The sequence below is a fragment of the Neovison vison genome, chromosome 3 (assembly GCF_020171115.1).
Source record: "Neovison vison isolate M4711 chromosome 3, ASM_NN_V1, whole genome shotgun sequence".
Taxonomy (NCBI): domain Eukaryota; kingdom Metazoa; phylum Chordata; class Mammalia; order Carnivora; family Mustelidae; genus Neogale; species Neogale vison.
Genome location: NC_058093.1, coordinates 70,093,311 through 70,237,489, shown reverse-complemented (window position 1 = coordinate 70,237,489; position 144,179 = coordinate 70,093,311). Strand labels below are relative to the sequence as shown.

Here is a 144,179-nt window from a genome sequence, read left to right as displayed (position 1 = left end):
ATCCCCTCCCCTTGCCTTTCCCTCCTCATGAGCACTCTGGGGATTTACTGTACTCCATCTTCACTGTGCTCTCACTACTCCAGTTTTAGCCAGAATCTGAGTCTGAAGGTGTGTGGCACTTCTTAGATTTGGAGGGAGGAGGCTTTGGCTCTGCCCGCTCTCCTTTGTCTAGGTGAAGTCAGGGGAGGCAATATCCAGGGCCTCTGGTTAAAAATGGCATGTGGCACTTAGAATGCTTCCTCCTGCTTCTCCATCTTTGAATTTGTGGTATGGTCCCCAAGAGGGATGAATGAATGCTTGAGATTTCCCTAAGCAACACTGAAATTCCAAAGGAGTGAAAGGTGGGAAGACCTTTGACCAGCACATCAAGAACATGGATACATTAGAACTGGAGCCTTGTGTTACAATTGCAAGTCAAACTCCAAGTGGGGTAACCAGCCCATTAGCGCAGGCCTGTGAAAACTGGCTTTTCTGCCATCTCTACACACACACACACACATACACGGGTGCACACTCTCACATACACACATTCATTGGGCCCTGGAAAGATCAAGGCCAACTGCAAAGTACCCATTCCCCAAGACTCCTAATTTATATTGGGAACTAGCTATAAAGCTCCCCCTGTTCCCCAATCTTCCCTTGCAATGATAAAGAGCATGTCACATCACACTAAATGTGACACTTAATCAAAACCCGTCTTCTTTAACAAACCCTTAACCTCCAGCACATGAGAGTCACCAAGGCCAAGGGACGAGACAGGGAGCCAACTCAGGTGGCACAGGCTTTGATTAAGATGATACAGATTTCCTTTTATTTCACTTTCATCAGAGTTGTAAAATTCGAATCTATCCCCTTTTTGATTTGACAACAGCACATTTCAGTAGAGGTTGACACCAAAAAAAGATCAGGACTTGTTCTCTCTTCAACCGGGAGTAGACGATAATTTCTCTGAATCCCCTTCAGTAATGATCGTCAGAGCTTCTGATCTTCCCATAAGCAAGTTTTGCAGGGGACGTGGTTAAACGGAAGCACAAACCTGCCTGGCATCTGGTTCCTTTCTTAAGTGGTATCTAAATACCCTTAATCTCTAGGCCCTGGAAAAGACCTCCCCTTCTCTGCCTCCTTTCTTGGGTCTTTTTTTTTCTCAGACTTAAGTCCTCCAGTGAATTCTTTCGTCAGATTTCTGGGGCAGGAAATCGACGTCGCTGCCACACAGTACTTGAAAAACTTGTGGGGGCTCCAGCAATTGTCCGTTTCTATAGCACAAGCCATGGTTTTCTCTCCTGATGGGTGAGGGATTTTGTTTTACAATTTTGTAATCCCTAGCTAGATCCCAAAAGAACAAATGTGTTTCTAGCTGTTTAATATACATTTACTGAATTTCAATTAGGGATGATGGAGGTGTGATAAGAGAAAAGATTATTCTGCTTTCAAGTAACTGGAAGTAAGATGTGGTATGCACAGCAGGGTGGGACAAGTGGCTACAAGCCTTCCAAAGCATAGACAGTGCATGGATCCAGAAAACATTAGGCATCTACTGTGTGCTGGGCCCTGTTCTGGGCACTGGGATATAGATTTGTACACACTGGACAACATTCCTGCCTGCAAGGCACTTACAATCTAGCAGGCGCTGGGCACATTTTCAGCTTTTGAACATTCGGCTTTTGAACAACCCACACTTGGCCCTTTGTATGTTGACCTTTTCTAATCACCTTTTATACTCTGGGTCTGGACTTGGACTGGGTGCTGTGGTCATTACTGAGAAAGCACAGACATGACCACCAACAAGACTAGAAGACAACTTATGGAATGGGAGAAGATATTTGCAAATGTTATATGCATGTAATACAGGATTAGTATCCAAAATACATAAAGAAATTATATAACTCAACATCCAAAATACAAATAATCCATTTTAAAAATGGGCAGAAGATGTGAACAGACATTTCTCCAATGAAGACATCCAGATGGCCAAGAGACATATGAAAAGTTGCTCAACATCACTTGGCATCTGGGAAATGCAAATCAAAACGAAAATGTGATATCACCTGATACTATCAGAATGGCTAAGATCAAAAACACAAGAAACAAGAAATGTTGGTGAGGATGCAGAGAAAAAGGAACTCTCTTACACTGCTGGTGGGAATGTAAACTGGTGTAGCCACTGTGGAAAACAGAATGGAGGTTCCTTAACAAATTAAAAGCAGAACTACCCTATGATCCAGTAATCACTCTCCTGGATATTTACCCAAAGAAAACAAAAACACTAATTTGAAGGGATGGATGCACCCAAATGTTTATAGCAGTATTTTTTACAATTGCCAAATTATGGAAGCAACCTAAGTATCCATCGATAGATGAATGGATAAAGAAGATACGGTACGTATACATAATGGAATATTACTCAGCCATAAAAAAGAATGGAACATGCCATTTGCAATAATATGGATGGATTGAGAGAGTAAAATGCTAAGCAAAATAAGCCAGTTAGAGAAAGGCAAATGCCATATTATTTTACTCATCTGTGGAATTAAAGAAACAAAACAAATGAACAAAGGGGAAAAAAGGAAACAAACCAAAAAACAGACTCTTAACTATGCAGAACGAACTGGTGGTTGCTGGAGGAGAGGTGGGTGGGGGCTTGAGTGAAATAGGAGATGGGATTAAGAGCATACTTACTGTCCTGAGCACCGAGCCCTATAGGGACCTGTGTAGAAAATCACTCTTTTATACACCTGAGAGGAATATTACACTGTATAGTAACTACACAGGAACTAAAAGGAAAAGATAAGAAAGGAAAGGAAAGAAGAGAAGAAAGGACAGACAGGAAAGGGCACTTACCTTTTACTCAAAGATAGAAAAAAAAAGCAGAATACCCAGAATATTTCAAAGTGGAAGGGGAAAAAATGGTTTTTTAGAAAAAGCCTATGTTTCAGCCAGAAAGAGGAGATAAATAACAATAAAGAATCTTCCTTCCCCAGACCAGGTTAAGGCTAAAGATTATGGACGAACCCAGACTGAGAACACAGAAGTTGGTGCCAAGGGCCAGGGCAGGAAAAGAGTAAGTGTTGGGCTTGCCTTGACTTTTCTAACTGGAGGCCTTTCCATCACCCCTAGAAGACAGTCTTCAACTTCCCAAGGGGCCCAGCAAAGCATCACCTGGATCCATGTCTATGCGTGAGTGGGTGCGGGATGATGGCCCGGGAGCAGATCAGTCGGCGGAGGATGCTGGTGGCTGAGGGCGGCGAGAGCCATCGGGAGCTGTAGCAGCAAGAACTGCTGGAACCTGGTGGTTACTCAGCGGCCTGTGGCCTGCATTCTACTTTCCCCCACACAGGCCCCTGAACTGCTTGGGAAGCAATGCAGCACACATGGGAGGGAACCACAGGCCCCAAAGCCAGTGAGAGCTGGGACCCAGAAGGCTGCCTTTGTCCTGGAAGAGGAGCTCCTTCCCCTTTCTCACCTGGCAGAGGAGCCCAGGGTGGTGCTACGATCCCTGGTCAAACTTCCTAGGGATTAGCTTCGACCGCCCCCTCACCTCCCCGTTATACCCCTCCCAACCAGCAGGAGGACTGTGAACCTCATTACAGAATTCAGTCACATTGAGGTGAGTCAACACCTGTGTTCTGTTCTCCTCTGAGCTTTTGTGATAAAATTTTCTGCACCTTAAGCTTTTTATTATGCATTTTTTTTCAACATAAAAGTAGAGGGGATAGTATAATGAGTCTCATTTACCCATCATCTAGACTTAACCATTAACATCTCACCATATGCTATAGTCTGAGTGATTATGGGCCCCACCATCGATTCATGGGTTGAAACCTAACCCTGAATATGATATTAGGAGGTGGGACCTTTGGGAGGTGATTAAGTTATGAGGATGGGGCCTTCATAAATGGGTAAGTGCCCTTATAAAAGAGATCCAAGTGAGCTCTCTCACCCTGTCTGCCACCAGAGGTCACAGTGAGAAGACACCATCTGCGAACCAGGTGGCAGGCACTCATTAGATACCAGATCCGCCGGCACCTTGACCTTGTATTTCCAGCCTCCAGAACATCGAGAAGTAGATTTTGTTGTTCATAACCAGACTACAGTATTCTGTTATAGGAGACCGAGTGGACTAAGACACCGTATTTGCTTCATGAGGCTTTTTTTCTTCCGTATTTTAAAATAAATCATAGACATCGTATTTCACCCCCAAATAGTTCGGTATGTTCTTTTTGAAAGATGAGGGTGTTGTCTTATATAATCACAACACCATTATCACAATATCAAAATTAATAATAAATTCCTAAATATTTTCTGATATGCCCAGTCCAAACTCAAATTTCCTTGATCTATGCCAAGATATCTTCTATAGTTGGTACGTTTGAATCGGGATCCAAACAAGGTCCACACATTGCATATGGCTGTTATGTGTCTAGCTGCTTTAATGTAAGAGAATCACTTTGAAGTATTCACCAGTGGGCTGTTCTCACCCGCCCCTCTGTCCTGTGCTTCAGCGAATCTCTCCAGGTATACCCCGAGGGCCCTTCCCAGCAGTCCAGGCCACCAGACCTGGACTGACCGGGGTCTGGAGGAGGCAGCCTTGGCATGCAACCAGAAACATGGGGTTTCAAAATTTCAGCTATGAGGCATGACATTTGGAAAAATGTACGATGAAATTTCTGTGCCCTGGCTCTGGACAAGATACAGCTTCTTCCTGGAGGAGGGAGAGAGAAGAAGGATGCCAGGATAGAAGCAGAACTGAGAGGGAGAGCACTCTATGAGTCATGGGCCCAGGCAAAGGGGCTCTATCTGTCCTTTGTGCCGAGGAGCTGGGCAGCTGGCCTCCTCAGGGTCCTCAGCTGAGCACTGCCCTTGATAGTTCCTTTTGTTTGTTCGGTGGGAGAGACACCCATCTCTTCCAGGGGAGCTTTGCAGCCAAAGGACCACAGCACAGGGATGCTTCCTGCTTGGGAAGTGGGACCCCAGCTACCTAGAGGGTTGGTGATGCTGGGAAGGGAGCCTCTCCCATCCTACCTCCACCCCAGCAGGCCAACGCCGTGGTGAGGGCATCCACTCAGCGGGGCCAGGTGACACGCACCCTCTCCGTCTCTGTAGGGCTGCCTGGTCAACAGCATCCTTGCGTGCTCCCTCTGAGAGTTCAGCCATATGCTAGGTTGATTTCTTCCAAATCTGAAACTTTGATCAAAGAGTAGCATTTCTTATGTTGGGGGAGAGTGCCTGAAGCCTGAGCTTTGTCCCCCAGCACTATATTCCAGCTTCAACTATGCCCTAAACCCCTTGGACCAGAATTGTGTTTGTGAACCCCTAGAGAAGCGGCCCCCCGAGACCCTGGAGCCAGAGTGGAGAGGGTGTGAGCCAACACCCAGATGACAGCTGTTCTCTTGGCCTTCCGGAGTCCTGGCTGCCTTCTGTCTGTGCCTGTGTGAAAACTGGCTCCTGAGGGAATACTCATCTTCTTTGATGACCAGGTCGGTGTTCTCTGGGCTCTGGTCCTGTATGGGCTCTGGTGGCAGAGGTGCTGGGAAGGCCATGCCCTCCGAGAGACTTCTGGTGGGACCCGGAAGTCCTGACGGTACCAGGACAGTGGGAACTTGGGGAAGACGGTGCTCTGTGGGCCTCCACATGGAGCTCCAAGATCTGGGCGGCTGGCAATCTGGTCTGCATCTGATCAATTTTATCTGCAAAGTATTCAGAAAATTTCTCCCCCAAAGAACATGTTGACCCCCCGAAGGAGGGAATGCAGTGTGGGTCGCTTGTTTGAAGACATTCTCCGTTTTGATGAGGCTTGTGCAGAGACCCAAGATAAGCCTCAGAACATGAGCCAAGCGGGTGGGGGAAAGGCTCCTCCGGTGACGCTCCGCGTCGTCCCCTGCCTTCCATTTTACGTGTTTACCAATTGTGAAAGCAAATCCAGCTGTTGGAAGGAATTGCTTCCAGATGACATTATGGGAAAGGAAAACACACTTTATAAAAAAAGCTGTGGAATAAAAAGCAGAACATGTACGCTCTGTGGGCCAGGATTCCATATGGACTATTTCCTGATATTGTGCAATAAGCCAGCTCCTGGGGTAATAATAAGAACAGTGCAAATGTTCCCTGCACTGGAGTCAGGAGACCAGAGCCGGGATGGGGCTTGGCAGAACTTGGGGAAAATCACTTGACCTCCCTGGGCCACCATATTTTCCTCCCTCCTAGGAATCCGCTTTCACCTTCACTGAGGAGCCCCGTGAAAGCCTCAGAAAATATCTTCTGTGTGTCGAATGATGTGCAAGGACCATCAGAAAGCAAGGACATTTTGCTTTGGAAAATTGGATGCCTTTCTCAGCCCCCCAGCACAGAAATGTGCTGTGTTGGCTTTCTCAAAGATTTTAGAAGCTCTCTAATGAGCTGGAATTAAAGTGTCCCTTTACTAATTTGGTTTTACAGGTCACTGGATAAAACCTACTTAGAGTGGTTTGAAGAGGATTAGGACATTTGCGTCTCTTCCAAGTTGACTTTCCAGGCAGGGTCAGTCAGCAGCTGGAGACTCCCTTGGCTAGAGGCCAGAGCCCTTTTGTAAGCTGCAAGTTTGTAAGGGCCTGGTGAGCACACTGTAAGGCTATTACCCAAGAAATAGAAAGTTTGCAGGGAAATGAAAATGTAAATGCAAAAAAGCAAGGCACACATTCCTGAGTTTGCGGGCCTAGACGCATGCCCGAAAGGCCAGCACTGCCGTTCCACAGGGCAAAGCAAACAGTGGAGGCCGCTGAGCCACTCTCCAAACTTCTCTTGGGGCAGTGTGGGCTTCAGGAGCTCCAGAATGGCCTTATGCTCAGGAAGTTCCCAAAGACTGCTACTGTGGCTATTACAGTCAATATTAAATACAATTTAAAATGGTTTTTCAGGGGTGCCTGGGTGGCTCAGTGGGTTAAGCCGCTGCCTTCGGCTCAGGTCATGATCCCAGGGTTCTGGGATGGAGCCCTGCAACAGGCTCTTTGCTCAGCAGGGAGCCTGCCTCTCTCTCCGCCTCTGCCTGCCTCTCTGCCTGCTTGTGTGCTCTCTCCCTCTCTCTTTCTGACAAATAAACAAATAAAATCTTTAAAAAAAAAAAAAAGGTTTTTCAGTCCTACCAGCCACATTGTGAGTGCTCAACAGCCACATGCAGCGAGGGACGACGGAATGAGATATTACCGATACAGTGAACCCTCACTCATTCATTCACGGAGTGCACGGCCATGAAAGAAGCACTTAGTATCTCTGCCCTCACGGAGTTTATGTTCTACAGGGGAAGATAAACAAGAGACAATAAATACAGTGAGTAAATTTTTCCATCACTTGTGGTCCCCCCAGGAAACAGATGACATTCAATGGAGTAATCAAGACGACTTTAATGAGAGGATTTATCAAGATGTGGGTAGACTTCAGGGAAACCAACGAGAAATGGTGTTGTATTGGAGAACCACCCACTGTGGGGAACCACTGCCCACGCATTGGCCTCACGGGGCAAGAGAAGGGGCGGTCACCAGAACCCTGTGAGAGAGCTCTGGGGAGTGGGCTGTAGCCTCTGTGAGAGGGACCGGACCAGGCATGACGCCCCAGGGGGGGCGGGAGCTTTGGGACTGGGCTCTATATGGCTCCATGCTCAGAGCTCCTGCCTGTATCCGGTTCCCCCCACACCCCAACCCCCCACTGGCGGGCCCCAGGGAAGCTGCAGGCATGGAGTCCTCTGGGGGCACAGAGCAACATGGAAAAGAGTGCAGAGAGAATCTGGATGGACAAATAGAATCAGCGTAATCATGCCGCACACTAGAAGGCAACGGCACAGGAGGAAGAGGAGGTCAGAGGGAAGGACTGAGAGGTCTGGACAGCCAAGTAAAACAAACGGCCTGAAGCCCACGCTCTCCTTCCTTTGCTCTCCCACCACCCCTCTCTTTCCTGTTATGACTAATTGTGTCCCCTCTGAGTCCTACCATCTCTATGCTGCTTCTGCCACTTGTCACATCCTCTCTCTTTGGGTACCTTCACAAGGTCCCCGGAGCAAAGCAGGCAGCTCTGGTGAACTTGCAGGGAGTCCCTATGCTCTGCTTTATTTTATTTTATTTTAGATTTTATTTATTTGACAGAGAGAGACAAAGTGAGACAGAGAACACAAGCAGGGGGAGTGGGAGAGGGAGAAGCAGGCTTCTTGCTGAGCAGGGATCCCCATATGGGGGTAGATCCCAGGACCCTGAGATTGTGACCTGAGCCGAAGGCAGATGCTTAATGACTGAGCCACCCATAAACTCCTTATTTTACCTTTTGAAAAATATTTTATTTATTTATTTGAGGGAGAGCACATTCAGGGACAGAGGGAGAAGGAGAAGCAGGCTCCCCATCGAGCAGGGAGCCTGAAGCAGGTCTTGACTCTAGAACAAGCCGAAAGCAGACACTTAACCGACGGAGCCATCCAGGTGTTCCTTTATTTTTATTTTTTATTTTTTTATTTTTTTATTTTTTAAAGATTTTATTTATTTATTTGACAGACAGAGATCACAAGTAGGCAGAGAGGCAGGCAGAGAGAGAGGAGGAAGCAGGCTCCCTGCTGAGCAGAGAGCCCGATGCAGGGCTCAATCCCAGGACCCTGAGATAACGACCTGACCCAAAGGCAGCGGCTTAACCCACTGAGCCACCCCGGCGCCTAGACTTTATTTTTCAGAATAGTTTGAATTTTAAAGAACAGTTGAGAAAATAGCACAGAGAAGTCCCACATATCCCCACACCTAGCTTCCCTATTATGAACGTACCTTAGCATGGTACGTTTGTTACAATTAATGAACCAATAACAATACGCTGTTAACTAAAGCCCATATTGTTTCCTGATTTTCTCAGTTTTTCCATCAACTGGAGATGTCTCTAAGCCTACTGTGCCACTCTCTAATCTAGGGCTACCTGTTTTCTTGATTCCCTTCCCGGGAAAAGCTAATAGAGAAAATCACAAAACTGGGGTTGAGCGGGTCCAATCTGACGAGAGAAGACATGGAAGCTCTAAACAGTTAACAATCTCCAGACACAAGGCATTATCTGTAGCCTCCTACTCAGTCCCATGCCTCCTAGGCACTGCCCTCCCTGTAGCCACCGCAGAGTGCCCTAACCCTAATACCTCATGGACCATGGCTGAGAAATTCACGTTGATAGGAGTCTATTAACTAAATTGCAGACTGTAACTGAGATGTCACCATTTGTCTCACTAATATCCTTTTTTTGTTCTGGCATTCAGTCCAGGATACCACAGTCACTTGTCACGTCTCCTTAGCCTTCTCCAGTCTGTGACCGTTTCTCAGGCTTCCCTTGTCTTTCGTGACCTTGACACTTTTGAAGAGTATTGGTCAGGTAGTTCGTAAAATGTCCCTCAGTCTGGGTTTGTTTGCTGTTTACTCATGGCTGGACGGGGATTATGAATTGTTGGGAAGGAGACCACACAGGGAAGTGCCTTTCTCGAGACATTGTGTGGGGGTATGGGGGTGTGATGAGACGAGCAAACCTGAACTACAAACCACCTTAACCTTGCTCATTTTGTTAGGGTGGTACCTGCCAGTTACTCTTTTTCTTCTTCCACACTCTGTTACCAGCAAGTCATGAAACCCAGACCACACTCAGGAGAAAAGGTATTACCTTGTATTCTGGAGTAAGGGGTATCATCAAAGCATTTGTGGACGTATGTGAAAACCACCGCAGTATTAATGAATACTTTCGGGTAACTGATCTGAGGCTCTACAAAGATCCTGTATCTCCTTAAAGCCTCACCCACTAACCTTCACGTTCCTCAGGGGATCCTGCCTGCCACCATCACATCACTGCTCCGGGCTTCAGGAGATTTTGTCCCTTCCTCTTTCCTTCCTCATTTATAGTTTGGAATCCTTCCTCAGGACAGTTTTGTCTTCTGCTTATTTATTTGTTTATTCTGTCATTTATTGTTATCACTATGGGCTCCTGGTCTTTATTTTCTTTGAGTTATAATCTGATACTATTGTTCTTCATTTGGTGCTCAAATTGTTCCAGTGTTGGTTGTTGGGAACCTCTTCCACTTTGTTCCTTTGTTCTTCAGACATGCTTTCATCCTTTTTGTGTTTTGCTTTGTTTTGAGCATGAGTTTACTTTCTGTAGGTATGAAATGCCCAAGCCTGTCATGTGTTTTCAGCTTCAGCTGCCTCAGCCTAGAGGGCCTCCCAGGGCATTTTTAATTTCCTTGCTGATAGGCTGGTGACTTTATTTAGGACCTGTTGCTCTGCCAGAATCAAAATCCTATCTGTACAGGCAACTCTCACAGTGGTAAAGGGTCTGACAGATCCAGTCCCTGACCTGGTACTTGCCATTATGTGACTTTGGGCACACAACTCTGTAAGCCTCAGTGTTCTCTTCTGTAAAATGGGGAGTAACAATCGTACTTCCTATGGAGTATGAGAATTAAATGAGAGAACGCATATAAAACAGTTCATATGCCTGTCCTAAGTATCTGATAACAATGTTTTTGATGATAATGAAGAAGCTGCTACTTCTTAAAACTGGTTTTAAGGGCAGACTGCCTTGCTTTGAAACCGTAATAAAACTCTCTGTGTCTCAGTTTCTCATCAGTAAAATGGGGATAATAACAAAAACCAGCTCATAACCTGACCTTTCCCAACCCATCCCTCATATCCCAATAAAAAACAACTTCATAAGAGTCTTTAAAAAGCCAAAAACAAAAAACAAACAAACAAAAAAACCCAAAACAAAGAAACCCCAGCTTATAGAGTGTTGGATTAAGTGAGTCCATATACACGAAGCACTTAGAACAGAGCCTGGCCCTTGTCACCTGTTAGCTGTTACTGTTTTTGTATTATTACTATCGTAGACTAAATCCCTAGTTCCTCTGGTGTTATTCTCCCCATGGCTGGTAGGCCAAGAATTATGGCATAAAAATTAAACAATCTAATTTGAAAAAGAGAGAGAGAGACTATAAAATTGAAAGGTAATAGATGGTTAATATCACATGGTTATCATCCTTAAAAGAACAACCAAATTCAAATTCATAACTAGCTTGATCACCATCTTGTGCTGTTGACGTTTCCTGCTCTGAGGTGTTGACAAATGGTGGAGACAGAATTACTCGATTCACATTTGCCTTGCACTGATGCACGAGGCCCAAATGGCCCGCGGCTTTGGGCAAACTCTTTGTAAATCCATCAAATTTGGCCATTAAAAATGATAACTATGATCAGCCAATGCTGAGGGACCCATTTTGTGGAAAAAAAGAAACGAAACCAACACAGTTAGTGACATAATAATTAGGACGCAGGGGAGACTGCTGACAATTTGGATATGTTTTCTTGGAGAAAATATCAAATGACTTTCAGTTTGCAGGACATTAATAGATAATTAAATTGACAATTTATGGCCACAGAGTGACAGTTGTTCCCTTCTCCTCTGTGCACATGAGTTAAGCATCTAAAGGCAATTCCTGCCCCGTGTTAATTGCAGGATAGAGTGTCATGAAAATTCCTTCCCACCCGCTGAAAACCCCAATAGATTTTTTTGTTGTTGTTAAGAACGTCAGGATTTTCTAACTATTGGCCTTAAAGTACAGCTGAAGCTACATGAGGTTGGGTTATTATTAATTTACATTTTTTTGTTTTAATAAACTTATTTTTGAAAACCACGAATGCCCAAGTTAGCCTCATCTTATTAACAATATCCACGGAGCCATGGACTCTGATGAAGGTGAGAAATGTCAGTTGACCTGGGCCAATGGCTTGGTGGGGTCCCTCCTCCCTACAATGAAAAATCCACCTTGGCTGGGAGCAGAAGCAGAACAGACAAGGGCCTGTAGGAGAAAACTAGGCCCTCTTAGTTGGGGCAGTTTTTCCAAGATTCTGAGACAACGATCCTGGTAGCAACATTTGGGGATATATGTGTGTTCATTATTGGCAAACATTAGTGTTCCTAAGATCTGAGCGGACGAGAGGCAAGGTGGCCGAGGAGAGTGAGGGTGAAATTATTCTATGAGTCAAGGGTCTACCAAGCAGAGGCAGGCAAGGAGACTGAAAAGGCATTCCAAGGCCACTGTGGTGGAGGCTCAGTATTTTAGGAGTGGGCCCGAGTGCCTGTTCTGGTGATCTGGCAGTCTGCAGTTCTCTCTGGTTTGCTTACTGCCCACTGTAAGGGAACTGGGGTCTGAGTCAAGGCTGGAGGCTGACAAGGTGCTGAGTTGTGAACATTTGGATCCAATCAACATTAGCCCAACACTAATAGTTTTCACTGGAGCGTAACACGCAAGGGGCGAAGCAGTGACAAGTGAGGCTGGAGGGGTCCATTGTAGAGGGTCCCGTTGGCAGGGCAAGGTATTTCAACCTTATCCTAATAAAGTCCAGATAAGAGGGGTACTAAACCAAGGTAGTTTGTGGAGGTGATGAGGAGATAACAAGATCCAACTTGATGGCAGGCCTGACTTTGGGGGGTGGGGTGTAGGAACAAGAGGAGCTTCTGATTAACCCTGGGTTTCTAGCATAGGTAACAGGTATCATAACCAAGGACAGTAGAGGAAGAAGAGAGTGGGATTTGGGGTAAAGGTGATGTATTCTGTTATTTATTTATTTGTTTAAAGATTTTATTTTTGAAGAATCCCTAGACCCAACATGGGGCTTGAACTCACAACCCCAGGATCACGAGTCGCATGCTCTATGGACTGAGCCAGCCAGGCACCCTATCTTCTGTTATTCACATGATGAGTTTGAGGGATCTGTAGGATCCTTTTAGGAGATGTCTGGCCTTTGGATACATTCACCGAGATTCAGGACAGAGAGATAGGCCCGAGCAACAGACTTGGGAGTCCCAAGGACTCCCTTAATAGAAGCTGTGGGCATGAATAACCTCTCCGGGAAGAAGAGAAGGAAGGGGAGGGTTAACTTTTAAGAACCCAAGGAAAGAGAGAGGGAATAGCAGAGAAATAGGGGAGACCAAATTAATCAACTGTCTATATTTGTTTCTCCTTGAGGTAATCTTAGCCAAACTGGGTAACCCTTCAGCATATTTGTTTTGAATTCCAGCCCTCAAAAAACAGACCAAAAAACTACAGTTGGGTGACATGTTTGGCAAAACAAATGCGAAGCGTACTCGGTAGCTGTTTTGAAACAACAGGTAATGATTTAAATATAGTATGTGTGTACCAGAATTCCTCCCCAAACTCAAGTATTTTGAGAATGTAGATGGAATTATAAAATAATATTTTGTATTCAGCAAACATGCAGGTTTGGTTTCCCTCACCATTTCTAATCTATTTGCTTTATTTTGGAAAATGTAGGTTTTTCCTACCAAGGTAAAGACAAGCTATTGTTGTTGTTGATGGATAAACTGAGGTAGAGTATCATGGTGACTTATTCACATAGGTTATTACAAACAAAGCAGTAATAAGACCATCACCTATTATGCCCATTACAAATATTTCTCCATGTCATGAAGATTGAATATTACCTGGCAGTTATATTTCCTTTACTGATAGTAGCTACAAAGCAGTGTTTCTCAAACTTCTTGTGTTCTTGTCACACTTTTGAGTAATTTTTGGTGACATGGGTGATTGCAGGCCGGAAGTCACAAATGGCAGTGCATGAAAGGAGTTCTAAAGGCCCTGCAAGTGGTTTTTAAAAGTTTGACATTTAGATAGAAGGTGATTTCAGCTAACAATCCAGATTTTTGACTTCTTTGGAAGACTGGGAGATGTAGTAACATGGTCCTCCATGTCAACAATCAGGGGAGGCTTATGGTGGTTCTCCCTGCAGAGCAGAACTATCTTTTGGTTCTGCAGTCTCAGCTTCTCGCCTTTGAATTCCCTGTCTTTTCTCAGTAGACATTTGAGTTTGAGACCAGAAGCCTGCTCTAGGCCCAACTGACAGCTGTTCAAAGTGAATGGCCAATTGCACTGTCACTTCATTATTTGTGCTTGTCTCCTTCCGTAACTTGAACTCCTTAAGGGCTGAAGTTTTTACTTGCTTTAAGTGCTTGTGTACCAATAGTCCTGTGCTAGGCGTGGCACGCAGGCACTCAATAAAAACTTAGTTAATGAATCTATGAGGTTTAATTCTTTGCAAGCGTTTGGCCACAGATAAAGAAGGGGAAATTGCAATGATTTGCCTGGGGTCCTAAAGCTTAGAAATCCAGGGTATGAGATTAGTTCAATGTGTTTGGGATGAAGATGTGAATAAAGGACGGGCTTGGTGTACAAGTGCATTTCTTAACAGACCATCAGCCTTGCTTGCTGATTCGTGGGAATCTCTTTTGAGTCACAACATGCATACCTAAGGCTCTGAGGAATTCTGTAGCAAAACAACACTCAACGTGTTTTATTTGGCTTAACTGAGTATTTCCTAGTCTTTATCTCCTTTTTCACTATTTTGTCACTGTCTTTGATTCATAACATTCCCTCTTCTCAGATGTATTAAATGACAAGCTATTTTTTTTTTTAAATTATGGTAAAATACAAGCACCCTGGTTAAGACAATTTTGCAAGAATTTTGTGACTGTTTCACAGGTCCCTGGGGTCTTCTTCAAAGCATGGCTAAAACAGTGTTGGGAAATGTGGCTTTCATTGTGGTGCTTGTTGGAAGTCAAGGTTAAGCTATCTTGTTTCTTTTTCTCCTTGGATTAGGCCATAAATCTCTGAAGATAAAATAGCTTACATTTGTATGGCATTTTATAGTTTACACTGTCACATGCATTATCTGTTTTTCCTTACAACACGAGGATAGGGATTATTATTCCATTTTATAGAAGAAGAAGTGGTCTCAAAAAGCTTCGTTGACTTATTACAAGACCTAAAACTGGCTAGAGGTAATACCAAGATTTAACCCAGTCTTTTTACTCTAGATCCGACCATTTTTCTGCAGTTCCATCTGGCTTTTATTTTATTTTTTGAGCACATCGTTTTGCTTTTTGGTCAAATCAAAACGTTGACTCTAAATTTCTAAGAGTTGGTGTTGTAATCCCCTCCCCTCCACCTAAAATACTGGCTCCAGTGTCTCCAGTGAAGCCTTGAGGAAAGGCGTTGGAAATGGTTCTAGCAAGCCAATGGCCTGGAAGGCACACGAAGGGGAGTCAAGGGGGCTTAGATCCCCTCGGATCCGCCGGCCCACACCGCGAGGGGATCTGACTTTTGCTCTTTAAACACCTTGCCCTTTCTCCACCGCGCCTCAGGGTCACAAGCCCCTTCCGCGTCCAGACAATTCCTCTGAGCCGCACGCAACCTGGCCTTACTTCCCCCGCTCCTAAGGAAGGAAAATGTGGAAAGCTTAATTTGCCAGAAGAGCCTCCTGGAAACCCAACTCCGCGCCTTTAACCTGCTGGCCGAGTGTCACTGGCTCCGTGTTTACAGATTCTGGGTCCGGAAGCTCCGGGACGCAGCGGGCTGCCCGGCCGGGTTCCAAGTTCCACAGCTTCCAGCAGCCGGGGGGAGGAAGGGGTCCGCTCCTCCGCCTGGGGCCCCTTCCCTCCCGAGCGAGGAGAGTGAGGGGTAGAGGAGGAGACGGGGCTCGGCAGAGAAGGAACGACAACCGAGCGGGACGTGGGGGAGAAGGGCACCAGAGGGGGCTCGAGGAGGGGCCCCGGGAGGCGGGGCGAGGGCGCTCGGGGCAGGCCCGCGGCCGGGGCGGGGCAGAGGGTGGCCACGCCCCCTCCGCGCCCGCCGACCAACCCGCGCGCCAAAGCCGGACTTCGGGAAGGCGTTCGGCGGGCTGTAGAGCGCTTCCTGACGTCGGAAGTGGCGTCGAGCTCTGTTTCCCGCGCTGCTCGCGGCACTCCGGCTGGGTTCCCGCCAGGTTTGCCGCCCCGCTGGGTCCGCGCGTCCCGGCTAGCTGGGCGCACTGCCGAGGGCCGGGGGCGGCACGGGGGTCGGCAGAAGTCCGCGCAGAAACCCGGAAGGAGGGGCGGCTGGCGGAGAGCGCCGCCGCCCGCCGGGGCCGGTTCCCCTGTGGTCGGGCCGCTGAATTAAGCGTGGGCTTCCGAGTGGAGCGCGCGGCCTCGCTGTGCTTTGGGTGGAAGGCGGAGGCCGACTGAGGGGCGGGAGCTCGATGGGGTTTCAGTGGGATTCCTGCCGGATTCTTCCATCCATCCAGGGAGAGCCCGGGCGCTCCCGGTTCTGAACGTGAGGTCTTTGTTTCTGGGGGGCCCCATGTCGGAAACTTGCAGAGGAAGTCGTGAGGGGCTCTTTTCCCGGGAGGAGGTGTGTGAGTGTGAGCGTGGATCGAGGTATGTGAGCATCCGGGAAGCATGAGGGTATTTGTTCCAGAAACCCCATCTCCCCAAACCTGTAGGGAATGGTGGGGTGAAAGGTCAGGGCTGCCTGAAGTTGAGGCGGCTAGTCCGACCTCAAAAGGACAGGAAGTCTCCAGGGAAGATGACTTCTGGTAGAGACACAACTTGCCTTCATTCCTGCCCTGCCCATAGTGATCTTCTCGAAGCTCATCATTACAAAGTGACCTGTATTGCATTTGTTTACCCCTTGGTGCCCGTTCTCTACTCCCAACCATAGGTTGCAAGTTCCTCCTTTCCTTTATGCTACCACTTGATTGGATGTGTCCCCCTCTTCTTTTGCCTCTTCCGTTTCTCTTAAGCTTTTGGACATCGGGAAGGCCGTGTTAAGAGCCCAACTTTGGAGACAGACTGGTTGAATCTCAGTTCCACCACTAATTAGCTTTTTGATTTGAGTCAAATTATGCATTTGCTTGCAGTGCACTTCCCACTGCTGTAAAATGGAGAAAAAGTATCCACCTCACAAGGTTCACTAGGGGATTCAGTGAAAGGATTCATGTAAAGTTTATCTAGTCTTAGCTGTCAGAGTCATGAGTGTCCACTTACTTCTAAGCTACTTTTGGTATCACCCCTTCTGTACCCCTTTATCACCTAACTAATTACATGGGGATTATTTGACAAGTTTTCTTTGTGTACAGATGGTTTGTTTTCTCAGCCTGCTTTTTAAGTTCTTTAAACATATTCATATTTATTTCTGTGTGTTTATTTCAATATCAGTTTGATATATTGTACACAGCTTGTATTCAATAAACATTTTTTGATTGATTAATAAAATCTCACTGATTTTATTATCTAGAGAAAGATTTTTCTAGAAAATTTGGAGTTGTGGAAAAGGAAAACTCTTCATGGGACAGGGTAAGTAGAAGAAAACTAAATATGAGGACTTCCCTTGTTAGCTTAAGACCATAAAAAGGCATCATGTATAGTAATCTCAACTATATAAAGAAAACAGCAAAAAAGATAATTGGAAGTGAATGTGCCAAATGATTAGAAGTCCTGGTGTCATAGGATTATGAGTATGTTTTTTTTTCTTTTTCCTCTTGCTTTATACTTTTTATTCCTTTGCAGCTTTTCTACAGTCAGTACGTATTACACTGTTATCAGGAGAAGTACGTTGTTTATGTAATTTAGCTAATAAAAATGACCACATTTTGGGTATTTAGAGATGGAGGGACAAACCTAAAAATAAAGCAATAGTTTTCCTCCATTGTTTTCCCAGGCTAGCCAGTCTTCTCTGATTTGTGCTAGAAAATCAGCTTATCAGTTATCTCTACTCTAGAGACATAAAATGTCTCTGCATTTCCTTTTCAGTGACCAGCATCCTGTCTTGTCTGTTTAGGGGGACTTCCTTTGAAGTGTCAAGATCCCGAACAGGGAACCAAAAATCAAAGAAGGGTTCATATCAAATCCAGAGTCAAGGCAAAGTGAGTAGAATGTTTATAGTGGTTATTTCAACAAAGCTGTAAAAGTCTAGTGAACTTTGACCTTTCCAGTGATTCTCTTTTTGAGCTTAAAAATGCACCAGTGCCCTCCTGCTTGTATTACTGTAATCCCCCTCTTTTTTTTTTAATTGCAAAATTTACAGTTCACTTCAAAGTGAGTTACCTTCCATTTTTATTGAAAATTAGGACAAAAATTAGGACAACACCTTGTCTTATAGTGCATAGTCATTCATTCAACTAAAATTTACTAAATACTAGGGCATCTGGGTGGCTCAGTCAGTTAAGCATCTGCCTTTGGCTTGGGTCATGATCTCAGGGTCCTGGGATCGAGTCCCACGTTGGGCTCTGCTCATTGGGGGGTCTCCTTCTCCCTCTCACTCTCCCTCTGTGCTCTCCCTCTTTTCTCTCTCAAATAAATAAATAAAATCTTTCCCCCGAAGTTTACTAAATATCTACCAAGTACCAGGCCTCAGGCTGATGCTAGAAATATAAGACAAGACCTGGTCCTTTGTCTTCTGGGAGCTTAGTGTCTAGATGATGGACATGTGTATATAAACAATGATGTATAGGGAATTATTTCAGAGGCTTTGGTAGGTCCCTGACTAGACAAACACAGCAGCCAGTGGGACATGAGGGAGTAGCCAGTTTTAGTGGGGCAAGATGATAGCAAGAAGGAGGAGACAGAAAAGCATCACAGAAAACTGGTTATCTGGACTGATTACAAATCTTTAGCTTATAAATGGTTAGTCCTTCCTGATGTGAGACTATTACTTTCTCTGTATTGGGTGTGATCCTATTGTCTTATACTCTAGCCATCTGACTGTGTTCTTTGATACATTAAAGGTATGCCTTGTAATTCCTTCCTTTGTTGATAGGTAAGATGAGTTTATAGCATTCAAATTCTATTTCATCATATTCTAAAGACTGGGCAAAATTTAAAAATATGAGTCCTTTTAACATGTATGATTTAGACTTACAAGACAACTTAAGCCTTAAACTTTTTCTTTTTACTTGAAGCATATAATTGCATGTTTGTTCCCCAGTTTTTAGGTGTTGGACTCACTGTGTGGGTCTGATGATTGGAAATACTCCTTGTTTTTCTTGTATAAGCCCCACTCTTAATACTTTGGGTTTAGGATTTCCAACCTTTGCTTTTCTACAGTGGTAGAGAGAGCTTCAGGGCACTTGTAAAACAGTATTACTGTGGAGTTATTTTAGTCTTTATAATTTCTTTCCTTATCTTTTACAGTTTTCTAGCTTGCAACTAATTGGACACCAGATTTTTATGATTTATTTATTGTATTTTTTTTTAGTGACCTTCCTCTTTTTCAAAGAATTCAGCTTCTTTTATGTCATTTTTCATGTCTGGTTTTAAAGTTTATTTGTTTTGAGTTTTCTTTTTTGCACTCATACTTCCTTTTTTTATATAATAGATATAAACACATTTTAGAATAAATAACTGATTTTAAGCATACAGCATAATTGTCCTATACTGTTTTATTTTAATTTAAAATGCCAGTCATGACCTAGCGAATTTATGTTAACCAAGTAAATTGACATGAAGACTTACATTTTGAAAAATACTGTGTTTAAGAGTAGCCTCTTGGGCGCCTGGGTGGCTCAGTGGTTAAGCCGCTGCCTTCGGCTCAGGTCATGATCTCAGGGTCCTGGGATCGAGGCCCACATCGGGCTCTCTGCTCAGCAGGGAGCCTGCTTCCTCCTCTCTCTCTGCCTGCCTCTCTGCCTGCTTGTGATCTCGCTCTGTCAAATAAATAAATAAAATCTTTAAAAAAAAAAAAAAAAAGAGTAGCCTCTTAGTATTCAATGCACCTGGCATCAGTGGGGGTTACAGATAGTTAGAGAGTGAAGATTAATCCCATAAGTTAGTTAAGTAGTGTTTCATTAAGAGCCTTCTACTGTATTAAAATTTTGTTGTATTAAATTTCTGGGTGAACCACTAGGGTTTGGAAATCTCATTGCACTCAAGTTTGGGCTACTCTGTTTTGAGTTTTGAAGAAAGCTGAAGTGGATCTAAAACTCTAAACTTAGTGCTTATGGCCCACAGAATTAACCAACCATAACAGCCATTTTAAGGCCATTTGATATACTTTTCCACGGATAGAACAAGGAGTATGATTGATAAAATGCCTAAGCTGATATAAGAAAACAGTTGTTGGGGGCATCTGGGTGGCTCAGTGGGTTAAGCCTCTGCCTTCAGCTCAGGTTATGATCTCAGGATCCTGGGATCAAGCCCCACAATAGGCTCTCTGCTCAGTGGGGAGCCTGCTTCCCCTCCTCTCTCTCTGCCTGCCTCTCTGCCTACTTGTGATCTCTCTCTCTATCAAATAAATAAATAAATAAGAAAGAAAACAGTTGTCCCAGTTTATGGTAATGTCTGGGGCCCTTAAGAACCTCCACTTAGGTCTTAGCCTAGGGTTCTCTCCACAGACATAGAACTTGAATGATATTTGATGGAACCAGAAAAGTATATACAAACAAAATTATTTGTTTAAGTTGAAATCAAGAATTTCATTCTTCTCAGTGGAGGCTCCCAAGTAACAAAGGGTACTGAGGGCTATCCTGCCAGAGGTAGTAAAGGCAGGTGGGTATTTCATGGGTTGATAGCTCTATCTACCTTGGTCTGCAGTACCAACTTTCAGAAGATTACTCCTTTTCAAAATACCTGTTATTCAGGGAAGATGGGGCCGGTGAAAGAATGGACAATCTGTGGCAAAATATCTGGGATTCTCCATTTGTCACACAGGTACCTCTATTCCCTTGTTAATGAGGGCACACGGGCACACAGTATGACAGCCTTCATATCTGAGGATGTCAGGCCTAAGAGCCTTAGAAATAGGTTAGGTTTGGAGACTGCTGAGAAACAGGACTGGTGAAGGATGTGTACTAGGGGCGTTTAGCATTACTAGCTGAACACCTTTTTTTTTTTTTTTTTTGAATCTTCTAAGATAGAGCTATAGAGTGATTACCAGTTATAGAGAGGATACAGTAATGTCAGAGAGAAAAGTTAGCTAATTCTGCAAACAGGGCCTAATGAGAGGTTATCACTATTGCATAGTCCTCAAAACTCATTGTCAATACAACTAGAGTGACCAGGCTCCATGGGATTGATTCATGCTCATTGAAGACTCTTGAAAGAACAGAATGTCAGTTTACAATAGAGACATTCATCTCTAGTGATCAAAACACTCATCTATGTTCTCCTGGACCCTCACTGCTAAATCCTGAATATTTTGGGGAACCATCCTAGTAATCAGAAGGTTGTTTAGTGATCTTAAAATCACAAGAGAAATGGATGTGTTGTGGGTTGAATTGTGTCCCCAACAAATTCATATGTTGTTGTTCTATCCCCAGTACCTTGGAATGTGAATTTATTGGGAAATAGAGTCATTGTGGATGAAATTAGTTAAGATTAAGAGTAGAGTGGCATCTAGTCCAATATGACTGGGATTATATAAAGGGATGCCTTATAAAAAGGGATGTTATCAACTTAAACTGCTATAAGTTGTCATACATAAGTTGTCACAAATAAGCCTAATGTAATCACAAAGCAAAAACTATAATAAATACACAAAAGATAAACATAGGAATGTAAGCTTATCACTAAAAAAGTCATCCCACCGTCAAGGAAGAGAGCAACAGAAGAAAGAAACAGAGAGGAACTATAAAAACAATCAGAAAACAATGAACAAAATGGCAATAAACACATACCGGTCAATAGTTACTTTAAATATAAATGGACTCAATTCTCCAATCAAAAGACAGAGTGGCTGGATGGATAAAAAAACATGTTATCTGAAAAGACCACTTTAGATGTAAGGACGCATGCAGACTGAATGTGAAGGAATCGAAGAAGACATTCCATGCAAATGGAAACCAGAAGTAAGCTGGAATAGCTAGAGCTCTAGCAGACAAAATAGACTTTAAAACAAAAGACTGTAAGAGACAAGAAAGGGTGTTACATAATGATAAAAGGGTCAATCCAACAAGGAGATAATAACATGAATATGTACCCAATATAGAAGCACCTAAATGTATAAAGCAAATATTAACAGACCTAAAGGAAAAATAGTAGAGGACATTAATAGCCAACTTACAATAATGGGTAGATCACCCAGACAGAAAATCAATAAGGAAACATTGGCCTTAAATGATGCATTAGGGGACGCCTGGGTGGCGCAGTTGGTTGGACGACTGCCTTCGGCTCAGGGCGTGATCCTGGAGTCCCGGGATCGAGTCCCACATCGGGCTCCCAGCTCCATGGGGAGTCTGCTTCGCTCTCTGACCTCCTCGCTCATGCTCTCTCTCACTGTCTCTCTCTCTCAAATAAATAAATTAAATCTTTAAAAAAAAAAATAAAAAAATAAATGATGCATTAGACCAGATGGACTTAATAGATATATACAAAGTATTCCATCCAAAAAGCAATAGAATATACATTCTTCTCAAGTATACCTGGAACACTTTCCAAGATAGATCAAATGCCACAAAACAAGTATTAATACATTTAAGAGGAATGAATCATATCAAGCATCTTTTCTGACCACAGTGGTATGAAACTAGAAATAAATTACATGAAGTAAACAGGAAAATTCACAAATGTGGAGATTAAACAACATGCTTTTGTATAACCAGTGGTTCAACAAACAAATTGAAAGATAAATTTTAAAAAATTTTGAAACAAATGAAAATAGAAATGTAACATACTGAAATTTATGGGATGCAGCAAAAGCAGTTTTTTCTCCCTCCCCCTTTTTTTTGGAGAGAGAGCAAGCAAGTGCAGGGAGAGGGGCAGAGGGAGAGGGACAAACAGAATCTTAAGCAGACTCCATGCTCAGTACAGAGCCCAACGTGGGGCTTGATCCCAGGACCTCAAGGTCATGACCTGGGCCAAAGTCAGATGCTTAACCAATTGAGCCACCCAGGCATCTTGTTTTCTAAGTTTTTATTTAAATTCCAGTTAGTTAGCCTACAGTATTAGTTTCAGATACAGAATTTAGTGATTCATCACTAACATACAACACCTGATGCTCATCACATGTCCTCCTTAACCATTACCCATTTAGCCCATCCTCCCCCACCTCCCTTTCAGTAACCATCAGTTTGTTCTCTATAGTTAAGAACAAAAGCGGTTCTAAGAGGGAAGTTTATAGTGATAAATTCCTACTTCAAGAAACAAGAAGGGCACCTGGATGGCTCGGTTGGTTAAGCATCTGACTTTGGCCCAGGTCATGATCTTGGGGTCCTGGGATCAAGCCCCATGTTGGGCTCCCAACACAGTGGGGAGTCTGCCTCCTCTCTCTGCCCCTCCACCTGCTCATCCACTCTGTCTCTGTCTCTCTCAAATGAATAAATCTTAAAAAAACGAAACAAAAAAAAATCCAAGAAAAATCTCAAGTAAAAACCTAACTTTACACCTCAAGCAAGTTGAAGGAATAAATGAAGCCCAAAGTAGTAGAAGGGGGAAAAAGCAACGATTAGAGCAGAAATAAATGAAATAGAGACTGAAAAGATAATAGAAAAGATGAATGAAACTAAGAGCTGGGTCTTTGGACAGATAAATGAAATTGAAAGCATTTAGCTAGACTCGCCAAGAAAAAAAGAGGACCCAAATAAAATCAGAAATGAAAGAGGAGATGTTACAGCTGATACCACAGAAATACGAAGATCCAAAGGGACTACTGTGAACAATTTACATTAACAAATTGGACAACCTAGAAGAAATGGATAAATCCCTAGAAACATACAACCTACCAAGACTGAAACATGATGAAATAGAAAATCTGAATAGACTGATTGCTAATAAGGAGATTGAATCAATAATCAAAAATCTCCCAACAACCAAAGTCTGGGACCAGATGACTTCACTAGTGAATTCTACCAAACATTCAAACAAGAATTAATACAAATCCTTCTCAAACTATTCAAAAAAAAAAATAGAAGAGCAGAGAACTCTTATAAACAAATTTTACAAGGTCAGCATTACCCTAATACCAAAACCAGGCAAAGATGCCACAAGAAAAGAGAATTGCTGACCAATATCCCTGCTGAACATAAATACAAAAATCCTCAATAAAATACTGACAAACCAAATTCAACAATACATTAGAAGGATCGTATACCATGGATCAAGCAGGCTTTTTCCAGGAATGCAAGGATGGTTCAATGTCCACAAATCAGTGTGATGTACCACATTAACAAGATGGATAAAAATCATATAATTACTTCGATAGATATAGAAAAAGCATTTGACAACATTCAACATCCATTTATGATAAAAACTCTCATCCAAGTGGGTATAGAGGGAATGCACCTCAACATAATAAAGGCCATATACAACAAGTCCACAGCTAACATCATACTCCGTGCCGAAAATCTGAAGGCTTTTCCTCTAAGACCAGAAATAGGACCTGCATGACCACTCTTGCACTTTTATTCAACATAGTATTGAAAGTAGTAACCAGAGAAATTAGGTAAGAGGAAGAAATAAAAGTTATCCAAACTGGAAAGAAAGAAGTAAAATTCACTATTTGCAGATGACATAATAATATATACAGGAAAACCCTAATGAATACACCAAAACGTTGTTAGAATAAACAAATTCAATAGAAGTGTAGAGTACAAAATATATACTCAAAAATATGTTATATTTTTATATGCTAATGATGATCTATCAGAAAGAGAATTAAGACAATCTCATTTACAGTTGCATCAAAAAGAATAAAATACCCAGAAAAGAATTTAACCAAGGAGGTGAAAAACTTGTATATTAAAAACTACAAGGCATTAATGAAAAAAAACTGAAGAAGGCAGAGATAAGTGGAAAAATATTCTGTGCTCGTGAGTTGGAAGAATGAATATTGTTAAAAAGTCTATACTACCCAAATCTCTACCAAAATTCTAATGGCATTTTTCACAGAAATAGAACAATCCTAGAAAAATAGAAAAAATCCTAAGATTTGTATGGAGCTATAAAAAAGGCCAAATAGCTAAAGCAATCTTTTGAAAGAAGAACAGAGCTGGAGGCATCACACTTCCTGATTTCAAACTATTAAAAAGGTATGGTAATTAAAACAATATGGTATTGGCATTAAAAACAGACACATAGACTGTAGAACAAAGTAGCAAGCCCAGAAATAACCCACAAACATACGGTCAATTATAAAAGCAAAGAATATATGATGGGGTAAGGACTGTCTCTTTAGCAAATGGTCTTAGGAAAATTGGACAGTCCCATGCTAAAGAATGAAACTAGACCACTATCTTAAAACACACACAAAAATTAAATTAAAACATTAAATACTTGAATGTAAGACCTGACAATGTGAAACTGCTAGAAGAAAACATAGATGGTAAGATCTTGACATAGGTCTTGGTGATGATTTTTTTTTAAGAGAGAGAGAGGGGATGCCTGGGTGGCTCAGTGGATTAAGCCTCCGCTTTCGTCTGAGTCATGATCTCAGGGTCCTAGGATCGAGCCCTGCATCAGGCTCTCTGCTTAGTAGGGAGCCTGCTTCCCCCTCTCTCTCTGCCTGCCTCTCTGCCTACTTGTGATCTCTCTGTCTCTGTGTCAAGTAAATAAATAAAATCTTAGAGAGAGAGAGTGCATGTGAGAACAGGGAGTGAGGGGAGGGGCAGAAAGAATCTTAAGCAAGCTCCACGCTCAGTGCAGAGCCCGTTACAGGGCTTGATCCCACGACCTTGAGATCATGACCTGAGCCAAAATCAAGAGTCAGACACTGAACTGACTGAGCCACCCAGGCTCCCCTTAGTGATTACTTTTTAAATCTGACACCAAAAGCAAAAGCAACAAAAGCAAAACAAGTTGAACTACATCAAACTGAAAAGCTTCTGCACAGCAAAGGAAACAATCAACAAAATGAAAGCTCAACCTACTGAATTGGGCAAAATACTTGCAAATCATATCTCTAATAAGGGTCTAGTCTCCAAAATACAGAAAGGACTCCACAACTCAATAGAAAAAACCCAAAGAATCCAATTTAAAAAATGGGTAGAGAATCTGGACATTTTTCCAAAGAAGACACACAGATGGCCAGGAGGTTCTTGGAAAGGTAATCATCACTAATCATCAGGGTAATGCAGATGAAAACTACAAGGAGATAACACCTCACACATGTTAGAATGACTGTTATCAAAAAGAAGAAATAACAAATGGTGGTGAGGTTGTGGAGCAAAGGGAGCCCTTCTGTATCCTTGATGGGAATGTAAATTAGCACAGCTGTGATGAAAAATAGTGTGGAGGATCCTCAAAAAAATTAAAAATAGAGATACTACATGATCTGGCAATTCTGGTTCTAGGTATTTATTTGAAGAAAATGAAAACACTAATTCAAAAAGATACATGCACCCTCATGTTCGTTGCTGCATTATTTACAATGTGAGACACGTAAGTAGCCCAAGTATCCATTCATGGCTAAATGGCTAAATGGCTAAAGAAATTAGGGTATACCCCTCCCCCCCAGAATATTACTTAGCCATAAAAAAGACTGAAATATTGCCATTTGTGATAACATGGACAGAACTTAAGAGTATTGTGCTAAGTGAAATAAGACAGAGAAAGACAAATATCCTATGATCTCTTATATATGGCATCTAAACCAAAAAAATATATAAATAAGCTCATAGATACAGAGAACGGGGCAAGGGTGGTGGAAGTAAGAGAAATGGGTGAACATTTCTTCTTTTTTAGTTTAAATAAATTGAGTAAAAATGATAATTTTATTGTTGAACAAAGAAGTAACACTTAAGAACTCTCCTTCAGATGCAGAGATTAATTAAATATGACTATAAAAATGTGAAAAGCAAATTCTAGTCCTATAAACTGGCATGAAATTTAACAAAATGGTAATCTAATTATATTTAAGTGACAAAAATACCATTTTTGAATATTGCATATTTATGTGGAAAAATCAAGAAATAAAGATTTAAGCAAACAAAAGGAAATTATAATCTAACCAGACCCCCAGCTCCCAAAGATCATAACAGTTTCAACTTAGAAGTATTCTTCAATGGGGAACCTGGGTGGCACAGTCTGTTAAGAGACTGACTCTTGGTTTCTGCTCAGGTCATGATCTCAGGGTCATGAGATCGAGCCCTGTGTTGGACTCTGTGTCAGTGCAGGGTCTGCTTAAGTTTCTTTTTCTCCTCTCTCTTTCTCTGCCCTCCTTCTTGTGTTTTCTCTCTCTCTCTCGTGCAAATTAAAAAATACATATATTCTTCCAGATTTTTGCCTGTGTGTGTAAATATTCAGAAGAAAAAAATTTTAAAGTATTTATTTATTTGTCAGAGAGAGAGAGAGAGCAAGCGCACAAGCAGGGGGAGGGGGAGAGGGAGAAGCAGACTCCTTGCTGAGCAAGGAGCCTGAAGCAGGACTCCATACCAGGACCTTAGGATCATGACCCAAGCCAAAGGCAGATGTTTAACTGACTGAACCACCCAGGTGTCCCCAAAAGGAAATATTTTAAATGTATAATTACACATATAGACATATATATGTACAAATATAAATCCTGCATTTGTTCCTTAACAATAGGATGTAAACAGCCGTATACATCAGTACATATGCTTCTGTAACATTACCTTTTCTTTTTAAACATTACAGTTTATCTTGTATTTATTTATTTATTTATTTAAATTAATTATTTTTATTAACATGTAATGTATTATTTGCCCCAGGGGTAAATCGTCAGGCTTACACACTTCGTAGCACTCACCATAGCACATACTCTCCCCAATGTCCATAACCCAACCACCCTCTCCACACCCGTCTTCCCCCCCATAACATCTCTTTATAATAAGAAAAAGTGGAGGGGCCCCCAGGGTGGTGCAGTTAATTGAGCTGCTGACTTTTGGTTTTGGCTCAGGTCATGATCTCAGGGTCCTGAGATTGAGCCCCGGGTCGGGCTTCATGTGCAGCATGGAGTCTGCTTCTCTTTCTCTCTCCGCCTACCCTCCCACCCCCTGCCCTGCTCACTTGCTCTCAGATAAATAAATAAATTTTAAAAAGAAGTGAAATTTGGGCACAGATACATAGAGAGGGAGGAAATGATGTGAAGATGAAGGCAGAGATTCAGGTATTGGGGTGATACTTCTACACACCAAGATTATAGGTTACCCAAGATTAGCAGTGAACCATCAAAAACTGAGGGACAGGCACAGAAGTAATGCTTCCTCACAGCCCTTACTCAGATGGAATCAATTTTGCTGACACTTTGATCTCAAAGTTCTAGTCTCCAGAACTGTGGGATAATAAACTGTTTAAACCAACTAGTTAGTTTAAACTTTGTTAGGGCAGCCCTAATAAGCTGATATGATGCTTCTGCAGACTGGTTCCCACTGTGGAGCCTGATGAATTACCTCGGAGTCCTGTCTAGGGACCAGATTATCTGTAATCCTAAGATCTAGTCTTTGTCCCTTTGGCGGTACTAGAAAACTGTTCCCAGGTTTGGGCCTTTGGGTTTCCTTTTCCTAAATCCAAGAACATCTTCTTTGCTCCATTTAAACTCTCTTTCTTCTCATGGGTTAATACTGTTTATTATATCTCAGTTCTCTTTGTCATACTTGTTATGCTTCATAGTATACCTATATTGCTCCTGCCACGTGTTTATACACGTGAATAATGAAGGAGATTTATAATCCCTGCCCTTTGAAATTTTGATTTGTAAGTTTGTGGTTAGATCTGAGAGTGATCATTTTTAATAAGCACCACAGGTACAGCTCACCTCATTGATTATCTGTTGATTCTTATCACTTTCTTCCTTAGAGCATAATTGAAATTCCAGGCTTTGAAGACACACAGCATGGCCCAACTTTGGTAGGTCCCACTCCTAACTTCATCGCCGTAGGCATTCCCCGCCACTAAGAGTTCAGAAGTAGATAGGGTGTCAGAGCCTGTCCCATTCATCCATCCAACCATTCAACAAAGTTTTTTGAGCACCTGCATCAGTGAAACAAACAGACATAGATCCCTTACCTTCTAACTAAGAGGAAAGAGCTGATAAATTGATAAATACATGAGTTGGGCAGTACTGTAGGAAAAAATAAGGAGGATAGGGAGGTTTTGAGTGCAGGGAGTCTTGTGGGCCTTTTGGTTTTCAATGGGCCATCCTGGGTAGGTCTCATTGGCAGAGTGACTTGAAGGTGAGCCATGTGGCTCTCCAGAAGCTGCGTGTCCCAGGCAAAGAGGACAGTCAGTCTAATGTCCCTGATCAGAATCTGAGTACACCTAGCATGAGAAAGGGAGGTTGTGATGGATGCTGAGGTCTGAAAGAGTACAGGAAGCCAGGTCATGTGCTTACCGGGTATTGCAAGGCCATTTGCTTATACTCATGTGAGATGGGGAGCCGCTGGAAGATTCTGAGCAGTGACATGATCTGACTTACATTTTTAAAGTATCACCCAGGCTGCTATAGGGGGAAAAGGAGCAGAAGCCGGAAGATGCCTCTGATAAGCCAGGTGAAATGCTGATGGCTGGGAACAGAGGGTAGCAGTGGATGTGGGGAGAGGTGGTTGCATGCTGTATATATTTTGAAGGCAGAACCAATCATTTTCTGACTTATTAGATGTGAATGTTGGAGAAGAGAGGTATCAATGAGGACTCTAATCAGGGTGAATCTTGGAATTTTCACTTGGAATGCTGAGCAGAAACATGTCCCAATAAGGAAGCCTGTGTGGTCTGCATGTTGCTGGCAGCCATCCTGTGTTCATGAGGGGAGCCAGCCTGAGGGTGGAGCCAATGCTGTGTTTGGCAGGGCAGAGTAGCAGGAAGAAATTGTCTTGAGGGCAGTGCTGAGCCCACACCTGAAGCCTGATCCACCAAGAGCTCACAAGAGCCAACGAGTCCCCTTTCTTTGTTGTTTGCATCCCAGACTGCTATTCTGCCAGCAGACTGGGAGATGTCTTTCAGATCCACCGTTTGCCTAAAGAAACTTCTCACAGTCCTGTCAGAGCTACCCTTCAGACCTCAGGGGTCTTTCTGCAAATGTTCTTTCTCAGCCTTCTCCCATCTCATCGGTCCCTTGGCACATTTGTCATCCCCTTAAGGGTACTGCAGGAGCAGGGCCATACAGACTGGCACGGCAGAAAGTCTGAAGTGATCAGCCTAACATCCCTGTTAGTAGTAGGAGTAGCTGTGCCTGCATTTGACAAAGTTGAGAGCGGAGATTAGAGGGCTTACCTGAATCAAAGTCTTCTATTTCAAATCTAAGATTAGTTTGTCTGATTAGCTGGTCACAAACCACGTGTCACATAGAAAAGAGCAGAGCTTTGCAGGAGGAGGCCACCTGGCTTGTTGCTTCTCTGACTGGAAGTGTATTGGGACAGATACCACAGATCTGATCCTTAGCTTTCCAGATGCAAGAATTATTGGGCCCTTTCACTCAGGATGATTAAGTTGAGAGGGATTAATTCATCATAGTCAAACTTACAAGAGACTGATGTTTAAATTGGCTTGTCATGTTATTTATAATAGGAAGTGTTTCTCAGACTTGAACTTGTGGACCGTTGACTATATCCCCATTTGACAAATACTGCTTTCATACTTACATTATGAGACGTTAAATGGTCACCTGATTGAGACAGCCCTAAAGGTAAATCCAGTGTGGGCATTGATAGTACATGGCATTACTCTGTAAAAAGGTGGTGATCCAGGTGATGCTTTTGCTAACATTTTTGTATGTATCTTTCAAATGAAAACACAACATTTAAAGATTATCCTAAGGAATTCATGGACCTCTGAGTATTTGATTAAAGACTCCAGTATGAAAAACAATGCAATAGGAGAAGGCTTTGTTTGAACATTGGGGCCAGTTATGTATACAGGATGCTCTAAAGCAAGTCTACTCAGGAAACTGGATTGTAGATCTGAAGGCAGATTGTTGGGTGTAGAATAAGGGCAGAGGGAGTTGGCTGTTCTCAGGGAACATAGCCTGTAGATAAGGGGAGCTAGTTATCCTAGCTGTACTTTTCCTACAAATGCTTCTGTTTAAAACTACCAGTCATGGAGAACAGAGTTCCATCTTTCTTGCATTATGGTAGAGAAGCACTGACAAATTATTATCCACTAACTTCCTTTTTCCTACACTCATCTTGAATCCGTGAACTCTCTCTGCCAATGCATCATTTCTAGGTAAATAGGAAGTGTGCTCTCTTCCTGACGAGGAAGGAGCTTGGACCAGATTGGTGGAACACTAAAGCCTATGCATGCTCTTTCCAGTTAGCATGTGCCTAGTTTCTATCACTGAACTAAAATTATGAGGGACTCTTATATTCTATAGGAGATGATAAAAGCAACTTAAAAAAAAAATCTCTTCCAGTGCAGTCTACAGCAGACTCTGAGAATCCATCATTCTTCTCTAATGATTTCACCCCGTATATCTGGCTACTCCTATTTTAGATCTGCCTTTAACAAACCCTCCCCTTTTTCACCTCCAGCCTCAACTGAGGAACTGGGGAGCACTCACCACCCATTGTCACATACTCCCTCCTGGCTTGGAACCAGCCTGGATTGGAGCCAGACTCAGTGCTGGGTTGCCTCCAAACAGGCCAGGCGGGAGAATGCATCCTGTTCCCAGGCGGCGATTCCAAGGGCCGTGTGCGATCACCAGTTCTTCCCTGGCCCATCAGAGCCCGGCAAGGGCATGTAACCCTTAAGTCATTTGGCCAATGCCTGCCTGTTCTCTAATAGGGTCAGAAATGGGGGGAGGGATGCCTGGGAGGCGGTGAGAAATGAGAGGGCTCCCAGGGAGCAGGGCTCTGGAGTTTTCCCAGTATCCCTTCTGATTGGTGAGTGCCTAGGCCATCTCAGTTGTTAAGTATTTTGTATATCACCCCTGCATCTGAGACAGGCAGCAGTCAACCAAATGGCCTAGAAGAAACTACATCCAAACGTTGTACCAACGTTTGTACCAAACCAAACGTTGGTACAACAACAGTAAGACATTCCCTTTGGGTGCGACGTCCAGGTTAGGTGTGTTGAGGCGGACGCTATGGGCGGGAAAGTTGGGTATTGCTGGAAGCTGGAAATCAGGGAATGATATCACCTTTCAATCATTACTTGTATAACCTTGGGTCAAAGAACACCTGGGTTCTAGCTTTGGTGATTGGGTCTCGAGCACACCGCTTCATCTTGTCGCAGTTAATTCACCTACACAATAGCAGGATGGTTGAGGTGATACTGAGACACAGCTTTGCTTGGTGCAGGTAGGAAGTCAGGAATGCAGTCCTGAGAATGGATGGCGGCAGTGATAGTGTTTATTTATAGGTTAAGTCTTCCTGTGGAAGAAAGCATCCACTTTCTTCCTGTATTTTAACAGGATATATTTAGGTTCTAGACCAGGCCGTGGAGCTGAGCATCTGGCAAAAGGCAGAAAAAATAAACAGGTGTACTCAATGTCAACCTGATAATTTGCCCAAGAGTCTCAGTATTTTTGCTCCAAGCAGGACGTGTGTGTGTCTCCTGTCGAATCAGATCACAATTAAACCATGCTTTTTTTTCCTTGTAAAAACAATTTTTCGTGTCATTTAAGTTCTTTCTTATTTCCCCTCTGAAAGGGCTCCTGTCATGCAGCCAGATGTGACATTGGTCTCTGAGCACAGGGTAGGTTATGGAACCGTCTGGCATGGTTTGGTTCATGATCACTGCTTTCAGTACTTGGTAAGACAACAATAAAAAGAATCATTCATTGGTTATATTTTTTTCTGTGGAAATAGAGTTGCTTAACAGAAGAAAAGGAAATAGAGCAACTGTTACTAAATGACCCAAAAGCAGAAGCTGAGTTCCTTCCACATGAGTGTTCAAGTGTTTCAGCTACGTACTGTAGTCTTGGCAGCTCAGAATTAGGGACGGCCCGGACTGTGTCGTGCAAAGTCCAAAGCAAAGGTCTATGAGCCACCAGAGGAAAGCGGGCAGGTAGGTAAGTGCGTGAGGTGTTGGGGGTGAATGCTGGAGCAGAACCACTCAGCACGAGCCCCCCCTCAGAAACTGAGTGATAATCACATAACAGCAACACGCACTGCCTACTTTCTGATTTCTCAGATCACGTTGTGTTTCAGGAACTTTGTCGAAACTGACTCTGTGCAAGACCAAACCCCTGACTGGCTGAACAGTAAGATCATTTGCTAGAGTGGGGAGCCGTTTGGCATCTGAACGTCTTGAAAATACCTTTATTACAAAATAGCTTCGAGTCTGGGACAAAGATTACGATTTTAACGATATGCACTTAAATGTGAATTGTTATCATTAGTTGGACAGATATCAAATTTGTCCAACACGGAGTTCCTAGCCTCTTTTAGCCCCATAAAATCCATAAATACAGTACCAAGTGGGAAATAGAGGCTGCTGGGTGAGTAGTAAAACAGCCGATTGCTTCTCTGGCAAAGGGAATTTTCACAACTCATTCATGTGCTGCTGAATTAACGCAAAGACTTGCTTGGTATCTGTTTTTCATTCTGAGAAAAGAGCAGCCGTGATTGTAGTTCTCGGAGGAGAAACGGTACTTGACAGAGAACAGCCCTGCAAGGTAGGGCCCGAGTTTTCACAGGGAGAACTTCATTACACAGAAAGGATTTGGGGGTGGTATTTTAGCACATTCTACCCCCCAAAATTAAGTTTTCTGATTGCTCTTGTTGTTAAAACTCCAGTGTAGTAAATATTTGCGAGGCTCTCGTTTCTGCGTCCTCTGACCCGAACCCACTGTGAGGTTCCCCCAAAAGGAGAAGGCTCTGCCTTTGTTTTCAACATGTTTGCTATTGGCTGGGGGAGTCTTTATAGCAATGGCTACTTCATGACTCTTATTAATGACATGACTCATCTAAATTTGACAAAGGAACTGCTCCGATTTGAGGGCTTTAAAAAAAAAAAATTCTCAGGTGCGTGAAGATTATTATTATTATTTTTTTAAAGATTTTATTTATTTATTTGACAGAGAGAGATTACAAGTAGGCAGAGAGGCAGGCAGAGAGAGAGAGGAGGAAGCAGGCTCCCTGCTGAGCAGAGAGCCCGATGCGGGACTCGATCCCAGGACCCTGAGATCATGACCTGAGCCGAAGGCAGCGGCCCAACCCACTGAGCCACCCAGGCGCCCCTGGGTGCGTGAAGATTATTAAAAGCACTTGCAACCAACCACTTGCTCGGACTGGTAGCCAATTCGCCAATTCTTTTGACCTGGCGACCAGAGATTTTTAGAAGTAATTCTTTGTGCCATGAGGCTGAGCTGCTTATTTTCTTAGTATGTCCATCTCCTTGCTTGCTTGGGAGGAAGAGAGCTTGCAGGACCCCACTGCCCTCTGCTTGCTGGAAACAATGCGGACACAATGGCAGGCCCAACGCTCTTGTCTGTTTAACTGAGACACAAGTTGGTGCTTAGCTCTGTTTTCTTTTGTTTTGCTTTTGTTTGCTTGTTTGTTTTTTGTTTTTGTTTTTGTTTTTGTACTCAACTCTTACCTGGGTCACCAGTCAGAGCCCCCGGGTCCTCCCTAGTGAGTTCATCAGTCACCTGCTGGTGTCACAGTCTCTGGTCCTTCTACCTCCAGCCCCTCCCACGCAACAGAGCTGGACTAATCCTTCTCAGTGATGGCGTCCGCCTTATGAGGCCCCTCTTTTGGAATTTAGTTAGCAGTCATGCATAGAACTGAATGCAAGCCCCTCACCCTAGAATTTGCAGCCTTCCTCACTCCACTGGGCTCGGCTGACCTCGGTACCTAAGCCTTGCTGCCGTGAGCTCCGCTGCGTTGCGGTCTCTGCTCTTCTTTCTCCTTCGACGTTCTCATTTTCCCTTTCCCCACCTTTGCTCTCTGTCCTTATACTGATCTCTTGCCTTTGTTTGTACCATTTCTCATTTTTCCTTCTGTTCACTCATTCAATAGACATTGAGCTTCTACCGTATACTGGGCAGCGTTTTGGGCCCTGGGGATACACACTGTGCAGTTTGGATGACATCATCCCCTCTTTTCCCTCAGTACAAGACACACCGCCCTCAAGAGCCCAAAGGTTTCCTGACTGACTCCTGCAGACAAGGAAGCTGGCTGAGTATAAAGGTTTAGAAGCAGAAGCTTGGGAATCAGATAAATCTCGGTTGGAATTTTGCTCTGCAGCAAGCATCTATGGTATACTAGGCAAGGTATGCAAGCTTTTTTTTTTTTTTTTAAAGATTTTATTTATTTATCAGAAAGAGAGAGAGGGAGAGAGAGCGAGCACAGGCAGACAGAGTGGCAGGCAGAGGGAGAAGCAGGCTCCCCGCTGAGCAAGGAGCCCGATGTGGGACTCGATCCCAGGACGCTGGGATCATGACCTGAGCCGAAGGCAGCTGCTTAACCAACTGAGCCACCCATTTTATTTATGTATTTGGGAGAGAGAGAGTGAGAGCAAGAGAAGCGAGAGAGTTAGAGAGAGAAGCAGACTCCCGCTGAGCAGGGAGCCTGAGGTTTGGCAGGGCTTGATCCCTGGATTCAGCCAAAGGCGGATGCTTAACCAACTGAGCCACCCAGGTGCCCCCAGTACACAACCTTTGCAAGCCTTCTGGTGCCTCATCTATCTAGTGGGGATCTAATGGGGATCATAGTTCATCGTGGGCTTATTGAGAGAGAGGCAAGGGGGAGTAGTCCACGGTGGGGTTGCCCGTATTATCTTTGTCTTCTCTCAAGCTTCTGTGGCAAGTGGTGCCTGGTTAAGAATGAGTGAATATCACTGACAGTGCTCTTGTGTGTTTCATGAAACTCCTTCCTCACTCAACAGCACGCAACAAGTGTGTGTGAATGTATGGAGAGGCAGGGGACACTTGACTGTCTCGTTTCTTCTGCTGGATCCCCAACTCCTCAAGGACATTGGCTTCTGGCTGTCTGTCTATATGACCTCCCCCCATGATGATGGATGGACTCCTGTGAACTGAAAGCCATCAGGAGAGAGGTGGAAGATTTCTTAGTTGATCTGAGGCTAATGGGAGAGGGAAACTTACAAAGCAGAGGGTGCCTGAAATTTCCAGCTAGTGTTAAGCGGCCATAACAAAGTATAACCCGTGGCTTCAATTTGGTCTGTCAAAGATGAAATTAAAAGTGAATTTGAAGTTTCACAACATAGTTCTCTCTATTACGGGTGCCGCTGTGCATTAAAATCGTCTGTGTGAGGCTCATTGGGATGGGCAGAGATTCAATCACTGCTAATGGCTTAAGGAAATGGGGTGGTGAGAATTAGGGTCATCCATCCCAATTGGGGCAAGAAAGAGAATCAGGAAATGTGTTTTTCAATCTTGACATCTTGCCAGCTGGAGCTAGAAGGAAATGTTTTTCTGAACTCATTGAGCAGCCTACTCACAAATCATAGAGATAGCGGCATTCAGTGAGAATAGAAACAATTTTTATGTGGTCTAGCTAAAGACTTGCACCACCCACTCAGAGTTGTACAGAGCACGCCTTAGGGACCCTTGAAACTGTACTGGCCCAAGAGGTGGAAGCCCACTTTAGCAAATGCTGTAACTGGCTTTATGCAATGGGGGTATTTATGTATTTCCCAGTAACATTAATTTATTTTAAGAAATATACTGTATGCCTATTTAACCATCAATAGATGGCTAAGATTTCATTTACCTGGTATAATATTTAGGTGTGGTATCTGGTTTTGCATACTGATGTTAAATAGTCTTAAAAAGAATGAATATTCTGAACAGTTTACAAACCAACTTTGTCGTCTTCAAAAAAATTTTTTTTACGTGATCTCATCTGGTTCTTATGACAACCCTTGGGACAAGGTTCTGGGTAGATAATCGTCATCATGTAACAGGTGGAGAAAGAGAGAGGTGAAATGCTCAAGTCACCAAGCCTCTAAGTAGGAGAGCCAGGATAAGAGTCCTAGTGGCCATTACGTTTATTATTATTATTATCATAATCATCATCATCATGATTATTAATATTGACTTTCTGACATACTTCTCTGCTTTTTCTTCCCTTCTGTCCTGTACTCAGAGATTTCTGGAATGTTTGTGCCCCTGAGCTACTTCTGTCTACCCTGGGCTAGGGAGTATAGGGTCCCTGACTGGGTCCTTGACTTTCATGGTGGCAGGTAGGGGCTGGAAGCCTGGGCCTGGCTCTCCTGGCTTGTTTCCTTTGCCTGAGGCCAGGCCTGAGTGGGATGGTTAGAACTGGAACCCTTCTGTGTTTTTCTGGTTTCTAAAAATGAAACAAGGCAAGAAACCCCTGCAGCAGGGAGCCTTAGTTCCAGGAGGGCATTCCCTGCTGGGCTCCTCCTGTAGGAGGGTCTGCCTTAAGGCATTCCCTGTCCCCAATCTTGGTATGTGATCACTCTGGCAAGTTTTAAAGATATATCACATTCAGTGTCCAGATCTAACTATTGGCGTAAAATAAAAATGCAGTAGGTTACATGGTTTCATTTCATTAATAAATAAAAACAAAAAACCTTTATCTTAAAGTTGGGAGCCGCACACGTTTGCTAATTTATGATGAAGCTTTATGAAGGGCCCAGCCCTAGTCCCAGAGGCATCAGGCTGGGTGACTAGAGTCCTTCCGGGAAGGAGCACTGGAGACCAGCCCAGGTAGACATTTGTTGGTTTGGGGTGCTTTTCAGCAGGGGCCAGGACTCTGGCAGTTCATAATCTGAAAGAGAGATCATTCAGTTACTTCTGACCTTTGCTTGAATTTGCTTTCGGCAGGAGGGGGAGGGAAGAAACATACTGTAAATTCTAAGTAATGGAAATTTTTTATGTTGGAAGTGCCAAGGTTGCGTGAACGGGGGAGGGACCAGACAACAGAAAGCCCTCACTCCCTGGTATCTGGAACACATCCACATCGCACATCTGCATTAATCCTTCTGCTTGTGCTTTTCATGGCTGTTTCTCAGGGCGAGGACCTGAGTTCTAAATGTTCAGAAATCGGAACCATGGCAGGGGAAACCCAGAAACATTTAGGAGCTCAATCCGGAGCATGCAAAAGAGTCACCCCCTCCCATTCAGCCCACTTGACACACTGCCTGGATACAGGGGATACGCTGGATGCCAGAGGCTGTGGGGAGGGCATGACTTAGAAGGTCTCTTTAATAGGCTGTGAGAGTATGCTTTCCCATGTAAACTCAGAGACGTCTGGGGAGAGAGAGAGAGAGAGATTGGAGGAAAGATGGGTGGAGGCAGGGAGAACCTTCTCTGTTTGGACTAAGCCAAGAGTGCAACATCAGCCATCAGTGTGCCAGAAGAAGGCAGGCGGAGAGCCAAGGAACTCTGAGCAAAAGCTAAGCATGGGGCAGGCCCCTGGCCCAGCAGAGTCACTGGCCTAGAAGAGCTGGATGGTGCCTGCCAGTTGCCTCAGCAACAGGGGTGGGGGGTGGGGGAGGTTTGAAACCCCCTGGAGTTTGTGAGAACTCTGGGCTTCAAGGGAGGGACTCCTTATCCTTTCCTAACAGCCTGGTGAGCAGCTGGAGAGTCTGAAGGGACCGTCGTGGTGATTTGGGCTTCAGGAACCACTTTCTTCCCAGCTTTTGTGTGACCAGGAGTGGACTATGTCACCACAGCAGCTGAGCGTCTGTCTCTCTGGCTGCAGTCTGCATGTGAAATCATTCTTGTCCCTGCATCCTAACCCTTTCAAGATAGCTATGACTTCATTTTTAAGTTGTGCTTTTGCTGACTGGGATGTGCTCCTCTCCCGAGTCTCTGTATCATAGTTTCTGAGTCTCCAGTTGTCCTCCACGACTTCGTTTTTCCTCTCTCCCACGCAGGCAAGCAAGAAACTGAGCATCACGATGCTTGAAGTGTCTCATCTGCCAAGTTCTAGGAGTTTCAGGCCCCAGGGAGAGGAGGTGGCCTCATGTACACCAGCTGTGTGCCGCTGCAGCCCGGGGCGGGGGGGTGGGGTGGGGAGGAGGCTGGGCAGGGATGGGGGGACCTCCAGGACCAGCCTCCTCCAGCCCTGGCACCATCCTCTCTCTTCAGCCCTCTTATTTTCTAAAACTAAACTGCATTCCCGAGGCTGCCATACTCGATTTCCTGGCTCCCAGAAATCTCTGGTGTGAGAGCAGGCAGAGGAATCTCCTGGGGTGTATTTGGAAGGAAGGGAGAAAGCTCAGGCTTGGATAACTTCCACAAGCAGACTCTAAATCAGTGGTTTTTAATCCTGCTGCACAATAGAATCATCTGGGAGCTGTTAAAAAAATTGCAACGCGCAGGCCCAGGCCAGAGATTCAGTTCAACGGGGCCTGGACAAAGGTTTTTTTTTTTTTTTTTCTTTTTTTGACAAAGGTATTTTTGGGAAGAATTCCCAAGCGCTTCTGAGATGTGACTAGGGTTGAGAACCACTGATGTAAAGGTCCCTGTGTGCTACATAACGAGTCCAAACCTTATTTGTCTGCAGGAAACCCCCAAGTCTGGGCCAGTCAGGCAGCTGGGCTTGGTGGTGGAGACCTCTTTCTTCTCTCTCAGTCTACCAGATACGCCCTCTGCAGAGTTCTAAACTTAAGGGAGGCAGCGCTGGGTAAGAAGAACCCAGTAATGGCACCATTATAGTAAGGGAGCTTTTGGAAAATCAGCAGAGGAGAGATACAACCTCAGAGCAAGGGGCAGGGGGTGGGGGCAGGCAGGGGGCAGGGAGAAGGAGAGATGAGTTGATTTTTTTCTTTACATCTAAAATAAAACCCAGAGGAGGATGGGCGGCAGACAAGAGGAGGGAAGAAAGGGAAGTGAAACTGCAGAAGGAGTCATGAACGAAAACGAGAGAATCCAGGAGACAGCAACCCCCCCCCCCAGCCTCGCACACCTGTTCTTTGAGAATCTCAGAAGGTGGAGCTTTTGACTCAAACAATTCAAGTTGCAAGTGGCCTTCCTTGGAAATCTGTCCCAAATCTCTGAATAGCTATGGCTCTGGCAGCTGCTTTGGGACAGTTATTTCAGTGTCCCAGAGGAAAGATATTTTGGGGTTTAGTCCTTGCCAGAAATAAGAAGCCAAGGGAAAAGGAGAAACATTACAGAATTTCCAAAAATATTTTGATAGCAATGCAAAACTTTGTGGAGGCTTAAGGAAAAATTAGAGTACACTCTTAATTTAAAAACCCCTAGTGGACTGGCTTTGTATCTTGGCTAGTCGATGAGTTGTTATCCTGTGTGGTCATCCACAGAAGGGCTGTAAGTTCAGTTGTAGACGTGAGAGTGTATGTGTGTACCTGTGTGTATGCGTGTGTACATTTATATATTTATAGTCAGTGTTATGATTTGTATGTATGGAATAGATAGGGTCTATTTAAGTTTTAAAATAATATGGAACTTTTCCTATTTGGGAAAATGAAGAAAATGACATCAGATCTAAGTCTAGCAGGAAAGTGAAGCACTGATGTCTTCAGTTAGTTATTTAAAGTTGGACCATGCGTCTCGAGAAAAGAAACCAAACCTGACTCTGTGGGCATCAGGGCATCGTCAGCCCTTAACTGTAAGTAACTCAGGAACTTTTCGTGGTCCCGCTAGGAAACCGTGCGCTCTGAATGAAGCTCACGGCTTTCCTCTTCTAGTTGTTCTTCCCTCCACCAACTCCAGTTTCTCTTGCTTGAAGAAAGGAAAAGTCTTAAAGCATCTAATGGTCTTAGTGGTTCAAGGACTTGGTCCTCCCCTGTGGCCTGGCAATAGGACTATTTTATGGGTTCTTATTTTTAATTCGCTGAAGCTATTATTCTATAATATTTGTTATAATGTGCTCATTTTCTCTAGAAGCACCTGAGGGCTGTGTTATACAGGACGCAATTTTAAAAATAAAATAAAGTAAAATAATGTTAATTATGCCCTGGAGGTTGGCAGATGTGGACTTAAGAATTATTGCATTATAAGAGTATCCCTCAGTTATGTGCTTACTCATAAATATCTGAACATCAGTCAGCCTATCTGAGCAGCCAAATCTGTAGGATCGTTTTGGTTCAAGGATACCGAAAGTGCCAAAACTTTGCTTATCCCAGCAAAAAGGGCTTTATGCACTTTGGGACCAAATAACCAACATTTCCATGGTGGAAAATCAAAGTAGTGGATATGAGAGAACAAGATTTTCTTAACAGTCAAACATGGGAGCCCTTTGGAAGGATGGGCAGCTAATACTGATTCTTTTTTTATTTTTTTTTTAAGATTTTATTTATTTGACAGAGAGAGACACAGCGAGAGAGGGAACACAAGCAGGGGAAGTGGGAAAAGGAGAAGCAGGCAACCCACCCAACAGGGAGCCTGATGCGGGGCTCAATCCCAGGACCCCAGGATCATGACCTGAGCCAAATGCAGACACTTAATGACTGAGCCACCCAGGCACCCCAGCTAATACTGATTCTTATTTTGCTTTAGCATTTAGCAGTTCAGCAAATAATATCTGCTCCATAAAGGGTGTATTAAAAAACTGGCCCCAGTGGCTTTTTTTTCTCTAAATTTTCCTCAGTAAGGGAAGGAAATGGTATTTTTTATTTAAAAAAAGAAAGAAAGAAGTAAAAAAGAAAGTAAAAATATTTTTATTCATAGGATTATACCTCTAGGAATTTGTTTCATTTCTTTGAATTTTAAAATAAACATGTAAGCCACCCCCCAAACAGAGCTTTAAGTTCATCTTGTAACTAAATTTAAGATTGAGCTTAATTAAGAAAGTCTTCAAGTTGAATTGTTAATTGGTAATGATAATTAAAATTTTACACTTCTTTCCAGTTTGTAAAAAGCATTCACATGCTTGCTCACTTAACTTTCACAATGTGGAGAGGAAGATGAGGCAGGTTTTATTATCTCTACTTTACGGATGGGGTGGTCAAGACTTAGAAAAGTTAAGGATCTTTCCCCAAGTCATAAACTGGTACATGAAGCGGGCGCCTGGGTGGCTCAGTCGGTTAAGCATCCAACTCTTGATCTGGGGTCAGGTCATGATCTCATGCCCTGGGATGGAGCTCAGGGTATCCTTGGGCTCTATGCACAGCAAGGAGAGAATCACAGGATTCTCTCTCCCTCCCCTTCCTTCCCCTCCCCACTCAAGCATGTTCGCTCTCTCAAATATATAAATCAATCTTAAGGAAAAAAACTTCGTATGTGAAGAATGTAAGTTTTCTGATTCTAAATCCATGCTTTACATAAACGCTAATTAATTAGCTGTTAAGGACTTAGAAGCTAAATAATTATGAACATATGTCTTGGATCGTATGGTTTCTTACTAAGTTTGACATTTTGCTGGGTCTCCTTAAGAGAAAATCTCAAATGCTAAGCAAGCTCACACTCCCCAGGGTTTGGGCTCTTTCTGTCCCATATTCCTCAGCCTTGTTGGCTCAGACAGCTGTTGTTCCCAATTCTGATGCTGAATGAGATCTAGAAAAATTCTCTTTCCTGGTAGTGTAGTCTAGCCCAGCTGTGACAACACTGGACCCTTTCAGAACTGGCTGATCCTAGTAAACTGAGGAAGTGATTATAAAAAACATATACGTGGATTAGTTTATGGAACACAGATTTTTAAAATTCTAACTTAATGACACGCAAAGACCCTGCTCCTCCAAAGACTTAGCTGAAAACAAACTCATTTGGGGCTCAGAGGTGCAAATAAGAGACAAGCAAGATAATGACCTCCAAGAGTTAAGATCTAGAGAAGATGCAAAATTACCACAAGGACTGACGGCTGATGCCAGGATCTTTGTTCTGGTTAATGGTGGATCCCATGCATAGGCACTTGGGGCATGCTGTTGAATGATGAATACTTTAAACTTGAGATAAACTAACTCTGCAATGGGAAATTATGTAATTTATCTAACTGTATTCACCCTAAAATTACTCCTGTGACCTAGGGCTGTCATCTGAGCAGTAGAGGTTCATTTAGGATCACTAGCTCAACTGTTGTCCACGGAACCACTAATTGGCCTGGTCTTTTTTTACTACTACTTGCACTTTTTTGACTCTTGCCCATGGAATGGTCTCCATTTAGGACTCTGCCCACCATAAGTAGACATCCCCAGAATAATCTTACTGTAGCAGTACAGTCATTACGCTAAAATGGTCAGCAAGAATCATGGAGTCTTCTAGAGACTTTGATTGTATAGAGAATTAAGGCTGTATTAATGTGTAGGGGGGCTATGGAAGTAAGTAAACATTTAACTGAGAAGAAAAGGAGAAAAAGAGAATACTGCCGTGTTTCTGTGTATCCCTCTCCCTGATAATCAGGGATGTGCTCAGATCCTTTGAAAATACTCTGCTGGTGTTCTACTCTGAAAACAGACTTAGCACATGAAATGATTCACTGACATCATTTTACATGTGATGGCAGCCAGGGTTCTTGAAACACAAGAAAAGCCTGACACAAATAGGAAACAAATCAAATAGGGTAGCATGGCTAGAAAAAACCTGGCAGTCCTTCCAGAATGTGGGGGAGCCAATGTGGGCAGCTTGGAACTGTGGTCCAGCCACACCCCCTCTGCACTGGGGCAGGCATCTTGTCAGGGCTCTCCTTCTTGCAGGTCCAGGCTGCTCTCTCCCTGGTTTCTCTCTTCTGTATTTATTTTTTATTTTAAAGATTTTATTTATTTATTTGACAGAGAAAGACACAGCGAGAGAAGGAACACAAGGAGAGGGAGTGGGAGAGAGAGAAGCAGGCTTCCAGCTGAGCAGGGAGCCTGATGTGGGGCTGGATCCTGGGACTCTAGAATCATGACCTGAGCCGACGGCAAACATTTAACAACTGAGCCACCCAGGCACCCTCTCTCCTCTTTAGAATTCAGTTCCACAGCCTGATGATTTTGCTCTTTTGCTTAGTGCCTACCAGCATTTGCTTTTTTGCTTTTCTTCCAAACCCTGTTCTGTCCAGGCCTGTGTCTTCTCCAGAAAGATGTCCTGGTGAGTGAGCTCTTCGGGACACTGAACACACGAATTAGCCCTGGGCGTTCCTCTCCAGAGGCCCGTGGGTTTCCACAGTTCGGGTGACCCTTGCCCTCCAAGAAGTTTACAGCCAACGCAACAGATAAGGCATGGAATTCATGCATGATGCATAAAGAAGTAAACCAATTGGCTGGCAATATAAAGTATAAGGAATATATTTTAAATGCAGAATGTACGAGGAAATAAGACTAGTTGCTTTTAGTAAAGAGGATAAAAAGTTCTGGCAGAGAGGATGGATCTGCAAATTTGTTCATTCCTTCATCCAGTGGTAAGTCAGTCAACATGCTGTATGTTGGACACCATAAGAGAGAAAATGGGTAAGATGTGATTCTTACCTCAAAGGTTATGGTTTGTAGAAGAAACATGCTACATGGGCACAGAGCTAAAACACAAGGTAAAAAGTGTTAAGGGTCACAAGAGGTACTCGAGGGGGAGACAAGGGAGCAGTGACTTCTGGCTGGGGAGGAGGGGAGGGCCTTTGAGGTGGGCTCGAAGCACAGGTGGGATTTCATGTTTCCATGTAACCAGACTTTCGCCAGGTCACAGATGCCTCAAGGTCAAAATAAGTCACAGTCACTGAAAAAATTGTGTTTTCCTGGCCTCGCCCACGCCTGTCATTATTAGGCAGTCTCAAAATCTTATAAAATCTGCTTGCTCAGGGTTTTCTTGGCAGTTGACAATTCTTAGCCTTTTGAGGATCCTACCCTCTTTCCAAAATCTGACAAACTTACAGAACATTTACCAGAAAAACACGTATGCCCAGGAAGTTGCACGCTATTTTTGGAAGTTTGTGGGACCCCCTCTAGCCTATTCTAGGATTCCTAGGAAGCCATGGTCTCCAGTTTAAGAATGTTGGATGCAGGCGGTCGCTGAAGTGCTGGAAGCCATGGGTGTTCAGAGCTCTGGGAACTCGCAGGTACAAAAGCTGCCCTGTGTTCTCTAGAGTCCTCGGTGCCCCAGGTGCAAGCTGATCTGCATTCATCTCAGGGCCAGGTTTGGGGCCAAAGCAGTGCTCCTTGCTAGTGCTCACCCAAACGTGTATGTGGATAGACAGACACCCCACACACCCACACATACACACACGACCAGAATAAGTGATGCATTTGTGCGGGGTATACATATTTTTTAGTTTCCCTGGTGACTCTGATACCTGTGATGTATTCCCCCATACCCACTGCCTTAGGATGTTGTTTTCTATGAGCTTCCTCCAAGCGCACGCTGAGAGACTCCTGGCAAGCCTGTCAGACATGCCCAGACGAATCTGAATCCTGGCTCAGAGCCCAGCCTGGGCTCAGGCTGGGACATCCCTTCACTCCCCTTCCATGCTGAATTAATATTGAAATAGCAAATATTGATAGCAAAATAAGGTCACTGACAAGAAAACTCTAGAAAGCAGGCAGTTTACAAGTCTTAAATAATTCTTTTTTTTGTTTGTTTTTAAGATTTTATTTATTTATTTGAGAGAGAGAAGGGGAGAGAGAGAGAGAGCATGGGGACAGGGAGGTGGGAGGGGTGGACAGAGAGCAGGAGAGGTAGACTCCCCGCTGAGCAGGGAGCCCGATTCAGGGCTCAATTCTAGGACCCTGGGATGGTGACCTGGGCAGAAGGCAGATGCTTACCCGGCTGAGCCCACCCAGGTGCCCAAGAAAATATTTCTATAACACAGCTTCACTGAGCAGGAGCTGGGCTGGAGCCTTTTATAATCAGGGATGTGAGCTGGGTTTGCTGGTTGAATATTAAGTTGTTCTGACCGTATGGCTTCAGAATTAGACAAGCTTCTGGGAGTAGTGTGTACATTGGGGGTGAACACCACATCCCATTTCCCGTTTTTTATACTCTTTAACATCTTTGTTATCTCCCTCACGACGGATGGCCTGATGGGCAGAGTAAGCACATGCTTATAGCACTGTCCTCCCAGCTCTCACCTCCACCTTCATCAAGGCCATAAGGACTCCCATCTCTGTCAAGGGCCCCTTTTCAACTGGAATGGGCAAATCAGACAGAACCATAAGCACCCCTCTATTTCTGGAGGGCAGTCTGCATCTCTGAAGCCTGGGGGCAAACACCTTCTTCATAGACTCCAGCACTTCCCAAGAAGAACCACATTTCTCACGTTATTCACACATACCCGCTCTCTCTGGGTATTGAATCAGGCACTTTGGAAACGTACCATTTATGGTGAGTTTGGGGCAGGGAGCCATTCTGGGGAATGTGTGAAGAGGTGGCCTTCCCCAGGCCCTTGGATTCGCGACACAAAAGTGACAATGTTTACTGTCTGTGAGTCCTGCCTTAAGTTTTTCTTTTTTATTTATGTGTCTTTCCTTGGCTTAAATTTAATGTAAAACTTGAGCCATCTTACAAGTTTTCATTAAAAAAAAAAAAGAGAGAGAGAGAAAGAAGACTTTTAAATCTTTCTGGTTCTTTTTAATAACTTTATTAAAGTTATTAAAGACCTGGCATTTGCCTTAAAATTGCCATGACTTTAGATGTCCTAAAATGGAGGTAAGGAGAAGGGGAGCTAGGAAGAGAACTCCTGGCCTCCCTAAGCCAGGCTCTCATCCCTGTTCAGAGGGAGTGGGGAGCCGCAGGGAAGAGCTTAGGACTTGAAGGACATGGTGTGCTGGGGATCCCCATGGTGTACAGCCCTAAAGCTATTAAAACAGACAAGTTTTGAGGTTTGGGAGCTGAATTGTCTTAAAAGACTTTTTTTTTTTTTAACTGAGTTTTTACTATCTTTGGAATTTATTTCCCTGGAAGCCAGTGGCAGCCCAATTTTGGCAGCATTCAGGGCTGTGGGCTTTTGAATTTGTTGTATTTCTTTTTTCTCTCCTAAAACTTGGTCCTGTGAGGACTCAGGTTATTGCCTCCGTGCTGGAAGTGCCGTGGGGCAGAATTCCTCGACTCATGAGCTTCCCGGAACAGGAACAACCAGGATGCAGGACTGAGTGCATAAAAGCATATAATGCAAAAACAAACCCAAAGGAACAAAAAACCCAAAAACACCTACAGTAGGCAGAAAACACATGAGAACACGTCCTACCTCTGAAAATCAAAGCATCATTAAAGGCAAGTGAAAAACAGGGGAAAATAAATATTTGAAGCTCATAGGAGAGAAGTTTGATTAATGCACACTTTAATTAATTAATTAATTAATTTTTAAAGATTTTATTTATTTATTTGACAGAGAGAAATCACAAGTAGGCAGAGAGGCAGGCAGAGAGAGAGAGAGGGGAGGAAGCAGGCTCTCTGCTGAGCAGAGAGCCCGATGCGGGACTCGATCCCAGGATCCTGAGATCATGACCTGAGCCGAAGGCAGCGGCTTAACCCACTGAGCCACCCAGGCGCCCCTAGTTTATTTTTTTTTAAGATTTTTATCTATTTATTTGACAGAGAGAGAGAGAGATCACAAGTAGGCAGAGAGGCAGGTAGGGGGGAGGGAAGCAGGCTTCCTTCTGAGCAGAGAGTCTGATGCGGGGCTCAATCCCAGGACCCTGAGACCATGACCTGAGCCAAAGGCAGAGGCTTAACCCTCTGAGCCACCCAGACGCCCCTAATGCACACTTTTAAATCAAGATAATGATGAATGCTTGAGAGGAAGTTGGATTTTAAAGAATACAAACAGGGACTCCTGGGTGGCTTAGTCAGTTAGGTGGCTGCCTTCAGCTCAGGTCATAGTCCCAGGGTCCTGGGATTGAGTCCCTCCTCTGGTTCTTGCTCAGCGGGGAGCCTGCTTCTCCTTCTGCCTGCTGCTCCCCCTGCTTGTGTGCTCTCTCTTTCTCTCTCTCTTTGACAAATAAATAATATAAAATCTTAAAAAAAAAAAGGATACAAACAAGTAGTGCACAGTATAAGAAGTATACAAATGGCACTAAGCACGTAAAAATGTTCACCCTAGCAGAAACCGAGCTAGAAACACAGAGAACAAACTGGTGGTTGCCAGAGGGAAGGGAGGACAGTTGGGCAAAATGGGCCACGGGAAGTGGTAGGTACAGCTACCAATTACGGGATAAATAAATCTTGGGGATGAGAGACAGAGCATAAGGAATATAGTCAACGGTATTGTTATGGCCTTATAAGTTGACAGATGGTGGCTACTCTTGTGGTGAGTGTAGCAGAACTTCTAATAAAGATGTTGAATCACTATGGTGTACACCTGAAGCTAATGTAATGTTGCATGTCAACTACACTAAAGTAATAATAAAAGATGGTCATCCTCACTAGTAATCAAAAAAATGTAACTTTAAAAAATGCCCTATTAGGGGCGCCTGGGTGGCTCAGTGGGTTAAGCCGCTGCCTTCGGCTCGGGTCATGATCTCAGGGTCGTGGGATCGAGTCCCACATCGGGCTCTCTGCTCAGCAGGGAGCTTGCTTCCTCCTCTTTCTCTGCCTGCCTCTCTGCCTACTTGTGATCTCTCTCTGTCAAATAAATAAATAAAATCTTTTAAAAAAATGCCCTATTTTTTGTTATCAAATTGGCAAAGATGAAAAATATAAATAAAAGCTGAGTTGGTGAGGGGCACCTGGGGGCTCAGTCGATTAAGCATCTGCTTTCAGCTGGGGTAATGATCTCAGGGTCCTGGGATCAAGTCCCATGTTGGGCTCCCTGCTCAGCGGGGAGTTTGCTTCTCTCTCACCCTCCCTTTCTCTCTCTCAAATAAATAAATAAAATCTTTTAAAAGACTGAGTTGACAAGGGGTACCCAGCTGGTTCAGTCAGTAGGGTATGCAACTCTTAATCTTGGGGTCATGAGTTTGAGTCCCACTTGGGGGCTAGGGTTTACTTAAAAAAAAAAAAAGTAAGTATGCAGAGAAATGGGCACTTAATTTGATAAGTTGCTAGTGTGTGCATAAATTGGTAAAATCATTCTGCAGGGCAGTTTGGCAGTGCATATAAGAAGCCTTTAAATTGGGGAGCCTGGGTGGCTCAGTCGGTTAAGCATCTGCCTTTGCTCAGATCATGACCTCAGGGTCCTGGGGCCATGCCCTGAGTTGGGCTCAGCAGGAAGCCTGCTTCTCCCTCTTCCCCTGCCTGCCTCTCTGCCTACTTGTGATCTTTCTCTCTGTGTCAAATAAATAAATAAATAAAATCTTAAAAAAAAAAAAAAAAAGAAGCCTTCAAATAGTGTATATCCTTTGGTGCAGCGAGTCTACATAAATAAATTTGATCTTGGGAAATGATTATGGCTCTGTATAAATATTTCGCCACAAGGACGTTAAGTAATATACCAATACTATATTTTGCAGGTATTAAAAATGATGTCATGGGTGTTTCATTGTATAAAAGAGTATTCATGATATCTCAAATTTTAAGTTAATTAAAATGAGCATGTAATGGTATAATCCAGTTTTTATAAAAGAAGATGTAGGGGATAGAAAAAAGACTAACAGCATGTACAAAAAAGCCAATAGTCATAACCAATGGTTTTCCTAGGGCGGTGGGATGATGGGAGATTTGATTTTCTTCCTTTCCATTTTTCTCTTTTCTAAATTCTCTACAAAGATACATTTTCTATTTATAATTAGGACAAATAAACCTTCCTAGCTTCGTTTAGCCAAATGGTGGTTTGTTACTCTCTGAGGACAGTATCAGTGGAGGAGCCTCATAACTTCGCAGGTAACTTAGGTGATGAGCCCAACTTCTCTGTCATTTTCAAAGTTTAAATAAGAATTTTTTGAATTTAAAGCAATTTGACTTTGTCTCTTGTGGAATAATAATGTGAGAACTGTATCTGGAATAAAAAAAATTCACTCCAACTCTGGGACAAGTGATTTCATCTTCTTTTAAAAATTAAAATGATGTTCTGAGGAATTTAAAGTCCACCGTGGCTGATGTAACCAAGAAAAAAAGCACTGACATTTGCAGAATTTAAAAATAAACTAGGGCCCCAAAGCTCCTGACAGTCTAAACATGAAAAAAACATCACACAAATCCAAATTGACATTCTACAAAATACTTTACCATTACTCCTCAAAAGATTTGAGGTCATGAGAAATGAGGAAGGAAAGAGAAACTGTCACAGGCCAGAGGACACCAAGACACGACAGCTAAACACAGCGTGGTATCCTGAATCAGATTCTGGAACAGGAAAGAAGGACATTAGTGGAAAAACTGGTGAAATCCAAATAAAGTTTGGAGTTCGGCTAGTGGTAACTCCCCAGTGTTGTTTTCTTAGTGTTGATGGATATACCATGGTTAAATAAGATGTTGACATAATAGGGTAATGAACAATCCTGGTTTGCCTGGGAGAGCGATTTCCTGGGATATCAGATTTTCAGTGCTGGTACCAGGGCAGTCCCAAGAAAACTGGAATGATTGCTCAATCGCAATCCCCATTAGGAGCAACTGGGTTAGAGGTAGATGGGAACTTTCTATTTTCTTTGTAACTTTTTTTATAAGGCTTTGTAACTTTTAAAAATATATTTATTGAAAGTATTCAATAAATTAAAAGTTTGCTTAAAAAGAACAGAAGAAATTAAAACGCCTGGGTGGCTCAGTGGGTTGGGCCGCTGCCTTCGGCTCGGGTCATGGTGTCAGGGTCCTGGGATCGAGTCCTGCGTCGGGCTCTCTGCTTGGCGGGGAGCCTGCTTCCTCAGCTCTCTCTCTCTGCCTGCCTCTCTGCCTACTTGTGATCTCTCTCTGTCAAATAAATAAAATCTTTAAAAAAAAACAAAAACAAAACAAAACAAAAAGAACAGAAACAAATTAGAAACAACTGACTAATAATGGGATAATAGGCTAAAGAAGTTAGATAGCCATCTATTTAATGCATGTATTGAAATCCTACTCTGTGCTAAGTTTTCTGCTTTTCCCTGCTTTCAAGTGACAAAGCAGACATATCCAAATATAGACTGCTCTTCTTTCACTATCTTGCTGTGTTTGGAGATATGTGTTTGTGGGGAGATTCTGTGGGTTTATTCATTTGCATTTTTATGCATTTACTTTTAGTATACATTAAATAAACTTTAAATAGTTTGTACTTCTTTCCATCCCACTGCTTCAACCATAGAATTTATTTGCTTTCAAAATATTCATTGCTTGGCCTTTATTCATATGTTCTCATCTCCTCCTCAAAAAAGTTTCCATGATGGCGGTGCCTAGGTGGCTCAGTTGGCTGTGTCTGCTTTCAGCTCAGGTTAAGATTCCAGAATCCTCAGATTCCGAAATCCTGGGATCCAGGTGCTTCTCCCTCCCCATCTGCCCCTCCCCACTCACACTTTCTCTCTCATACGAGCTTTCTCTCAGATACATAAAATAAAATAAAATAAAATAAAATAAAATAAAATATCTCCATGATGAGGTGCAGGAATGGGTAGGAATGGGTCCTTATGCTCTTCTTACAGACTTTTATTTTCAGTATTCTACTAGATTTTTTAAAGTGAAGATTTTGTTTCCTTTTTTTTCCATTAAAAAATTAAGATATAATTTATATTCACTAAAGCTCACTCATTTGGGGCAGAATTCTATGAATTTTTGACTACTAGATTTTGACTATTATAATTCAAGTATTTTCTTCTTGATTCTTAATAGTTTCTTGAATTCATCAACAAAGGTGATTTGAAATACTTATAGACTATGTCTATATCAGCTATAATAAATAAAACCCTCATCAAATTATTGATTATTCCCTAAGCATCCCTTTTCTCCTGAATATAAAATTCAGAATTTTTGAATTTTAATAAATGTTTTATTTATTTTTTAAGTAATCTCTACATTCAACATGGGGCTTAAACCCACAACCCCGAGATCAAGAGTCACCTGCTCTACTGACTGAGCCAGCCAGGTGCTCCTAAAATTCAGAATTAGTAAGTATAATTTACATGGGGGATAAGACCTCGGTAAACTTTGTAGAAAATCAATGGCTGGAAGTATCAGAAAGTTATGATTTAATTTAAAAAGTCAGCATGGATTCACATCTTACCTGCCTCAGTGATGTGAAATAACTTCTGGATCTAATGACAAACACCAGCTGAGGGAAGCCACGAACCAATTACTTGGGATAAAGCACCATGAAAAGAATACTGCACAAACAACTAATCTAGAAGTTAGAGAAGTATGGTGTAGGGATGAACTACTTAAATAGATTAAACTTGACTTTGATATCAACGTGTAGAAGGAAGAGTTTGGAGCAGATGGATTACAAAGCTCCAGGGATCGATATTAGGACCAATTTTATTCATTTTATATGTCAGTGACTTAGAAGAGGAAACATGCAGTAAGCTTGTTGCACAAAACCAGAGGGAGGGACAGTCAATACAAAGAAAGAACGAAATAAGTTGACTAGACTAGGAACATAAGCAGATAAGTGGCTTATTCAATTCACTGTGGAGGAAATATGAAGTAGAAAGATCATCTCACAGTAATGTGAAATCAGAATGTTTAAAATAGAGTAAAAACTCTTGAGTTGTGTAAATAAGCATGCTAGAACTAAATGAAAATCATTCAAATGCTAAGAGTAAGATAGCAATATTGACTACAGAATTTCAATATTCATGTAAATGTTAGTACTTTAAATAAAAATATTAAGTATATTTTAAATATGCTAGACTAAGAAAATAACTCACTGGAATATATATAATTAGAGCAAAAATAATGACACTTGCCGACAATGTGATAGTACCCTTAAATTATGGCTGGTCTATTAGTCCAGAAACAAATTAGTTGACAGGGTCATCTAATTTATTATTTATTGTGATTTATAATTTACATTTATGTTGCACATAATATATATATATGAGGAAATCTTATATAGATATTCATATATATGTATATATATATAAAATGGTAGATAACAAAAATATTTGAAGATTTCCTTATAGGTTTTTTGATTATTTGTTCAACTGGCAAATATTAGCTTTGTGGCTCCTTTACAATCAGCAGGTTATTAGCAGTTTCTCCATTAAAATAAGAAGTCTGAAACCGTAATCCTAATAGAATACAAATCTGTGGTTTATTGAAATCAATGAATTCAACAGATTTTGTTGGTTATCTTCTATTTGCTCACCACTGTAGATGTGTTTCTTGATCTCTTTTATTAACTAGATATCTCTTTTGATAAAGCAAACAATTGAACGTTTTTCTTTAATATTTGAAATTCAAATAAGTTAATGTCGTAGCTTTAAAAAAAAAGGTCCCAGTGGGACAAATGAAGAACTGTTTATACCTCTCTCCTTCCTTGAATAATCACTGCGTAGGAGCTGGGGAAGGTGAGACATCGTGCTTGTGCACAGAATGCATATGATTTAAGAGCTGGTAACGCTGTCTTGAGTGAAGGGTACGTCCTCTAAGTGTAACGGAAAGTTGAAAGGGAGGGAATTTAGCATTAAATTAGGAAGGCAGTAGGTAAAAAAGCATTGGCTTTTGGGAAGTGGTTAAGACTTGAATGGAAGCTTCAAGGCCTGTTGGAATTTGCATGAGAACAGAGGAGAGGGAAGGACAGTCTTGGTACTAAGGGTGATTAAATATAGGGCAGTGAAGGGTTTTGTTGTTGTTGTTGTTGTTTTTAATGTAAGTACTTTTTTTTTTTTTAAAGATTTATTTATTTACTTATTTGTCAGAGACAGAGAGAGAGGGAGAGAGAGCACAAGCATGGGGAGCAGCAGGCAGAGGTTCAAGAAGCCTGTTCTCCGCAGAACAGGGAGCCCATGTGGGACTCCATCCCAGGACTCTGGAATCACAACTGGAGCAGAAGGCAGACACCTAATGACTCAGTCACTCAGGCCTCCCAGCAGTGAAGGGTTTTTGAGAGAGACCCTGCGTGCATTACATCTTGGGAATCACTAACGTTTTAAAGCAAGGTAGAGGAAGATGAATTTGGTGGCAGATACAGAACAGAAAGGAGCAGGAATGTCTGGAGTACCGTCCAGTGCTTCAGAAGTCCAGCCAGAGCCAAGCGTGCTTGGATCTCTTTCAGAAGGAGCTGACTGCCCCTCAGTGATTCCTGAATTCAGAGGGCACTCCTTTGGCAGTGCATCTTTGTTATTTCTGTTCTGTATTATCTATTTGATGTATGTTTGTATCTTGTCTCTTTATTGTATTATCTAATTCTTGAGGGTAGGGTCCATGCAATATCTGGAAGGGTAGGGTTCAATTAATTTTGAGGGTTCAATGAGTAGATAGATAGCTGAGAGAGATTCTGCAAGAAAGCTTGTTCGCGCCTGGTAGCCAGCTGCCATTGGGAGAACAAGGAGATGTGTCAAAGGTAATTTCATGTATGGTTGTCTGAGAGGATGTTGAGGACATTGCTGTCACAGATAGGAATGTTTTAAGGGATCCAGTACTGATATTGTAGAGAGAGTTATGGGTTCAGCTTTGAACATTCTGAGTTTGAGGTAAATTTTGAGACATTAAAAACACTTTTAGTGCTTGAGGCACTCAAGTAACTGGAGACAAAGATAAGATTTGGGATTGAATTTAGAGACAGGGTTGAAGTTCCAGGAATGGTGCTCCTTCCAGGGGATGAAAGGTAAGTTCAGGGAATCAAAAACTGAGTCTGAAGTAATGTTTGTATTTAGGAACTGGAAGGAGGAAAAGAAACTGTCCAATATGGTAGTCACTAGCCACACACGGCCATTTAAATTTAAATGAATGAATGTGAAATACAATGAAAAAATCCGTTGTGTGGTCACATTAGCTATATTCCATGTGCTCAGAAGCTACATGTGGTTAGTAGCTACTGTAATGGACAGGATAAACAGAATGCTCCCATCATTACAGATAACATTATTGGACAGCACTGAGAAGATATAGAGAAATACTCACTTGAGAGAGAACCAGAGAGCAGATGATCTTTTTCAATGGAAGAGAGAGTTTTAAGGACTAAATGTTTACACTGTCAAATGCTGAAAAAGAATGAAAATTGGTGGTGGGGGGAATCAGTGGTTTTGCAATAAGGAGGTCATTACAACCTTTCAGACAGTAATTTTGAGTAGCATGTTAGGCACAGAAATTGAGTATAGCATTAAATTAGGAAGGCAGTGAGTAAAGAGCAGGTTGTTGATATCATGGACAAGGAAAGGCTAGAAAGAAAGAAGACAATAATTAGAACTTCAGAGTCACAAGGAGGCTTTTTACAGATGGGGAGACTATTGCTTTTTGAAGTTACGAAGGCCTATGAAGATGCTAACGGCTCCATTTAGGAAAAAAATTCTGTGTTTCTCTCTTTATTCTCCCATTTACAATACTCAGAACATTTCCCTTCCAGTCACCAAATATCTGTGTTTGTTCCCACATCAACCAACACCAGCTGAGTGTCCTACAAATTCAATTCAGTTCTGGCACCATCTACCTGGAGTTAGCATCAGCTCTCATAGGTTAATGGCTCAACGCCATAAGACTGTTCCCATTTTAGACACCAACTGCAAGTATTTCTGACTAACAGGCTATAAATCGGGGTTCCCACAACTCCTTCCTAGGGTTACCTAATTTGCTAGACTGTCTCACAGAACGCAGGGAAAAACTTGCTTACCTTTACCAGTTTACCACAAAGAATATAGATAAACAACTAAACTAAGAATGGGGGTGTGTGTCTTCTGTACCCACTCTGGGTATGCCACCTTTCTAGCACCTTCATGACTTCAGCAACCTGGAAGCTTTCAAACTCTGTACTTAAAGGATTTTTATGGAGCCTTCATCACATAGGCATGTCTAATTATTAACTCATTTTCTAGTACCTTTCTGGAGGATGGGGGTGGGGCTCAAAGTTCCAAGCTTCTAATTATGGCTTGGTCTTTCTAGGGACCAGCCCCCATCCAGGAGCCCACCCCAAGCCACTTCATTAGAACAGAAGATGCTCCTATCATTTAGGACATTCCAAGGGATTTAGGAACACCGTGTCAAGATCCAGGGTCAAAGACCAAGTATTTGAATGTGATGTACTTAGTGCTCTTACCCCATAGGAAATCATGAGAGTTTTAGGAGCTCTGTGCCAGGAGCGAGGGGCAGAGGTCAATGTATATATTTTCTATTATTTCATAGGCTTCCAAATCCATGGCTTGCACTTGCTTCTCTTTTTAGCTCTGGGTACAGATGAGCAAGAGTCTCTTGGATATCTCATGGATATCCTCCTAGGTCCTTGTACCCACACATCTAAAACTAAACTCATGGTTGTCCATCCCATACACATTCCCATTTTTTATATTCCTTATTCTGGCTCGTCTTTCCAGTTACTAAAGCAGGAAAACTTAGTCATATGTGAATCATTCTGTCCTTCCCCTCCACTCCTTCAGTCAATCAGTTGCCTGGGCATGCTTATTTTACTACTTCTGCCATAGACTGATTTATTAATTTATTCTCCTTGTTAAGATAATGATTATGAAGTATTTCAGGCAAACAGTAATAATAGAGGACAGCATCACAATAGCAACATATTCAACATAACTCAAGTAAACTTGCAAATTAAAAAAAAGCCCCTTGAGAAACCCATTCAAATCTCATTTTCCTCTCCATGCCAAGGGTTATCACCATTTAAAATTTAGCAGTTGTCATTGCCATGCAAGATGTCATAGCTTTACTCCCCATCTAGAATATAAGTTGGTGGGTTTTTAAACTTTCTGTAAGTAGTATTATACTGTTTATCCTGCAGTAACTAGCTTTTTTTCACTCAATATTATTGAGATTTATCTGTGATGAATCATCTTTTTTCCTTTATTTTAAATATGGCTTAATGACTACACTGTAATTTATTAATCATTATGGACTATATTATTACATATGTATAATACAAATACATGTATGTGTAGGTATAATTGCATTTATTTTTTACTCCACTTCTTGAGATGAGATGGAATGATGACATACATGGTGCAGCATTTCAACTACTTTAGTGGTAATTGGAAAAATTCTATTCCTTCAAGGCAGGTAAAAAACTATTTTCAATATTTTATACAGTTCTATCCAACCTTTTCCCTGCCACCTGATTCTTTATTTTTTCCCCTTTCTCTTACTTTCTCTAACTAGGCCTTAGCTATAGTTGGCTCTTTTGGAACTACAGTTCACCCTCGAACAACATGGAGTTTAGGGGTGCTGACCCCTTCACACAGTTGAAAATCTGCATATAACTTTTGAATCCTGTACAACCTAACTACTAATAGCCTCATGTTGACTGGGAGCCTTCCTGATAACATCAACAGTCGATTAATTCATGTTTTATAGATATTATATACAGTATCCTTACAATAGAGCAAGCCAGGGAAAAGGAATGATATTGAGAAAATCATAAGGAAGAGAAAACACATTTACAGTAGTGTTCTGTATTTACTGAAAAAAATAATCTGTGTAAAGTGGATCCACATAGTTCAAACCCGTGTTGTTCAAGGGTCAACTGTATGTAGTTGATGTATATCTGGATTATAGGATTAAAGGGTAGAAAAAAATTCCATTATAAGATAGTGAATCATGAAATAATGTATGAATATACTTCATGCTGAAGGTTGTAGCTCATCATTTAATGACACCACACCTTAATGGAATCAGGTAATTAGTGTCATTTGTCAAGTAAAACTACCTCGTAAGTTTACTAATTTATAACCAAGACAATTTCTAGCATTCTACATTGTTCTAAGAAAGGTAGTTAAGAAAACACTTTTTAGCATTCAATATACTTTGTAGATTAACAAGGTAGAAATACATAAACCATCTTTTTTCAGAAAATTGTACTCAGAAATCTGTCAGTGCACACTAAGCTTCCTGGACTGACATGAAGATAGTTTCATAAGTGTCATGGGTAACTAGAAAATGTAGAATACCCAGGGATGTCAATAACCTAGATCAAAAGAATGGGATTCCTTGAATTATGAAAAAATGAGTCCTTTTGTATCACAATCATATCATTGGTGTGGAGTCTGAATGAAAATGAGGGTCTAACTCATTTGGGAAAAGTGATCTCGAGAGAGGTGAACTATTGTAAGTTTGAAGAAATTTTATCACATGGTATTTATTGGTTAATTGTAATTTTTATTTATTTTCCCACAAGATAAGTCTTGACAATCTGCTTAATATTAACCATCGACAATGTGTTACATATTGGTGAGAGCATTCAAACTATGATGCCTAACACAAGGAGCTCACATCCTAAGACTTGCTTTAAAAAATGATCTTCCTTATACATATCGACCTATTTTATCTACTTTATTGTGTGTGTGTGTGTGTGTGTGTGTTTGTGTGTGTTTAATTCCTACACCCAATGTGGGGCTCAAACTCACCACTCCGAAGTCAGGGGTCAGAATGTTCTACCAACTGAGCCAGCCAGACGCCCCAATTGCTTTTATCCTCTCTTTTTTCTTTTTTCGTAATAGCTATGTGCATCTCTTAAACTGGTCATTTAAGTAAACTTGGTATGTTGATGGTGAAACTGCCAACATATGAGTTTGAATCCTGACTTTGCCACTTACTTGAAAAATGATCCTGAACAAGTCTCATAATCTTGCTGAGCCCGTTTCCTCATCTATAAAGTGATAAACCTATATTTATCTCCTAAGGCTGTGAGGATTAAAAATGTGAAGTAGATGGTACACAGTATAAGCCCCCAAATGTTCTTTTTGTACATTAAGAAAAAATAAATTGGTTTTTGAGGTGTATTTTTTTAAAAAGTAGGGAAGATGAAGTATGAATGGGGTTAAGTATGCCATATGTCAATGTCAACCACGATGTTTCTGAAATATGATAGCGATTATGTAAATAGAACAAACTTGAAGATTTTGAAATCCAGTGTGAACAGGTTAAAGAGATCCCGGGGCTCGGTAAGAGGAGGGTCACAATCATAGCAACTAAAGTTATGTCAAAGAGACATTGATTTAGGTCTAACTATAAAAAATCACCAAGTTTTTAGGTGAAGATGGCAGAGTACTGGTAATTTCATATGGTCCACTTAACAGATACTCAGAGGGGGTAAGAAAGGCAGAAAGGGCATGGCGCAGTTAACCAGGGTTGTCGCTATTTTTAATACAGAATGGCTAGGCTCTTGCAGATGTGAATCAAGCATTTAGTAGCCTCTACTCTTTGAAGAGAAAAAGGGAATTGAAGAACGGTCAAAATTCATGTCATTGGGTGTAGAACTCTGTTAGGCCCTTTGACATTCATGTTTCCAAAGGATTTAAGAAAACTTTACAAAAACACATTGAAGAGTTAAAAAAAAAAAAAGTAAATTAGGAAAACTGAGGATAAGGGAAAATACAGTAACACCCAGATCTCCTATTGTGATATAAACAGTGGCTAGCACAGAGCCTTCCTCCTGAAATACTCTTTGGAAAGGAGAAAGTATACATGATACGAGCTTGGTGCTTCCCTTCCTGAGAGGCAGCTGCAGTTCTGGATTCTTATGTAATGTGGCAGTAGTTGCCACTGAGTCTGCCTTGGACTGAGAAAATGGCTATCTTTTCATTAACACAAGCTGTACTTCAAGATTTGACTACAGTACTGGAATAACTAAAAAAGGTGTTCTGTCCAAAGACTATCTTCATTTTCAGCATTAATACTCTTTAGTGTAGTCTGAGAGGGTCCTCTGAATTTGATTCTGTTGTAGTAGTACTTTTGGTATATGTATCTCTTAACAGCATTGCATTGGAAGCAGAATAGTTAGCTGTGGTAGATTCTTTTTCTTTTTTAAGATTTATTTATTTGACAGAGAGAGATCACAAGTATGCAGAGAGGCAGCAGAGAGAGAGGGGGAAGCAGGCTCCCCACTGAGCAGAGAGCCCCATGTGGGGCTGGATCCCAGGACCCTGAGATCATGACCTGAGCTGAAGGCAGAGGCTAACCCACTGAGGCACTGAGACTTCCTGGTAGATTATTTTCTTTTCAGAAAAATTAGATGAAGTGTTTTTGCATCTTGTCAGAATGGTTTATGGGACCAAAGAAGTTTGAAAAGGATTTCTTCATTCCATTTGTGAAGTGGTATCTATGAGGAAATAAATTCCTGTGGCCAAATACTTTGCTCTCTATGGGTGGCTGGACGAAGACTTTGTAAGAGAGGCATGGAGATAGTATCTTAAGGCCCATAAAACACATCGCCATTCCTGGAAAAACAGTGATGAAAATGCCTGAAAGCTCTCTTCTAGGGACAGAGCGATCCTCCATCCAACATATCCATGCCAGAAAAGTGTGCCTTAATACACTGTGCCTTCCCTTTCTCTCCCACTCATTTTCACTTATGTCCTCTTCAAGCCTCCCATTCCTCACCTCTCCAAATCAGCTTTTTCTATGATGCTTTAATTTTCCTTTAAAATTTAAGTGTAAAATTATACAGCATTTATGTTACTTATCTTTTATTCTATTTAAATATGAGGTCAAAGTTCTTACTATTAGGCAAGATCAACCCCATTCTTGGGATCCAGAATTTCAAGCCTTGGTGTTTTTTTTTTTTTTTTTGCATGTTTACGGTTTTTATTTCCTGGGGAAGTTCTGTCTTTTGTACAATTAAATGCCAAGTAACCACACAACATTTTTGATCCTATGTACATAGATCACAAGAACTGAGGTGCAAATTTACTTAAGTGTCTCACAAATGGGCTAAGAATTCTTTTTAGTTAGCACACACAAAATCTAGTTCAGTTGCTTGGACTTTACAACGCAATTCCCCAGCACAACTTTATCACACAAAATACAATAATCACAATAATTGAAACGTAAATTTTTGAGTCAGCTTTCTAGTAAACAGGGTTATTATGGACAATATTTTCGCTTCTTGAATTTAACCTCTCTCGGCAATTAGATCTAAAGGTAATAGGCAGAAACGTCTCTGTTAGCAAAACACACACACACGTAAAGCCTGAGCATTCCTCCCGGACAACAGCAAAGTATCAAGGATGAAAAGGGCAAAGGAGTGTTAAAGTAATCCAATATGTGAAACGAGATTTTAAAGAATAACTAAAATGTTTCTAGGAAAAATAACTTCCCTGAGAATCACTAATTTAAAAAGCGTTGGCAATTGTTGATGGGCTTTCTCAGATGTCGACTTGTTACCAAGGCAATCAAGAAGCAGGGAATAATGTATGTTTGAGCAGCAAAATGATTGTGAATGGATTAAAAAAGGATTCTGCCTCTTTGAATATATATACTTGCCACGTATTAAATGAAATCTAAGTGCCCGCTTTGGTGCCACTGGCCAGAATGAAAGCTCTCCTCCAGTAAGTGAGGTGAACTGAGATTTTTGTTTTAAATGCCAGCCTCCAGGGTACGTACAAGTGGGAGACGGGTTGGAAACCTAGGGCTAAGGGGGATGGGAACGAGATGGCTCTGCCAGTGAATCTAAGAGCTGTTATGTGTGAGAGAAAATCCTCCTCCAGCCTCGGAGGGGGTGTCTCCCCCAATACCAGCTCCCTCCCCCCCGGGCTAGTGGGGCGGGTCTGGTTTGCTCAGTAGCTGCAGCGGCCGTAGCAGCAGCCCCGGGGCTGAGCGGCGGCGGCCTCTTGTTAGCGCAGGCAAGCGGCGGCTCCGAGAGCGCGAGGCCCTGGGGAGATCCGGCGGAGGCTGCCGCCGGGATGGAGGAAGCGTCGAGTGGAACGGGAGTCGCCGGGGATGGATTTCCTCCCCAGCCCAGTTCCCTACAGCTTGGCTGGGCCTGCTCCAAGCACCTGCGAGGTGGAAGAGGCCTGCGTCTCGGGCCTGACAGCAGCAGCCGGCGAACGAGGCGGGCACAGCGGGGTAACAGTTGAGCCGTAGCCGCTCTCGGGAACCTACGCCGCCACGGCCGCTTATTGTCTCTCCCCTTCCACCCGGGGGCAAACAGGAAGCGCGCCGGCAGGCCGAGCGACGGACGGGTATCCGGGCCAATGAGCACTGGCGACCGAGAGCGTGGTGGCGAATAAGCGCGGAGAAGAGAGGCGGGACTTCCGGGCGGGCTGTCACCCTCTTCCCCCCTTTTGGGCTGGAGGCTCCACCTTTTGTGTTTCCCGCACAGTCAATCAAAATAGGAAAAAAAAATCCCCGGACCGCTCCGGCCGTGTCCGCCGCCGCTTCCCGCATCCTCTCCCGCCGCCGCCGCCTTCGCTCCTCACCATGTGTAAGGCGGCGGGGAGCCCCGCCTGAGGTGCCCTAAACACACTATGACCGGTACGTAAAGCCGAGAGAGAGCAACCCTTGCTGCTGCCGCCGCCGCTGCCGCCGCCGCCGACCACAGCCAGCCCGGGGCCGCCGCCACCGCCGCCGGCTCCCGGCCCCGTGTGTGCGACCGAGTGTCTGTGAGAGGCAGAAAGCCGCACTCCCCTCCGCCTCCCTCCCCTCCCGGCCAGCCACCGTCCACCCCTTAAGCCCCAGCAACGCCGTGTCCCTGCCGGGCCCTGGGGCGGGCGGCCCGGTCCGCCGGGAGCGCATCCCCCCGTGTGCGGGCGCGGGCGGCGGGCGGGCGTGTGTGAGTGACTGACGGTGCGAGAGGAGCGAGCGCGAGTGAGAGCGAGCGGCGCGAAGGGAAAGGGGAGGAGAGGAGAGGAGAGGGGGCAGGGGCAGCGCGGGGAGGAGGAGGAGGAGGGAAAGAGGAGGAGGAGGAGGGTTACAGGCAGCGGCGGGCGGGGGCAGCAGCAGGAGGGGAGGAGGGATCCGCCGCCGCCGCCGCCGGGGGGCGGGTGGGGGAGGGGAAGGGGACTCGGTCCGGGCTTTCGGAGTAATTTCGCCTCGGCCCGCGGGCCCCCTCCCTCTCCTCCACCCGCCTTCCTCCCCACCCCCACCCCCCCGCGCTGTGCCTGCAGCTCCCGAAAAGCCCGTGAAACAAGAGGAAATGGCTGCCTTGGACGTGGACAGTGGCGGCGGCGGCGGCGGCAGCGGCGGCGGCCACGGCGAATATCTGCAGCAGCAGCAGCAGCAGCACGGAAACGGCGCGGTGGCGGCGGCGGCGGCCCAGGTGAGGAGCGGCTGAGCCCCGGCCCGGCTCCCCCCTAGCGCCGCTTTCTCCTCCCCTCGCCTCTCCCCTCCCTCCGCGCCTCTCTCCTCCCCTCCCCCCGCCCCGGGAGCTGCCCGCCCGAGGCGCCAACGCTCCGACCCCGCCCGCGCTGCCCCTCCCGCAGTCTTTTTTGTGAGTGTGTGTGTGTGTGTGTGAGTGTGAGCGAGCCAGCGTGTGCGCCCTCCCGGGGGTGGGTTCCGGGCGGAAGGTGGAGGCCCGGCGCGCAGCCCGCCGCCCGCCTTCCCGCGGACGGCGGAGTTGGTGTGCGTGCGAGCGGGAGGACGCGAGCCGGAGTCGAGAAGGAGGAGGAGGAGGAGAGCGCGGGCTGGCGCTCGCCGGGGCTCAGCCTGCGGGGACCGAGTCGCACTTCCTGTGCGAGCGGCGGCCCGGCCCTAACCGCCACCCCTCCCCCTGTCTCCCCCTCTGAACCCGCCCATCGGGGGTAGGACACTCAGCCGTCACCGCTCGCCCTGCTGGCCGCTACCTGCAGCAAGATAGGGCCGCCATCGCCGGGCGACGACGAGGAGGAGGCGGCTGCCGCAGCCGGGGCCCCCGCCGCCGCCGGAGCGGTAAGTCTCGCGCGCTCGGCCCGCCCCCGCCAAGGCCCTGCGCCCGCCATCCCGGGCCTGCGGCGTGCCCGCCAGCCCGAAAGGCCTCCCCGGCGCCCGCGCCTTCCGAGATCTGGACGGATCGCGCTGCCGGGGCGCCCTTTTGGGCTCCTTCGCATGCCTGTGTGGATCAGAGGCCAGCCCAGGCTTTCTCTAAATTGTCACTGCGGCGCCTCGATCCAAATGCACTACAAAATGAAGTCAGAGAGGGCGGGGTAGAGGACTCCAAAATGGATGTTTGAGCAATTCATATCAGTGCTGAAAACTCCTTCGCTGAACACTACAAAATTTTCAAGCACAGCCTATCGGCCATAGATAGTATCAACTACAGAGGCAGTGTCTTTAGTTTCCAGTATCTTTGAACCTGGAGCTTTTTCTGCTGGAATTTACTAGGTCTTACTGATTTAATGCGTATATTGCTAAAAAGAAACCAAAAATGGAATGAAGGTTTACTCTTTGAATTACCCTTTTGTATGCAGCAGTGAACACTTTGTGAGTGCTTTTTTAGAGGCCATTCTAAATTGTTGTATTTTAGTTTTTGCAGACGACTTAAATTTGCAGGAGTTCTTCATAAGTGGAATAAGTGAAACATTCGATTAGCGATCGTTGAAATTGGCGAAGTTACTAAAATGATGCATTGGCTTTTGAAATTGAGTATTAAATGCCAGTGTTAGAAACAAAAGTACGTGTAAGGAATTGTATTTACATGCATGCTAACGTATACTGTACTTAACAGTTCAGTTTGGTTCAGTTTGGTTGGCAAAGCTGTATTTTCATCTTCTTGCGATTACTGGTCTGATAAGGTGTGGTGGGATTCTGTTTGTAGGGTTTTTAGTTTGGGGGCGGGAGGGCGGGGGAGGAGCTGGTCAGTGTGTTGTATGAGGGCGTAACACAAATTGATAGACAAAATTTTTAAGACTGTTAATTGTGATTTGTATCTGTGTGAATCATCGCTGTTGTGTTAAACATGTAGATGTGTTCACTTATTAAAATACTAAAAAGCTCTCCCAGTCACTTTTGGTTTCTTTTGAGGTGGGTTATAGGAATTGATTTGTGTAGTGGTATTTTGGTTGGTCACTATGGACAAAAAAGTATGATATGTGTTATAATCTGCAGGAAATTATAGGTATGTGAAGCTGATGTTAAGCTGTAAAATATTTGTAATTTTAGTGCTTCAAATTATACTGTAGAGGGATATGAATAGCTTTAATGTCTTAAAAGTATTCTTCAAAAGTACTGTGCTTTTGTAAGCTGATTAAAATATGAAAGTGTAAAATCATGTTTGTGAGAGGCATTGTTACTTCTAAACAAAACTAGCCCCACAGTGCCAAAACAAATTGTTTATCTTAAAAACACTGCTCAAGTAAAAGTGCAAAGCAGATTGCTTCTACTTGCCTTTTACAATATTTTCAGTTAGGATGAAAAACTTCTTGTGACTGCAACTTACCAAGTTTATATAGCTCACTGATGGGGGCGGGGAGAAGTGAAGGAGGAAGTTATGGGTGAAAAATATGTATATGTACTTGTATATGTGAATCTCAGCCCTGGCAATAGAAAACACTGTCTCTGGTCTTATGCTACTGTGGTTATATACTTGTAGGGAGGTTGTTTCCATCCTCATCAACTCCTCTTCAGCTACCAAATCTCTACTGACATCACATTTCCCACCAGATGAACATGAACTAGAATCAGTAGGAGCACTTTTTTCTTTGTACATTTGGTATGCATGCATAAAATTTTTCACTGAGTAGAATTAGTAAGATTGGCTCGAATATGTTTGCCTTAGCCACTGGGAAAATTAGTTTTCAGGTTTAAAAGTGAATTTCAGACGTGTACATCTTAAAAAATGAAAGAGATTTTAAGTGATTTTTATGGGCATTTTTTCTGTTTAAAAATGTGCTTAGATAATCTTATTGTAATCACTCAGAATTACTGGGAATCATGAGAGGTCTGGAGAGAAAGCTTTTTTGTAGTTGTGATTTATTTTATTTTATTTTGCAATTTTTATTTATAAAAAAGTTGAAGAGATAAAACTGAGTTAACCTTCTGCCCTTCATCCAGCTTCCCCTAATGTCAGTGTAACTGTAGTGCATTTGTCTAAACTAGGAAACTAACAGCAATACAGTATTATTAATTATGCTACAGACTTCATTCTTGTTTCACTTTTTTCTCCCACCAGTGCCCGTTTTCTGTTCCAGGATCTAATCCAGGGTACTGCACTGCATATAGTGTCGTTGTGTTTAAAATCAAATAGAAATATGCATATAAGTTCAACTTTGTGCTAGCTTAGTTTGGTATTTTAAGATTACAAGGGCATTGAAAAGCCAGTCAGCTGCACTGGAGATTTAAGTGTCTTGAATTTAGAATTAGCTATAATATGATATGGGTTCTTTCTGGATCCTGGCCAAGAATGGTTAGCTCCAGTACTGTGCTAAATAGGTCTAATCATAAACCATTCTCACCTATAAGGTCCCACAGCATGGACTCCCAAAGTTGGTTTGATGGCAAGACTCTTTTTTGTACTTTATTATTAAAAGTTGTATAGTTAATTTTAGTAATCAGGAAATATAAGATGTAGAGTTTCATGCAATATTAGTTTGTCTAATCTATATTGATGTGAATTTCTGAGTTATTAATTCACTTATTTCATTTGTACCTTAAATTGTAATCAGTTAATTGGATAATTGTTTTTATTTGAAATTGGTTTTGAGTTCTCATTGTTTCTTGAAGACTTTAAGAAACTTGTTTCTACCTTAGCTTCATACTTGTTTTTATTTCCAGTAACACTCTGCCCTTGCCTTTTTCTGGCTTTCAAAAAGCCACTTGTGGGAACTGAGAAGTTAATAATCCTTTCTGAATGCTATGCAATAAGTGGTATGAATTTTTCTTTTTTCCTTTCCACAGGTATTATCTGAGAAGATAGCCTCTTTATTTTTCCATTCAACTGCCCCCTCCCCCCCTCTGTTTTTATGCCTGGTTGCACGGGAGAATGCCCTTGTAATGAATTGCTATAGTAACATCCCAGGGCTACTCTTGGTTTTGGTCCTTTTTACCCTGTTATCATGTGTTTATGTACAGAGGGACACTTAAGAGTACCTTCAGTTTCAACTTTTTAGAATAATGCCAATTTCCTTGTCAAATGGTGTTTTGTTAGTTGTCTGGTAAGAATATTAGAATTCCTGAAAGAAACACTGGTTGATTTTTCTTGAGGGTTATCTTGAACCTGAACCAATAATAGTTCTTGCCTGGGTTATATGTTTTTATGTCTCTCTTCTTTTATTTCTATAGTTTTTCCATAGCCTAACATCAAACATTTTTATAACTGTTCTTTGGTCTCAGATGATTTTCTGAGTCATCTCTTTTAGTGGTGTGCTGCTGATAAAATTTCTCTTACAGATGAAAGGGGATTGGTCAGTTCTGTCATTTTCTTTGCAATGATTTTAAACTAAATACTTTTAAGTATTCACTCAATAAATATTTACTGGTCTTTATGCCAAAAGTTGTACTAGGCATTGAGATCATTCTCTGTTCTCATAATCTTACTAATCATAATGTTATCTTAGGATTGTATAGTGCTTTATAGTTTGTAAAGCATAACGCTTTCTTCTGGTTCTTATGACGCCACTAGGTAATAATTTTCCCATTTTTAACATAAAAATGAGTCCTGCTCTAGATCACACACAATTCCACAGTTCTAGCTAGGACTAGAAGTCAGTTCTGAATCTTTTCCTTTCTAGTGTAATACATGCCCCTCCCCCAAGCATAATGGTAAAATCATGAAGTCTGTTAGTTTTCTGACTTGGTGTTTTCTCTCCAGTTCCATTAAAAAACTTAATACTTAGTAAATTTTTTAAAACAGTAAATTTATTTCATTTAAAAGATCCTTTTTGTTGCCTTTTGTTGCTTTAAATTTTTGTTGCTGTTTTTCCTCCCCTGGGTTTGGGCTTCATAAATATTTCTTGTGTATGCATTTCACCTTAGGTTTATTCAAAAAAGTTCAAATACATCATGCTGTCCTAGGTTTGAGGATTTCCCTTCAATTAATGGCCTGCATTGTTGGGAAAAGTGATACCACAGTTTATTTTTATTTAACTTCTGGAGAGGGGTTCTTGGGTAGTACTTAGTCAGATTTGTCATTTGAGTAGCTATATTTATTTTCACAGAATTTCTTGACTAAAAAGCTGTTCACTGATGGTTCAGTATCTGCCCTTACTACGAATTTGCAAGAAAGTAATACTTTAGATGCCACAAATTTGGCCTTTTTTTTTTTTTTTTAAGGATGAAGAAGGACAAAATGCCAGTATTGTAAAATGATTTATACCTGAGATACTGTATCCTTTGGTATATGTTGAGTAATTATAAATTTTAGTGCTGGTCCAAAAAAAAAAAAAAAAAAATTCAACAGTCAGTTCTCCAGAGGTAAACAGCAACCTTAGGAAAATTAAGATTGGATTTTTAGACATTATACTTTAGTGTAGATTTCAGTATAAAGTATAGATATAAATACTTTATTTAAAATGCTAAGGGACTGAAGTGAAATATGAATTATTGTTCTGATATTGGGAAAGATGATTTAGGCTTGTAATTCCTGAACCAAATAGAAGTTGAAGAATGACATAGAACTTTAATGACTGGTCTTTTCTTTAGTAATTTAAGTTTGATAAGTTTAAATGTTTGTATTTAAAAGATGATTATTTTAGTTCAAGCCTACACATTTGTACAGAGTTCCACAGTTTATCTGTTTTTAGTCTCTCTTCCATCTTTCTTTCAGTCTCCATCACAGGGCCTTAGTTTATAAAACGCAGACCGGATTGCATCACTCACTTGCTTAAAAACCTTTTACAGCTTTCATTTACTATCTGTAGGATGAAGTCCAAACTCCTTAGCACAGTCTTCAAAACCATTAACTACAGGCGTTGATAAAATATCTAGTCTTGTTCCCCCTTACTTTATTCTATGAATCTGAGTCTTTTCTGGATCTTGTCGAATTCCAAACTACACATTCTTTAGTTTCCTTTTGTCTGTGGCTATTGTTTTTATACCTTCATTAATGCCTCTCTCTCTCTTTCCTAGCTGCCTACGGTGAAGTCATAAATTTTATTCTAAGATTACTTTATCTCTTGTGTGAAACCCTTTTTTTTTTTTCCATCTCTTGTTCCTAAAAAGCATTTTGATCATATGGCTAGTGCACACCACTGTTCACATAGTCATAGCATGTATGTGTGTATCTGCTTGGATGAATTGGGAATCATTTGAAATAGAAATTGTTTATTTCGTGAGCATACTCATATGTTCATTTCTACTTGGCAAATATGCGCAGATCTCTTGAATCATTAAACTGTGGTTCTTCCATTGAAATACATGCTTTTCAACCATGCATCTGCATGAAAATTAGGTAGTTTCTTTAAGAAATTCTTCAAATATTATAGAACCAGAAGATTTTTATTGAATTTTGTGGAATGGTTCCTACTTGGAGAACAGTGTATGTCTTAACCATTTTGTGTGGTCATACCTACTTTGAGAATGTGATGAAATCTAGATTATCCCTCTGTCCCCCAATTCCACTTTCTCAAAAAGTTGATACATATATTTAGAGGATTCAGAGGTCCTTTGAAGCCTAGGTGTGGGTCCTAGGTTGAGAATGCTGGACTGGATATGCTTAAGTTTTCATTGTGTAGTGATACGCAGAGTCACAGGAAGTTGCCTATAGATCTAGAAGGAAGTGGCATAGAAATAGCTTTATTTTGAGGGTGAGTAATTCATATAGGATCTCATTCTCCATATTTTTACCCTTGGTCTTAGTGGGAGACAAGCTTAGTATAGAATTAAAGGCCTGGCTTCTGGAGTTAGACTTGGCCTAGTTTTAAATCCTGTCTTGGCCATTTGAGACCTGTGTGATTTTGTTTCTCAGTTATTTCATTTGTGAAATGAAGATAGTAATAACACCTACCTTATGGGATTGTTGTAAGGAGTAAGTGATACAAATCACTGTCATGGTACTTGGCATTAAAAGAATGGCTCTGGTGTTTTTACTCTTAGACATTGTTGTATTAGATTTTATTGCTTTCTACTTTCCTTTGTTGGTATTTTTCCACTGTTGCCTAATCCATAAAATACGGGCATGACAACTTAGAATTCTATCACATCACAGAATGCATAATGTATATGTCTGTCATTGTACTGCAAATTTAAATAGAGTAGTAGGTAAAACCAACATCTATATCCTCCAGCTTTTAGAGTCTAGAAAAACCTTTCAGATGGAGTGACTTTGCCATGTGGTCATAGTTTAATAATCTTTCCTCATTAAAATTTTTTAAGGTCCCTCTCTCTCTCTCTCTCTTTTTTTTTTTTTTTGGTAGTTCATGGGAAAAGTAAAGAATTTGATGGCTTGCTAATGGAATAGCCTTAGGCAAGAGTTTACTCTGGAGGACATTAATGCATGCCATAAAAGAGAAGCTTTTGACTTAAGGTGTACAGTAATAATACAAATACCGACTTTTCTAACTCAGATGACTTGATAACACTGTACTAGTTACGTTTCTTTTTTTATACAAATATACTGTACCTAATTAGTGATACGTATTTTAGTAGGTTGTATATATATATTTTTAACTCTTCAGTGTTTGAGATAATACTTGATTTGAGCTGTCCATATCTTTTCTAGCCACTTACACTTCTGTTGATTTTAACCGTATGGATTAGAGATCATAGATGAGGAATTAGAAGACCAGTTGGTAAAACAAAGATTACTCTGATTGAAATTTTTTTCCTGCTCAAATAGCATGAGTTATCTTTGCAGTAACTAACAAAATTGGAAATAATGATTATTGTAGTTTATGTAGTACTGCTTCAGTATTTGAAGTCTGCTATGTAATTAAGAGAACTTTTAACTTCAGGTAGTAGAATTTTTCTCAGTTTTTAGATTTTTTTTGAGGACTGGTTTAAATATGCCACAAATAATATATCATGTAACATTTTTTGTTTTCTTTATCCAGACAGGTGATTTGGCTTCTGCGCAGTTAGGAGGAGCACCAAACCGATGGGAGGTTTTGTCAGCCACACCTACAACTATAAAAGATGAAGCTGGTAATCTAGTACAGATTCCAGGTGCTGCTACTTCGAGTGGGCAGTATGTCCTTCCCCTTCAGAATTTGCAGAATCAACAAATATTTTCAGTTGCACCAGGATCAGATTCATCAAATGGTACAGTGTCCAATGTTCAATATCAAGTAATACCACAGATTCAGTCAACAGATGGTCAGCAGGTTCAGATTGGCTTCACAGGCTCTTCAGATAATGGGGGTATAAATCAAGAAAGTGGCCAAATTCAGATCATTCCTGGCTCTAATCAGACCTTGCTTGCCTCTGGAACACCTCCTGCTAATATCCAGAATCTCATACCACAGACTGGTCAAGTCCAGGTTCAGGGAGTTGCAATTGGTGGTTCATCTTTTCCTGGCCAAACCCAAGTAGTTGCTAATGTGCCTCTTGGTCTGCCAGGAAATATTACCTTTGTACCAATCAATAGTGTCGATCTAGATTCTTTGGGACTCTCGGGCAGTTCTCAGACAATGACTGCAGGCATTAATGCCGATGGACATTTGATAAACACAGGACAAGCTATGGATAGTTCAGACAATTCAGAAAGGACTGGTGAGCGGGTTTCTCCTGATATTAATGAAACTAATACTGATACAGATTTATTTGTGCCAACATCATCTTCATCACAATTGCCTGTTACTATAGATAGTACAGGTATATTACAACAAAACACAAATAGCTTGACTACTTCTAGTGGGCAAGTCCATTCTTCAGATCTTCAGGGAAATTATATCCAGTCGCCTGTTTCTGAAGAGACACAGGCTCAGAATATTCAGGTTTCTACAGCACAGCCTGTTGTACAACATCTACAACTTCCGGAGTCTCAGCAGCCAACCAGTCAAGCCCAAATTGTGCAAGGTATTACACCACAGACAATCCATGGTGTGCAAGCCAGTGGTCAGAATATATCACAACAGGCTTTGCAAAATCTTCAGTTGCAGCTGAATCCTGGAACCTTTTTAATTCAGGCACAGACAGTGACCCCTTCTGGACAGATAACTTGGCAAACATTTCAAGTACAAGGGGTCCAGAACTTGCAGAATTTGCAAATACAGAATACTGCTGCCCAACAAATAACTTTGACGCCTGTTCAGACACTCACGCTTGGTCAAGTTGCAGCAGGTGGAGCCTTGACTTCAACTCCAGTTAGTCTAAGCACTGGTCAGTTGCCAAATCTACAGACAGTTACAGTAAATTCTATAGATTCTACTGGTATACAGCTCCACCCAGGAGAGAATGCTGACAGTCCTGCAGGTGAGTCTTAAGTCATGTCATGCCATAGATAAGTGATTTGTTGACATATAGGGATATTTTTTGTTTTAAGGTGTTTTCAATACATCTGGCTATCTTTACAGGTGATGATACATTTCCCCATGTTTGTATGAAAAGTAGACATTACGATGTCTTCCAGATTGTTCTTGAAAGTTTTAAAGTCAAGGATTCATTTCTCCATTTTGCCATAAATTATGTTTGTAGTTTTTCCTTAATTTTATATGTTTTCATATCTGATTGGTATTGTTAAGCATTATGAAATTTTTATTTGGCAGGTTAGGTATCTTGGTTTTGCTTCTTGTGATGTAAATTAAATACTTTTGCATTATATTTGGGGAGTCAGATTGGCATGGTGAAAACATGGCACTGGGAGCCAAGACTATTTATGTTGTCTGACCCACTAGCTATCTGTGTGATTGTGGCCAGATTCCTTTTTTCTTGCAAACTTGGTTTTCTCATTATATAAAATGGGATTTGGGACTAGGTAACTGTATCCTAGGGTACTTTCCAGACCTAAAATTCTTTGATTCTGTGAGAGTTTATTTCTGTAAGTGTATAGTGAATATTAAATTTAACTGTGCTAGATATATTGTTATTGATAGTATGGGTAGAAATTTCAGAAGTCTACTCTTTGAATGTTGGCAGAAATTAAATAATATAGTTTAAAAGAGATGGTATCATCATTATCTTAATGTTCACTTAGATAACATGTTATGAATGTTTTGTTGTGCACTAAATTCTTAGTTTTATCCTTCTTTGTATTTGGGTTCTTGTGATGACTGTGTTATTATTATAATCTTCCATTGAGTCCAAGATTCCAAGCTCTTATATTAGGACCCTCGAATTTGATTTATCGAAGTAATTCCTATCACAGTAGAGATTACGTTTTTTCTTTGGAGAAATTTGTCATCTATCCTTAGAAAATTGGCATTGTTCTAAAGTCTCAGATCTGTACTTGGCAAGACTTTAATTGCATTTGCGCCTTCTGAAGCAATGGTTTAGAGCACCCATTTTCAAAGCATGGTCTGTGGGCTCCTGGTGGATCCCGGAGACCCTCTCAGAGATCCTTGAGGTTAGATTACTTTTCTTAATACTAAAGTTATTTGCCTTTTTCATTGTGTTGATGTTTACACAAAATGGCTTGTTCCTTAGCATAAATGAGATTAGTGGCACCAAACTATTTTGCTAGTTGTTGTGGTCTTCATGATCCTGTATTTGTAGTTAAAAAAGAAAAATATTGTTTTCACTTAAGAATGACTTTGATGAACTAGTCAAAATAGTTATTTTTACTAAATCTTGACTTTTGAGTGCTGCATTTCCTTTTCTAAAAATTAGCTTTACTGAAATATATTCACATACCATAAAATTCACACTTTGAAGTACATAATTCAGTGGGTTTTTTAAATGTAGTTATAGACTTGTACAGCCATCACCACTATCAGATTTTAGAGTTTTTTCACCAAAAAACTCAAGCCCATCAGCAGTCACTCCTCATTTCCTCCTTCCCCTTAATCCCTGGTAATCACTAACCTGTTTTCTGTCTCTTTGGATTTGCCTATTCTGGACTTGCCTATTATTTCATATCAGTGGAATAATACATTTTGTGGCTTTTTGTGTCTGACTTCCTTCCTTTAGTATATTTTCAAGGTTTATCTGTATGGTAGCCTGTGTCAGTATTTCATTCCTTTTTTGTGGCTGAGTAATACTCCACAGTGAGGTAAATGAATAAAATGCAGTATATATATCCAGTTGAGGAACAGTGTTTCTCCTTTTTGGCTGTTATGAAGAATGCTGTGATCATTTGTGGACAGTTTTTGTGTGGGCATGATTTTGCTTCTTGTGAGTATATACTAAGGAGTGGAATTGCTGGGTTGTATGGTAACTGTTGACATTTTGAGGGACTGCCAGACTTTTTCAAAAGGGACTACACCATTGAGTGTTCCAATTTCTCTACATTCCTACCAACCTTTACAATTGTCTTTCTTTTTGATTATAGCCATCCTAATGGGTGTGAAGTGGTATCTCACTATATTTTTGATATGCTGTTCTCGCTACTTGTCTTTGCAATATTCTTTGTGATAAAATGGAAAGTATGCTTTAACAGAGCATTTCTGCTATATGCCAAAGTAAGATATGATTGTCTTAAGAAAAAATTTTTTGATTGTACAGTTGTAGAAGTTGCAAGGTGAATTATACGCTGTTTTCATGAAAGGCTGTTTTTAACTTGAAAGAAAAACTGACAAACTGGTTATCGAGAGATTTGTGTATTTAAGAGCAAATATTTTCTCAAAAAAAAAAAATTAAGTGAGCTGGTTACTTAAAGGAAAAAGCCTTTTTTTTAAAATTTGCTACCAATGATAAGATTTGGGTTTTCCAGTAAAAATTAGAATTTTGGAAAACTCAAAACTGCCACTATGAGTTTGACAGCTTTTACTAATAAAATACTTTTCTGATGAGATGGATGGTGATATTAATAAATGGGATTTTTGGGGGAGTGTACTGTATTATAAAGAAATGTACCAACATTTGGAAGATCTGTATGATAACTCAGTGAACCAGTAGTTGTCAAATATCAGTTCATAGTACAAAATCATGCAGGGGTAAAAAGATCCATTCAGAGTTTGAGATAGACCAATAGCAAGCATGTGGAAAGTTTATCAATATGGTTTCAGGTTTTACGTTGCAACTGACCTATAAAGAAACTGCCACTTGTCAAGTTTGATATATAGTATCAAAGAATGCTGAAAGGCAATAAAATTACCTCTTTTCCAACTGTGTATATTTGTAGGAGTAGTTATTCTTTCTCTGCTTCACCCCAAACCCCATGCTGCAAACAGAATGCAGAGGCAAAATATGAGACTCCAGTTGTGTTCTTTTAACTAGACATTTTATAAGAGTTCTGCAAAAATGCAAAACATGCTCTTTCTTCTCATTAAGATTTTGTTTTATATTTTTGGAAAATAGTAGTTTTTCATAGAACATTAATTTATGTTAACATGCAATGGATTTATTTTCTTAAAACAGAAAATTATAGATTCTCATAATTTTTAATATGGTAGATACTAAATATATAATCTATATGAAAAAAAGCCTTTGGAGACCTCAGTAATATTTAAGAGTTTAGAAGGAGTTCTGAGACCAAAAAGTTGGAGAATACTGATAGAATGGCATATTTCTGAAGATATAGCTGGTAGCTTTTTAAGCTTGTACAAAATTAATGTTATGGAGATCTATACATATTAAAAAAAATCCTAGGAGATTTATTTGTGATTTTTGTGGATTTATGAATTAGATTGTTACAAAGCACCAGATCTTCAGTACAGTAGTTTATTTCTAAAATACTATCAAAATAGCAACATTGTATGAATTAGATACAAAATGGACTTTAAATTTTTTTTGAATTTTACTTTACAAATTTAACATAGATTTGTTTTGTGTTTTAGAGAGAGAGAGAGAGCGAGTGGGCTTGGGGCAGAGGGACGAGAGAGAATCTTAAGTAGGTGCCACATCCAGTGCAAAGCCAAGGTGGCGCTTGATCTCATGATCCTGAGATCATGACCTGAGCTGAAATTAAGAGTCAGATGCTTAACCAACTGAACCAACCAGTGCCCTTAAGATGGACTTTTTAAAGTGGTAATTTAGTATTGAATGGTGATAAGGAAGGGTAAAATAAGGATGTTCTCTGGGAGACCATTAAATGTGAATTTCGTCCCAGTTTTAAAGGACTAGGGGAAAAAATTGAGAAAATAAAAGTTAAGGAGAATGAGAACAAATGCTGCAAAGTACACAATAGCATGTTTAATAATGAAACCCAGGAAATTTTAATTTTGGGAAGATTTGGTAATAGGAAAACTGCCCTTGATGTACTGTCTTTTTAAATTGGCAAGAAGCAAGATAAATTACTTTAAGATGTATCTCACCTGAAAATAAGAATAAAAATTTTTTGTCTATGTTAGAGCATAGTATGCCCAGGGAAAAGGCTTAACACTTTTACACCATTGGTTTGAATTTTGTATTTGATAAGCATGGAAATAATGTAGTACTTTTCATAATAAATGAGAAGACCCAGATTTTTTACTGGGACTCTGGAATTTCTTTGACTTTTTGTTTTTCTTAAGCTCCCCTTCAACAAAAATGACCTCTGCTTCAGCTTGTTTAAGGCAGTGAGTCTGACTATGGACCCCTCCCCGTGTTGGGTATGTTTAGTGCTTCTGACCCCTTAGAAACCAGATCCCCATTTTCCTTGGGAGGTAGAGCAGCTCATCATGCCCCAAGCGTGTCCCACTCACTGTTAATATTTGTTTGTTTGTTTGTTTTCACTGAGAAGATGCATGTAGATTTAGAGAACTTCTCTTTTTGAAGTTTTACTTTGTCTACCATTGCTGTGTGGTAGGAAGAGACAAAGTATGGATTTGTCTATCTTTCCAAAGCTTTTTCTAGTCAGAAAATTTCCCCAAAGTTCAAATCAAGACTTACTCAGTCTCTCAAATTTTAGTCCTTTACAAGTTTTTGTTTTATATGAGTATAAGTTTGTCCTTTAGGACTAGGAATATTTAAAATTCAGGTAGTAGGAAGATTTATGGAAATCATTACTACTTTAGAGCAAAAAACCTGACGTTTGGTTGTGGACTAATTGGTAGCTGTGCTTTTTAAAATTAACAGTGAATGGAAGCATTACAAAAAGTTGGATTTTGGGGGTGCCTGGGTGGCTTAGTCATTAAGTGTCTGCCTTCAGCTCAGGTCACGATCCTAGGGTCCTGGCATCCAGCCCAGCATCAGGCTCCCTGCTCAATGGGAAGTTTGCTTCTCCCTCTCTCACTCCCCCTGCTGGTGTTCCCTCTTGCTGTGTCTGTCAAATAAATAAAATCTTTTTTTTAAAAGTTTGATTTTTTAAAACTTTTGTAGTTAATTTAAATATTTAAGAGCAAAAGGGAGAGAGATGTGTCAGCTACTTTATAGGTGTTTTTAGATATATCATCTGATGTAATTCTTTCTTGCAGTAATCCTGTTACCATTCTAACATTTGGGTAGGGAAGGAAACTGGCCCAGAGCTTTTCACAACAGCCTTTGGGGTTTTGATTGGTTGGGTCTTTTTTTGTTGTTGTTGTTTGTTTTTTTGGTTTTTCTGATTGTTGTTTTTCTATGCTACACTGACTTGATGTTCTGCAATTTAATTTATACCAGGTTTTTTGTTTTTTTGTTTTTTTTCACTTTCTGGAGAAAGATACTAACTAGCCTTATGTATTTTTTTCATGGTAAGTGGAGGTACTGTCTTCTGGAACATCTTTATTGGCGATTCTAACAAAATAAATGTATTGGTTTTTGGTTTTGTCTAAGAAATCACTTGTCAGAACTGGCTGATGATAGGAATGTACAAATACTGCTAAAAGGCCAAACCTAATGGTTGAAAAGCAGAGTATATGGTGAAAATGCTGTATTTTTAGAGCTAAAGAAAGAATGGGAAAAAATGAATGCCATCCATGATGATTCAAAGTGATTGGTAGATCTTTTAGCCTTCTTACACAAATAGGGGACCAATCTAGCTATTGTTTTATGTAGACCTCAAAGTTTTATTATTAAATACAACCTGAGAACCTTTTAGTTAGGTATTGTATAGTATATCCTGCTTTGTTTTAATTCTTAGTTCTTTGTTTGGGAATCTGTACACTGTATATGCATTCCATGTTCTTTCACTAAATTAAAAAATTTTTTTTCTAAAAATTTCTAAAATTTTTATTTCAGAGCTTGAGAAAATCATTCATATTCTGATTTTCTCAACAGTATTTTTTTGTTCATTCAATTTTAGTGTTATCATAATTGTGTATTTTCTGTACTTTACTAAAGTTCACTTTATCTGGTTATAAAGTAAACGATGTTTGTTATGGAGAATAAAAACATGAAAATTTTAATGTAGAAAGTGGAAATCTCTATAATCTCTCAGGAATCAAAGTTGGTGTATATGTTTTTAATACTGTAATTTAATTATATTGCCTCTACAGTCTTTTATCCTGTTTACTTTTTACCTTTTTTTTAAATAGGATGAACATACCAGCTAAGTATTTAGGTCAGGAATTATAGCCTATTTAATAATCTGTTAATATAGATAAAAGTAACCCAATATGAGGAAGAGCCAAGGATCAGTCAGGTTCACTGTTTAAAACCAAGCTGTAGTAGTGCTCCCTTGTGTTAAAGGGGAGCTTAAAAAAAAAAATGGTGCTGCTTTATGTTACTCAAAGGTATGGCTTAAATGAGGCTTACACTTACAGATGAGAAGAGAACGCAAGGAAGTAGGACAGGAACACAACTTGTGATTGGCATGTGAACCAGTCTGAAGCATTGAATTCTTAGCTCAGTGTCTGGATTTGTGATATCTCCAGTATTTTCTCTAAAGCCAGTATAAAACCTGGGTCTGCACTGGGGCTAGAGAGACTTGATAGAAGAAGCACTTGTAAAAATTCCAGACATGGAGCTGTAATACAGAGGAAAATTTTACTCAAGCCTGAAAACCAAAATTCCAAAATATGTGATAAACATGAAATCTATGAAAGATAGCCAAAAAATCAACAATTTGGAAATGAATTAATGTTGTATTAAAGAACAAGGTTTGGAAGGGTTTAATCATTATGTTTTTGATTGTCAATCAGATAAAGGTGTAGCATTTTTAGAAAAGAAGTTGTAAAGCAAAAGTAGGTATGTAAAAGAAACAATCAGAAATCCTAGAAATGAGAAACATTTGTTTCGAAAACACACATTGGTGAACATACTGATATTTCTGAAATCGGGAGTAGGCGTTACAATCCATGGCATGTCAATGTTTAATTGACAGTGCTTTTTCTTTTTTTACTGGTAATTGTGTGTCTTGTCAGCATTGTTTTAGAGGAAATAGAGAAATTTGTGGAGGAGTGAAAGGAAGGAGGAAACAGGACAACTTTAGGCTAGACCTAGAAAAAGAGTGAGTCAATAGTAATATACTAAGGAATTAGCCCAAAATACAGCGTAGAGATAATGAATGAGTAGTTAAGAGACTTGAAAGATAGATTGAGAGCCACTAACGTAGAAATTTTAGAAAAAGAGACTAGAGTGAATGGCACGACAGGTAGTATTTGTTGAGATAATGGAGGAGAATGTTGTGTTGAAGAAATCCAGTTTGCAGATGAAAATCTTACTTCGGAGTATTAAGATAAACAGAAATAAATTCACCCCTAAAATTTGGAGAAAGGTAATCTTAAATTTAGCAGAAAGAAAAGATTATTTACAAAGAGATTACAGACCTACAAATCTGTCATCAGCCACATGCACAGATCCCAAAAGATGATTTAGTAATATCTTCACAGTACCAGCAGAAAATAACCAGCAGCCAAGAATTCATTGTGCAATTAAACTTCTACTCAAGGGTTAGGATGTAGTGAAGACATTTAAATTCAAGGCCTGAGAGTTTACTATTTCAAAGACCCTTACTAAACTAACTACTGAAGGATTAAGTGGAAAAATGTTACCAGAGGAAATGAATGGGAAATGAGGAAATAATAGTGATCAGAGAAGTGGCTAAAAAATTAAGTTTATTTTTTAATTTTTAAAAAGATTTTATTTATTAGATAGAGTGTGAGCAGGGGGGAAGGGCAGAGGGAGAGGGAGAAACCAGAAGGACCCTGAGATCATCCTGAGCCAAAGGCAAGACACTTAACTGAGCCACCCAGGCACTCAGAATTAATCCGTTTCACTGACAACAAAATACTTGTAACTTTAAAAGTTGTAGGAAATTTCAAAGATACAAAAGTAGAAAAATGTATAATGAACCTTAATGTAATTACCTCCCAGCTTCAACATTTATTAGTATTCTGTCATTCTTGTTTCCTCTGTTTCTGCCATTTAAAATTTTATTCTTGGTGGAGTATTTTATTTATTTATTTTTGATGATTGTATTTCTTAGAGGGTGTGTGTGCATGTGTGGGGAGAGGAGGCGGGTAGAGGGGAAGGGAGATGGAGAAGGAAAGGGAGAGAATCTCGAGCAGACTCCTTGCCAAGCACTGCCCTCCACGGGGTTCAGTCCCACAACCCTGAGATCAACCTATTGAACCACACAGGGGTCCCTCTTGCTGGAGCATTTTAAAGTAGAATTTCAGAATTGTATAATTTTACCCAGAAATACTGATGGAATGTTCAGTTTTTGGTTTGGGAGCACCTGGGGCCCTTTTTTTGTGAGGTCATAGCTGTTTTCATAATACTACTAAGGTATTATTTGCCTTTTTTACTGTTGTGTTTTCCTGAGGCTATACGATGTGTGATAACACAACAGATTGAACAAAGCAGCTGATAGGAGGATCTAGTTGTTTACTAATAAGCTAGATATTAAAAGAGATTTGCAAAAACTTCCTATTGTTTTTACTTTTTGAAAATCTATTCTCCATTAAAATGTTACTTAGATACTATTTGAATGTTATTTTAAATTTAGTAAATACAGCTTTAAAATTTTCCGTTTTGATTCCTAATATGGTAATATGTATATATATATATCTACTTATGTAAACAAAGCCCTTTGAAGTGTTCAAATATTTAAACAAGTTTTCCCATTTTTTATAAAGGCATAATTTACATGCAGTAAAATTCATCGTTTTTAATGCATAATTCTCTACATTTTGACAACCACGTGCAGTTATATAATCACCGCCTTACTCTGGATACAGTATCATTTCATCATTCCTTCCAGTTCCCATGAGCCACTTTGTAGTTCGCCCTTCTCCCTTACCCTGTCCTCTGGCAAATAGGTATAATTCACACAACGTAAGTTCCTTGACATCCTCAGCAATTTTTAAGTTAAAGTGATAATGAGTTTTGAAGAGTTAAATGTTTGAGACCTGCTCTGATGAATGGTGGCTCAGTGGTTTAGGCCACTGCCTTCGGATCGAGTCCCACATCGGGCTCTCTGCTCAGCGGGGAGCCTGCTCCCTCCTCTCTCTCTCTGCCTACTTGTGATCTCTCTCTCTGTCAAATAAGTAAATAAAATCTTAAAAAAAAAAAATAGAAACACAGTACCATTATTTACTATACCCTATATTTCTAGTAATCCTTTAATACTACCCAATATCCTCTCAATGTTTAGTTTTCCCCAATTGATTAAAAAAAGTCTTAATAGTTGAAGGGGATTAAGAGGTACAGACTTCCAGTTGCAAAATAAGTTAAGTCATAGAGATGAAAGTACAGCATAGGGAGTATAAAATAGTAATATTGTAATAACGTATGGTGTCAGATGGTACTAATTGTGGTGAGCATTGAGTATTGTATGGAATTGTCAGATCAATATGTTGTATACCTGAAACTAATAAAACACTGTCTATTATACTTCAGTTACAAATTTTTGAAAAACTTTAAAGGCCTTTAAATACTTGAATTAGTTTGTTCAAATTAGGATTTAAACAGGGACTGTATATTTTATTGGTTGGTGTGCCTCTAGTGCTCTGCTTTTCAACTAATGTTTTACCAGCTTTTCATTGTCATTTGGATTCATTATTTCATTTAGGTTTGTAAAATGGTGGTTTTTCTAAATTCTGAATCCTTTTGTGTTATAACTTTGAATCTTCCAGCAAAAACTTTACCTCATTAGCTATTTGGTTATCCAAAAGTACAGTTTGTACAAGAAAGGCAGGATAAACTATTAAATTCATTCCTTTTATTTATGTTTTTGGAATGAGTTGTTATCCTGGCTTCTATCAGAGTCTTATTTTTTTGGAATATCATTATGAACTCATCAATTGTGTTTTAATATATAGCAGTTCTTCTTGGTAGTTAATGTTTATATTGTTGAAGAAGAAATGGAATGCTAAAGATGAAAACAGAGGAATCCAGGTGTGGGTAAAAGTCCTTGTCATTTTTAGAGTAGTCTTAATAGAGAAACAGTTTGGGTTTTGTATTTTGTTTTTTGTTTTTGTTTTTGGCAGAAATTTAAATTTTGATGTAAGTATCAAGAGAATAAAAATGCAATTCTTAACTTGTAGATTGGGGCAGGAGGTAGAAAATTATCAGTGCAATAGAAAAGGAGGGGCGCCTGGGTGGCTCAGTGGGTTAAGCTGCTGCCTTCGGCTCAGGTCATGATCTCGGGGTCCTGGGATGGAGTCCCGCATCGGGCTCTCTGCTCAGCAGGGAGCCTGCTTCCCTCTCTCTCTCTCTCTCTCTCTCTCTGCCTGCCTCTCTGTCTACTGTGATATCTCTCTCTCTCTCTCTCTCTCTCTGTCAAATAAATAAATAAATATTCTTAAAAAAAAAAAAAGAAAAAATAGAAAAGGAGAAGAAATGTGGCAAGGAAAAAAAATCATAGATACAGAAATTCAGAACAGTTCTGAAAAGGAAACAGGAAAAAGGTACTAGTAATACCACAGCCAGTTAAGTTGGTAAATTATTTGCTAGTATTCTGCTATATAATCTTCAGTCTTTTTTCTGTGTATATTATATACTATTAAATGTCATGATAAAATTGAGGTTATATACATAACAACTATGTAGCTTTTTTCCAAACAATGTATTGTGTGTATTTTCCCACAGTAATTTTCTATTATTTGGTTTCATTACTAAGTATTTTTGTATGGATGTTTCATGATTTAACTAATCCTCTGTTGTCAGGTGTTGAGGTTCTCATTTTTTCTGTTACATAGAAATCTTTGCTCACATTTTTAATTACTTCTTAAGCAGAAGTACTAGAAGTGGAATTGTTATTAGGTTAAAGAATGTTAATTGTTTAAGGCTTTTCTATATTTTGCATAAATGCTCTTCCACCAGAGTTGTAGGAGTATCAGGTTTTCCATACTTTATTCATACTGGTATATCGTTTTATCAAATGGGCAAAGTTTTGGAGAATATAAATGGAATCTAATGTGTTCATTTATTATTGGTGAACTTGAACATTTTTGCCTGTTTATGGGCTGTTTCTGTTTTGTCATGTGATTCCATGGGTTTTTATATGTTTTGCCCCCATTAATTTGTAACTTTTTTTTTCCTTTAAGACATTTTTATATGTTAAGGTCATTAATCTTTTGTTACCACAAATATTTTCTCCATTTGTTTGCCTTTAAGTTTGGGCATGCTGAGTTTTGGGTACATGGAAGTTCTTACTAAATTTTTTTTTTAAGATTTATTTGTTTGAGAGCAAACAAGCTCAAGCAGGGGAAGGAGATGGGGAGCTGGAGAGAGAGAATCTTAAGCAGATTCCCTGTTGATCGGGGAGCCCAACACAGGGCTTGATCTCATGACCCTGAGATCATGACCTGAACTGAAACCAAGAGCCAGATGGTTAACTAACTGAGCCACCCAGGCCCCTCTTAACTAGATTTCTTTTTAGCAAAAAATTTAGAAACGTTGAAGCATAGTTTTCGAGGTTGTTTTTATTGATATATGGTCATCTGATAGAATTTAAGAGTTTCTGCAAGACATTGGGAATTCAGATTTATAATTTTTATATCTAGAAAAATACCTAGAATATATTATATACCTTTCAAATAAAATCACCTTTAATGTGTGTTTTTGGTAACACTTTTTATTTTCTTAGTATTCTATGAAAATACAGCACTCATACATCCATGAGTAATTCTTTGATGATGATACTTAAAGCAATCTCCTATATCTTTAACATTGGTAAATATAATAGTATTGTTCTGATGTAATTATAAAGTTTAAATCATGTATTATAGAGGTCAACTAATTGAACTCATTTGATATATTTTGTTTTTGTTTTTGTTTTGAGAGCACACATGCACATGCACACAGACAGGGATAGGGAGAAATTCTCAAGCAGGTTTCACACTTGGGGGAGGTGGATGTGGGGCTTGATCTCCTGACCCTGAGATTATGACCTGAGCCAAAATCAAAAGTCAGAAGCCTAATGGACTGAGCCATGCAGATGCTCCTCATGAGATACATCTTTAACAAATGGCTGCTCATGTCTATTTTTAAATATTTATTTTTTAAATAGTATAGCCAATCTTAGTAACTGAAATTATTCCATAACATAGCCAGCAGTAATAATGCAAGTTAGAATTCTGGATATAACAGAATGGAAATAACCTAATGTGTGATTTTTGTTAGTATGCTTTCATTCATACCGTGATTTATAGTGTCATATTTTATTTTTTTAAGATTTTATTTATTTACTTGACAGAGATCAGAAGTAGGCAGAGAGAGAGAGGAAAGCAGGCACCCTGCTGAGCAGAGAGCCCGATGCGGGGCTCGATCCCAGGACCTTGGGATCATGACCTGAGCCGAAGGCAGTGGCTTAACCCACTGAGCCACCCAGGTGCCCTATAGTGTCATATTTTAATCTAAGAGAATAACTTTATTAAAGCCAGCCTCTAAAATACTTGGTCATTTTAGTGGTTCTTGGAATAGTTTTTGTATTCAGCTTTATTTTATGAGGGTATTTGACTTGTGGTGCTTTTCATAAATCTCAAAAATTCTCCTCTGATAAATAGTAACATCATCCTCCCAGCAACCTAGATAAGAGCCGTAGAGCAGTCTGTCATCATCATTCAGTCAACAGATGCTTGAGGGTGTGCTGAAGTATTCCAAGTAATGTTTTTTAGGTTCTTGCAGTAGTAAAGAGACAGTCTTCATGCTCATGAATTTTGTGTTTCAGTGGATGAAGACAAATAGCAAAAGTAATTTTAGATAATTAGTGTTGTGAAGAAAATGAAGTGGCATTATGGAGTTGTAGGGAACATGGAAGAACTATGGAGGATGGTGGTTATCTTAGGTAGGATGCTTAAGAAATACCTCCTTAAAAGGAAATGGAATTGAAGTACAGATCTGAACATTAAGAAAGGAGCCTGTTACTGAGATCTAGAGGGAAGAGTATTCCTGGAAGAGGGAATGAATTAAGGTAGTTGGCGTTTATTAAGTGAGAGGTGTTGGAAGATGAGATTGGAAGTAGGCAGGGGCCGGATGATATAGGCCATGGTAAGGTATTTGGATTTTTATTTATTTTAAGATATTCTTTATTTAGTTAAGATTATTTATTCCAGAGAGAGAGAGCTCTGTGATGAGGGTTGGAGGGAGAGAGAGTCCCAAGCTGACTCCACACTAAACATGGAGCCCACAGAGTGGGGCTTGATCTCATGACCCTGAGATCATGACCTGAGCCAGAAGCAAGAGTCATATGCTCAACTGACTATGCCACCGAGGTGCCCCTTAAAGATTTTATTTTTAAGTAATCTCAGGATGGGTCTCAGACTCACTACTTCCAAGATCAAGAGTCCTATGCTCTACAAACTGAGCCAGCCAGACACCCCTATTTATCTTTTTAATAGGAAAACCTGGAGAATGTTGAGTATAGAAATGATGCCATTTTATTTATGTTTTAAAAGATCACTCTGGCAGATCCTTGTGGCAGGTGGGGTGGGTGGGAGTTGGAATGGCAGAAGTCAGCACAAGGTTCGTGTAAAAATTAGGCAAAAGAGGATACTGAATTTGCCTAGGCTTGTAATAAGGAAAGTCTGGGCAAGGGTAGGTTAAAGGGAGAATTAGGACTTCTGTTTTGGCTTTGTTAAATATGAAATGGTTATTAGATATTCAAGTGGATGGCCTAGGTAAACAGTTGGATACTCTGTTAGGCTAGAGATGAAATTTTGGGAGTCGTTAATGTATAGATGTGACAGGATGAAATCTTATTTGGTGGCTGCATGACAAGCTCTGACAGGGAGCTTTTAAAAAATGCCAACAACTTGTGCTCACCTTCTTCCCAGTTCTAATTTAATTGCCATGCATGAGGTTGAGGAAAGATCTATTTTAAAAGTCCCCAAGTGATTTTGAGGTGCAGCTGGCTTGGAAATTAATAATGTAGTAGAGAAAGAATATAGCTAGAGAAGGGATTGGAAAATAGTGTCATTCTGAATGTCCAATTATTTTCCTAGATTTTTCTAATGTAATGTTGAGCACAGAATCAAAGGTAACAGGGCATATGAGGAGAAGATCAAACAGCATGAGTGAGAACCGGCAGACAACAGAAATAAGATTTTTTGAAACTCTAGATACTAGAATTCTCCATAGACCAACACAAACTATTTATTGTGGTCTAGGTCTATAGACAATCTTTAGCACTTTTTAACAGAGTTAGAGACTATAACAATAATGACATGGCAGGTTTGTAAAAGAACCAAATAGAAATTCAGTAACTGAAACTTAAAACAGCCAAAATTGAGGGAAATCCTTGGAGCTGAATCCCATATATTTTAGCATTTAGGGGGTGAGAATTAGAGGAGGTGCCAGCAAAGGAAATAGAATTAACTTCCAGGAGAGAGTGATATCCAGGAAGCCAAGAGAATAAATGCTTAAGAATGGAGGAGAGAGTTCTTAACTTTTCAGATATTCTGGAGGGTATATAAAGTACAGAGAAAGGGGATTCTGATTGTTGGTGACAGGTGGTTTCAATGGAGTGCTGGTGAGAAAGACCTGAATAGAGTGACTGAAAAGGAGATTAAGGGAAGAGGAAGTACCGATAGTAATTACAGACTAATATTTTAAGGTTTTTTTCTGTTAAGAGGAATTTTGAAATAGGAGATGGTAGGTGGAGGTGGACTTGAGGTCGAGACATTCTTGAGAATGTCTTAATAAAGAGTGAAAAATTGATGATGCAGAAAGAAGGTATAATAAAGGAAAATTTTTAAGAGGCCAAGTAAGATGAAATATAGGACCCAAGTGTAGGGGCTGGCCACTGATGAAAGTAGGGATAATCATGTTTTAACACAAAGGGTGTAAGATAGAGCTTTGGAGATGAAGATGTGTTGGTAGGAAGATAAATTAATTTTTGTTATATTGCTTCTAATTTCCTTTTATAGTAAGAAACAAGCTTAGATGGGTGAGGAGGTCAGGTGATAGAAATTTAAGAAGGAAGAAGATATGAAATGGTTATCTGAGAGAATTAGAAAGTAAAATTACTGATGAAATGAAGAATTGCAGGGTTTACTGGGTGCCCACTTGAGTAATTAGCACAATTGTGTTTTTTTTTTTCTTCAGTACTTTTAGCAGCTTGGATGCTGGTGCAGGGTTAACTCTTCTCTGTTAACCTATAGAAAGTTCTGGGGCGCCTGGGTGGCTCAGTGGGTTAAGCCGCTGCCTTCGGCTTGGGTCATGATCCCAGGGTCCTGGGATCGAGTCCTGCGTCCGGCTCTCTGCTCAGCGGGGAGCCTGCTTCCTCCTCTCTCTCTCTCTGCCTGCCTCTCTGCCTACTTGTGATCTCTCTCTCTGTCAAATAAATAAATAAATAAATCTTTAAAAAAAAAAAAAAAGAGAGTTCTAAGTCCTCTTGGTTTTATCTCTGCCATATTTTTGTGATCTATTCTTCGCCATTCTCATATTGTTAGTCTGGCTTTTACTGTTCTAGGCTATGGTTTATAACATTTTAATCTTTTTCCATACCTCAGTCTTTCCCCAGTGCATTTAAAGTCCTTTTAAAAAAATGTGTTTCTTGAATAAGTAGAACCGGCATAAGGCACAAATTCAGAAAGTGTAAAAGGATAATTATTGAAAAGTTCTTTTCCTTCCCTCCTTATTTTAACCCCTTAGTTCCCTATCTTAGAGATAGCCATCATTACCAAGTTGTTGTTTTTTGTTTTTGTTTTTTTTTTTTTCGTTTATTATTGAAGTATTGATGATACCTTTTCTTCCCTGCAGGGTATGGAATATCTGTAGTGGAATGATACATGTACAAACATTAACATATATATATTCTCTACCATTCTTGGAATTATACCATGCTATCCCCATGCTTCTGCATTTGAAATTTTTATGTTGGATCTCTTCATACCACAAATATAAAGCTCTCACATTCTTAGCAATGGCAACAACAGTATTCTTTTGAACAAATATCCTTGTCATTCATTTATTAAGATCCTTATTGATGGGTATTTATTTTCAGTCATACTTCAGTAATATTGCTGTGAATATCCATATATATATATATGTTCTTTTTTCTCTTAGAGAAAGTATGTATATCTGAAAGATATATATCTAAAAGCAAAATTCTGGAGTAGAGATTATAGTATATGGATTTTAAGTTTTGGAAGATACTGGAAAATGGTTCTAATATATTCTTTATTTACGTAAGTTCTCTTCCCTAAACAGAGGTCATGCTGTTGATTTCCTTAACTTCTCTATTGTCTTCTTCACTGACTTCTGTATTAACTTTTTTTATTTCAGCAGTATTGTGGTATAATTGATAATGTAAAATTGTATTCCATTGCCTTTAAATTGAAGTCAGTTGAGTTCACACAGATAGTGAAGAGAGTTTGTGCTGGGCCAGTTGTTGGGGATACAAAGATGTACTAAAGTTTCGTAATCTAATAGGTTAGACCAGTTTCTCAGTATCCACATCACTGATATTTTGGGCCTAATGATTGATTGTTGTAGGGGTCTCCTGTGCATTTAATTTTTAATGGAAAAAAATTTTTTATATGTTTAAAAGATTTTATTTATTTACTTGTCAGAGAGAGCACAAGCAGGGCGAGTGGAGAAGCAGGCTCCTTACTGAACAAGAATCCCCATGTGAGACTCATCCCCAGACCCTGGGATGATGACCTGAGCTGAAGGTAGACGCTTAACCCACTGAGCCACCCAGGCGTCCCTCCCTTGTGCATTTTAGGATGTTTAGTAGCATCCCTCACCTCTTTTTCTCGATGTCAGTTAGCACTCCCTTCCTTATAGTCACGACAATAAAAAATGGCTTCAGACATTGTCAAAAGTCCCCAGGAGGGCAAAACTCCCTCTTCCCTTTGAGAACCATTGGATTAGCAGATGTGTAGAAGACTGTAATACTACATGGTAATGGTATACTACTACTAAACTACAGTATTTCAGGAGCAGAGAGGAGTAAACCTGGTTGAACATCTTTGAAGATTTTGCTTAGGTGCTACCTTGTCCCATGGGTACATTAGCCTTTTGTGACTCCTGCCTCCTTTAAATTATTGCTTGTTTACTACCATCTTCTTTTGGAATTCAGCGGTCATTTCTTAATCTTTTTTTTTCCCCCAGTGTAGAATGCATCTTTATTTTTTTTTAAATTTCAAATTCCCACTAATTTCTTACTCATTTCTATCTGCTTTTATTGAGAATGAATAAATGAAGAAATATCAGTAGTAGATACAGAATAAACAGATTTCTGTGGTAATATATAAGGTAAATTTTACCTGTTTGCTTCTCAAATAATTAACTTTGTTCAGATATTTGGGATGCAAGATAGTTGCTTATTTCATACCACTCTGAGTTGTGTAGTTTGGTTAAACTTGTAGCTTTTCAGAGACTCGACATTAAGAATTATGTTTCAGAAACCAACCTATAAACCTGTGGGTGGGGGGAGCCAAGAGAAGCAAGTTTTAGACTTAGTTGTGACTGAGTATAAGGGAGTTTAGAAGAATTAAGTGACTGCCTGAAGCTGAAGTCCCTTTTTAAAAAAACAAAAAAACAAAAAACAAAACACTATAGGTTTTGTGTATTTTAAGAATAACACGGTGAAAGATTTTAAAAGTATAAGTTCTCTGTCTTTGAGCAATACTTACTGAAGTATTTGTGGATGAAATGTTATACCTGGGATTTGTTTCAAAATAATATGGAGGCAGTGTAGATAGAGAAAAACCGAATTGTCCCAGAGTTGATTGTTGAAATTGGGTGATGGGTACATTGGGCTTTATTACCTTGTTCTAATTCTGTATATATTTGAGTATTCTTTACTAAAAAGCTTTGGGAAATATAGGTCTTGTTCTCTCCTGTTTTTATTTAGGGAACGTTATGGATGGCTAAGTTGTTTTTTGGTAGTTTGTTTTTGGATTGCTAAGTTTCTAAAAAAGAAATTTAATATGTAACATGGGACTTAATTTGGGTGTCAGAAATCCTGTGATGTTTGGATTACTGAGCCTTGTTCATAGTAACAGCTTGGACAGGGAGTGAGAAATACTTAGTTGTTTCATAAGTGTCATACTATTTCAGTTATACAGGAATAAAATGCTAGACATTTCAAGAAGCAAATCCATAAGATTTGGTGATTAGCTATTGGAAATAAAGGATTAGTCCTTTGTTGTTGTTTTTTTTTAAAAAAAGTCATGTTGTTGGCAAGAGTTGGGAAGGGAAACTGATCTGGGGGAAGCAAAGTTTTTGTTTTTTTGTTTTTTTTTAATTTTTGTTTTTTGAAGATTTTATTTGAGAGACAGAGAACTAGTCAGGGGGAGAGGCAGAGGAGAGGGAGGAGCAGATTCCCTGCTGAGCAAGGAGCTCTGTGGTGCGGGGGCGGGGGTGGGAGGGTGGGGGGTGTGGCGGAGACCTGACTACAACCCAGCACTCCAGGATCATGACCTGAAAAGGCAGATGCTGTTAGAACCAGCTGAGCCACCCAGGCACAGTGGAAAAGCAGTTTTAATGGATTGAATTTGTAATTTTAGGTTGAAATGACTGTTGGTAGTAGAGATGAAGAACTGGAATTCTATAGAGGTGATGGACATGAAGTCATGAGAGTAGATAAAACTGAACAAGAGAGTTATTTATTTATTTATTTATTTTAAAAAAAAAAAGGTGTTTGGGAGATTTTTAGGGATGGGGAGTATAAATTAGCTGCTTGTTAGCATCAATAAAACCTGTAGAAAACCACGTGTATTTTCTACCATTTCTAGGACATTCTTGTAGGATTATAAAATTTTAGTGGGCGAGGGGCGCCTGGGTGGCTCAGTGGGTTAAATGTCTGCCTTTGGCTCAGATCATGATCCTGGGGTCCTGGGATTGAGCCCCACATTGTGCTTTCTGCTTGACGGGGTGGGTGCGTGGGGGGAGCCTGCTTCTCCTTCCCCCTCTGCTGCTTCTCTCTCTCTCTCAAATAAATTAAAAAAAAAAAGTTTTATTGGGTGATAATTTCTTTGGTTAGCAGAAAGATAAACATTTATCTCTCTCCTGATTTCTGGCATCAGATAATTTAGTTTGGATTCCATAGATTTGATTTCAGATGTTTTCAGATGTTTTATGGTTTGGGATTTAGCATTGTTTGATTATTTTCCCTCAGAAAAGCATCCACCTAGATTGCTTATCAGTTCTGTTATCCCCTTTGCTTTACTTTAAAAGAGCTTATTTTATTCTACACTCTTAATAAGTTAAAACACCAGACTTCAAAGATTTTGTAAAGAGGAACTAAATTCTATATGAAATCAGTCCACATATATACAAGTACATTTATTTCCTAAGCAAAATTTGCTGTCTTACTTACATAAGCCCCTCCTTGTGATGGTTTTCTATAGCCTACCACATATAACTAACTCACTGTGATACTCTTTAGTTCCCACTATTTCATCTAATCCAGCCATTATCTTGGGTCCTAAAATACGCTAAAACTCCTTCTTTGGATGCTTATGTGAAGTTAGAATAGAATTTAAGTGTTTATCTGTTGGAAGAAGAGGGTTTTAGCCTTAAACCTGTGAAAATAAAACGTTGGGCTTGAAATAGTAATACCTTATATTTTGGTTAAATAAATAGACACTTGATTTTTACGTTACAGTGTTAATGGTAGCAAGTTAACTCACAAAGATGATAAGGAAATCTTTTTGAAAAATCGTAAAGATATCCCGAGTTTCAAATAATATTATTTGTCTCATTTTTCTTTCACCCCATTTATGAGGAATTTGGCATTTCCTCTCCCATTTAATTTTTTTTTCAGCCTGTACTTGTTTCAGCAGCCATAATCAGGCTTGGTACAAGAAGTTAAAGAAGAAAAAAAAAAAAAAAAAAAAAAAGTTAAAGAAGATTTGAAGTACTTGTTTGCCAAAAGGAAGTAAAGGGAATAGTATTTGAGTTCTAGTCATATCTTTTCAGTTGCTTTTACCAGGTTCAGAAACCTTGTTGAAGAGAAAGTTATGTTCCTCAACTATATGTTACATAACTATATGTATCCTTTTTAGGGTTCGAGTTTTAACTAGCTAGTTGTAGAAGTAGCTTACTACTTTATTTTTTTTGCATTTTTTAAAAGATTTTATTTATTTATTTGACACAGAGAGAGATCACAAGTAGGCAGAGAGGCAGGCAGAGTAAAAATAAATACAATCCAAAAAATGGATATGGTAGTCATTAGGGCTACCTACCTAATATTTCTGATTTTCTTTCTGGGTATACCCAAGTTGGGTATAGCCATTTGGCTTACTTTGGCTGATGAAATATACCAAAGTGACTACTCTACTAGACTTAAACCCAAAGTGAGGAAAGCATGCAGTATAACCTCAGCTGACTTACGTTGGACGTGAATAAAAAGATAAACCACTGAAATTTCAGGGCTTGCTTGCTTGCTACTACAACTTAATTTTGCTTTATATTTGTAATATAATATTTCTAGTTCCCCTGATGCAGTTAAGCACTTAAATTGTGGCTAGACTGAATTAATATGTGAATAAGTGTAAAATACAAATTGGATTTGAAGATTTAGTATGGAAGAAAACTAAGAATGTAAAATACCTCAATTTCTATACTGCTTACAGGTTGAAATGTAATTTTGGGGGTATATTGAAATATTAAAATTAATTCCACTGTTGTAAGTTTTTTTATGTGGCTTTCAGAAAATTTAGAATTATATCTGTGAATTAAACCTGTGAAAATAAATTGTGTTTCTGTTGGGCAGCACCTGTGTAGCCTATCCTGACTAAAATCAAAGTTGATAAGTAGGGTATGCAATAGCATGCCGTAACAGAAAATCCTCAAATATGGTTGTTTTGGTTTGGGGATTAGGCAGCAAGGAAACTGATATTAGAGTCTGGAAAGATGCAATGCAGAGATGCATCTGGTAAAACTTGCCTGCAGTAACTTGCATTTTTAGCTTTAGGGGATAAAGTTGGACAATGATTTTATTTTAACTGCTCTTGGCTACATTTGACGAGATACACATGGAGGAAGTGAGGTAGAAGATGATTGGCTGGTTTGCAAATAGGAGTGAGAATCTATATAGAGGCCAGAAATTTGGGGATTTGTAGGACTGGAAGAAGCAATTACTTTTCACCTTCAATCAGTAAGAGATGAACTGAGAAGACTTTGAGAAGATCATTAAAACTGTCTAGTGTCAAGGATCCAAACAAAGTTATGACCATCATTCGATTGTTAAAATATCTGAATGGATTAATGTGACTCAGAGTGATGGTCTGCTAATTCATTTTGTGCAGGGTAAGGAGACTAAAGTTATGGATTCCCTACTAAAGCCAGGTAAAGGTAAGCCCAAGGTACTCACACTTCAGTAGAGAGACGTAGACACAGTCTCATGTGACAGGAAAGCGAAGAAATCTAGTCAGTCTGAGAGATGTATTTAGGAAAAAAAGCTGTAGTCTCTATATTGGCACTTGGAAATGGCTAAAATCAAATAGATAAGAAATGTCTTAAGTTTTTCAGGGAGTTGTGTAGCCAAAGAAACCAGAAGAATGAAAAAAGGTGTGAAAAAAAAAAGGTAACTAATTGAGATTTAATGTTCTTGGTTCCTGCCCTCTAACCTTCTGCCAGCAGGCTGAGAATTCTGCTTAACTGAGGACGCACACTCTGTCTACTTTACTTGTGGTGAGGAGGATAACAGACACTGGAAAACCTCCTGGAGAGCAGAGCTTAAGAAGCACAGAGAACACTGTCTGAAAACTCCTCCCAGTGAGCAGTCAGAGTGTACCTGGTCCTCTATTCAGCAGGATTTATGAGTTACCATGAACCCCACTGACTGTTGTGTCTTCTGTTCCTCTTCTTCTGAACAGGAGTGTTTTTTAATATTTATACTCACCTCGTTCTTACCTCATTTTTTATGGTTACTATTAGCATATATATTATATATATATATCTCATTGTGTATTCTGTGTGTGGGCAGACATCTGGACGTGATAGTTTATTTCCCTGTCATCTACAGATCCTGATCTTTGAGCTTGATGCTTACTAGATGGGAGGTTTGGGTTATCTTCTGCAGGGAGGGTACAGGTGTATTCCATTTGCAGGAAGGAGAATAAATTGATTGTTTGACCAGCAAGGGATCTTGGGAGTCTTATGATTCTTCATAAATAGTCCAATTCTTTTCTCTTGCCTTTGCCTGTCATTTTGTAGTCAGTCATGGCCATGTGATCTATTATGGCCAGTAAAATGTGAGTGGAAGTTTAAAAGCAGGATGTGATTTACTACATTCCCTTTTATACTTCCATGTCAAGGCAGTCTTGGAAGCATGTATTGGCTAGAGTTTAGGTTTCTAAAGGACTGATGAGCAGATCCCCCTCTCCCAACCTGAACTGGACATGTAAACTTAGGGAGAAATAAACAATTTTGTTGTGTTAAGCCATTGAGATTTTGGGATTCTTTGTTACTATAGCACAGCCTTACTAGTCATGCTTGATGTGTTAGGTTATAATTTTAGTCACAGTAGGTGCTCATTAAGTGTTTGAATTGAAGACATTAGAATTTGTGGGAATTACACAAAGGAAAGTGTACAAAGTCTAAAACTGCTGAGATGTAGCTTTTTGGTTTTTATTTATTATAATAGCCAAGCCCACGCAGTTGACTTAAGTGTCCTTGACTGTAAGTGCCCTCTTACATAGGTGATATGGCAAAGAGATTAGGTAGGTAGAAGACAAAGGAAAACATAGAAAACAATGAAACTTGTAATATACAACTAAAAATAACTGTTCAAAGTTATGCATATGTGGTATGATTTCCTATTTCTGATGATAGCAACTCAAATTAAGGTAGTTGAAAATACAAAGAAAGTATTATAAATAATCCTTGGGGGAAAATAGGCATTTTTTTCTTTTTTTTTTATTATTCTTAAGGATTTATTTATTTTTAGCGAGAGGGCACGAATGGCCGGGTGCAGAGGGAGAGAATCCCCAAGCAGATCCCCCACTAAGCATGGAGCTTGATCCCATGATCCATGAGATCATGACCTAAGCTGAAACCAAGGTTGGATGCTTAGCCAACTGAGCCACACTGGTGCCCCAAAACAGGGATTTCTAAAACAGTTGAGGAAAGGGAATCTTTTGTTTAAATGGAGTTTTTTCTTTTTCTTTTGTTTTCTTTCTTTCTTTTTTTTTTAATGAGTGGGGCAGGGGGGAAAAAACCCTAAACCATTCGTTTTTCTGCCCATATAGTGATACCCACATTAGGTTTAGACCAGTGGTGAGTAGACATCCTTAAATGAAGTCTCAGTAGAACCCCAGTGTATAAAACTAACTTTATGGGGCTGCTGTAATTTATATATCTTCAATGCCAATGAACTTAAAGTTTATCATGTGCTTTAAGGATAGTTTGAAAGCCCCTGTGCTGGAGTAGGTATAGGCACTGTGGTGTATTTTTGGGGGTTTGGGTTTCTTAAGAGAAGCCTCAGATTCTTTAGGCTTAATTTTTCCAGTATTCATGCACAATTTTTAACAATCCTGGCTGATTTCCAGGTTTCAAACTGGCTTAGAACATAGACAGTAGAAAGGATGGTTGGTATATGGCTTGGGAGACAGAGAGAGTTGATACAGCTAGAGTTGGGAAGGAGGCAAAAAACCTGAATAGATAAAAAAAAGCCCCAAAATTGGAATTCTGGACTTACTTTAGTGCAGTGTTCCAGAGGTTGTCTAATACCATAAATTATTTTAAATAATGAATTGGAGTCATTAAACAAAGATTAAATTACATTTTCAGGTGCCTGCTAAAGAAAGTAGGTAAGTGTGTAATTAATTCTGGAGAGATTTCCATTCAAAGTATGGTAGGTATCCTGTAGTTACCTCATAAACTACCATTCTAAATAGCTCATGCCCTGAAGGTTTTGAATTTTATAAGTTTTTGATGTTATTTTTAAAACGATGTGCAAATAATTAAGTTGAAGTAATAATACTCTTTTCCAATGTTTAATTTTAAAAAAGTTTTTATAATTAAAAATGAAAAGAGCCTCCAGGGTATTTAAATTTGAGAAAATGAATTTATATTATGCTATATGTCATTGCTGTTGTATTTAAAGAGGTTATGGTTTTTTGTTTTTTATTTTTTTTTTAAAAGAGGAGAGGTGGGGGCAAAGGGAGAAGGAGAGAGAGAATCTTAAGCAGGCTCAGGGCTCAGTGTCATGAACTGAGCCAAAATCAAGAGTCCATCGCCAACCTGATTCCCCCGTAATGATTGTTTTCTTAAAAAAGGAGTATTTTAAGAGATAATTGCAAACCATGTAATTTGGAAGAGTTTTCTTGCAACGTGAAATGAGATTGGGTTAGTAATAAAACCAATACAGAGCTTTTTTTTTTTTTTACATTCTTTTTAAGATTTTATTTATTTATTTGACAGAGAGAGCATGTGTGCACAAGCGGGGGGAGCAGTAGGGAGAGGGAGAGGGAGAGGGAGAAGCTCTCTGCTAAGCAGAGAGCCCGATGTGGGACTCATTCCCAGGATCCTGGGATCATGACTTGAGCCAAAGGCAGACACTTAACCATCTGAGCCACCCAGGTGCCCCTGTTCTTTTGCATTCTTGATGAGTAATGAAAAAACAAAAAAACAAAACGAAACAAAAATGTGTGTGTGTGTGTGTGTGTGTGTATGAACATGGAAGAAGATATGTTTTTTGGGTAGGTGGCATAAAAACTGAGAATAGGATTTGCCAGGTGAGGTTAAAAAATACATATATAACTTATTGTTCGCTGTTTTTATATATAGCCTCCCCCTTTTAGTAGACTGAAGAAAAAGATTAAAAAAACAAACAAACATGTATTTGAGAGTGAGAGCACGAGTGGAGGAGGGGCAAAGAGAGGAATCTCAAGCAGGCTCCTCACTGGGCATTGGGCATGGAGCCCCATGGGGCTTAATCTTACCCCCCCATCCCTGACAAGATAATGACTTGAGCTGAAATCACAAGTTGGATGCTTAACTGACTGAGCCACCCAGTTGCCCAGAAAAAGATATTTTTTAAAGTGTAATTTTGTCCTTAACCACTTAGACTAGTAAGGTGTTCCCCTTATATCAGGGATAGAATATTTAGATTAGGTGATGAGGAGGTAAACTTCTGTAGGATCCAGTTTGTTATGGTCAGTTTGTTTTAAATGAAGAGCAATGTTAAATCTCCCAGTTTAATTAATATTATTCATAATATGTGATTTCAGTTCATCTTTAGTTGTATCCAAAAACCGAATCTACTTTTAGGATGAATGTTTTGGTACTCTTGAGATTTGAATAATGACAGTTGTGACCACTCCTTGTAACAAATCACTTTCTTGTTGTTTCTTATTAGTCAAGGATTATTGGGAACTATTACCCTTTTCGGTATTTTAACCTGGGGAAGTGGTGGAGAACAGCTTTTTTTTTAAACTTTGGAGTAACTTTAAAGTAGTCTTTTCTTAACCTGAAGAACAGAGGAAAACTAGTCTCTAAAACTTACAGGGGAAGGGATGAGCCTTAGAAAGGAATACTGTCTGCAGTAATGTACGATGTGTTCCTTTATGGTCATTCTCAGTTTCTTATCTGTGACATTGAAGATTTTATCTGTGAGATTCTTAAAATGAAATCCTCTATGGTGGGAAGCAACAGGGAGATTTTTCCAGATTTTTTTTTTATTATGGTAAAAAGCACATAACATTAAATTTACCATCTTGACATATTTAAGTGTACAGTTCTCTAGTGTTTAAGTATACTCACACTGTTATGCAACAGATGTCTAGAACTTTTCATCTTACAAAACTGAAATTCTGTATCCATTTCCCCTTTCCACTTCCTAGCTCTTAGCAACCACCTTTCTACTTTGTTTCTGTAATTTTGACTACTTTGGATACTTCGTATTAGAAGAACCATACAGCACTTGTTCTTTTGTGAATGACTTATTTAACTTAGTATATAATGTTCTCAAATTTCATCCATGTTGTAGCATAGAACAGGATTTCCTTCTTTTTTAAGACTGTACAGTATTCCACAATGTTATATATACACATTTTCTTTATTCTACCCAGATTTTAAGTCACATTAATTTGATTTAATCAAACTGTGGTTAAAGTTACATATTCATATGTTGGGAGGCTAACTTAAGCTGCTATTCCTGGGAACTAACCCTGGTAGAGAACCGATTTTTAGCAGTATTTGCAGTATGTTTCGCATAATTCTTTCTTATGCCCTGGCTCTATCCATCTTTTAATTATGTGCTTTCTAACTTCTTCAAACTATTAACCTTGTTTTCTTATGTAGAAAGTAAGGGAATATATATTAAGTGCTTACAAGTAAATTAAAAAAAAACTTTTTTATTAACATATAATGTATTATTTGCCATAGGGGTACAGGACTGTGAATCGTCAGGCTTACACACTTCACAGCACTCACCATAGCACATACCCTCCCCAAGGTGCATAACCCAGCCACCCTCTCCATACCCCTTTAACCCTGGCAACCCTTGGTTAGTTTTGTGAGATTAAGAGTCTCTTATGGTTTGTCTCCCTCCTGATCCCATCGTTTCATTTTTTCCTTCCCTACCTCCTAGGCCCCTGACTTTGCCTCTCAAATTCCTCATATCAGGGAGATCATATGATAATTGTCTTTCTCTTATTGACTTATTTTGCTCAGCACAGTATCCTCTAGTTCCATCCATGTCATTGCAAATGGCGAGATTTCATCTGATGGCTGCATAGTATTCCATTATACACACACACACACACACACACACACACACACACACCCACATCTTCTTTATTCATTCATCTGTTTTTTTTTTTTTTAAAGATTTTCTTTATTTGACAGAGATCACAGATAGGCAGAGAAGCAGACAGGGGGGTGGGGGGGAGAGGAAGCAGGCTTCCTGCTGAGCAGAGAGCCTGATGTGGGGCTTGATCCCAGGACCCTGGGATCATGACCTGAGCTGAAGGCAGAGGCTTTAACCCACTGAGCCACCCAGGTGCCCCTATCCCTTCATGTGTTAATGGACATCTAAGTTCTTTCCATAGTTCTGACAAGTAAATCTTAAGTGCTGGTTATTATCATCATCATCTGATAGAACACTGCTCCCTTAACAGAGACTTAAAGTTAATATTTTATTACAGTGTATTAATTTTAAGTCATGTGACCTTTTTCTTATATATTTGTGGTGTGGCTATAAAATGAGGTCTTCTATAAGGCATATTAGAAAGTCAGTTATTTCTAGTTGTATTTACATCCATGTGTGTATATTCTGTAAAAGGTTGTATTGTCTAGATTTACTAGGGTGAATAATCCTGTTGTATAATCTCCAATTGGGTAGAAAAGCTTTGAAGATAATTTGGAAACCTGCTATAAAAAAATAGAAGGGAGACTTTAAAAAAGATCAGTTGAGATGAAATTAAAGATGAATTTTAAATAGGGAGAAGGGAGCAGTCATAGAAGACTAACAATCCAAATCCGTTTGTGGGAAAGAGATTGCTTCCTGTACATATATTTTGTTTAAAATAGGTAGAGGAATAAAATTTGGTTTTATAACTATCCCCTAAAGTGTTAACTTCTTTTGATTATGCTAGCGAAGTTGTATTTATAAGAATGCATGTCTATAATTGAAAACTATCTCTTTGAAAGAAAAATAGGAAAAAAAAGGCTTGGTAGCTCTGACATGTCCTTAGGAATTTGAATAGTTATGAAAGTGAAAATCTAATTAAAAATAATATATGAGATCTTGTAGGATTATCCTATAATTCTGTTTAGGTGATTTTTTTTTAATGGCAGGTGAAACTGATTAAAGGGAAAATGTAAAATAAACTTTAGAATCAAATGAAGTAATTTCATCAGGGCTTAAAAAATTGAAGGCAGAGTATATGAAAGCCTTTGATAAGACCAACAAAATCCTAATGATATGCTATTGATAAAGGAGAATATCTCATTTTATCAACAGTACTGTAATTCATATTTATCTAGTGTTAGTTATTTAAATTAAATATGCATATTCCAGACTTGATAAGCCAGTTAAGAATGTATCTTAAATATTCTATTAGCTCTATTGATAAAAAATTAGCCAGTTAGTCTTCGGAGGAAGCATTTAGCGTTTTCTGGTAATATTTTTAATAGAAATCTAGGCATGCCCTGAGTTATTAATGCTTAACTAATATTGATTATACAGATTACTGTTGGTGCCTTCATTAATTCCACGTCAGCTGTGTTTGTGTTACATATGCTAAGCCTGCTCATTCCCTCTCTTTTTACATGCTTTTAGCACGCTGCTGCATATTGCTATTTATATATGCTTGAGTTTGTTGGATTTACATATTCTGGTTTTAACTGAGTAACCTTCATAGTGGACTTTAATACCCATGTAAAGAAACCATGGATTGACTAGAGGAAAAAAAAAAATGGAAGTATCACCGAACAACAAGAAAATGGCAGAGTAATCACTTTCTGTCTGGTTTTGATAACATTGAATCTTGCCCTAAATACTTTGTTGTGGCATATTACCTAATATTGATCTATTGTAATTTATAATAAATTAAATTTTTTTATCTTCTATTGTATTTGTGTGTTTCACAATATTTTATAATCCGTTAGAGTGTACATGCTTAATTAATATTAGTGGGATACATGTTCACAGCTTTACTAATAGTGCTGTACAGTCAGAAAGATTTGGAGACCACTGGCTGGCTTTATCTTTCTAACACACAAAAGCAGCCAAACTCCTTAAAGTTAACAGTGCTATTTAGTGGTGGCTATGGGAAGTTAGTTTCATCTAAACCCTCGTTATACTTCTGTACCCCAGGAGATTTTGCTTCTATCACATTCTTTCTCCCATTTTGGTATTTCTGTACTTAAAAGTGTATTAACAACATTTTCATCTGTATCATTCTTTCAGTTTTGTGTTTGTCAATAGGGTATGCAAGAAAATTAGTCTGTGTAATCATATCACGTGTGTATGTATCTGTGTCATGTGTATTTCATCGTTTAAAGTCCCTGTTTTCTCTCTTTTCCTTCAAGTCTTGCCCAGATACATAGGTAAATTTTTTTCATTTCTGTATCCCTTTATTAGGGTAGGCCTTGAAAACAACCATAATCATGAGATAGTACTGTCATATACCAGGCCAGATGAAAAGGAAATTGAAACATTTTGAGGTAGAGAGTAAATATAATTAAAAAATACTGTTTATAAAAGTTCTTAAATGTGTATGCAAATCTATTCTATATGCATTGCTTAAATTTTTTTGCATTTAAACTTGGCTTTCCTTATGTACCCAAAGTCATATTTAAATAAGCATACTCATTTTTTGTATTGCTAGTGTATGTTTTACATGTATTGCCACTAGACATGTTAAATCTGCCTTTGTTGGCTAGTTTAGGAATTTCAGTGACATTTTTATAATGCTTGCTTTCCCAACATAACTCTTGGGAAGTGTTGTATATACTTGTTTCCAATTCACTTTCCTTTTTAAAAAAAAAAAAAAAAAGATTTTATTTATTTGAGAGAGAGAATGAGGGAGAGCATGAGACGGGGAAGGGCAGAGGGAGAAGCAGACCCCCTGCTGAGCAGGGAGCCCAGTGCGGGGCTTGATCCCGGAACTCCAGGATCATGACCTGAGCTGAAGGCTCACTCAACCAACTGAGCGACCCAGGCGCCCCTCATCTTCCATTCTTTTGGATCTACTTAGGCAGGGCTGTATCCTAACTTCTTTGCTGCAACAGCTTTTGTCAAGGTCACTTGTGATTACTACATTTTTACACCCAAAGTCATTTCTTAGTCTTCATTTTACTTGACTTTTTCAAGCATTGACACCTCTGATTATGTTACTTCTTGAAATGATTGCATCCCTTGCTTTTGAACAGTAGTTTCCTCCTGTCTCACTGGCTGGTTCTTCTTAATCTCTTCTACTTCTTAACTTTGAAGTACCCTAGAGTTTCCTCCTATCTGTACTCTATTCCAGGTCACTCTCAATAACCAAGTACATATGCTGATGGTGTCCAAATTTATTTATAATTGTGGGCCATACTTTTACCTGAACTCCAGACCTATCAACTGCCTGAGTAGCATCATCATTTGGTTATTTCTTCGGCACCTCTTAACTTTTGTATTAAAAAATGGGACCCTGATTGGCACTCCTCTCCCACAATTTTTTCTACTTCTAGTCTACCCTATTTCAGTGAATGACACAGTCCTTACTACTTCCTCATTAATGCCTTAGTTTTAAGCCACTATCATTTTTTGCTTTAATAATTATGTAATTATGTAGTAGCTTCCTAATTTTTTTAAAAAAGATTTTATTTATTTATTTGTCAGAGAGAGTGAGCACAGGCAGACAGAGAGGCAGGCAGAGGCAGAGGGAGAAGCAGGCTCCCTGCCGAGCAAGGAGCCCGATGTGGGACTCAATCCCAGGATGCTGGGATCATGACCCGAGCCGAAGGCAGCCGCCCAACCAACTGAGCCACCCAGGCGTCCCAATAGCTTCCTAATTTAATTAATTTAAATTTAAAAAATTTAATTTTAATTTAATTTCTCTCTCTCTCTGCCTGCTTCTCTGTCTACTTGTGATCTCTGTCAAATAAATAAATAAATCTTTAAAAAATATTTAGAATAATACTGACATAATTGAATATACGTATATTGAGTATGTAAAATCATATGTGTATAAGTTGATGAATTTCCATGAAATGAACACTTAGGAACAATTACCACCCAAATCAAGAGAATACGATACTACCAACAACCCAGCAGTCTCCCTGTACCCAGTCATTACCCCTTTTGAAACGTAGGCAGTCACCATACAATAGTTTTTACCTGTTATTTTGAGCTTTATATAAATGGAATTTTGAGAGAGAGAGAAAGCATGTGCATGTGAGCCTTTTGTTTAAAATTATATTTGTGACATTCATTTCTGTTGCATATAGGTTGTTAATTTTCATTGTTTTAACATATTTTGTTGTATGAACGAATATATTATTTATTTTCCATTCCAATACTAGGGGATATTAGAATTATTTTAGGGTGAATTTTACTTTTGGTGTTATGTGTACATTTTTGTTGGAGTAAAATTGGTTGAGAATCAGAGTATAAATAGATTTAGAAAATATGGTCAAAAGATTTTCCAAAGTTACACTGATTTACACACCCACCAGTAGTGTGGGAGAGTTTCAGTTCCACTGCTTTTCTAGCACTTGGCCTGCTCTGTTTTGAATTTTAGCCGTCTTGGTAGTATGTAGGATATCTCATTGTGATATTTTTTATTTTCCTCATACCTAATAATAATAGGAACAGTTTCATATTTGTGTGGGCCATTTTAATGGATTATTATTTCCCCTTCTTCCGAGTCTTTATAAATTGTTGATTTCTAAGAAAAGTAGGTACCACATGTAGGACATTAATAGAGCACAGTAAAAAATATATTCCTAACATTTACACTAGGATATTGAGGAAAGTGTAACCTTGACCACCTCGTACTGGAGACTTATTTTTAAGGTGTCTGTAATTCACCTGGTATGCAGTTGGCAAAGGGGAATTATTTTAGATTTATTGGATTAATTAATATTATCATTAAGATTCTAAAATACCTCAGATTGTGTATGAGCAAATGAAGTGATTAAAATTTGGTGTAACGGTTCTTGGGGCAATTAATCTATTATTTTTAGTGAGCACTTTGTGGTCTTGTCCCCATGAAATGACTCTTAATCTTATAAGAATCTTCTCTTTATGTATTATTTGCAGATAGAAAGAACACAGAAAAGTAGAGGGCAAAGTCTTTCCAGGTAGATTATTACCTATATTGGAAGTTCCTCCTTAGGGAAGGTTTATTCATTTAGTTAGATTGTATTTTCTGAGCACCTTGGAGTGAAGCATTCATTATCTAAAGGGATATATGTATGAGCCAATAAATATAACTCTACATGTATAAGGGAGATGGTGTTTGAACTAGGCTTGAAGAATAAATGGAAGTTAGTTAGGGAAAAAAAAAGGAACTAGAAAACAGTCTAGGCAAGACACACACACTTAAGAGAGTGACATTGAGAAAGGGCATATATTTTGAAAATGATGAGAATTTTATTGTTTTTAATACTGAAGTTGGAAGAGCTGGTTGAAGCCAGATTGAGAACATTCTTAAATACCAAGTTAATGAGTTTGGTCTTTATACTGTAGAAAATAGAGAATTAGTATAAGTATGGTTATTAGGGAAGTGATGCCATTAGATTTTTATTTAGGAAGAAATTTCTAGAAATTGTGGAGAAGATGAATTGACAAAAGAGGGAGACCAGAGGCTGGGAATGGACTGACAGGAGTCACCTAGAGTTGATTGAGCAATTAGGTGGCTTGTAATGCTGTAAAACTAAGGGGATGCAAGGAGAAAGTTTGTTGAGTACACCAGATGTGTTCAATTTATATGTTAAGTTTTATGTGCCTAGGTTGTATTTGGAGTCAGTAGAAAGAAAACTGTGAATATTCATGTCCATGACACATTGTTTAAATATATTTTGTAGGTTCTAGTAAGAGAATTAGCAAAAGGAGCAGGAATGTGCTATAATACCCTCATCCCCTCCGTCAAGTTGTATTTCATTCTTGCACTCTCTTATCAGTTGCTTTTTTTGTTTTCTTTATGTCTGTAAATCTTTTCTTCTCTCTAGACTCCTTTATCCATTCTTGATATTAATATTTTATCCTTCTTTACCTGCTGTCTTGTCACAATAATGTAAGACAAGCAGCTTTAAAAACATCTGAGGGGCACCTAGGTGGATCAGTGGGTTAAAGCCTCTGCCTTCGGCTCAGATCATGATCCCAGGGTCCTGGGATCAAGCCCCGCATCGGGCTCTCTGCTCAGCAGGAAGCCTGCTTCCCTCTTTCTCTCTCCCTGCCTCTCTGCCTACTTGTGACCTCTCTTTGTCAAAAAAATCTTAAAAAAAAAAAAATCTGATAAAATTCCTCATTTTTATGGACTTCATACTTAAATGCAACTTTGGATATGTGATATTCATATACATGTCTTTTATTTAACTCATAAAGCTAGTGTACTATGCAGTATTTATGCAAGTACTTAACTATTTTGTCATAGTGATGCAAATGGATACCTGATTTTAAAGGAACAGATGCCAGTACTCATTTATTTTGTGTATTTGAAGGAATTTTATACATAGTCACATTCTTCATCCTTTCACTGAGGAAAGAGAAACCAGTTTTCCCCTAATTTCCAGCTATCGAAAATCTGTCTGGGTCTGGAGTCTAACACAGTTCATGGCACATAGTAGCTAATTATTTACTGGACGAATGAATGTGCTTTTATCTTACCTCATGTAATAGAGGAAATTGTGGCTGTGCTCCATCAGTTAAACCTGTAAGTGCTGTGGCTCATCATCCCCTCCTCACATTTTAGGGACTTCAGTCCTGTATGTTCAACCTGTCTGTAATGGATCTTTCTTCATAAGCATTTAAACATGGTCAGGTTTTTCCTGTCTCTAAAAACAAAACACTCCTCCCCTTAACTCTCCTTTTTGGTCCCATTAAGCTACTGCCATGTTTTTGTCTCTCAAATCAACTTATCTGTACTTATTATTAAACACTTTCTCACTTCTTGCCCATTCTTAGTTTAGTTTCTTCATTTATCTGCAGTATTTTATGTTGACTACTTTCTTCCTTGAAATACATTCTTTCCTTTCTTTGATGTAGCACATTTTCCTGGATACTAATTTCCTTTGCAGGTTCTTCCTCTTCTACCTGTTCCTTAAATGTTTGTCTTCCTCATAAGCTACTTTTTTTTTCTCATCCTATTAATAGTAGTGGAGTGATCTCCAGTGTAGTGGAGTGACTCAAAAGTAGTGGAGTGATCAAAGAAGTGACCTACTTCTTTGGATGGACTCCATCACAGTATCTATACTGAGAAATTTTTTAAAAGATTTTTGTTTATTTTAGATAGAGCAAGTGTGTACAAGTGGGGAAAGGGCAGAGAGAGAGGGGGAAAGAGAATCTCCAGCAGACTCCCCACTGAGCGGGGAGCCTGATGCAGGATTGTCTCATGATCCTGAGATCATGACCTGAGCCAAAACTATGAGGACTGAGCCACCCAGTGCCCCTATACTGGTAATTTCTATATCTTTAGCACTTGCCTCTTTTTTTGAGCTCCAGAGTTGTAGGTCCAACTTCTTTACTTGTACGTCTTTTTTTTTTTTTTTTAAAGATTTTATTTATTTATTTGACAGACAGAGATCACAAGTAGGCAGAGAGGCAGGCAGAGAGAGAGGAGGAGCAGGCTCCCTGCCGAGCAGAGAGCCCGATGTGGGGCTCCATCCCAGGATCCTGGGATCATGACCTGAGCCGAAGGCAGAGGCTTTAACCCACTGAGCCACCCAGGTGCCCCACTTGTACGTCTTATAAACAGTTCAGACTCCATGGACTCATTAATTTTCCTTTACCTCTTCTTGGACCTTCTCCAGTATTCCTGTCTTAGTGAATGGTACCACTATCTACCCTGTTGCCCAGGCCAGACTCCCCTTTCTTCCTATTTTTCTCCCTGATTCTTAGTTGTGGTTATTCTGATAAACTAGTTTTAAACTGTTTGAGGCATTTTCTTGATTGTTGAGTATATATTCAGTTTTCATTGGTTTAAATTCAGGAATTTCTAGGCACATTTGGTTTTTTTAAGGCTATTTTTCCCCAATTATTAGTGACTGATAACAGATCTAAAATAATAAGTTTTTAAGATTTTTAGTTTACGTAAATCAAGATAATTTATAAGAATTTGTTTTACCAAAGATGGTTATATTCAGTATTTGTTCTAAATCCTTTATTTCTTTAAAAAAGTTTTCTGAGATGAAAAAGCTCTAATGGTATCGTATCATTATCAATATAAATAAAGATGATTGGGTCTGCTGAGAAAATGATGTAACTTGCTGCCATGTCCGCTCTTCCTTACCATTGCATCCTCATTCGTTTCCCAGTCTGGTTTGTAATAAAACTCCTTGAAAATAGAAACCATCTCTCATATTTCTGTCCCCTCTTCACAGTGATATTATGGCCATTTTAGATATTTTAGTAATGATTGACCTAATTTAAACCGACTCAAATGAATGACCCCTGCTTTTGCATTCACATAGTACCTATAGATAGGGATAATTAATTAATACAGGTTATGAAAAAGAGGTTTAAGGCATTAGAATCTGTTCTAATCTGAATTGACTGTTGGATTTATTGACTAGTTGATTAATTTATTATTGAAGTTTCAGAATTGATTCAGCTTCCTCAAAAAAAAGTTACTCGATTTTCTTAATCTTTTAAAAAGCAAGCTCACATGCTGGCTTTATTCCTTTTTTGGCTGAATTATTTGATATTTAGAATAAAATAGAAATAGTTTTTTTAAAAAAAATATTTTATTTATTTATTTATTTGAGAGATAGACAGTGAGAGAGAGCATGAGCAAGGAGAAGGTCAGAGAGCGAAGCAGACTCCCCATGGAGCTGGGAGCCTGATGTGGGACTCGATCCCGGGACTCCGGGATCATGACCTGAGCCGAAGGCAGTCGTCCAACCAACTGAGCCACCCAGGCGTCCCAAATAAAATAGAAATAGTTTTAAAAGAATAAGTCACAATAAGGACCAATGGTTATATTCCACAAACAGGAGTTTTGACTTTTTACATAGTATTCACTTTACCTTTGAGAGGCCCAGATCTCATGGTTTTTGGGCCAGTGGGCTGCTTCTCATCTGTATTTGCTTTTTTCTTTAGATATTAGGATCAAGGAAGAAGAACCTGATCCTGAAGAGTGGCAGCTCAGTGGCGATTCTACATTGAATACCAATGATCTAACACACTTAAGAGTACAGGTGGTAGATGAAGAAGGGGACCAACAACATCAAGAAGGAAAAAGACTTCGGAGGGTAGCTTGCACCTGTCCCAACTGTAAAGAAGGTGGTGGGAGGTATGCACACATGAAACATACCTTTTTTTTTTCTTTAAGTCTGCTAATAACATCACCCTAATTTTTGAAATACTGCATGCTATATCACTTAATTATGGGAAATTATTCATTACATGATCATTTTGTGTGTATGTCTGTATGAGTGTGGCAGAGTTAGAACAAATATATGATAGAATTATCAGATCTAAATGCCTTTTTAAAGACTTAAGTTATTTAATTTGCCTTAAAAAAAAGTAGCAGATGCCATTTAATAGGCCCGTATCAGAAATTAGCCCGTTTGCAAAACAGCAATGAGATTTGCCTAAATACAGATAAAGTTGATTTTTAGCTTGAGAATGGCAGTTATATAAAAATAAGTTCAGAAATAGTTGATAAGCATAAACATTTTCTAAACATTTTCTATTTTCAACAGAAATGAATAATAAGCCTAATGATGGAATTTTTTTTAAAAAGTGGCACTGTATTTCAATTCAGTGCTTTTAAAAAATGAACGTTAAGACAGAATAACATGATGGGAAAAACTAAAAACAGATCACTGATTATATTAAACGGATGGATTAAGCTTAATAATTAAGAACTTGAAACTCAGATCATATCTAAAAAAACAAAATCCAGCTTTAATGTTGATTATAAGGAACATCTCAAATAAATTGGCACGGGAATGTTGAAGATAAAGGGATGGAAAAAGATCTATTAGGCAAATGTTAAGAAAACTTGGATAGCACTGTTACTATTAGGTAATGAAGGATTAAGGTAAAAATAGTCAAATGAATAAATAAGGGTAGGCTTCTTAATAATAACAAAGTTTTCACCATAACTTTGAAATACATAGAGCAGAAATTTACAGAATGTTGTAAAGACATGGAGATCAAATCCCTAGTCATAGTGAAAAACCTTAATATCTCTCAGAAACCCTGCTTAAATAATACTATTAATTCAGTTAATGAACTTGATCTATTAGAAATAGCCTTTCTATTTGTCTTTGAGTTGTTGCTATTTGTTGATTTGCACATTGGCCAGTCCATTCACAGTGATGGTAATAATGACTAATAACTGCTAACTTTGGGAGTTTTAGACAGTCTCATAATTGAGGCACAAAGAGATTAAATGACTTTTAAGAGCAACATGCAAGTGGGCTTTGGACCCAGTGTCTTACTCCAGAACCTTAACCACTATACTTACTGCCTCACAAGTGGATTTGCTTCTGCATCTGATTCTTAGGTATATGTATTTATTGGTAATTATTTTAATTGTTTGAAATATTATTTATTCTTTGAGATGTTTTGGTCAGTTTAAATAAGTAAATGTGGAATTTTGGTTAGATGATAACTTTTCTGAAATTTACTCTCATATTTAGAATAATTTCCAAGATAAATAGTTCATGAAAGTCAAATCTAATTGAGGGGCAGAGTCTGGCCAGTGTTTTACTATTCATTTTATTAAAAATGAAAATCCTTTAGATTGGTTTTTATTAAACTAAAATATGCTCATAACACTTGAGAAACACTGAATTTTATATTAAAAGAATACCAAACTTCTATCCCATATCAAGAAAACCATTATAACATTTTTTTATATATCTTTCCACACTTTACGTATCTTTTAAAGTAGAATCCTCTTATTCTTTCTGTTTTACATGTCCGCTCTTATTTTGAAAATTTTTGTGACCATATTTCCAAGACTGTATAGAGTCTACATCAATTTTTTAATGGCTCTTCTGTTACTGTATGGATGCATAAGAATTTAACATCTTTTTTGAGAGTTTGTTACTGTCATGCCAATCCTGACACATAAATTTTTGCACATTTGCCTGATTACTACATCAGTGTAAGCTGACAGAAATGAAATTGTTGGATCAGAGGGAATTGTCTTTCTAGCTGTTATCAACTTACACTCCTTCCAGTGGTGTATGAAAGTATCTGCTTTCCCACACCCTTGCCAATAATGGATTTCACATTTTTAAATAACCTTTTAAAGTCTGACAGATGAAAAATAATTCCTCATTATTGTTTCATTTAGTATATTTTTTGTTATGTTGTGAGATTCATTTTTTGGTGTGTTATTTTAACAGTTTAAATTTTCTTTTGTGAATTATTTGTCTTTTGTTAATCTGTTAACCAACTTGTGTGTTTAACTGTCATATATGCAGATATTTTTTTCCTAGTTTTACACTGCCTTTCAACTTTGTCAGTGGTTTGCATAATGCATTGTTAACACAAGTAAAAGAAGAGTTCCATCACTTAAATTTTGCAAACTTTGTTTTATGCACAAAATTTTTAGTTGGTCAGTTTTTATGAAATACCTTATAAGGAGACTTAACTTTTTTTCTCCCCTAGAACTTTTGTGAGTTTGTTTTTTTTTAAAAACTTACTTATTCTAAGCAATCAAAGTTGAAGTTCTTAAGAAAAAACTATATTATTTCTTAGAGCTCATTTGAACAGACTTCAGCTAGCATACATGACAGGCACAATTGTCTCATTGGCAGTTGCTGTTTCTAATTAATAGACGCATAGCATATAGTAAATCTAGCACATTTCAGAGTGTTCTGCAAAGGGGAAATAGGCAGTACTTTAACTGCAAAGGGGAAATAGGCAGTACTTTAAAAATTTTAGAATATTGGCCTTTTCCCCTCAGCCATATTCTTTATATGTATATATACACATATATATGTGTATGTCTAAATATATATGTGTGTATATATGTATATGTATGTATATATATATGTATATGTATGTATGTATAAGGTGGCATCTCCAGAGGACAAAAGGTGTAAAATATAATTAATATATTTTCTATTTATATTATAAAATATAAAATATTTAAAAATGATATTTGTCTGTTCATTTAACCAGTATTTATTAAGCAGAACCAGCCTTTAGAAACCTTTTACTCTAGTGGGAGAGATAATTTTAATAAAGTCAAATCTAAAGGCATTATTGTTATGTGGGTTTTGTGTGGATTAAACATCAATCCATATTTAAAAATTTTTCTTCTTTGTCAGCATTTCAGTTGGTGTCTCATTTCTCCCATCCCAAGCAAAAGAAAGTATTTGATGTACTTACCTTTTCTTAATTCCCATACTGAGAATTAGCTTTATTTATTCTGCGTCACTCTGTCTTGGCATTGTTAAATTACTGAGAACAAGTTTAGGCAATCAAGAATAGAAACTTAAAATTGTTTTTTCTAGATTACATAGTAGGTTTTAGTGGTCTGATTATGCAAATCAAGAAGAAAACTTACAGCCATATCTTTTATTACCTTTTTATTTGTTGAGAAAATCAGTTCTCTTCCTTTGTATCATATGGCATAAATCCATATCTAGCATTTCTAGATTTTCTTGGATAAAATTTCCTTTTTAAATAGAAACTTGGACCCGGGTATTGGGCTTTTCCTTTACATTACATATATTTGTGTGCGTCCCTGTCCCCATTTTTTTTTTCCTTAGATGCTGATCCCATTTTCAAATAGTATTTCTGTTTTCTTATGATTCAGTTGAAAATAACTTTCCTGGGAGTGTTGGTTCTTCGAGAACCCAGATTCATTACTGTAATTTGTTACAATCTTGTGCTTTGTTAGTGCTCTTAAGCTAAATTTTGCTAAGTTAGTAAAATAGCACTTTTGAGTTTATAAAAGCACATCAATTCACTCAAGTGGTATGCTTAGCATTGAGGCAAGAAGCCATGGGTACAAGAGTGAAGTGAATTGGGTTCTCTGTGAAATTGCTATGGTGAACACAATATGTAAAATTGTTTTGTACACCAATAATCACAAACATTGCTCTTTTTCTTAGGGCTGTTTGGGAATAAAATAATTTTAAAAGCTAAATTAAATGGAAATACTGGCTTTGGTTATTAATACTTTGGCAGGTGAGCCAGAAAAACCTGTTTCACTCAACTCAGCTCTTGGAAGAGAGTTGTAGAAGTTGGGGGTGGACTGGAGCAGAAACTAGAATTGTGTTAGATTATGACATCCTTGCCCTTAAGACAACAGCATGACTCCTCCTTGTCTTTACTTATGCTATTCCTCTGCCTGGAATGCCTTCCCTCCTTTCTATCTAAATCCTACCCACCTCTTCCACGAAGCCTTCTCTAACTACTGGAGCCCACATTGATGTCTCCCTGTTCAGAACACCTATGGCATCTAACAGTCAGCACTGCACCGTTTAGCACTGTTTGTCCTATGGCAATTTCACATGCTACTGAGTGTGAGTACATTAAAATATAAATGTGGGGAAATATGCATTTTTCCAGTAAAATTTGAAAAACGATAGGTATAATATATAAAGGAGGATTTGCAGGCTTATGGAAAGTTTATAGGCTATACCTAGACTGTGAGATTGGGGGAGGAGGGGAAGTCGGGGGTCTTAAATGTACCTTTTTTAAATCTCAGAGAAATATTGCAAAGTGTATATGATTTTGACAGTCAGTGAGTCTAAAACGTCATGTTTTATAAACTCATTTATTTTTATTCCGTAAATAGCCTAATTTGTTTTGTTTTGTTTTAGACCTTGAGTAACGACATTTTCTGTGCTAATACTTACTTGAATATCAGTTCTGGAATCAAAAAAGTTTTCTTCTTGCTTAGGCCAAAATACTTGTGTTCATTCATCTAATAAGCACATATCCCCCAAACCTTGTTCTTGGTATCAAATACTAAAATGTAACAAATGTCAAATTTTGCACTGTGGAGAACTGTATTTTTATTATATCACTGATGTGTAATAAGGGGTATCCTTGCATGGTTAATATGGAGGGAATTTTAATTGTAAAGATAATTTTAATTTATATTTATTTCATACAGTGCTAAGGGAGTTGAGACAATAGCTTTGTCTAGATTTTTTCCTTTGATTTTTCCCCAAGTCAGTGTATACTCAGGGTGTGGCTATACAAATATATGAATAAATATGCTTAAGTTATGTTAAAGTCTGTTTAGGTGCCTATTGTTTTTTTAATTGTACCTGTGATGAGTTATGCAGTCATTTCTTGGTTTTAATTTAATTTTTAAGTTAGCTGACATCATGACTTTGAATAGACCATTTAGTTTCTTATATAACTAATTTAATGTGGATTGGACCTATGCATCAAGTTTGTGAATGGTTCTGACAGAATAATAGCTTTATTTATAAATTCTTTATGAAATGTCCTTTTAAATTATGTAATTCTTGAGCATATTTACATTTGGACAGCAGTCACATTAATTCGGAAGTAAAATTAGTATGTAATACTTACATGTTTGAGACATGTAAGTTTTTATTAAATTGATTTTAAATAGTCTTGGTTTCTGATTGACCTCATGGTGATGTCTTCTATTTAAAATTCAACACAGGAATATATGATATGGTAATGTTTGTTTGGTATGGTAATGTTTATTTGGATATTTTCATATAAAGATATATTATTCTTTGTGTGTTTTTTAGAGGTACCAATCTTGGGAAAAAGAAGCAACACATTTGTCATATACCAGGATGTGGTAAAGTCTATGGGAAGACCTCACATCTGAGAGCTCATCTGCGTTGGCATTCTGGGGAGCGCCCTTTTGTTTGTAACTGGATGTTCTGTGGTAAAAGATTTACTCGAAGTGATGAATTACAGAGGCACAGAAGAACACACACAGGTTACTAACATTTAATTTTAACAGACAAAAATGGCTACATGCTTATGGCTACCTACTACCTTGAAGGTTTTTTTTAAAAGAGCATACCTTACTGATCTGGATCATTTTTTTTTTTAATAAAGATTTTATATATTTATTTGACAGACTGAGATCACAGGCAGGCAGGGAGAGAGGGGGAAGCAGGCTCCCTGCTGAGCAGAGAGCCCAATGTGATGCGGGGCTCAATCCCAGGACCCTGGGATCATGACCTGAGCTGAAGGCAGAGGCTTTAACCCACTGAGCCACCCAGGTGCCCCATGATCTGGATCTTGTAAAATATGATCAGTTACATCCAGTTTTTATCTTCAGCAACACCAGTTTAAAAACAATAATTCCGGGCTCCTGTGTGGCTAATTCGTTAAGCATCTGCCTTTGTTTGCCTCAGGTCATGATCCCAGGGTTCTGGCACCAAGTCCCACATCGGGCTCCCTGCTCAGTGTGGAGCCTCCTTTTCCCCCTTCCTCCGCCTGCCACTCCCCTTGCTTGTGCGCTCGCTCGCTCGCTCTCTCTGTCAAATAAATAAAATCTAAAGAAAAAAAAAAGAAAAGAAAAAAAACAGTAATTCCAAATAAGCCAACATGGCTTACCTTGTAAAATAACATTTTATTTTATGTGGACTCTGGCTAGCTTTTTCCCCCTTTCTTAGTTCACTGTCTTTTGTTTTGCTTTAACATTGTTGAATGTCTTAAGCCACATTTATGTTATTCTTGTTTATTATGTTAACAATTTAAAGATTTATTTATTTATTTTCGAGAGTAGGAAGGGTCAGAGGGAGACAGAGAGAGGGTCTTAAGCAGACTCCTCTCTGAGCACAGAGCCAGACTTGGGCTCAGTGCAGAGTCAGCTGTAGGGCGGATCTCGTGACCCTGAAGTCATAACCTGACCTGAAACCAAGAGTTGGCCACTTAACTGGCTGCACCACTCAGGCACCCCTCTGCTTTTACTCAACCTTTCTTAAATTCTTCTTCTTCAGTACTACAATAAAGAATAAATCCTTTTTTTTTCTGACAAACTCAATCATTTCACCTTTTCTCATTTTAATATCTGTGAAATAAGCAAAAAATATTGCATTGAGGAATAACCAAGGTGTTATTGATGGAAAGACTCTCTTTGATTTGTTTTATATCGTATGTGTGGTTATATGAAATGAGCCTAGAGATGACCCAAACTAAACCCCAGGTTAATATATCTTAGAGATAGTTTTCTCCTTCTACCTTGTAATGGTAAAGGTGTTTATCAGTCTAGGCTCAACACTGAAGGATTGAAAAATACATACTTACAGTCACTAGAGAGCTTAGAAGGAAGAAGCGTGGTAAAAAAAAAGTATTGGTTTTGAAGTCACCTAGATCTGGATTCAAATCTAGATTCTCTGTTAGATTAGGCAAATATGCTGTCTCTGACTCAGCTTTCACACCTCCTACATTGTCTTTAAATATATAAAACAACCTGCCAAGTATGTAGTAGTATATATATTACATGTTCTACTTGTTTTATTTTCTGTCTCACTTGTTAGGTAGGTAGATGAGTTTATTAAACTGTTTGAAACTGCAACAAATAATGTAAGAAAGTAGATAAAGTATGCTCAGAGGCAGAGATCATTATTGCTTGGGATAGTAAGGCATTGTTGGGCAGTGGGCTGGGATAGTAGACTTTAAGATGGCCTGATAACAGAATTTTCCTCTGTGGAATTTGATCAGCAGGTTATAAAAAGGAATAATGTAAAAGGAAAAGAAGTCTGATCAAATAAATGTGGGAAACACTTGGTTAAACAGGGTCACTACATGTACCTTCGAGGTAGCACCTCTTAGGACCTTTAATTGAACGTTAACAAGACAGGATCTCTAAGTGGGGAGAGATGTAGTATGCGTAGCATTTCCCAGCCTCCTCTGATTGTCGTGCCATTTTCCATGGATCATCTTTCAGGATTGATTCCAAGGGAAACTTTGGGAAATAATTTCGCAGAAGAATAGAATGGTATGTGAATAGAAGAGGTAAAAAACCATTTTCCATAAGTAAAAATGAGATTCTATATAGCACATTTCTATTAATAAGTGGATTGAGCCATATACAGGGCGTTTTAAGTTAGGCAATAGAGAATTTAAACTATTTATTTATCTGCAAGTTATTGCCATACCACTTAGTATAATGGTGGAGTTTTACACCGTAATACAAGTTGGCATTTAAAGATTTGTCTGGCATTGATTTATTGGATTGGAGAGGGTATGACTTAAGGTGTCGTCAGAGCATAGATCAGACGTGAAGTCTGGTGAGGACCTACTTAGGGTGGAGGTGCTAGAACGAGATAGGTAAGAATTTTGAAATAAATTAATTAAGAAAATTGTAAGACTTGTTTATTGAATGATTTCTCTCTGGATTCCCTTTAGATTGGCCTTTTGGTTTCTGTCTTTCAGTAATTCTCTTACACAGTAGGTCTTTGACTTTTTAATTAGACTTTCAGGCTGTTTTTTGTATTTAAAAAATCTATTTTATTCATGCTGGGAAGTAAATTTAGGCATCAGGGTCTTAAATTAACTTTACTGTCATGATATGTTAGGCTTGCTCTTGACTATGTCAGCTAAAGTCAAGTCCTCTAGCCATCTCCATTATTCCTGGGATTACTCATTCTTAATGGACCTCAAGCTTGTGTTTTTGCTTTAATCTGTAAGTACTCTGCGTAGTTACTTGAATTCACATTTAAGAGTTGAAGGTTTAGTACCATGGATTTAACATGTTAATACCTTAAATATAGCTTAAAACAGTATGCTCTTGGAATGTCTGGGTGGCTGCCTTCACCTCAGGTCATGATCCCAGGTTCTGGGGATCGAGTCCTGCAACCAGCCATCCTTGCTCAGTAGGAAGCCTCCTTCTCTGTCCGCCTGCACTGCCTGCCCTGCCCCCTGCTTGCATTCTCTTTCTCTGAAAATTGAATAAAATCTTAAAAACAAGAACAAAACCAAAAAAATAGTCTACTCTTTAAAAAAGTATGGTCTGATGGTCATTTTTTAGCTGTATGGTACCTTGTAACAGATGTTTCAAAACAAACTATTGGCATATTTGAAATATTAAAGTCTAATTGGAGTATCAGTTTATAATGTTTGAAGATTGTTTTCCATTGAAAAGTAAAGATGACATTTATTTTGAGGAAAAATAATCTAGGAGAGAAATCTTGAAAAGGCAGCTAATGAAACTGATGTAGTTTTAATTACTCTCCTTCCTGTCCCTAGCTGTCAAGTTAGGTTGGCTTGCTTTCTCAGCAGATGATCAGTCTATTACTGTTGAATTTTAAAAATTGAGTAACAATTTTTTTTTAACAGGTGAGAAGAAATTTGTTTGTCCAGAATGTTCAAAACGCTTTATGAGAAGTGACCACCTTGCCAAACATATTAAAACACATCAGAATAAAAAAGGTATTCACTCTAGCAGTACAGTGCTGGCATCTGTGGAAGCTGCACGAGATGATACTTTGATTACTGCAGGAGGAACAACACTTATCCTTGCAAATATTCAACAAGGTTCTGTTTCAGGGATAGGAACTGTTAATACTTCCACCACCAGCAATCAAGATATCCTTACCAACACTGAAATACCTTTACAGCTTGTCACAGTTTCTGGAAATGAGACAATGGAGTAAATATTACACAAATACTTATTCATTGTGGTTATTTTTATACAGTAGTGAGAAGAATATTGTTCCTAAGTTCTTAGATATCTTTTTATTGATGTGCAAAAATTTTTGGATTGACAGTAACTTGGTTATACATGACACTGAAATGCCTTACTTTGTATGATATTCCATAGTATATTAAAAATGGTAAAATTGCATGGGTTTTGTAGGTACTTTTGGAATCTAGAAGAAATGAAATTTTACCAAGTTATATAAAGAGAAAATTGAATTTAACAATGCGAATGGTAGTCTAACCAAATGCATCAATCCTGTGTGGTTTAGTGTAAAAATGAGAACATGTTGGTATTTATCTATTGTAAGATAAAAAAAAGTTGGTGGGTGAAAGAAATCATGTTATGATAAAAAAAAATTTTTGTAATTTTCTTGATGACTGGAATTTTTATTATGCATAACTGACAAATCAAGTTTCCAAGCAAATGTTACATAGTGTAGGCTTTACTTAGCTTATCAATTTGTCATTTTGAAGCTAATTATTTTAATTAGGTTAACTATGTACAATATTTTAAGCATTACTCTTGTAAGATTTTGAAAACTACATTTTAACATGGAACTCTAGGGATAGTCACCTTTTAAATCCTGTTGAAAAGCCATGTTTAAGATTTAATTTGCCAAAATAATGTCTTGTTAATATTCTTTCAATAACGAAGTTGGGCAATATAACCAATGTTTAAAAAAAAAGTTTAAAATGTATAGGTTGAGGCATTTGGGTGGTAAGAAAATGTTACAGTGAATTATCCCTTTTCTTGAATATTGGAGGACCAAAAAAATAAGGTGTATTGCGTCTTAGCAGTGATTTTTTTATCCAATCTTGTTTCCAAAAACCATATGTCTGCCAGGGCCTTAAAAGCCATCATGTAAATTACCAGTAAAGTATAACATATGCAAACATAACAAAATCACTTCCATAGTGACGATACTCCAACCATATGGATATTAGTCATAGAAAACTAGAGGTTTATGATATTTTTTTAAGTCTCTCTCTCTCTCTCTTTTTTTTTTTTTTTTTGTCTAGGTAGTCAGTCTGCACTTAAATATCAACCATTTTCCTTTTTTGCTTCTTCCTTTTAAATTTATATGTATCCAGTACATTTAATTGAGAAATGTATGTTTTTTATTATGCTGTATTTTCTTTTTATTTTTTAATTATTGTTTATATTTTCAATTATTAAAAAAATGTACAAAATAAAGTTTCATTGCTGGTCTTGTAAGAGCTATACAATTTTCCTAAATGTATACCTATAACTGCAGCAGTTCACCTATTTCAAAAATTTGGAATTCTGTTCATTTGTTATTCTTAAGACCACCTCAAATTTAAAGGCTACCTTATTGTACGTTTAAAGTGTATTATAACAGTGTGGTAGTTAATAAAACACTATTTTTTTTCTTTTGAGTTTGTTGTATTCCTATGCATTTAAAATATTTGCAGTGATATGGGATAAGAAAAATCTGGTTTATTTTCTTCATCTTAGCCTTTTATTCACAGATTCTTGATTTCAAACACTAAAATTATTGTGAGCAGGTATATTTACTTGTAAAGATAAGAGTAGAGGCACTAGCAAATTACTAATTTTTCACCTGAGAATGATTTAATTATTAAATAAGACTTTCAAAAAGCATCTTTTAACTCTTAAGTTCACACTGATTCATGTTAGTTGTAATAGTATCATTTTGCAAACCTTGATTTTTGTTTCCCCTTTTAAAGCATTGCAGAATATTTTGATTTATTAAAAACTTGAATTTACATGACAATTCTTGAAAATGGTAACATGTTTTGGTAAACCATGGCAAGAGCTATTTGAAGGTTATGTTTTGGGTTTGTGTATGTCTAATGATAAAGCAGAGTAAGAGGAAGGGAGAAGTTAACAATAACTATATCTTAAATATTCCAAAATTAAAAGTCCAATTACTTTGCACAGGTGTATAGTGAGGGTAGAGATTAAGATTTCCATTGTCTGTTTTCCAGGCCCAATCTGACACTGTCAGTAATATCTTTGAATGCATGGGACAGCTCTAGATATGCATAAAAGCACAGGCAAAGTTTTCCTAAATAGGAGACTTTAGCTTGTGATGTGCAATAGGAAGTATTACTTGAATTATAGAAACTAATGGGATGTACAATTATTTTGAAGTTACAAGGATTAGAATTTGAATCTTTAAACTCCAGATAATATTTAGAATTTTTTCATTATTGAGGATGTGTGAAGAAGATTATGTGAAAGGGTTGCTCACTTGAGCAAAATATCCATTAAGTCAGGAGATTAAAAATCTTTTAGAGTGTGATAGAAGAGATGTTTTAAAATAATACTGAAATTTTACAGTATGTTTATAGAGTGTTTTTGGTCCATGAGCTTCCATGCATATTTTATCAGTTCTTAGAGCATGAATACAATGAAGAAAGTAAGTAGTTCCAAAAATTATTTAAGGTGCTCGCTTCGGCAGCACATATACAAAAATTATTTAAGTAAGTTTTTGGATTTTAGAGTGCCCACTAGGAATATGTCAGTGAGCTTTGAATCTTTGCCTAAGCAAAAAATCAGTATTCAGCCTCAGCCTAGGTGATTTCAAATATTTCTATTTTTGTAAATAAAAATGCTGAATATATTGATACATTGATTTTTTTTCTAGTTACAGAATCCTAGTATTGAGTATATTAATGCAAGGATACACTTTAATAGGTGCTTCATCAGTTGCTTTGCTTTCATGAAGGCTAGAGTGTGTATGCAATGTACTCACATAAAATTCCTGTTTATCAGAACATACTCATCTAGTAAACTAGATGTCTATACTTGAATACCTTAAAGAAAATATCACTTAAGATTTCTGTATCTTGAGACTTGATGACTTTGAGAAGTAATTCAGTTAAGCAAAAAGCACATAAAACTTTAAAGGAATACACATATCTATTGCAAAAAGTCAGGTGCCCTGTAAGTGACTGGGCAAAACAGTGGAAAAAATGCTTAAGATATATCAAAGTAGTGAAAATGCTTAAATAGTGAAAATACATGTATGCCTAAATTGAAGGCATGTCAGACATAATTCATAGAAAATAATGCTTAGTCAATATTGTTCATGATAAAATGCTGGGAGCATTGAAAAACATCCACAGGTCTCCCTGCATTCTTGACCTACTAAACTCTGCATTTCGGGGGATGGAGAATATATATGTGTTTTGTAATCATTCGTTAAGTGGCTCTGATAAACACTCCTGAATTAGAATCACTTAAAAAGTGCAAGCATTTTAGTATCTTAATTGTTCAAATCCTAATACTACTCACAATCCCAAAGTTTTTGTTTTATTAAAAATCTTGTAGTCAATATTTTTTTCAAAATTTGTAATTATTATTACTAATAACATTAGGTTTTAAAATATGTAAGTTGATGTGTTGGTTGTGCTACCCTATCAGACAATGTGGTTTTTAGTTTTAATTAAGTTGTTAAGAATTGTTTTCAGTGTAAAAGAACTATTTGTTTCACTAAATAGTATGTTTAAAACTTTTTGTCATAAATGAGTAGTAAGTCTTTTTGTTGTCTGATAATGAGCACAAAACAAGTTGGTTGATATCTTGGGAACAAGATTTGGTATTTTAGTGAAATCACCTCCCCTAGTGTTGGAGACACAAAGATACTGATTTGGTCCTTTGTTTGGACAGATTTGTATATAATCAAATACATTGTGGTAAATACATACTAGCAGCAGATGCAAAGTGCTCTAGAAATGTAGAGGAGGGAAATTCTGCATGGAGAAATCTGGGAAAGTCGGGCAGAGAAATGGCATCTGCAAAGGTACAGTGTGGTTTGTTATGGATGGTAGGGGAATTTGGGAGGGAGTTGGAGGAGGGTGGTCAAATTGCAAAGGAGTTGAGAATTTAATCTTTACCAGTGATTCCTAAAACTTTTCAGAATCCTGGGTCTTAGAAAAATGCACATTAGCTCTCATTCAAATTCAGGTTGTTCAAACACTACATGGGGATGTTTGATCTAAAGTTTGAACCTTGGAACACGGTTGTGCTTTTATGGAACTGGGGGAGAAAGAGGAATCATCAAGGAGGCTGTGAGAAACCATAGAAGGTGTCACGGCGGTGGTGAACATTAAGTGCAATGAAGAGGTTAAGTCAGATGAAAAGCAAGAAAAGGCTATTGGTTTTGGCAATGTGGAGTTGCCTGCTGATCTTTGTAAGCCATTGATGAGAGTATTTGGGTAAAAGACTGGTTGAGGGCACAGGAGAAGAGGCTTTGGGGACAAGAAGTATAGCATATTTTGTTAACATTTGGTGGTAAAGACCAGAAGGGGGCAGATGCTGAGTCAGGAAAGAAAACTGTTCAAGTTTCTCATTATAAAAGTACATTTTTATATAGATAAATATTAAGAGTAAAAATTTAAGTGACCTCGAAGCTGGAGTTGGAATTTTTGAACGGCTATATATGCTGTCATATATTCTTACCATTTTATCACTATATTTAAAGGCAGTATTTTGGTGTTAAAAATGCTGAGTGGGAGGTCTGTTTCCTTCAGCCTTTTCCCACTCCCCAGCTTTTAAATCCCTTGCTTCTCTTCTAAATCCATATTAAGCTGCATGTGAAAACAGATGGGTTTCTTACCTTCTTTTCATCCTCCATAAAAAGGGGATAACTAACAGTGGTATCCCTCATAGGATTGTTGTGAGGATTAAAATGTAAGCATTTAACATAGTGTCTTCTGGCTTATAGCAGTGCTCATTTTTTTTCCTCCTCCACATCTGTACTAACTCTGAAGACTTCATTTTTCTGTAGTAAGGGGGCCAGTGTTTGGGGGTTTCCATTGTTTGACTATGGTTCATGCATTGATTTCCTCCTTCAGAAAGGGGGTTTTTTTAAATTTAAAAAAAAGTGAAAAAACTACAGAATCTAAATTGTTGGTGGACAATGCGTGATGTGATGGGGCAACAGAAAGGGTGGAAATAAGCAAAGAAGGAAGCGCAGAAAAGTGTCCTCTTAAACTACACCCTGATGTAGAATTCTATCCCTTATTTTAACATTTCTTTGCCAAAGAATCTTTGGTTCATTTTGAAAGAACTTAGCATTCAGTGGTTCCAACCTTAAGAAATGCCGCTTATTTCTCCAAGAAAAATCTAAGCCTCCAGTAGACAACAGAAATAAAGGAAATGTTACAGTAGATAACCTTTGGGATATCTGCCCAACTTTTGTGCCATTTTCTGAGGATTACTTCCGCTACCTTCAGGAAGGAGCTATTCAGAGGATTGGACAAGGGTTGGAAATCTGGTCAAATGTGAGCCACATAGGTGATTTCTTCTGAGAATTTGTAATTGGAAAACGGATGTCCTGGGAAGCTGCATTTGGAACATGGATAAAGCAAAGATGAGAGACCATACAACTAGAAGGAAAAGATGATCAGAACAGCTTCCTTGATTGTGGATCACTTAATGTTTTTGTTCCAATGTTTTGTGTCTGTCTGCATTGCCTGCTCCTGAGTTTCATAAGTTACCCTTAAAACCTTACAGGGAGCCTCCCCCACTTCCACCTTTAGTCCTTAAGTTTGGGAGACAATTACTTGCTACAAAATGCCAACGAAAACATCTGCAATACAATTCCTTCTTGCATAAAATATAGTGGTCTGAAATAGTTGATGACTTGGTCCTGTATAAATACCACAAAAAATGATCGTAGTGCCAGATGAGTCAGGTTTCGATGAGGGAGAACTTAGTTCAGAGCCTGAGTGAGTCAGAAGGGGTGAGCCTTGAAGGGCCAGTAAAATGGACCCAAGGGGACTGATGAAAAGGCCTGAAAGTCCACCTGCAGTCTGAGAACTCTTCCTATGAAAGGACTGTGTACTGGGGGCTAAGGGATACTGGTTTTCTTGCCAATGCCAGCTTTGTTGTTGATGTCCCACACTGTATGTTCTTCCCTGTATGTTTGCATTATGCAGATTCAGGTTCAGTCTGGGCCTCACTTTTAATTGTGTGTCCCCAACTACCGAGTCTTCCTAACACCTAAATCCCTTAAAAATCTTCAGTTAGTTGCATCTGTCCCATTTTTACTCTTGGTAAATTCCTGTGGCTTTTTCGTCTTGAATCATTTAATAAAAGTGAAACTTTTCACATTGTAACACAGTGCACAGATTTTGGACTTAGACATTCCCGGGTTTATGTCCTGGCTCTGCTGCTTACTAGCTGTGTGATCTCGGACTCTATCATTCCACTCGGCAGCCTCGGCTTTCCAATCTGTAAAATAATAGTAGCATTATCTTCATAAGGGTGATGGAGGAGATGAAACAAATGAGTGCATGTAAACCACTTTTCACAACGCCTGACACATAGCTAAGTACTAAGTAAATGTAAGCCCTGGAGGAATCAATACTCTTCCTACACTTGGAAATAATTATCGGTGTCTTGTATTAATGTGTTTATCCACTTTGATCTAGTTAGTTGCCTGTGAGTTGTCTGTCATTATTCGTATTGTGCCTTTTTATTATAAAGCATTTCAAACATACAGAAATATGGAAAACAATATAAATGAATACCCGTGTATCCACCATCCTGCTTTTACAGTCTTAGTATTTTACACACTTTTGCTTGTTTCTTTTAAAAAAGTTATAGCTACAGTGAAATCTAAAGAGCCTTCTCTCATTCCATGTCTTTCCCTTTACGTACAAAGGTAACCGCTGCTCTCAGTTTTTCTGTTTATCAGAATGATACCATGAATGGTTTTATATGCTTGTATATATGCATATCTAGGATTATCTTCATGTTTTTGAAGTTTTATATAAATGGTATCATACTGTAGATTATTATGAGGCCTGTTTTTTCATTCATGTTGAGATGTACCCATGTGAACACCTGTTTCTCTATTCATTGAAAATGTTATAGTTCATTGAATAAGTGTATCACAGTTTCTCCTTTTTTGTGTTGATGCGCACGTTTCAGTTATTTAAGATTTTTCCCTATAAACAATGCTGCAGTGAAATACTCGATATGTTTCCTTGTGCACTTGTGTGAGTGTTTGAGGTATGTATCATGAACATCAATCACTGGTCAATAGAATATTCTTCAAGTGATCAGTATTGCCAAATGATCTGTACAGTGTACATACCAAATTAAGCCCTACCAGCAGTGTGTAGGAGTTCAAGTTTTCCCATACCCTCTCTAACCGTTGGCCTTGGCAGATGTTTTGTCTGATAAAGAACCACACAATTTTATTTTGAAATTTGGCAACATGATTTTTGGGAGAAAAGTAAGTGTAAGAAGTTAAAAAGGAACTGGAAAAAGCCATGTATATATAAAGCAATTGATACCAGTAGGCATAAGCAGACATTTGTCAAGTGTAGCAGAAACAATGTGTGGTTTTCTTATGAGTTCCACCTTTTAAACTCATTCAGCCCCTGCCCTGTATGCTACTCCCCACAGCCTCTTATTGTAGAGGTCTCTACACAGTAGACCACCCTCTTGGATCGAATATTGTAAAGAAGGCTCTAGCCCAGCTCTCTTCCATGGTGTTCCTGTCATCTGGGGCTGGGAGTATAAGCTGTTACTGCACTGGGGCCTCCTGACTGCCCTGTTTCTCCAGTTCTTCCCCTGCATCCCTATCCCCACTCCCGATAAAGTGGCCTTAGTTGATTGGTCTGTCAGCTGCATAAGCCAACTTCAAATTGGGGAAACCCTTTCTTGCAGACCCCCAGTATCGCCATATATCCATATGATGGGTGTGAAGTAACTCGTGATTTTGATTCTCATTTCCCTGTATTCTGGTGAGGTTGAGCCTATTTTCACTAAGTTTCACTATTTTCACTAAGTTTCACCATGTTCCCTCTGAAGGGAGTCCTTTATCCTTTTGCCTTTCTGGTTATTTACATTTTTGCATTGATTTTCAAACATTTTTAGTGAATTCCAGGTATGTATTATTTTAGAGATACAGGGGCTAATAAGATCTTTTCCCAAGATGAGGCTTGTCTTTTAGCTTTATGGTGTTTTGTGTGTAAGTTGTTGCTTTGTAAGAGTTTTATTTACTGAAAATTTTAGGATTTTGTTTTTCAGTTTAGCTTATTAATCCAATTTAAAGGTATTTCTCATTATGGTGTGACGTCTAATATTTTCCTACGAATGTCTTGGCACATTCGTGAATAGCCCAACCTTTGCCCCACTAATTGTAATGCTACTTCTGTCATTTATCAAGTTTCCATTTGTGTGTGGATCTACTCCTTCAGTCCTTTCTTCCCTGTGCTGGGATCGTACCATCCGTATCGTGCCTTTCACATCTCCATATCTGGTAGGGCAAGTCTCTGCTCACCCCTAAGCTGTCCTTTCAGATAGTCTTGACTATTCATGAGCCCCGGCTTTTCGTGTGAGCTTAGGATTAAATTGTCAAGTTCTGTTGAAGAATCATGTTAGGATTTTTACTGGAATCATGTTTAATGTACATATTAATTTGAAGGAAGAATGTTATGTTCCTCTCCACAGACAGTCTGTATCTTCACTTTAATGCTCTTTTTACGAACCTTTCTTTTGTTTTTAGTTTTTGCTGTGGGACAGGTTTTTTTCTTTTTAAGTTCAATATGTGAATTGGTTAATACTGGTCCATATGCATGCTATTGAATTTTGTAAACTGATTTGAACAATCCTACATAATTTTCTGGCTAGTTCTAATAGTTGGCCTATGGATTCTGTAAGATTTTTTTTATGGTGATAGTCATATTGACTTCAAATAAGAAAAGTTTTGTCTCTTATTTCCGATTCTGACACCTCTACTTTTTAAAAATATTGCATTGCATTGGTAGCTTAGTGTTAACTAGACATCTCTGCCCTGTTTCAGACTACCATTTACTTTTCTTTTCCACGTGTAATCTTATTTGATCCTTGGGCTATGTGCTTGGCACTTGGGATAAAAGGATGATTGATTCATAGTTTCTGTCCTAAAGGATAATAGAGAGGCTGATGACATTCTGACTGCAATGGCCTTTCTGACTTTTAAAAGAATTCTATCATTAATGTTATTTTCTGTACTTTTCCCATTATAACAACATATTCCCTTTATTTCAAAGTTAGGGGAAAACTTTTATTTTTCTCCTTAAACTTTATCCTCTAAGAGCTCCAGCATAACCCTGCTAAGTGTCCACAGATGTGACATCTGGAACATTGTACCCCAAGTATGTAAGAGCCTGAGTGTAGGCCCTCTGCCTGCTTGGCACAGAGTTATGTGCACGAGGGCACCTAATAAACCTTTTATGACATTCAAAGAAAGAATATAGGGGCTTACGTGCTCAGGCTCTAGCGTTAAGCTCAAGACTTGCTTGATGTGCCAAATTCGGGATGGAGGAAAAAAACAGAAGTTTACTTTTGAGGGTCTTTCTGGCTCAAGTCTCCTCAAGTTGACCCTAATCCTGGAGACAATGAGTCAACCCTGAAACAGAAAAACTAGAAACCACGAGGCAGCAACATACACATGCAAACAACTTTCTAGTCATTGTTCTGGAGAAAGGGAAAACCAATATTCTGCCCCTAAAATCATTGTATGGCCCATGACATACACTGGAAGGAGCAGTAGGTATAAACACCACCCAGAACCAGGGGGTTCCTATTATCTGGGCTCTTTTCTGCTGGACTATTCCTTCTTCAGTTGGCAAAGGATAAAGGGACAGTTGTGGGTATTTCTTGAGTCCCAGAATTTGAACTGAGGACACAGGGAAGAGAGTCTTAGAGGAAGGAGGTGAATAGTGAAGAGGAGTGTGCAGGAAAATTATGGGGTGGGGCTCAGCCTTCAGTGGGTGTCCTCTGCCTTTGCTCACAGAAGCCATTGGCTTGCTGTTTCTCTAGTCTTAATCTTATTCGAAGATGGCATTCTGGATTCTGATCCATTGTGATCAGACCTTCTGTGTCCTTGAGGCTTTCCCCCAGAACTTGAAAGCTGCTGGGAAGAAAGCTGCAAACTTAAGTTTCTCCTGGGTTTTGCTCTGCAAGGGGGGAGAACATTGTCCCTTTGCAAACAGTCATAAAATTAGCAGGGTTGTGCTATGGCTCTTGTCAAGCTGCTGGACAGTCAGACCTCCAGCTGCAGAAGGACCTCAGCCCACTCGTCCCTGATCCCTAAACATTAGCAGCACCATGTTGCTAATTTCCTTGTTTTTGCCAGATGGGCAGCGAGGGTGAGTGATGTCAGGGTGTGGCTTATCTCATCACCGATCACCGGCTACACACCTTCACGGTCAGCTTCTGAGCTGTCCACATTTTCTCCACCTCCTCTTCTCTGTTTACTCTTACTTGCTTTCTGCCCCATCACTCCTCTGACAAGCTTTGGAAAAGGTTGATATTGACCTCCACGTCATAACCATGTAACACGGAAATATTCACGTCCCACTTGACCTCCAGAGTGCTGAGCATCTTTTTCCTTGAAATCCATGACCTTCCTGAGTTTCCTTCTACCTCTTTCTACTTCTCTTCCCTTTTGCTAGCTTCTCTTCTTCTACCTGACACTCAAATATTGGGTTTTCTCAGGGCCTGATCGAGCTGAATTCTCTCCCTATTTTGCACTGGATGATCTTGTTCATGCTGGTGCTCTCCCTCTGCTCCAAGCATGGACAGCAACCAGCAATCCCTGCTCTGCTCCTCGCTTGAATTGCAGCCAAGATATTGAACTCTCCATTTGCCGCCTCTGTTGGAAATTTCACAGGTACCTCAAAATGTTTATGCTCAAAACTCCTTTTCTGAATGTCTGCCCCTAATCGTGGACCCCTAATTAAGACAGTGCCTGTCTTAATGAAGAGCGTCCTCCTATGTGCCCAGATGCTCGTTCCAGGAAAGGGAAAGCTAGCCTTGACCACCCCATCCCTCTCACCCCATACCCAGCCTGTAGACCTCCCACGTCTTTCGGAACCACGCATCCCTCTGCCCACGTCCCAGTCAGCAGCCAGCATTTTCTGCTTTATTCCACATTAGAGCAAACCCTCTGATTTGAGTTCCCCATAGCCACTCTTCTTGACCCCTCACTAGTCCACTCTCCAAAACAGCAGCCTAGAGTGACTTTTCAAAAAATGCCAGTCTTCTTAAGACTCTCTACTGGCCTTCAGATGGCATCCTGAGTCTTCGCCGTGGCTGCTGCCGACTTCACCAGCCTCCTCAACGGGTCTGTCCCTCATCCGCCGCCTTCCAGCCACTGTGCCTTCTTTCCCTTCCCCAGGTATTTCAGGCTCCTTCCGGCCCGGCTCTGGCTTTGCGGAGTCCGTCAAGGCAGCATGACACCTCTGGGCCGCTCTAGGGGCTTTTGCCTCAGGGGCCCCTTCATAAATTTTCTGAAGAATTATATCCCATAATAATACTGGTTTTATATATTATATATATACATATTATATATTATACATATACATATTATATATATACAGATAAATATAATCCAGGTTGGATTTGTTTCTTTTTCTCTCAAGATAAAATTCACATAAATTCACCATTTAAAAATGTGCAATTCAGTGACAATTAATATGGTCCCAAAGTTGTGTAGTCACCACCTCTATCTGGTTCAAAACACTGTCTGAAAAAGTAACCCTGTACCTAGTGAGCACGTACTCTCCATAACCCTCTTCACCCAGTCCTTCGAGAACCACCCATGTGCTTTCTGTCCCCATGGATCCTCTCTCTTCTGGATACTTTGGGTAAGAGGAATCATACAGTAAGTGGCCTCTTGGGTCTGGCTTCTTTCCCTTAAAACAACGTCTTGGAGGTTCACCGGGGAATATTATCAGGACTTCATTCCTTTTCACGACCGAATAATATTACATTGTATGGATATAACGCTTCTTGTTTATCCATTCATCCACTGGTGAGCACTGGGTGGCTTCACCGTTTTGCTCTTGTGAACAGTACTGCTCTGAAGGGTCATGTGTAAGTACTGATTCGAATGCCTATTTCAGTTTTGGGGGTAGACACTGAAAAGCATAATCGCTGGGTTCCTTATTCACCTGATTTGAAAATAAAACATTTTCATGGACCCCCAAATGTATTGTGAGCCTAGGCACTGCGCTGGAGGTCCTGTGCCTGGTAAGACTAAGTGGACCTTGCCTTCTGTTGCTTCCATCAGAGATGCTTCTCTTGCATCTTTGCTGCACCACGGGAGGGTACAAAATGTCCACTGGGAAGAACTAGTGTGACTTGCATAGGAGACGGGGCCCACTGAGTAAGATGGTGAGTGGATTATTCTCAATTTCCATCCCAGGGAGAAAGAAACTGATGGTGATAGTCATCTGCACTCAGAGCGAAGAGCTGCTCTGCACATCTGTGTAATCAACTCACTCTCTACCTCCCTCAGCTGGAGCCTGTCCCATCTCCCTGGCTCCTGACACCAGGGTCCTCTTGCTTCTCACGCTCTCACCCCAGCTCCCAGCTTCCCCTTGGGGAGCCTGACTTGAACAGAAGAAAACTGATGCCTCTAGTCTTGGCTATGGCTCTGGTGATGTCTCTATAGATAGTAACATACAACAAATTTATTCTGACCTAATTATTCTTTTCAAGACACTGGGCTACTGGGGGCACCTGGGTGGCTCAGTCGGTTAAGAGTCTGTCTTTGACTCGGGTCATGATTCCAGGGTCCTGGGATCGAGCCCTGCATTGGGCTCTGTGCTCAGCGGGAAGCCTGCATCTCACCCCACCCGCTACCCTTACTTGTGTTCCCTCTCTTGAGGTCTCTCTCTATCAAATAAATCAATAAAAATATTTAAAAAAAAAAGACATTGGGCTATTGGAAAGTCTCTAGTAAAATGTGAACTTTCTGAAGAAAGAAATTCCAAGAAGAATAAAGTGTAAATAAATAAAGTCTAATAGGGAGCGCGGTGAGCTCCCTCGCACTTGATCCCAGATCCCCAGGCTACTTTTGCAGGAACCTGGTGGTGGTAACGGGGGAGGACAGACATGTTTTGTCTGAGCGTGGTTTTCTCTTTTTATATTATTTTTTATATATTATAGTTTCTTTATTTTCCTCCTCTTTGCTTCTTTTCTCTTGCATGCTAATTCAGCTAAAGACTAAAGGGGACTAGTACAGGGTTTTAATCAAAGCGGGTGAAGTACCTAAATCCACCAGCCTTCCCACCTAGACTCTCTTTGTCTTTCTCGCTGTTTGCCGGCATACGAGATGGTTAAGAGGAAGAGCCGGGACAGATGTGCCATTGCTTCATCAATACTTCCTTAGGCTGACATTTGTAACAAGAGAAGATTATAGTCAGAAAAAGTCCCTACCCAATTTTCTTAGGCAAACCCACAATATTTTCCATTCCCCCTTTTAATTACATCTGCTCTGTGGTTTGGGTAAGCAGACCACATTGCTTGCTGCCTAAATTATTTTCCAACTACCAAATCGCTCCGTCCCTGCACACACCCACAAATCATCTCCTACATGTTTTCAGGCAAGCTGTCTTTTAGGACATTGAATTATATCCTCTGTTATGATATATAATCACAGTATCAATGTCTATACACCTTTTGTTACAAATATATGCTAATTATTTTTGCCTGTTTCAAGATTATTAAAGCAGTTCTTAGGCATTAAAGGATCCTGTCAAGAGAGTCAATATTGAACAGAAGATTGGTTGGGAGAGAACAGAAGTTTCCATAGATTAGCCTTATAACTTTACACTTGCCATGATGCTTCTTAATATGTTTTTGACAGTTAGTAATTGGTGGATTCTCTCTGCTTCCCTTTGAATTACTTTGTGAAGTCAAATGGGTCATTATGAAGCCTAGATACTCAGTAATCTTATTTTATTTTATCATGTCAAAATTAGCTCCATTTGGAGATGTGCAAATTGTATTTTTCAGTACTTAGCAAATGTTTCACTGTGATGGAAAATTGCCTCTACTTTTGCCAAGAGCTCAAGATAATAATAAACACCACGGTGATACAGAATGGCTAATGGGTCTGGAAAACCTGAAGAAATGGGCCAAGACTATCATGGATTTAAGGGAAAAAAATGCAAAGAGGAGAAAGAGTAAAAAGACTTCCTGAATCCAAAATTCTGTGAATTTCCCTAAGACTCCCTATTTTATGAGAGAAGTTAGGCATAAAAGGTTTTCTTAGCCTGTTTGAGATTTTTTTCCCCCTCTTCTTGAGTTTTCCTTTGGTTCTCCATCTTCTCCATCTTTCACTATGAATTATAAGTCTTGTTTCAATTTCAAATTTTGAACCTAGGATCTTAACAGTTTTAATTCTCAATTATAGGATCTATTTACCAAAATCATTCTGATGTCCCAGGAATGGGGAGGAAGACCTGAGAAGTTACCCTGTTCAACTAAAACATAAAATCTAGGCTAGAAGTCTCCTGGCAGGAAGAGCTCTGGCCCTTTGCCTGGTGATTCTTGGAAACTTGGATGAGGAAGGCACTTGTCCGTGGGAGCAGGTGTTCATGGGGCATCTAATGATGATAACAAAGCAGAGCCTCTCAGGCCTTTTCCAGGGTTAATCAGCATTCCCCATTGCCTGATGTTTTATTACCTTCTAAAGTTTCTTCTGGAAAGTCTCGCAAGAGGTGTTTTATGAACAAGTTGTAACTATTTTTATGGATTTTAGTGATTTAGACCAGATTCATGATCCACAACCACATTTGCCATTAGGAGCAATATAGACTTTATTTTTTCCAGATTTTGTACCATGAATATCAATTTTTCCCTCCTTTGAGGAGCACTTAGGGATGACGTTTTAGGAGTTATTTTATGTGGTCCTTTACAACTGAGATGAAAATGAAAGGAGATGTTGAGATGTAAACTGACCTTTGGCTCTATTTGAAATCCTGGGAACTGGGAGTTCCCTTTGAGTGTTAAGTGCCGTAGGGGTGTGACAGAATGTTATGAGAGACTAGGAGAGGGTCATTGAGACCGGGATCGGGGCTTATGGAAGGCTTCCCAGCAGAGTGACAAAAGCTGGAGGTGGAAAGGGGCTGGAGAGGTAAGAAGGGTGAAGAAGACAGGACTCTGCCTGAGTCTGTGTTGGTCATCACTGTTTCCTCAGGGCTTAGCAGAAGACCCGATTAAGTATAATAGGTAGTCAACAAAAAACTGATCTGTGATTGAGGAAAGGGATTTTAAGGTGCTGTCAGGCTTGCATGTAGGGAGAACTTAGCCCGATGCAAACATTCTGGGCAGCGGCAGACTCGTGGGAGGAAGAGCTCCCAGGCAGGCGGTGCCTCCGATGGAAAGTTCTTAGGGGGCTGCCTCCTCTCCCTTCAGCATCTGCATAATGTCACCAATGAGGAACATGGAAAGGAAAAACCGAAGAAGTGGGCTCTCACTGGGGGGTCTCCAAAGGGGAGTGGTGCTCCACAGAAGCGGCCCAGTCCCGGCGGGAGAGCGGATGAGCCTTGGCTGCAACTACCGGCCTGAGAAAAACCGGCCGAGAGAGTTTGGGCAAAATGAAAATGAGCATTTGCGGATTGTCCTCATGAGCTAAGGTACTCTAAGGCCGGGGACACCTGGGGGTCTCAGTCGCTGAAGCATCTGACTCTTGGTTCCAGCTCGGGTCATGATCTCAGGGTCGTGAGATCAAGCACTACCTCTGGCTCTGTGCAGCGTGTGGAGTCTACTTGGAGAGAATCTCTCTCTCTCTCTCCACCCATCTGTCCTCCTTTACCCCCATCTCGCTCTCTCATATAAATAAAAGTCTTAAAAAAAGAAAGAAAGATAGTCTAAGGCCAGGTGGGGTTTTCTCTGAGCCTCTCTGCTCTTCTCTAAAGGGATAATGGGCTAATTTGCCACTTTCTCCCTGTCAAAATACATTAGAAGCAGCCCTGCAAATTAACATTGTCCTGAAAGCAAGAGGGAGAAAGAATTCCCAGGACACGGTGGTTCCCCTAATTTGGGTGAGTGTTTTTTTCTTTGTTGTTGTTGTTTTTTGTTTTTGTTTTTGTTTTGCTTTTTTTGCAGTCAATAATGTGGCAGGGAAAAAAAAAACAAAGGGGATAAAGATGTTTCATTCTTGACTTTTGTTGAGGATACTTGTAGAAGGGAAGCCTTCCTCCATTGTCCCTCTCCGGTGACCGCCCGGAAGGATAAATTGCATGTAAAATGTTTCCAGCAGTCTTTGCTCTGGTAGTTGTGTCACTGAAAATAATTTGATAACTGCTGCTTTCTTTCTAGAACTAGAGTCCCTGTTCTGCCCTCTGTCAGCTCCCAAACAAAGCCTGAGCGTTAGGAGGGTAACTGGGTGACAGTGGCCTGGGAGCCAAGAGGATGTGGAAGCCAAGAGGATCTCTTGTCCCACTCCCCAAAGTGGAAGGAGATGGTGCCCCCAGAGAGTCTCAACACACTCTTGTCCCTCCAGAAAAAAGGCTTGGAAATTATTTTGATGCAAGGCTGCCACTGCAAAATATTTGGATCAATTGTAGCAAGGCATCCCCCTTGGCACATGCAGCCCCCTCCCGGACTCACGGCTTGGGAAGAGCCACTTGGGCTGGATTTTAGTCCCTACTTGTGCCCCTGTCTGGGAGCAACCAGCACAACTGTACATGGCGGCCATGATCTAAGGTACGCCTTAAACAATGCTTCTGTTCGTGCTGTGAATTCGTACAGGAACCCCGGGCACGTTGTTCTTGGCACTGAGCCATTCTTCTTTCCCATTCCTTTTCTCTGTGCTCCTCTCCATTCTCTCCACCTGGGACCTTCAGGCTGGGCCCCCAATGTCTCAGCACATGATCCAAGTGTCCCCTCTTATACTTCCGATTCTTCCCTCGGCTTGGTTCCTTCATTACAAATTACGGATCCTCTGCCTCATTCCTCTGAGATTGGCTGAGGGGGCAGAGCTTCATCTGGTTCATAAATTGTGGCTAAATTGTTAATGATTGATAATGTATTACTCTTCCAGATAGAACCTGGATGAGTCTTTATAGATGCGCCACAGGATTTACATTTTAGTAGAGATCTTCAGGGCCTTAACCCCAAAGGGGATGGATGCTGTGAATTTCATGAACTAAGGCATGGCTGATAGGAAGATGCTTTAGGATGGAGTTTTCTTGCCTTTCTCAGGCACACTAGTAGGTAGTATCGCTAAATAAAACATGAATTCAGCTGATATCCTGACGTGGTATTCAGAAGTGTGGGGCAAACTGGAGAAGCATACTTGCAAACATTTTTTTTTTAAAAATAGTAATAATACTATTTTAACATTTAGTAGAATGCAACTGTTATCTTCTTTCCTTGCTCTGGGTTTTTCTTCTTTCTTCTCAATGGCCTGGACATTTGCTGTACTTATTTAAATGTGTTGTTTGGTAGAGTCCATTTATTTGCACCTTTGTCCAGGAACAACCAAAAAAGTCCCGGAGTAAATTAGCTTCAGTCATAGTTTGGTCCAGGAGCTCCTATCTCCAGGCCCTGGCAGCTCTCGCCTCCTGCCCCATTTCCCTGTAATCTTCAATGACTCTTGACTCATTGTATTTAAACAACAACAACAACAACTTGTTAATTAAAAAAAAAAATTAAAACTTTAAAAAATTTATTTTAATTTTTGAAAAATTTAACTGAGATATAATTGACATATAATATATTCATGTCAGGTATACAATGTAATGATTTGATATTTGTATATATTGCACAATGACCATCACCTTAAGTCTAGTTAACTTCTGTCACTATTTATAGTTACAAGTGTTTTTTCTCGTGATGAGCTCTTTCAAGATCTACTCTTAGCAACATTCAAGTAGGCAATACAGTATCATTAACTATAGTCCTCATGCTGTACAAAATAGCACAAAAACTCTTTTGAAATTATCTTAAACTTGTGGAGGAGTTTCAAAAACTATTCAGAAAGTTTTCGAATACCCTTTATCCAGCTTCCACTAATGCTAACTTCTTATGTGACAAAAGTACAGTGATTGAAACTAAGAACTGAACACTGATCCAACATAAAGACTTTGAGTTTTGTTCGTTTTTCCTGGAAAATCTGCTTCAGCATCCAACTGGGGATCTCACATCTTATTTCCATGTCCCATCTCCTTAGGCTCCTCCATCCTGGGACATCTCCTCAACCATTTTTCTGTCTCATGACCTTGATACTTTTAAAGAGTACTGACTGGTTATTTTGTAAAACATCACTCTGCTTGAGTCTGTGTGATGTTTTCCTCTGATTAGACTGAGATGATGCATTTGTGTTAAGAATATCTCAGAAATGATAGACTCTTCTCAGTCCGTTGCATTGTGGGTACATGAGTCAGGGTGTCATAATCCGGCAACGTTAATCTAACATGGTGTCATTTACGTTTCTTCAGTGAAAAATTCACAATATCTCCCTTCGTATTTAATAAAAATCTTGGGGGACATAATTTGAGGCTATATGAATACCTTATTTTTCCTCAAAACTTTGCCCACTAATTTTAGAAATCATCAGTTGATCTTGCCTGCAACAAGTATGATCATATTATTCTAATAGTAATTTCCTAGTTGCTTCATTCCATCTATATTTATTCGTTGACATTTTTCTGTAAAAAGAGCTGTCCTTCTCCATTGATTTATTCAATTATGTATTGGTATCATTTTGGACTCACGCACACTCATTACAATCCAATACTCTCATTATTTATTTTGTCATTTAATTTGTTCCTCTTTGGATATTGGAAGCCCTTTCAAGTCCTTTGATAGGCCTCCCTCATTATTTTGGAGCACTCCCCTACTTTCTGGCACCTTGAGATGTTACAGACTCATATTTTGTTTTCTGTATCATAGTCCTGGAATTGATCATGTCTCCCGGAAGCCCTGGTTCCTTTTATTGGAGAATGGTATTTGTAACCCAAGATCTGGGTGCTTAGATGTACATATCATCCATGGGATGTCGTCTCAGAAAACCAAGCTAGAAAATATGCCAATGCATTCATACACACTCATATCTTTATTTCCTACTATATCAGAAATCCATCCATTTCTTTGGGTATTTAAAAGCCACGAATTTCTACCAGTACCTCCAATTTCAACCCAAAATCTTGGGGTTCCTTTAGCCTCCCTTCTTTCCTGATACTGTAAACATTTTTCTCTGACAACGAGAAAACTGGCTCTCATTTATCCACGATATATTTGCCTTTTTCCTCAAGCCTGGCATAAAAATAGGAAGTTGTCACCAAACTGCTTCTTTCTCTTTCCTAGGAGTTTCCAGAAGAAGTTCCAAGACGGGTTCTTACTAGGTTGGTTCTATGCTCAGCCTTGACCCATTTACCATGGCCCAAGGAATACAATGACCTGAAGAGTCTGGCCTGAGCTACATGACCACTCCTGAGCGTGGGTGGGGATGACTGTTCATCTAAACCATGAATGTGAGTGTGGATGAGGGGTCGTTCCCAGAAAATTAGAGTCCATTTATCAGAAGTTATTCCTTATCCACATTGGTTAAAACCACCAATGTCTGCTGCTTCCTCAAGTGGGACAGTAGTGCAGCGATGTCAGTACTGTGGGGTGTCAGGGGCGGGGTGGGGGGTGAAGTGTAGGCACCCTGCAGACATGCAAATGCCTGTCAAAAGGTGAGAGGTTTTTGTTTTTAATTATGTACAGTGGATATGAACAGGAATGTTGCTCTAGTTTAGTAAGAATTATTACCAGGCTTGTTGGTTTGACCTAATTTAAGAAGAAACGAGAGAAACTTGATTAACATGATGCTTTTTGTCCAATTTCATGCAGAAATTCCATGGCATGGCCTCGAGGTTCCGCTTGCTTCCAACAGGCTGCTCTACCCAGGACCTGAGAGGCTGCCACAAGGATGCCCCATGAGATAGGAAGGGCGGGTCGAGCCCTCTTGACCTGTTGCCTGCAGATTTCGAGATCACTTTTTTATTTCGAGATCACAGCTATAACTTAAAGCTTCTAGACAGTAGAAAAACTTCAAAATTCAATCTATTTTTGCAAAATTGGAAAGCCAGAGGAAACTTATAAAATGGAGAGTTCTTTTGTTTTGTTTTAAAGGTACAGGGTTAATGACTGCCCTTTAGTCTTGGGCTGTGAATTTGTTCTAAGTCCTTCCTTCAGGCCAGGCCTCTTCAGGTTTTACTTGCTCTGGTATCCAGCTCTGAAAAGAAACCAGTGGTTGTCCTGAGCTTGAGAGAGAGAGCGAGCCAGTGTTCCAGGGACAAATGTGGGGCTTGTTAGCCTCGTTCTAGGCAGCGCTGATATTTTCCTCGGCGAGCTTGGTAGCCAGGCTGCTCCCACTTTTACTGCCTTTTGTCTTATTTATACTTCATTTGCGTAGAAACTTCTTTAATGAAACATTGCATTTCATTAATGGAACATGCTGTTAAAAATCACATTTTAACAAGACTATCTCTAAAAGTCAACTGTCTCTTTAAAGGAGCTTGGCCCTTTTTCTCTTCTGAGTTGTTAGACTGTTCCTACCCTAGAATACAAGTTTTTATGCAGCTACCCCGTGGCTTAGTCACAGTGCAAAAACAACATTGCTAATCTGAACAATCTACATGGATGACAACTCATTGAAATAACTATCAATTAACAGCGTAATTGTCATTTGTATGCTGCCAACATTAAAATAGGCAATTGTTATTTCTATGGGGCTTTTGTGTTTTTTCCCCCCTTCTCTTCACAGGGTGTAGATATAGGGCAGGGACCTGGGTTGAAAACTTCAAACGGGTTGCCTGGGTGGCTCAGTCATTAAGTGTCTGCCTTTGGCTCAGGTCATGATCCCAGGGTGCTGGGATTGAGACCCGCATAGGGCTCCCTGTGCAGTGAGGAGCCTGCTTCTCCCTCTCCTACTCCGCCTGCTTGTGTTCCTGCTCTTGCTGTGTCTCTGTCAAATAAATGAATAAAATCAGTCTCATAAAATCTTCAAAAAAAGAAAGAAAAAAAGAAAACTTTAACCTGGTGTCTGAGTTGCTTGTTGTTTGAATCATTGGATCATCTTTCATTTTTTTTTTTAAAGATTTTATTTATTTATATGACAGAGAGAGAGAGATCACAAGTAGGCAGAGAGACAGGCAGAGAGAGAGGGGGAAGGAAGCAGGTTCCCTGCTGAGGAGAGAGCCTGATGCGGGGCTCAATCCCAGGACCCTGAGATCATGACCTGAGCGGAAGGCAGAGGCTTAACCCACTGAGTCATCCAGGTGCCCCTGGATCATCTTTCTTACAGTTGTTCTGAAGTAAAACAGTGGTGCTAGTCATAAAATTTTACTCCAAGCTTGGCAGGTGTACCTTACTTTGGTTCTGAAATCTCTGTGGCATCCCATGCATTGCCAGGGCTATATTCCCTCTAATCAGGGGAGACTATAGACAGGGCATGACACCTGAGTTTTCTCCCATTTTGTTCCAACAAGTTCATGCCCAAGAAAACCCGGCCTCTGTATGAAGACAGAGTCTGCTCTTGCTAATGCAGCTGATAAGAATTTAGCGGAGCATCCTTAGGATAATGACCTCCGTGTTTTCCTATCTACACTATTGCCACCTAGAGACCCGAGCCTCTATAAGTGAGTGGGCAAAAATAGCGTAAGGAAAAGAATCAGGATGTGGTGGAGGCAGGACACTGTGTGCATCAAAAGTGCCATGACCACCTTCCATGGGTGGCTTCTGTCTCTTGGCAGAAAACTGGTGTCAGGGTGCAACCAGGTTCCCAGTCACACAGAAACACCGTCAGGAAGGACTGCCTAAAAGTAAGACTCCAGCTTGTGTTTGGGTGCAAATCGCTTCATGGGGAAGCGTGTTCTATAAACCCAGGAACTTGCTGAAATCGAAATTAGGAACATCCATCCAAAGGCTCTTTTTTTGCGCTGGGCGGATTGATCTGCACTTCATCACCTGGTATGTCTCTATTTGCAGACCAAAGTTTGACTGGAACTTGCAACAAGTACTCAGTCCCTCCGTGGGAGCAGCATAGAAGAGCAGAGACCCCGACTTCTGAGCCAGACGCCAGGTATTGGAATAGCAGAACTTTCAGCTCCTGCCAGGGGATAACCAGGTTCCTTTCTTGGGTCACTAACTTCTTACCACTGACTCGCTGAGAATCCTTCCGCTTTGCAGGGTTGTTTCCTCGCTTAGGGGCACTGATGGTGCTTATAACAGCCGGTTGCCATTAAAGAGACGGTGACAGAGACGCTTTTACTGACCTAAAAATAATTTAAGTTAACGAAGTAGCTTTGCTACTTTGATCTTAATGGAAGGGAATTTAAATTCTTAAATTTCTAAAAAGAATCATCAATGAGTGTTTGCATTGTAGCACCCACTTCTGAAATTCAGTGGGCTCTTACTGTTACTACTACGCATAATCACTTCATTAGTCATCGACTTCTGAACCAAGCCTTTCTGCGCAGCTGGATAGGTGCTGTTTTAAGGGAGCCAATTCTGCAAATCGACTGTGCAGGGTACAGATGGCACTGAGTAACGTTGTAGCGAATATCCTTTGTCTTTTCCTCCTGGTTACATCATTTGATTGTTTGTAGTATATTTAGCATTCCAAAGACAGCAAGAACTCTTTATCACCCTAATTTAACAATCACATCTTGGAGAAGACAGAGCTCTGCTTTTTCTGCCCATTGGCTTACGATGGGGGTGGGGGGGCAGGCAGGGAGGGCACTTTCTAGGTGCCAAAGAACAAGGCTTCCATTTATTTAATAGTTTGTATATTTTTCTTCTCTAGATGCTTGCCCTGCCCCAGCCGGTGGTTGTGCTTGTCACTGACTACTTGGGTGATTGCTGCCGTTTGTATGCTTCTCCGGCTGTGTGGGAGACACGCTTCACCTTGTGGCTCCGCCCTACAAAGGTTCCGTTTGCCGCCTGGAAGAGCAGTAGACTGTGCCGATCGTGAACGTCTCATCGCACCCCTTTTCCACGCCATCTGTCTGACCTGGACCCATTCCAAACACTATGGCTTTGCTGGCAGAATGGTCTTCCTGCTACAGAAGTTTTGTAATCTGCTAATTGACAGGGTAAGGAAAATTTGTATTTGGGTTACAGCTGAAAAGTTGAATGTTTCTTTGATGGGGCATTAAATACTGACATATGCTGCATTGGTTTTTGATTTTAGGCATCCCGTTTGTGCGCGATCACGCACTCTCCCCTGTGTTCTCTGCCTCATTGAGAATATGGCATCCTTTGGAGAAGAACACGGATATGATCTACCAGAGAATTATCCTCTACTTAGTTTACTCATTAAGCAATGATTTTATTATTATTATCTCTTTGTAGCATGAGACAGATGGCAAAGAAGGAGTTTGCTTTGCTGAACAAGATGCGGTGTTGGGCATAGCAAATCTCCCGCATGGTTAGTATCTTGGGTCATCATTCTGCCTAAAGAATGTCTTTGCTTTTGTACAAGGAGTGGTCCTACACTCCCCTTTTAATTTAAGTGCAAAATTGTTATCAGTCCTTTTGCGCACAGAGGCTAAGGGGAGAAGAATCTGAGAGAAGGCAATACCATTAAAATTGTGCTGTTCAAGTTCACATTTGTGGTGGTACTGATCTTGAAATCTTGGTGTGAGCAAACCCTGCGTCGACAAAGGTGGTCGTGTGCAGTGATCAGACCCATGTCCCTAAAGCATGATCCTCTCTACACAAGAGCTACAGGCCCATGTTAGGGGCAGTACACGAATGTGGGATGATCCTGAGACTCTGGCCTCCCCAAGCCTCTCTCTCATATACCCCTCCACCTGCGCTAAGCAACACTCGGCTTGGGGAAAGATGAGAACGAAAGAGGATTTCTTCCCTACCTTTGAAAACTTCAAAGAAATTGTTCCCAGTCTGGTTCTGATGATCCCCGTCTCAGTGCAAAGCATGCAGGAAGATCTGAAATCTGCGGACTGATCAGAAATTGTTTTTTGGAAATTCGGATTTAATCCCATGAGCCAAATGATCACTACCAACAGCGATCCAGGAAAACCCAAGTCCACAGCAAATTTTAATTTGGCAAATGCATAAAATGTTCAAAAGAGCAGAGGTCTCATTTACATTCCTCCTGCTCATATGGGATTTTCTTCCCTATTAGTAATTAAAGGGCGCATGTTCTAGAGTGCAACTATATCACATAATAGCCATCGGGGACACACTAACAACTTCCTTGAAGTAACGCACACTAGGGTGTTTATGGTTCAATGTCACATAGACTCTCTTTGATCTAAATTAGGATTCATTGGCAAACTCGCAATAGGCTCCACATGTACCCCTCTCAACCTCTTTCTTTTAATCATGGAAATTAGAGATGGAAAATACCCATTAAGTCACTTAGTCCACTTTCCTGCCAGGGTGAAATTGTTGCCTGGGTAGGGCTTGGTGCAGCTTCAATTTAAAGGTCTCAGGGGATAGGCAGGCTCCTGATTTTATATTTTTCCTTTTTCACTTAAAATTCAGAGAGGGGTAAAAACATGAAACAGAGGAAGAGATTTCCTCCCCTCCCCCACCCCACGCACTTGGAGGTAATGTTGGTGTATGAGTGAAGGTGCTCATGGGGTGTCCAGCTTTCTGAAACCACACCTTTTGCTCTGGCAATTTCATTACTCATAAGCTACAGTTAAATTCAGCCGCCGTCCCCAACATGTTTTACTCCAGCTCAACGGAGCTATGCAGATTCCTGGACTTTTTCTGTCAACTAGAGCAAACAAGCACCCCTGGTTTGGTGGGGGCAGTGAGGCCCAGGAAAGCAGAACTTACCTGTTTTCAGGTTTCCAGTGGTTTCGTTACAAAGCGCCCGGGCCCTCCTGGTTAGAGTGTGACGTCACTGACGCAACGTGAGCTCATGAATGGAACACTGCCTGTGTTATTCTGGTGAGTGACCCGTGGAGGTATTTTTATACTTTGAGCATTTGGCATCTGAGAGATGAGAAATGTGTGCTATTGCACAATGAATTCTGTGTCCCTGACTTGTGGTCAGCACCAGAAGACCGGCGCTCAGCGTCTGCCTCCAGCTCTGGCTGTTGAAGTCAATTCCAAGGGAAAGCAGCAAAATCACGGGGACCACCTCTCCCAGCATCTCTCTCTGAGTCACAGGGAAGTGGCTGAAACTTCCAGAAGGAGCCGAGGCCCGTGAGGACGTTACCATTTGGGGTTTGTTTCAGAGGCCTGTCGTAATCTGCCCCATCACCAGCGAGCTTGCGTTAAACTCAGGAAAAGTCTGATAAGTGAGTCTTTCAAATCTGGAGGCAGATGATTCACATAAGGTGGAAGTCTCTTCCATCCAAATTCACTGCAAGTTTCATTAAATACTTAACTCTCCTAATGCGTTTGAAGGAGGATCAGGTTTGCAAAACCCTATGTACAACCGTGTCTTAGGAAGACCCCTATTGTGGCTTCTATTAGGCAGAAAATGTTTGCCTTTTGGGAGGACTGTATTAACTACACATTCACAGAGACATTTTCCAGGGCTTCTACAAAGGACATTGTATTCCTGGGATGATTCTTACCTCTGAGTGGTAATTGACAATGGGTCTTTGAATGGGGGAAAAAAAAAAAGATCAGAATTAGTTACAAGTTGATGGTCTAGAATGACAATTCTCCTGAATGCAATGCTAATTCTGAATCCTGCTTTGCTAATGAAATTTGCAAATTTTAAAGTGGATTGTGGCAAAGGCTGCTTGCTGTTCTCCTAAACTCCATATTCCCAGACATTTAATGCCCCCAGAGAAAGGTGGTGAGAGTGGGGGAATGACATGGAGCCCTTTGCTGTGTGTGCCTAAGGGACGCCACCCCTCCACAGTGTCCTGTACCATCAGCCTGGAGAATGGACATGGTGCTGCAGATCACAGAGAGGAAGACCCCTCCTGGGAGTGACTGAAGGTGGTCGAGTCCCAGAGAATTTCGTGGAGCTGCCTCTGGACTTCCAGACTCTAGAACCTCCCTCTAGACTTCTTTTAGAGGAAAGAATCAAACATGGTGTGTGTGTGTTTGTTTGTTTGTTTTTAAAAGATTAGTCTTTTTTTTTTTAAGATTTTATTTATTTGAGAGAGAAAAAGTGTGAGAGAGTGCATGAGAGGGAAAGATCAAAGGGAGAGCGGACTCCCCGCAGAGCTGGGACACCCCCACCCCAGCCCCCACAAATGCAGGGCTCAATCCCAGTACTCTGGGATCAGAAGGCAATCGTTCAACCAACTGAACCACCCAGGCACCCAAAAACCTAGTGTTTAAAGTTGCTGTTTTTTGGGGGCTCCTGGATGGCTCAGTTGGCTGCCTTTGGCTCAGGTCATGATCCCAGGGTACTAGGATCGAGCCCCGAATCAGGATCCCTGCTCAGTGAGGAGTCTGCTTCTCTTTCTTCCTCTGTCCCTCCTCCTGCTTGTGCAAGCATTCTCTCTCTCTCTCAAATAAATAAATAAAATCTTTTTTTTATATATATATAAAGTCACTGTTTTCTGAGGATTTCTGTTACCAAACCTAATTCTGATTGGTAAATACTTAATGTCTTGTCAAAGTCTAAGTATTTCCATTTTAATTGATAGTGAATGCCAGCAGACCATGACCTTGAAATGTCTGGAGACATAGGTATATGCAGTAATCCGAAGGTCATTTCCAAATCTATAGATTCCCCCAATGCATGATTAGCTAAAGTAACAGAATGGACATTGAGAAATGTTCTCGCACCATTTCTTGTAGCCATCTTGTTCATGACATGTAGGAAGGCACACTCTAGCTCTATAAAGAATTTAAGGGACCAGAAATAACGGTTAGTAGAAATAAAAATGGAGTGACTGAGAGGAAAACACATGCGTAGGAGGTCAGGACCAGGATAAGAGAAAATGGGATGGAGGGGAGAGATAGACCCGATTCTAGAGGGGTGTGCATCAGATCAATTGTGGGACTGAAAGAACACACATTAGAATGTTCGGTTAGAGTCATTTTTCATCTTAAAATGAGAAGCATTACGGTTTAGTAATAGCTAACATGCGCGCATCATGTGGGTCCCTCGGCCGACCCATGGCACCTCTGGAAAGTGTCCTGAGGCACGTTATGGGCACACGTCCCACCCCCAGAGGCCGCAGAGCCCCCTCACTGGCCGGGTTGCTTCTGGAAGACTGTGGCATCGTGCCGTGATATGGATTCTGGTTTAAATTACCTGTGTTTAAGTTAAGTCACTGAAGGAGGAGAGTAACTTAAAAATATTCCTGCAGGGGCGCCTGGGTGGCTCAGTGGGTTAAGCCGCTGCCTTCGGCTCAGGTCATGATCTCAGGGTCCTGGGATTGAGTCCCGCATCGGGCTTTCTGCTCAGCAGGGAGCCTGCTTCCTCCTCCTCTCTCTGCCTGCCTCTCTGCCTATTTGTGATCTCTCTCTGTCAAATAAATAATAAAAAATCTTAAAAAAAAAAAAATATTCCTGCAAAGAAACTGCTGGGTTGGCCTGTCCTGCTAGTATCACCTTCAAGCCAAGAAGAAAATGGCCCAGTTGATGCTTCTCCTGGTGGCTGGCCAAGCTCTTTGTTGACCTCGTTAACTGTCAGTATAATGACAGTCCAGTCTAGTCAGGGCTCGAGTTAGCCTCCTCTTCCAGAAGAGGCTAAGGCAATTTCAAAACCATTAGAAGACACTTTGAAATATACATTTATATCCTTAGGCATTAACAATGTACTTTGGCCCCTGTGTGTATTGTGCTTTAAAATATCAGGTCATACAAAACATTTTTAAAAAATCAGGTAATACTATATAATCAGG

At 39.9% G+C, this 144,179-nt stretch overlaps 1 protein-coding gene and 1 long non-coding RNA gene across 2 annotated transcripts; both read left to right on the top strand.

Moving 5' to 3' along the window:
* The first annotated feature begins 17,130 nt into the window (after nucleotides 1-17,130).
* Nucleotides 17,131-35,630, top strand: LOC122901836. Its single transcript, XR_006383686.1, has 4 exons — nucleotides 17,131-17,157; nucleotides 17,642-17,726; nucleotides 34,740-34,900; nucleotides 35,515-35,630. It is a non-coding gene; the product is annotated as an uncharacterized LOC122901836 (long non-coding RNA).
* Nucleotides 35,631-61,309: 25,679 nt separating this feature from the next.
* SP3 (Sp3 transcription factor) lies at nucleotides 61,310-118,004 on the top strand. The gene is made up of 7 exons (XM_044242356.1): nucleotides 61,310-61,681; nucleotides 62,314-62,465; nucleotides 62,951-63,073; nucleotides 70,108-71,467; nucleotides 107,085-107,277; nucleotides 112,694-112,890; nucleotides 116,244-118,004. Exons 1-7 carry the CDS (start codon nucleotides 61,675-61,677, stop codon nucleotides 116,558-116,560), a joined length of 2,349 nt encoding a protein of 782 aa, XP_044098291.1. The 5' UTR covers nucleotides 61,310-61,674; the 3' UTR covers nucleotides 116,561-118,004.
* Nucleotides 118,005-144,179: the final 26,175 nt, after the last annotated feature.

Excerpts from the sequence above, each read along its gene's own strand:
- SP3 (XM_044242356.1), top strand. Across the intron at positions 62,466-62,950 it reads TGGCGGCGGCGGCGGCCCAG|GACACTCAGCCGTCACCGCT; the intron begins GTGAGGAGCGGC and ends CATCGGGGGTAG. Across the intron at positions 107,278-112,693 it reads TGTAAAGAAGGTGGTGGGAG|AGGTACCAATCTTGGGAAAA; the intron begins GTATGCACACAT and ends TGTGTTTTTTAG.